At 38.0% G+C, this 122216-nt stretch overlaps 5 protein-coding genes across 10 annotated transcripts; 3 read left to right on the top strand and 2 right to left on the bottom strand.

The window, feature by feature from the left end:
* Positions 1 to 5384: 5384 nt before the first annotated feature.
* LOC103706593 (DNA topoisomerase 1) lies at positions 5385 to 55163 on the top strand. 3 transcript variants are annotated; one of them, XM_008790742.4, is made up of 22 exons: positions 5388 to 5567; positions 5671 to 5797; positions 6228 to 7240; positions 9130 to 9778; positions 14330 to 14416; positions 18386 to 18432; positions 24281 to 24390; positions 25769 to 25869; positions 32190 to 32282; positions 35679 to 35762; positions 36006 to 36089; positions 36912 to 36980; positions 38646 to 38705; positions 39808 to 39879; positions 42815 to 42922; positions 43040 to 43116; positions 44378 to 44461; positions 49532 to 49643; positions 49781 to 49870; positions 51841 to 51906; positions 52020 to 52115; positions 54393 to 55163. In XM_008790742.4, exons 2-22 carry the CDS (start codon positions 5714 to 5716, stop codon positions 54510 to 54512), a joined length of 3306 nt encoding a protein of 1101 aa, XP_008788964.1. In that variant the 5' UTR covers positions 5388 to 5567; positions 5671 to 5713; the 3' UTR covers positions 54513 to 55163. The 3 variants fall into 3 exon arrangements, 2 of the variants coding, with proteins under 2 accessions (XP_008788964.1, XP_017698131.1); XR_003385632.2 differs by lacking the exon at positions 54393 to 55163 and having other exon boundaries at positions 5385 to 5567; positions 44378 to 44472; positions 52020 to 52062; XM_017842642.2 differs by lacking the exons at positions 5388 to 5567; positions 5671 to 5797 and having other exon boundaries at positions 6726 to 7226.
* A 937-nt stretch (positions 55164 to 56100) lies between these two features.
* On the top strand, positions 56101 to 74525 carry LOC103706594 (DNA-directed RNA polymerase 1B, mitochondrial). 2 transcript variants are annotated; one of them, XM_008790743.4, is made up of 19 exons: positions 56102 to 57192; positions 58119 to 58331; positions 58438 to 58571; positions 58658 to 58724; positions 58833 to 58891; positions 59393 to 59510; positions 60711 to 60824; positions 60983 to 61114; positions 61220 to 61636; positions 63366 to 63416; positions 64998 to 65068; positions 68221 to 68305; positions 69328 to 69480; positions 69618 to 69692; positions 70825 to 70914; positions 71008 to 71055; positions 71203 to 71317; positions 71412 to 71515; positions 73653 to 74525. In XM_008790743.4, the coding sequence occupies exons 1-19, from the start codon at positions 56239 to 56241 to the stop codon at positions 73761 to 73763; spliced, it is 3111 nt and encodes a 1036-aa protein (XP_008788965.1). In that variant the 5' UTR covers positions 56102 to 56238; the 3' UTR covers positions 73764 to 74525. The 2 variants fall into 2 exon arrangements, 1 of the variants encoding a protein (XP_008788965.1); XR_603995.4 differs by lacking the exons at positions 71008 to 71055; positions 71203 to 71317; positions 71412 to 71515; positions 73653 to 74525 and adding an exon at positions 69820 to 69885 and having other exon boundaries at positions 56101 to 57192.
* Positions 74526 to 75180: 655 nt separating this feature from the next.
* Positions 75181 to 91098, bottom strand: LOC103706595 (kanadaptin). Of its 2 annotated transcripts, none has more exons than XM_039132169.1 (13): positions 90604 to 91098; positions 87776 to 87861; positions 85388 to 85467; positions 84141 to 84196; positions 83303 to 83351; positions 82813 to 82962; positions 82455 to 82550; positions 80300 to 80413; positions 80074 to 80204; positions 77824 to 78065; positions 76052 to 76831; positions 75848 to 75903; positions 75181 to 75762 (listed from the first exon to the last, which is right to left on the bottom strand). In XM_039132169.1, exons 1-12 carry the CDS (start codon positions 90945 to 90947, stop codon positions 75854 to 75856), a joined length of 2178 nt encoding a protein of 725 aa, XP_038988097.1. In that variant the 5' UTR covers positions 90948 to 91098; the 3' UTR covers positions 75181 to 75762; positions 75848 to 75853. The 2 variants fall into 2 exon arrangements, with proteins under 2 accessions (XP_038988097.1, XP_038988095.1); XM_039132167.1 differs by having other exon boundaries at positions 75838 to 75903; positions 90604 to 91097.
* A 1995-nt stretch (positions 91099 to 93093) lies between these two features.
* On the bottom strand, positions 93094 to 98201 carry LOC103706596 (amino acid transporter AVT6A). The gene is made up of 6 exons (XM_008790746.4): positions 97960 to 98201; positions 96778 to 97236; positions 95654 to 95806; positions 95320 to 95523; positions 94676 to 95141; positions 93094 to 93572 (listed from the first exon to the last, which is right to left on the bottom strand). The coding sequence occupies exons 2-6, from the start codon at positions 97202 to 97204 to the stop codon at positions 93431 to 93433; spliced, it is 1392 nt and encodes a 463-aa protein (XP_008788968.2). The 5' UTR covers positions 97205 to 97236; positions 97960 to 98201; the 3' UTR covers positions 93094 to 93430.
* Positions 98202 to 112465: 14264 nt separating this feature from the next.
* Positions 112466 to 120161, top strand: LOC103706597 (putative U-box domain-containing protein 42). 2 transcript variants are annotated; one of them, XM_008790747.4, is made up of 4 exons: positions 112466 to 112592; positions 115009 to 116157; positions 117086 to 117395; positions 118302 to 120161. In XM_008790747.4, exons 1-4 carry the CDS (start codon positions 112587 to 112589, stop codon positions 119897 to 119899), a joined length of 3063 nt encoding a protein of 1020 aa, XP_008788969.2. In that variant the 5' UTR covers positions 112466 to 112586; the 3' UTR covers positions 119900 to 120161. The 2 variants fall into 2 exon arrangements, with proteins under 2 accessions (XP_008788969.2, XP_017698120.2); XM_017842631.3 differs by lacking the exon at positions 112466 to 112592 and adding an exon at positions 112731 to 113152.
* The last annotated feature ends 2055 nt before the right edge of the window (positions 120162 to 122216 follow it).

Raw genomic sequence — 122216 nt, 5'->3', positions numbered from 1 at the left:
GAGCATATTTATATCATAGTCTCACCATGTTATACAATTGAGTCAAGACCACTACAACAAAAAAGCCGTTTGCCGACTTTAAATTGCCGACGCTAGATAAAAGCGTCGGCAATTTTTTTTCTTGCAACAGTAAATGCCGACGCTTTGAGAAAGCGTCGGTAAAAAATCTTCCGCCGACGCTTTTTATGGAATCACCGACGCTTATAAGCGTCGGCATAAGGGAGAAATGCGACGACGCTTATAAGCGTCGTCGGACTTCATATCTCCCACGACAAAACTCGATCGACCCTCTCCCTCCGCCGCCTTAAATCCCTTATCCCTAGCTAGCTCACGCCGACCGACTCCCCCCTCCCTCCGCCGATCTCAGCCATTCCCCTCCTTCGAGCGACCCCAAATCGCGTTCCTCCGCCGCATCTCCTTCCCCTCCTCCCCCTCTCCGTTGGCCTCCTCTCTGTGGATATCTCCCGCCTCTCGCATCTCTCCTCCGCGGCGTTTGAAGTTTGGAGCCGGCAAGGACAGGGACAAGGCCAGGTTTGGGATCTTCTTCTCTTGCTTCAATCTTTAAATTCTAGATGTTCTGGATCTTTAAATCCGTGCTCGCTTCTCGTCACCACACGTCCTCCGTCGTTGCTCCCGTGTCTATCTTTCCTTTCTTTCCCCACCTCTCGCCCGCTCTGTCGATCTTGATCGCAATCTCGACAGAAAGAAGGAGAAAATGGTGATGTTTACGGTGACTCGGAAGGAGACGTCTCCTTTTGAGGGGCAGAAGCCCGGGACTTCGGGCCTCAGAAAGAAGGTAATGATCGCCTATCGTAGATCTAGGGTTTCTTTGTTCATTTTTCTTTTTCCCTTGTAGATCTTGAGTCCTAACATAGGTGTTAGGAGCTCACAGCCTAACACATCTGCAAGCATCCCCATGCTTGTGCAATATTTTGGCTTGAACACGTGCCCAATGTTGTCAATCTGGGATAGGCATTGAATTGATAGGTTTATGTCCAGTCCAAAATGTTCTAATTGTCTGCTCCATTTTAGTTGAATTAAACAATGCTTTTTGAAGTACATTGTAAACGTAAATTGATAGTATGAATGTAATTTGACAATATGAATGTTTAGATAAATATGTTTGATTTTGTGTATATCTCGCTTAGTTGTGTGGCTTTGATTTTGTAAACAGGGTTTAGAAATTTGGTGCCTCCCTTTTCAGGAATGGCCTGAAGAAGATTATCCACCATATGCAAATGGTCCTGGCTATGTTGTGTCTTCTGATATTTCAAGCTTTATTGTATCAGAGTTTGAGAAACAAAAATTGAGGGTACGCCTTTTTCTTTTTTTTTAATCTTCTTATGCTTTGAACATTCTGGAACAGTTAATTTCTTTAGACATGTTTAGGACTGCTTGAAACCAAATCTTACGTGCGTGCATGATGTTTTTCATCTTTGAAATGATCTTTGTGATGGCTGTCTGAAATCAAAAGACAGTCTCCCATGTTTTTGTGGATTTCTTTACTATTTAATCTGTTAAATAGTAGATTGGATCTAAAGGGTTGTGCTGTCTTGAATCTTTAAGAAATTATTTTGCTGATAAAATTTGTTTTTTCAAGTGTAAATGATGATACTGTTTTTTTAATTCTATGACAGGTAAAATTTCCTCTTAACATTCTGTCACTATAATCTGTAAATGAAACTTAGTGGGAAATGGATTACTGTTGGCTCCCACCTTCAAACTAAACTCATGGTATATTAAAAGTTCTTCATGTGTCAGGAACCCAGGCTGCTGTCCATATGACGCTTTGATTTTCTGATATATGTTAAACAGAAACAAACCAGCTCACGTTCTTTGGAGGTTTGGTTTATGTCCACTTCGTTTTACTCGTTATGAAACTTGGAAACTAATGGCTACTTTCCTTACGACGAAGGAGAATAAAGGAAGATGAACTTTCACTATTCAACCAAATAGTGATAAAAATTCCAACATCTCAAGAAGTTGGCTGATGAATAACTTGATGGTCATATGCTCAAACTTATAAACCTGCTTCTATAGAAGCTTTTTTTTTAAGGTACATCTATATAGAAGCTTTCAGATCTGCAAATACTGCAAATAACTTTATCAGATTACCTGATTATAAGAGCATTGACATAAATTATCAGCCTGATTAGATCATTATCAGAAGAAAGAATCACAAATCGTGTTCCAAAGCTTTATCATGGCTGTCTGCTAGATTCTGCAGCGATAAATTCAGGTATTTGGTTCGTTCCAGGGTGAGAAATGCAGGCATTTGTTGCTTCTGTTGTTGTATCAGTTACTAGTCACTGACAAGAACCTACTACAAATGAAGACACTCAGGATATGGATGTTTACTGCTTTCTGTTTCTCCCTAGCTAACCAGAATAGAACTGCAATTGAAACATTGATGCTACGCGCTGAACCAGTAGATTGGCTTAGTTTGTACCCTTTGAAAGACCGGCTTTTTTTTTCATTTGGTTAAAAAAACTGTAATGTGTAGTATTTTTAAACAGGGTTCAGAAATTTCAAAAATTATTTTTAAAAAAAATTAATATTCTAGCGACGCTTTAAAGCGTCGCTAAAATTTCGACCAGAAATCAATTAGCGACGCTTTAAAGCGTCGCTAAATTGTCGACCAGAAATCAATTAGCGACGCTTTAAGGCGTCGCTAAAATGTCGACCAGAAATCAATTAGCGACGCTTTAAAGCGTCGTTATCTACCGACGCTTTAAAGCGTCGTTACATTACAGCTAGCGACGCTTTAAAGCGTCGCTAAGTTTGAAATTGCCGACGCTAAAAAGCGTCGGGAAAGTCTTCGACGCTTTTCGATGCGTCGGAAAACATTTTATCCACTGTAGCATAGGCGACGCTTTGCCGACGCTTACGAAAGCGTCGGGATGGTTTTTAGCGACGCTTAAAAGCGTCGTTAAAGGCCAAAAAAATGCGTCACTAATGACCATTATTCTTGTAGTGGACCTAAGAGGAATACTTAATAGTGAATACATGCACTTCAACGACAAGTCAATATCTTTTACCAAAAATAGGGGACCAAATATGCATATCTTGCCAAGAGTTGGATGCAATCCTACCCATTTCCTATCCCATAGAGATTGTTGTTTGTAAATATTCTTTTATAGCCTGATTTATATAATGTTTAAAATTACACTTTTGGGTATTGCTTAATGTTTACCGGATTACCATATTTTGTGCCTAAGGCAGCAGACAGTGTAATGGGTTACTCTTCCCAAAAAATACCTCTCAAAATGATAGTCATGGTGGTATTTAAGCTTAGATCACAATACAATTATTTAAATTGTTTTTAGTTTAATCAGCCAGTTCCTTTTGAGTATTAGGTTTTTTTATGACATGTAAATAAATTATTTAAATCTAATGGCTAACAAAATATTATTATGTTTCAAGAAAACTGGTGCATTATTTTATGCTATAAAGTATTATTTTTTATTACATGCATCTAACCAACTTATTCTATATAAGGGTGGTATTTTATGATCTGACCCGTCGACCCGATATGTGAACGACCCACTTTAAGAAGATCTGAGTTTGACATAAACGGATTTGGTTCGTAAATACGTCAACCTATTTAAATCTGTTTATTAAATGTGTTAGGTTCAAGCTTAAACTTTTGACCCATTTTTACCTATCTAATCGTTTATGACATGACCCGTTTCAACTATCTATAACTTATTTGAAACCCTCTTAACATGTTTCTAATTTGTTTAATCCGATCCATTTAACCTGTTTAAATCTATTTAACTCGTCTTACCCGTTCAACATGTTTAATAAATGGATTATGTGGGTTGGGTCGGATTACCTGTTTGATAAATAGGTTGGATTCAGATTTAAAATTTTGACTTATTTAATAAACAAGTCGAGTTTGGGTGATAAATTTTTGAGCCGACCCTCATCCAACCTGATCCGACCCGATTGCCACCCCTAATTCTATAACAGCCACTATTTCTTTTACATACTGATTACTATAACAAGTTAATACCTAAGTATCAACCAAAGTAATTCATATATGGCAATTTTGCACTCAAGCTAAAGCTTCCGGTTGCTTTTTATTCTCCAAGGCCAACCAAAACTAGGTGACCAAATAAGGAGCGCCAAACTAGTAGGTAGTTGTTTCAAGGAAAAGCTTTCCTCTTCAATTACTGGTGCTCTTGATTGCTTATATTCTCGTGTAATATAGACAAACAACATCACTGAAAGAACAAAATAGTTTTTTTTTAATTATTATAAAATAGCCATTATATTTATAGTTGAATGTTATTTTGTAGTTCTGCTGTTTGTATATACATGCATATATTTACATAACAGAATAGATTGCTTTTCAAAAAATAATTTTTATATTAAAAATTCATTCAATTATTGATTTTGCAAGAAAAGCTCTAATTCATTTTTCTCACCAACAATGTTTTCTTTGAATCCAAGTACAAGCCCAACTATAATCCAAACAAATATCTACGAGATATTCAAGATATGTATATCAAATTTTCAATTAACATGAATTGAATATCATGAATTGTGTCTCATCCATATTATACCTAATTTTAGGGGTATAAATATCCAAGAACTATTAAATGCACATCATTTTGTAAAAACTAAATTAGCTTGATATTTTATTGCAAAATCAATAATTAAGTGGATACTTTATATACAAACATTTCACTTTCAAAAATCAAAACACTAAAATAGACGTTGCAGCAGTAGGAATGGTAATAGATTGGGTATAGATCAGGTAGGCTATTATTTGTACCCATTATGTATTCACTTTGGAGCGGAGCAAGGCAGTAAAGTTAGACGAGACGAGCTGGGCGGATTGAAACAAATAAAGCTGCAAAAATCAATTTTTGCATATGAATCAAATAAATAATAAAATATAAAAAAATAAGTCATAGTATTTCATATGATATTAAACAAAATACGAGTCAAAGATGTAAAACATAATAAACCAAATTTCCAATAATAATAATAGAAACATAATAAATAGAAATATTATTCTTTAATAAGCCGAATATTTTTAAACTAAGAAAAGTTATCAACTGAAAAAAAAAAAAAATGTTAACTCGTATCATAGCATGCAATCTTTTATATGTTCAACTTTTTTATGAGTGGAGTGACTAGTGCAAAGAGCCAAGAGATGATTTATAACAAATTATATATATCTGGATTGGATTTGGGGTATGTTATGGCTGCATCTGCTCCAAATCCGCCGTGGGCCGGACAAAACCCATTTGGGTCCGGCGGAGGTGGATCGTGGACATCTCGGATATGTCCAACGGGCCGAATCTGAGGACTGCACGGGGTCCATTCGTCTCGACGGCTGTAGAAGGGTCGCTCCAAGAATCCCTAACGGCTGATTTATTTCATTTTTCTTTCATTCGAAACAGCGCCTCCTGAAGGTCAATAAACTCTCTCTCTCCCTCTCTTCCTCCCCTCTTCTTATCCTGTCCCAAACTCCGACCATTTCGCCCTCCTCCCGCAGTCATGCTCTGCAACTGATGCCGCCCCAAAACCCGAACCCTAACCCTAGAAATCTCCAGGTACCGAGAAACACCACCTCGCACTCACGCTCCTCTTCCACTCGAAACTACAGCTAATACTCTGTATGTTTTTTTTTTTTTTTTAATTTCTTTTTGGTTGTAGTTTCCGCGACTTTCGCCTTCGGGTCGAGTTGCAGAGATCTCTCATGGCGCTTCAGTTCCGTAAGCTCGTATTGTCTAGCTTCTTGCGAAGAAACTTCTGTAGTTTGTCCCGGCTTTCTCCAGCCATGGTAAATTTCACTTCCCCACGCTCTTTCTTTTGTCTGTCCTCTTCTTTTTATAGTCAAAACCATCAAGAATATGTTTTTTATTGGATAGTTTTGGTTTAGAAAGTGAATGGCGGGGTAAAGTTCTGTTCTTGGTTATAATATGGACTCAATGAAACCCTTCCGTCGTGGGGTTTCTTGGGTGCTGAGTGGAGGCATTGGTGCATGCCAGCAGTATTTCATTGTTTCTTAGTTACTGGGGTGTTCCAGTTGGTGCATCATTTTGGAATATGATGGTTGGTGTTTCCGCCCATGCTCTGTTTGATGTATCGCCTCACCTACTTTTGATGTGCAGTCTTGATTGTTAACTGTGATTATAGTTCCAGACAAGCAAATATGACCATCTCCATTCCGCTATTTCTGAAGTTTTTCGTTTTCTTGGTTTTTTGTGCAGCTTCAATATAGGGCAGTGCAGAATTTTCCATGCAGCTGCCTGCCGCACTCATCACTTGGCTCTGGGGGGAGATATGTCAAGAACTATTCGTTGAACCTGAAAGATGCGAAGGTTACCATTAGACAATGTCCACACTTTAAATTTAGAACCCTTTGTTCTGCAAGACACGGCGGCAATCTAACTTCAGGAAGTTTTGAAGTTAGCAGTAGTTCTAGATTGAATTCTTTAGCTCATGAGCTTATTAGTAGAAGGTTATTTTCATCTAGGAGTAAAAGGGTAAAGTCCAAGGAGGGTGGTGATCACACAGTAGTGGAAGATAATAAGAGTGGAGATGGTAGTTCTGCAGTTAAAGTGCATCGTGGATCAAAGAAGCGAGAAAAATCATTTGGAGCTTGTAATAACAATAATGGAGAAATAAATGCTGCAGTTGACAGCCCCTCTAGAAAGGGTGCTGCAAAGACTACCAAGGCAGCTAATAGTGCTGCAGATGCTGCTAAGAGTGAAGAGCAGGCAATTCAAGATGTTAAGGAAAAGAAAGGAGCAACCAAGAAAAATAGCAAGACACAAACTGCTAAAGCTCTAGTTAAAAAGAATCGGAAGCGTACTAGTAAGAACCAAGATGCAGAACTTTCTGCAAGTAGTACTGCTGCAGAGCCAAAAGGTGTAAGAAAAACATCCGAGGCAAGGAAAGCAGGTGCTACTGGTGCATTACATGAAGCCAAAATTAGCAGAGAGAATTCTCCAGTTGGAAGAGCGGAAAATGGAAGAAGGCAGTTGAGGCCTCTTTATCCTCCTTGTGGTAAGTCAGTTGTGGTGGTGGAGTCAGTCACTAAAGCCAAAGTCATCCAGAATTATCTTGGGGACATGTTTGAAGTGCTGCCTAGCTATGGTCATGTGAGGGACTTGGCTGGGAGGTCAAGATCTGTACGGCCTGATGATGACTTCAGCATGGTCTGGGAGGTGCCTGCTGCTGCCTGGACTCATCTCAAGAGCATTAAGGTAGCACTAAGCGGGTATGATTCTTTGTATATTTTTCCAGATGCAATATAATACTGAAAAATGCTTCTGTAGATTTCTTCTTCTTCTTCTGTTTAAAAAAAAGCAACTTATGAACTGGTACACAACATGATAATCAACTCAATACTATCCCATAGAGGCTATTGGTATTCGAGGATAGGATGTCGAACACCTAATGGGTTAGAGAATTGCCACATTTCGCAAGTCTGGCTGGTGTTTTTTTCCCTTCCTTTTTTTCTTTGGGGGGTGGAGGGGGCGTGATTGATTTGCCTGATATGTCAATTCATCAACCGGATCACAAGGCCAGCAAGAATGAGATGTTTCAATTAGATCAAACTGATAGTTATCTTCTTCTATGAGCTTGTGAATCACCATCACCTCTCGCTTCTAATCTCAAAACTTGGTCATGATTGGAATAAAACTTAGGTTTTAACTTGGAGAATGAAGAGAGAAGAATGAAACATGATTGAAATACAACATTGATAATAGTAGGAAGAGGTTAAACCAGCACTAGCAATAAACAAAACATTTTTCTATAATCTTCTAAATTTTTTCGTATGTATAAGCTTACAACCGAAAAACCTCAGTTTTGACTGATCTCATGACTTAAAATGTTAGATTTTAGCCTTCATCTAACACCAACGAAACCTTGAGGTATGTTGTATAACCCTGAAAGTTTATTGTAAATAATGGGATATTTAAAGTGCAGCTATCTAATGCATGATAGCTATGTCCCAAATTTTTTGGTTTTACATTTCTAATTACATGGCACTTGATTGAATCCTCACTCCAGGAAGTGGTGTCAACATCATTAATTAAATAGATGGAGGAAAGGAAAAGGTTGCAGAAGGTAAAAGTTACTCTTTTCACCAAGATGGTTAAGGGTAAGGGGCCTATAACCAAATAGAAAAATGCAAAAGAAACAAGTTTTCAAGAAACATTATCTAAAATAGATCCAAGCATGGTTGTCTCCATACAAAGAATACCTCCATACATGTGTATAAAACAGGCATTATGATTTTCCAAACCCCTTCATGTAGTTACAACCTATGATTTTCCATTCTCTTTTTTCTCAATTACCCAAGCTCCAAATTTTGGTATTTGTTTATGATTAGAGGCAAGGCACCATGTTAAATAGCTAATTTTCACATCTCCAGCTGTACGCAATGGGAAGCAGACGTTGTCAAGAGACCTACTCTGAAAAAAATTTCCAAGAGAAAATACTGTTAAGAAGGAAATTTGGCAATTTTTCATTCCTCATGCTGCACGAGGTTCATTGTTATCAAACTTGGTCCCTCTTGATCTAATATCTCGTTTGTGAGGATTTTCCTTTAGAAAATCTCCATGAGGTATTAGTGTCTTTCAAACTTCTCCAATGTCTGCATGCCTCATCACTTCTGAAAACTCCAGTAAGATCCAAAACCAAGAAAGTGCTAGCTTGTAGCATCCAAATTTAAGAACCTTTTGTATCATTACTAATATTGATTTTTGATTGTGCCCCTCTTTTAAGGATGTACTCCTACAGATGGGTACTTGCCAATGGATCAGACTATACGGAATGTCAGAGAAGTCAGCCCGAGGGGCTTCTCACCTAGCTTATCTCCTTTGTTTTTATCATCCTCTAGTTGTCATGTATCTTTGGTTGTAAGTTGCTTACCTGCAATCATCATATCCACCTTAATCTGCTGTGTATTTAATGAGTTTTAAGCTCTACCTATCAAGTTCATTTCACAAACTTCTTGAGTTTGTGGGGGAAAATGATACGTGTTTTAAATCCGTATGTTTTTACTCTTGTGTAAGATCTCTGTTGCATTTGTTTATTTATTTTATGAAAAGGTCACATCTTGATCCTTTTTTTTTTCCTTTGATCTTTGCTGTTTCTCAGAGCAGAAAACTTAATACTTGCATCTGATCCTGATCGTGAAGGAGAAGCAATTGCCTGGCATATCACTGAGATGTTGCAACAGCAAGATGCCTTAAATGATAATGTTACCGTGGCAAGGGTTGTGTTTCATGAGATAACCGAGTCTTCTATTAAAAATGCTTTGCAGGCTCCTAGAGAGATAGACATAAACTTGGTCAATGCTTATCTTGCAAGGCGTGCCCTTGATTATTTAATTGGATTCAGCATATCACCGCTGTTATGGAGGAAGTTACCTGGTTGCCAGTCAGCTGGACGAGTCCAATCTGCAGCTCTGGCTCTCATATGTGATAGGGAGACAGAGATAGACCAATTTCATGAACAAGAGTATTGGACTATTGGGGTTGAGTTTCAATATGCAAGTTCAGATTCTCTGAAGAATTCTGTCACTTCACAGTTGACTCATGTTGATTCTAAGAAGTTAAATCAGCTCTCTATATGCTGTCAAGCAGAGGCATTGGCTATTGAAAGACAGATTTCTTCATCAAAATATCAAGTAATAGGTAGAAAAACAAGCAACGTTCAAAGGAATCCTCCCATGCCTTATATAACATCAACTCTTCAACAAGATGCTGCCAACAAATTGAATTTTACTGCTGCCTATACAATGAAGGTTAGCTTATTCTTTAATCTCTGGAATCTATTCATGTTGCCAAATCTTTCACTTATTTACATATGTGAATATGTGATTCCTTTTTAATAAGTGAAAGGCATGATGAATAATGATTAGATTTTACCTCAAGCACTACATTATTTACATGCATCCCAGATTGTCTTCTTACTAAAATTTGGAGTTTTTTTTGAGCAATTCTAGATTTTGGAGTTACTACTTGGAAGTTTTGATAAGGAGGGCATGTTCAGACACAGTGCTATATATTTGTTTTCTTTCCTGAATTCTGCATAAGTTCAACCTCTAGGCTTTTGTAGTTCTTTACTGCACTTTGATAAATTGCTGTAACTTTGTTTTCTATGTCATTTTTTGTGATGAAATCCAATATGATAACAGGTAGTTTTGCTTTGCATCCAGTAGTTTTGTTGTACTAGCTTCATAATATTTGTTGGATAAGATTGACATCTTATGTCTGGAAGCTAAGTAGATGAGATGGCTCTGAGCTTTGGTGCTACAATACATTATCTTTCTCAGTTCTTTGTTATGGTAAGATAAAAGGTTACAACTAGAAAACTTATTGAAGCATTTTATTGGACCTCTGTTTGAGCTCTGTTTAATGGTGATTACTAGCTTTCTTTTGATGGAAAAGTTATACTTGAGTATCACAGGTTTTGCTTGTGAATCAGGGAAGATGTGCATGTATTACATATTAGCCTGACACTTGGTTGTTGGTATATGGCAACATGGAAAGATGCACAAGTATGTGACAAGATTCATGTCTCGGTAGCAGACCCTATACCGGTGTTACACTAGCATAGTGTCGATATAGTACGGTACGAAATTTTATGTGTACCGAGTATCGGTACGTCATCTGTACCGGATACTAGTGCCAAGTTGGTACAGTACGGTATGCCCTGTACCGTTCGGTTCGGATCGGTATGGCATACCTTGGTTTCTAGGACTAGTTTTGATTATGAAAAAATATTATGAAAGCCATGGCACTTATAGTGTGAAGTTTGAATGCTTGATTGGTCTTTGGAGTGGATAAATGTTTAGTCAGACCTATGGTGATGCAATTATCCATTCAGTTGCCTGGATTGGGTGATGGATTGGATAGAATAGGTACATATCCATTCAGTTCCTTGCAATCCTATTGTTTGGTCTCTTAATATGCATGTTAATGAACCAAGACCTCACCTAAAAAGGCTAGCATAAATTATTATTAGGGATTCTTGGCCTTGTATAAGCAAGGATCGCCGAATCGGTATCAATCGATGCTGGTATCGGTTCAGACCCGTTCGAATCGGTCCGAACCGGCAAAAAACAGCGCGCGCGCGGCGCTGTGGCAATGCTATAGCCACAGTTGTGGCAGTGGCATTAAGTGCCGCAGATTGAATCGGACTCGGTGCCGGTTCGCACCGAGTCCTGGTCGAAGCGGACAACATGGTTCCGTCCGGTTCGGCTTTGTACCGGGCGGTTCCAACCCGAAACTGCTTTCTGTGTCTGAACCGGCCGGTATGGTACAAGCTGAACCGGCCGGTACGGGATGGTTCAGCATTCCTTGTGTATAAGTACCCAAGATTTTTCCAATGCATAATGGATGTGGGACCAGAGACACCTGCTTGGGTCATGGGCGCTTGTTTACCCTCACATTGGTGTGCGTTGGGGAGATCTTGAATATTTATATAGGGCCATGGAATCTGAATAATAACATTTGGCTAGCCTTTTTGGGTGAGGTCCTGGTTCATAGGGTGTGTTTGTATCTGAAAATATTTACACGTACATATCCACTAACCTGAACACTTATTATGTATACTCTTAGATTGTTTTGCGCTTCACTCATTTTGTGAATTGATTTAGAGCTTTACATTTGTCATAATGAAATTAGATTACAAACAAGTATTGAACTACAGTAATATTGCTATTATTCACTGTAATGGAAATAGTCTGTGTACTTACACATTTAGTTAACAGGTCAACATCCTTATATATGAGTATATAATCCATGTATACAAGTATGCAATAATCCCCATATGAGTATACTGTATCTATACTAACATCCTTCTCTCTCAAAGCTTTTGGTGTATCATAAACTACATGTTTGCCTGCCTGATAATTGGAGCTCATGATTGGATGTTTCTTTCTTAAGAAGTCAACTAGTTGTTTAGATAAACTTTTATGAGATGGAAAGACGGATTATCAGGTATAAAGTGGCAAATAGGAACCCATTTCCTGCTTTGCTTGCAGGAAGTTTGGATAATTAGTCATTTGATAGCTCTTTATTTCTCATACAATGAAGTAGGGTTGCATGTGGATTATTGTAACTTCAAATCACTGCTTTCACCCTTTTTTTTAAAAAAAACATAGCTTTATTTTCAGTTTTACCACTTGTTTTGTTTTTGTCGTTGAAATACGATAGCCTAATCTATAGATTGGTGGGCTCAAAATGATGCATGATATGGGAAGTAAAGTTACATGTGCCACATTACCTGTAATAAATTGTGTTTTCCGCTGGAACAGGCAGTCGATAGGGAGGTTGTTTGAATAGGAGGGGTTGGATGCCCATCTGATTTATTTGGGTGTCCATGGCATCCTCTATGAGGGGGCTGACACTCCAAGGGCACCTATCTCCTCCATCCCATCCAATATAGAAGTTGTGGGAACAAGCAAACAATTGTTTTATTGATGCTTCTTCTGCCATCCTTTTCATCTCTGACCATTATCTCGAGGCCAGGCCACTCTAAGGGTAGTTTGGGTATTTTAAAATGTTGTTATGTAAGTTTTTCTTGTTTAAGTCCTTGGGCCATGTATGAAAGATGTTATGAAAGATTGGGAGGACATTAAATTATGTCCAACATTTGCTCTTCTCTTCCTCTCAAATGTCTATTCCTTGCTCTCTTAGACATCCTTCAGTCTCTTTCACCACTCCTATTACCAAATTCATCACTATTTTTTATCTTTAATATATCCAAGATAAGTTGAAATCTGATAATTATTTCATCGCACAAACATTGTATTTTGCAGCTTGCACATTAAGAGGCTGCATCAAGTAGGTGCACCATATAGAACACCTAAGGCAAAAGTAAAAGTGAAGAATCTCGAAAAGCCTATCTAATAATGTGGCATATTTTGCGAAAATTCCAGTTTTATTATGAGAGTTAGATGGTATGCTTCTCATTCAATGAATGATGACAGAGTTATAATTTTTGGTCATCTTTGGCTTGGGGAAAGATAGCTGTATCGTGATGGATTCTGTATTTTTGAATTTGGAGTGACGCCATGGACTAGAAGGCAAGTTTTCTAGTGCTTTGGCTACAAATTAGACGAGAGCAGAGTCATTTGGTGGTGCCTTTACACTTGAAAGTGATTAGGAGAAATATTATTCCTATCGTGGCAACATTAGTCATGGCTAGCTTGGTATGATGCTGGTACCATATAATTGGATTATGGGTATGCAGACACAAAAAGATACGCAAGATTGTTGAAATATGCATAATAATAATTTTATATGTCCAGGTTTGTGTCAGAAATGGCCACAGTAGTTTTAAGAATCATAAGAAAATATAGGTATATTTTTCCTCTCTTATTTTGACTTTCTAATTCTTATATCAGCTATCTTCATGAATTTGTCCTAGAAGCAATCTGTGAAAAACAATCAACATGAAAATAGTTGGATCCGTTGTACGTTTCTTATTGAATTATAATTGGTTGCCAATGTTCTTTCACATTGCTATTTTGAACAAGAGGTTGTTTTATTTTACCACTCACACATCATGCCATTCTATGATTCAAATCTCAGTCGACCGGTATATACAATTACCAGATGAGTGCCCTTCATATTTGGGCTTGTGGGCCTAGGTTTGGTTGACGTGGCTCAAACTACTTGGATCCGGGTGAATCATGCCCAAATTGCATTTTGTTGGGGCGGATCGGTCCTAGATCAACGGGAACCACTTGATATCAAGGAAAGCCTTTTAAACTTATTTCTTTTTTCTTTTGATGGTATGTGTTTATCCTTTGTCGAGATGTTGTGCAATATGGTCCGTACCATATCAACTGGTCATTGATACACCCACGTTCGATGTTTGAATCCCTATTCAATTATTTTGAGCTATCTTCTTTGTTATGTTTCTAGTGTTGACTTGGTTCAAACCAGTTTAGTGTAGACTATGGAGAACTGATGATGTAATTTGGCATATCTGATTTTGTGATGGAAGTTTTGCGTGCTATCGTGATTCAAACTTGCATGTCTTCCCTTTGCTTATCAGTTCTTTGTTCTTTGAATCTTGTTTTACATAATTAGAGTTTATTGTCTGTGGTGGACAGTATATATGCTGGTATCTCGTGGTTCATGCTTGCTCATTACTGTAGGATTATTTCTGGAGGTTTTCGTGTTGTTTGAGTTCTCCTATGTTGAACCTTAACTGAATGCATGGTTTTTCTATTCCTGTCTTTCTTTTTAATCTTTCCTCTGTATCGCAAATTCACAATCTCATGCTGATTTCTTTTTTTATCCTGACACCTACATTCATTGCTTTTATTATTTAAGTGCAGGTGGCTCAGAAGCTGTATGAGGGGATTAAACTTTCAGATGAAGAGGCAACAGGGTTAATAACGTACATGCGAACTGATGGACTACATGTAAGTACCAGTTTTGCTACATGATCTAATTTCTTTTTGATAAATTTCTATTGAACCATATTAACCAGAAATGGTTTTCTTCCCATTTTCTTTACTGCTGATCTGCATCTGGGGCTGTTAAGTCAGCGAGCTGTTTTCATGAGCCAGCTTTTGCTTTGAAATTCAGGGTGGGCTCAACTTGCTCGATTAGTAAATAATTGAGCTATAGCTAGGACAGGTTAAGCTCAAATTAAGAATATAAAATAATTTTTATGTTATACATTGCTCCATTATTATTTTCTATGTTAAAATCATGTAAACTATAGAATAAAATGTATTTCAGTAATAGGGTCACGATATAACCAGCATAATTAGCTTAAAATATATAATTGAACTCAGGAGACTTTGAGTGGTCACCAGATTTCTTAAATGAGCTGTCTTTGAATAGATTGAGTTTTGCTCAAAATTAAATGAGCTGGCTTAAAAGCTCAAGCGAGGCATTGGCTTGAGCTTAGCTTGTTTACATCTCTATGTGCATTTGCTGATATATTTCAAGCTTTATTATTCTATTGACAATTAGGGGTGTTAATGAGCTGAAGATGAGCAAGCTAAGGCCTTTTCGAGTTTGGTTGAAATTATATTGGGCTAGCTTGAGCTTGTCTCAATTTTTTTTAGGCTAGCTCGAGCTCAGCTCGAGCTTAAGATGAGCTAGGAACTCCCAACTCAAGTTTGGCTCATTCAAGTCTCTAGCTAGCTTGATCTCGGCTCATTAGGCTCAAATCAATATGTTAGGGCATCCAATATTGGGTGGAAGGTGAGGGAGAGAGAGGAGGGAAGAGGAAGGAATGGGAGATGTGGCTAGTGGAGGATCTTTAGGTCGAGATCATTGAGGTCTCTTTTTGGTATTGCTGTAGGTAATAGAGCTTTTGCATGTAGAACTTCTGGTGGTAGAGCTCTAAAAAGTTGTTTGCTTTTGGTAACTACATTTATGGAGGCCTATCGAACTTTAATATTGGTGTGGTAACTAAACTAGGAAAGTTCTTTAGTATCAGAAATGACAAATAAAGGACATTGCATAGTACTTTCGATTATCTAACTATTTGTCCTATCAAAAAATATTATTATAAAGTATTTTGAATTTATAAATTATTTATTTTGTTATTCCAATCTAAGTAATATAATGTATTATATGTATAAAATAAAAAAACATAGTAATATTTGTATAATATTGTTATATTATAATAATATTACTACAATATTGTAATACTATTATATTATAATATAATAGTATTATTATCTAATTTATTATATTATAATTAATATATTTAGTGGTATTTTTATATTATATTATAATACTATTATACTCTATTATTATTATAAAATAATAATGTTATATTGTATTGTACTATATTATTTTATATTATCATATGGTTATATTATTATGATATTACTATGGGTATTTTCATCTCTATGGAATTTATATTAAAATGAAAACAACTTTCTAAGCATGTCTCAAGTAGAGCTTTTGCTGAAAATTTCCAGATTGGAGCTTTTCCTAGTAGGCTTTTTCCAGTTTTTAGAGGAAGTAGGAAGCTAGTACAAAATTTTTGCCAAACACTTCAAAACGATCCAAAAGAGCTTTTGGTTCTCCAAGGAGTGCATTTTGCCCCTCCAAAAACAATCCGAAATGGGTTCCGAGTGGGTGATGATGATGGCAAGGGAGTCAAGGCGACAACAATGAACAATGGGAGTCATGATGATGATGAAGGATGGTGAGGGAGTCTTGGTGCTAGCAGAGGGATAGTGACATGGTGATGGGTCAGCAAGGCAATAGTGAAGGAGAGTTCAAGATGAAGGTTTGAGGAAGACTGCGAGGAGAGGCACGGGCATGGGAAGTGGAGGCAGGGGAGAAAGAGAAAGGGAGATTTGAAATGGAGGTGGTGGAAGTGGGGCCTTAGGGATTCCAACATCATAATTCTGATGATTTAAGTGGAACTCAAGATCAATCATTGGATCTCAATCCAATGGCTAAAATGAGCAAATATTTAGCTATTGGATTAATATCTGATGGCTAAAATCTTCTCCGTAAATGAAGCTTGTAATATATAATTTACTCAAATATATATTCTTATATATAATTTTTTATATTTGAAATAAAGTTTGAGTCATTAATTTGACACTCCTATTTTCAATGTTTTAAAAGTGGCTGCAGTATGCAAGCAATCATAGGACTGCATAGTGCATATGTTGTATGTTGATGCTTATGCAGTGCAAATGCAGTTGATATTTATTAAATATTTTATGAAGATTTTAAAATACCAGTAGGGTATCCTACTGTCTCGAGTGATTGGAAGGGATGAGTTAGGAAATAAATCAGGCTGGGATGGGACACCCATCATTCCGAGTGTCGAGACATGGTGCATCTCATTCCATAGAAAAATCGGGATGGCCTTGTCCCACCATATTTAAAACCTTGGTAATGATCACCTGCTACTTGTTACCTCGAATTTAGTATCTAATAGAAATAATTAAAATAATTTAACAAATTGACATTATTATCAATAAGTGCATTTGGCTGATCTATAACCTGTGTGTAGCCCCCATCTGATTCAATTCACACTATCCTCATGATCTTGCATAAGAGTGTTCTGCATATGTGGCCCCATAGTACTAAATGGGCCGCATATTCAACCTATATGCATCCCAACCCAGTCTGGTGCATATTGAAGTGCTTTTTATTGGTCCCTTGATTAAAACAAAAGAATAAGCATTTTGATATAAGGAATGCATTTTGGGAGGTTGAAGGTTGAAACTAAAATACTTCTCTAAGATCATCAAATTAGTTTAAAAAATGCTCATTTTTTTTGGTTTGTGCCAGTGGATTGGTAAGGTGGGATTCATTTTCCTTATTAACTAGTTTTGGCACAGCTGTACAGCCACAGGATATAATTGTAGTATGTATGCTAAATTTCTGATTAGAAATATTTTTTTCCCTTCATTTATTATATGATAGAGCTTATATTAATCTCCCAGGATGTTGATTTGGATATGGGTGTCTTATGTGACTTATTCTGAAAGTTGTAATATAGCATGTATGCATGTTTGCATGTATGTGTGTATGATATGTGTATGCATGTATTAATGGATATTGAATTGATGAGTTACTGCCAATTTTGCGAAATGGTTAGTTATTTCAAAGTTCATTACAGTTTTTCATTTCACGTTTCACTAAGAATTAAAAGCGCTAATATGTTTATCTATCTGATTCAACGAGCCAATGGCTTCAAGGTGTTCCAATCTGGAGCATATCTAGATCAAATGTCATCTTTGTTGTTATGATGAGAGTCTATACCATGTCTTAATCACATTAGACCTGGCAAGGACTAGTCCTGCTAGTAACTCTCTTAATTATTAAAGATGCATATCAGGAATTATATACTAATTTTTTACCACACACACAGAGAACCCCCTTCCCCCCAACAAAAAAATGAAGAAAGAAAAATGTTGGTGAATCTGATACATATTTAAAAGAAGATGCATATTTCTTGATTTTCAGACCATTATGCAGCCTAAAATTTTACATCTTTTTAATAACGTGGACCAATGATGTTGTTTGCTTTAATCACATTGAATAAGTAGTTATTGTGTGTTTTCTTTATTGGATGAGTTCATCGTTCTTGAATAAAGTGAACTTAAACCAATATGTGATGAGTCCAACTTTTCATGTTACGAATTTTGAGTCTAATGGATTGGATTCTCGTTCATGATTTTAATATTGCGCTAAACATTCATGTATTTTTACTTTACAAGGATTATTTTTCTTTTTCCCTCCTTTTTAGGTTATTTTGGACCTCCTAAACATCATGCTGGTTCTGTGAAACTGCGACTATAAGTCTTAGACATCTTGTGCCTTTTGGTCTGGCTGGAATGCACTTTGCTATGTAGTTTATGACACCCTTATTTTTGTTCTGATATATTTTGTTTTTGAAGGTTTCTAATGAAGCTGCAGAGGATGTTCATTCCTTGGTTAAAGAAAGGTGAGTAACTTGCCACTTGTATTTGGCAGGCTTAGGCCTGTAGATATTTCATGTAGAATGACTTATCTGGTCTTCTTTTCATATTCATTTTGCATGTCCTGTAGACATGGATGAGTTTGGGGTTCATTTTGCCTAACTCTAAGATGTAAGTGCTAAGTCCTGATAATCCTGAAAACTTCACGTAATTTGTTTGCTCAGATTTAACCTTATGCCAAATGTCTTGTCAAGTTCCAGCCATCACTTGAATAAAACTAGTGTTGGTTGGCATAGGCCTAAATGAATATATTGAAGTTCTTATTTTGGTTTTCAGTAGGATGAGGCTCACCCACACTTTCTCTTATAGTTCAGGGGCATAGAAAAGATTATATATCTACCGCTCAGTCAGCGTTTAAATCAATTTTTTACCAAACTGTAACATAATCTATGCATTTTATATGCTAAATGTGGGAAAATATTTAAGGATGTGGACTAAAATGTTTAACTCTCTCTAAAATGTACCTGCATGAGGCCATTTGAAACTGAAACACACTGAGGGATCATGGTGAAATTGGCAATGGTCAATAACTGCAGCATGATGTTTCGAATTTTAGGAGTTCACCGAGGCATTATTGTGATACAAAAACAAGGCCATTTTGGATGCTTGAACATGGGTTTAAAATGGGAGTGTGTACCATATATATTGAGGTTATATGCATTGATGCACATTGATATGTTATCATATGCCCTCTAATGGATGGTGTAGAAATATGCATTGTACTGTTGACTTGATAGCATGACAAGATGATAGGTGGCAAGGTCCGCTAAACCAGTACTGGGACCCATATCGGTCGGTAGATAGGTCGGTACAATACTGTACCGACACATGGTACGCTTGGGCATGCCGGTACGGTACCGGCGTACCTTTTTTTAGAGTTTTTCAAGTTGATTTAATTGGTAATCAAGGTTTTTGAACTTTTTTAATAGTTTTAAGTCTAATTTTATTTTATTTTTTTAATGTTTTTTCGATGTTTCTATGATTTCGGTTTAACCTAGATGATGCATCCTGTTGTTTTAAAATAATATAAAATATAAAATAATTAGTTAGATATTGCATGCTACAAGAAGCAACATGAAATATCCTCAAATCAAGTAGTGAGATGAAAAATATAAAATAATATAATCAATTACGTATATGTAAAGTACAACATATATACCATCAGATAGAGGATCCGGATAGCCAGCCGCTTAAGAATTTTTGCGGATAAACCAAAATAAATCCACTATTCAGCATTAAAATATTGAAAAAAATTACATATAAGATAGTATGATATTAGTAACCATCTAATACTAGGTAAATGTTCTTCTGATGTGTAATATATCTGGATTCATACTTTTCTTACTTACGACAGTTGCTGAGAATTCAAAGCTGTTAGTGCTCTCTCTAAATATTTTGGTCTGTGAAAAAGAACCATATTATAATATGTTAATAATTGAAGATACCAGTTAACTTATACATGTCACTTAAGTTAACTTACCTCTTTTAGACATAGGGCTGTGACTTTTGGATTAGGCTCCATTTTGTCAATTAGATTACGCAGAGCGGCCAAAAGTTCGTCGTCCATATTGATTCCAGCTACGGTATACTAAAACTGAGGGTTCAGGCAGTATGCTGCAAATAGTGTTCATTATTGTTTTTAGTAAAATTGTTTAAGTATAGGAGTAGTCTAATTTTCAACGTTCTTATTTACTTACTAGATGCAAGCCTCTACCCATCTGGTAATCTCACCGCCGTTCAATGATGTCGATGTAGTCCTGGGCATACGTCGGATCTGCCTCCTTGATCTGAATTTTTGCCCTCTTTATTGTGTGATATAATAAGCCCATCTAGGGTGCCTCTCGCTGTCCATGATCCGAAGCATTTCATACAATAGTCTAATAGCCTTCACTATCGTAGAGGCCCGCTGTCAGAATATCTGCCTCGTCATCAAGTCCTCGATAATGCTCCCTTCAGTGCCGGCCCTCGCATATTTATTTTTTTGCCACTCGAGACTGACAAACATCTGACATAGGGCTACTTTTCAAGAATGCTATCAAGTGCAACGTAGTTGGTAGTAAACCGTGTGACTTCTGGTCTCAAGATCTCTCTTCCTGCATACCTCATCGGTGAAAAAAATCCATGTATGATTATAAATATATATGGTGATGGTTTGGGCGATCTCCACCGTCTGCTGCACCCTATGAATCTTCACAATGTTCATCAATATGAGATCGATACAATGTGCAGCACATGAGGTCCAGAAAATATGTGGTCGCCGTTCCATCCAAATCTCGACGGCTTTATATTGTGGCTCATTATTAGCGATGACCTGTACGGCAATCTTTTCTCCTATCTGATCAATCATCTTTATGAATTTGTGGATGTATGTGGCGTCGTGTATCCGATCAGAAGTATCAACTGACTTGTGGAAGAAAGTCTTCTTATCACAATATGTCAAGAAATTGATAATGCTTCGCCTGGTAGGATCGGTCCAACCATCACACATCATCGACATTCTATATATGGGCCAAGGCACGCCGTACCGATACCGATAGGCGTAGCAGTTGCCTAATGGACTGGTACGCTTTTGGTTCAGACCGGTTTAAACCGGAGCCAGCTCTTCCCCGTGGAAGCAGGTGTGCTTAGCCGGAGCTAGGGAAGAAGAAGAGAAGGAGAGAGCAGGAGGGGGAGAAAGGGAGGAGAGGCCTTCGCCACCTGCGGAGGGCCGCGGGACGCGGCGGAGGCCGAGGGGGGTGCGGCGGAGGCCGAGGTCGTGACTGCTTCCTCTGTTTCTTTCGAAATAGGGGACATGACTGCAAAAAAAATTTGGAGATTTTTAAGTGATGTCGGCAAGCAATTTCGGCATCTACAGGCCTTGTACCAGTTTCTACAGCTGAACCGTACTAGTCAGGGCCCGGACCGATATGGTACGTGCTGAACCAGCTGGTATGGATCGGTTTAGCATCCCATGATGTGGGTCACTTGCTCTTGTATGAGGCAATTCATTTTTCTATCTCTTCTTTATTATTGTCAAGAAGCTCACCATAAATATCCTTCGATCCCGGAGAATTTATACCGGAACCGGTAACCTATATGGAGGAAATGATAGATCTATGATACGCATTGTCTACCACATTCGCTAGGATGTGGCTAAAGTGGAGCTAGAATCCAATAGCTTGCCACATATTCTTTTTCTTATCCTTTTTCAATAGTGTCGACCATGGTATGCTGTATTGGTCGGTACTGGACGTATCGTACCCGTACCGATGGGTACCGGTATCGGTACGCCAATGTCGGTACGCCTGGCGTACCGCGTACCATGCCATACCGACGCTCGGTACGCCTATATTAGTGCGGCACTGGTACGGGGTTCGGTACTGGTACGGCGAACTTTCACTGTCAATCCTTTGTTGCTTCGAATCTCTATTGGAGAAGGCATATTGATTTAAATTATGGATTGCTCCTGGTGAAATATCTCTAGATGACTTCTTTTTGCTACCAAAAGCCTCTAGCATAAATACATTCCGGCCACCGCTTCTGCTGACGGCCTTCTTGATTGAGGTCTTTTTGAACTCTTGATCTATCCTGATGCTCGCAGAATCGGAGCCTGACTCATAGTACGAGGGCCCAAATCGAGCTCTATGCCTGGCCACCTGATGCTGCTGCTATTGATCATCCAGGCTCGCCTGTATGGCAGCCTGGATCTATGTCTCCTCGTCATTTGGAGCAAACGCCTCTTTTGACTCCTTGAAGTGATAGGAAGGTGGCTCTGTCGCTCGGCGGTCCACCTCCGCCTTCTTCTTGGCAACTCTCCTTCGCTGCTCTAAAATTAGTGAAGTGCTTCTTCATCAGCTGTCGAATCTCCTGTGGGCATTTCTGGCACATAGATATGTCGTAGTTACCACCAGCTAAGTACTGCTTTAACTTGATTATCCTTCTTTTCTTGAACTCTATGTTGCACCAGTTGCATTTTCAATAATGCTGACCCAAGAGCATTTGCCCATTATTCCAACCAATGTCACGCTCTGGCTCTTTTTTGTTTCTTTGATGGTTTCGTTCCTACAGGTTTATCAAGTATGTCAGTTTATCAATTATTTAAAAATTGCAAAATTTTGTTATGATGAAGATTATTTTTTTATCTCAAAAAATACATCTGGTTTATCTAAGACATAATATTAATTTTTTATTATTTATTTATTTATATATTTTAATAATTTTTAAATTTAAAAATATGTTTAAACATCATAAATTCAGAAAAATATATTTTCTACTTTAGAAAATACTTTCCAATTATGTAATATGTACTACTAATTTTTCATAATTTTTGGTATTAATTATATATGTTTAATTATTTTTTTAATTTTAAAAATAATTTTTAAATATAAATATTTTAAAAAAATTAATTTTAGGTCAGATCAATGTAGAACCCAACAATGGATGCTATATATATTTTTTAGGGCCGTGAGCATGCGTCAAAAGCTATTTATTTCTCTATTTTTATCAAATTTAGGCTCAGGTTATTGTGCGCGTAAGCACATCAAAACTTGAATAAATGGACCCCAAATTTTGTTAGAGGTAGCTTGCGTGCTCCTACATACGCTTTTGATTTTATATTTTTTTGAATTTTATTATATATATTTTATTTTTTAATTCGAAATATATTTTTAGTTTTTAAAAATTATATATAATTCAAAAATTAAAATTTTTTATGTCATCGTGTAGATCATCCATGAATTTACAACATGTAATAAAATCAAGGCCAAATCAAAAATTTTGGCATGATCTTCCCTTATTTTGCAAATTTCAAGCTATTTTTTCAAGCAAAAAAAAATATAAAGGAAATAAGATAGGGGAGAGAAGGCACACTTTATTTAGGCTTGGATCTTTCTTGAATCGCGCTGAATCGGTGGGGGAAAGGGGGAGTCATTTAGCCGTAAGACGACTAAACAAACTTTATAAAAAAACTGTTGCGATGGCCTTTGGTTTTTCCAACACTTTTTTTTTAACAAAAGAAGCAAAGGGGAAGGGAGCCTGGTTCCGAACTGGGTCGACTTGGTGCGAACCGTTTGGTTTCAGTCGGTTCGGTCCGGTTCAAGCTTTTTTCGGCCAATTCGGAACCCGTTCCAGTCAGTTTAGAGCCAAAACCGATTTTAATAGGTGAATCCACCTAGTTTCTCTCCGGGTCGGCTTGGTACAGGCCAAACCGAGTGGTCCGCTTTGGCATACCTTGATAGGCGGTATATTATATGGTATGGTACAAAATTATAGATTGCAGCTTTTTTCTTTTGCTTCAGTGATTGTTTACACAGCATAGGAAATTTATCATGGGCCACTTTCATGTGACCTGCAATCACATTTATCTTCTCTGTTCATTTTTTACTTTATAATCTGACTGCATGGTATGAAGTATGAACCAATGAAGATGAACCACCTGTAGGAGATTATTTTCCTTCCTGCAAATGTGTTATAATTATTTTTCACTATGCCCCTTAAGTTTTTAAGTATTCATATATGGTAGTACATTGACGCAAGACTTTGCCAACTTATCTTTTGGAGAAAAGAAGAAAATTATATTTATTGTACATGGATGCGAGATGGTATTGTTGTACCTCGAGCATCCACATATAATTTCATGTTGTTAACTAATGACCCTTAAGTGCCCAAGATGTCATGAGAGGATATGTATCAACATCCTTTCATTCTTTTTCTCAATAAAGTTTATTGATCAGTACTGGCTCATATTCAGTTAATTCATATCTAAACATTGATAAGATTTTTCATTTATTCAATATTTCTATCATTTTAATATAAAATTCTTGTTCTACTATGTAGGTATGGTGAGGAATTTGCATCCAAGAACATACGCAAATACTTTAGGAAGGTGAAGAATGCCCAAGAAGCTCATGAAGCTATCAGACCCACCAACATAAGGAGGTTACCATGTAACAAACTATCTTTGATGTAGTCTGTTGTGGTTTTCTCTTCATCTTTACAGCAAATTGAAGCTTTTTATTCTGAATTCTATTATTATATATCCATAAGTATAATCTATGATAGTCGGCACTTTGCATCATACGATTATCCTATTAGATGGATCTTGAAAAAGTTTCGGAGTGTCTGTAATGAACTGTCCAATGTAGTGATCACTGTTGGGCTGGTAATGAAGTTTCAAACTGAATTATAAACATCTCTCCAGAATACCTAAATCTGCTGGCTTTTGTGTGCAAGGCACATAATTAACTATTCATCAACCTGCAGTGTATGTTGGATGGTATTTGTATCTGTTGGTTAACACACTTGGATGACACTTGCATGTTGCGTCTGTGCATGTCAAATTTGTCTTGATCAGTTAACAAACATGGAAAACAAAAATGATAGTTTTATTGCATTCTTTATTCTCTCACAATATTTTTGATGGTTAGAGCTTTAATTTCTTTGTTACAGTCTTACAGATAACTCTTTTATTCTGTAAATGGTGGATCTTTTATATAATTGTTTAAGTTTTGTGTAAGTTAAAAGACCATCCAACGATAATAAAGTAGTTTATGCTTGCATCATCTTTTTTAGAGAAGATGCATATTTTTTACAAATTGAAATTGTGATGAATCTGTTGTTAACTGTAAAATTAAGAAGCATTATTTTCACACCCATTTGAAGGTCTGATTATAATGTTTAATATCTAGATTTATCCATGTTATTTGAAAGAAAAGCTACCACAATGCTTGATAGGAGCTCTTTCTTATTTCCATTGTATATAAGATAATAGTCTCCAATAAATTTCTGAGTTCACATAGGAAAAATAAGTACTCCATCTTGTTATAAAAAACAATCTGTTTTATTTCAACTGAACGCACAGTGAAGAAATGTCTACAATTTAACCGGCCCACCACGTGTTTTGTGCCAGTAGAATTTGGTCTGCATCCTGCTCGTTGGGTTGTATCTTTACTGTCTCTGTCTGCAAGCATTGGGACTGAATTCATTGTTTAATTTCACAATACTTAGAACATGGAAGACACTATGCCCTGCTGTTGTTGGAAGCGTTGTGCATGGAAGCATAAGATATCTTTGCAGAATCAACTGATGTTCATACATTTAGGCTATAAGATATTATCAATCTTATCTGTTGGTTTGCAGTTTTTGGTTATGACTCATTGAGAATTGGCTCAAAGATTGTTAGTTCCTATTTATCTTTAGAGTTTTGAATTCAATGTCCAAGATTCATCATTTCCTTGAAACAATCCTATTGTGTTCTTGTTGTGATTCTTTTCGGTGTGTGCTTGTTGAACATAAAACTGTTCTCACATTTCTTCTATCTTACAGCAACTTTAGAAGGAATACTGGATGATGATTCTTTAAAGTTATACACTCTTATATGGACACGTACCATGGCATGCCAAATGGAACCTGCCACAACTAATATGGTCTGTATGCTACTTTCTTTTATCTGTTATCATTTTTTTTCTTTAAGGCAGTAAAATAATTCTCTCAGCTGTGTTCTCACAGCTATATGTTTATTGCTTTTCGTTAGCTCACAAAAATATATAACATAATCTTTGCAAAGATTTAGTAATAGTTTAAAGAAATGCACTTTCCATTTAATGTTCAATGACATGGTTTTCACTATGGTTACATCAAGTTTTCATGTCCTAATTACATATTTTTTCAATATCTATGATTCTATATTGACTTGTATGCTGTGGTGGTCTTACCATTCAAGATCACTACCCTACTCATTGTCTTGCATTTATTGTCTAGAGATATTGGATGCTTATCTCCAACTAATGGAGCCAAGGATCAAGATTTGGTGGATCATGCCCATAACAGCCAGGGGCTGGCACAAGACTAGTACTTAGTAACCAAAGTGCAAAATGGATAGACATCCTAGTTGGTTAAAAGATTAAATTAACATCCCATGTTACATCATTTTAGTATTTTTATGAACTTAGACTAATTTGAACTGCTATGTCCTATAGAAATCTAGAATCACTAATTCTCTTACTTCATGGGTTAATTGACATTCCATGATTTTAAATAATTTATCATACAAATTTATATCACATAACTTTGTTACTAGATAAGTGAAGGACACAACCATATCCACAAGTAGCACCATGTGACGCTTAATTTTGGAAGTTTAGACAAGTTACTATCACTGGTAACTTTGTACAATATACTCCATAGTATTATGATGGACATGGACCGTCATCATTGGCATAGGTGCCATGATACCTACTACATGATACTGGTTGATAAGCTTGATCTTTCACACCAATTTTTGATTGCATCTAACTCTTATTTATTGAAGACAGAGAATGGCAAACTGTATTTGAAATAAAGATTAAACTTTGTTATAAAAACTATGTTCACGGGGATATAAAAATTCTTTTTTTTTTTTGATTGAAAGTGAGGACAAGCTACCTTATTAATACAAAGGTCGGATTGTCCTATGATTGATATCATTCTTCATCTCCGCTTGAATCATTTGAAGCCTTTATGTGCTTAGGAAACAAGATGATTTAATAGACTTTTGTCGAAGGTTTAAAATACCAATTTTGGGTCTCATACTAGTTTTGAACTAGAATTGTTTGGTCCTACTATAGACGATATGGATCAAAACAGTTAGTATCAATAAGAATAAAAAAGAAATTAATATGTGCCAACTCCCAGTATATATCGATTATTGGTATGAAGCAGCAATGCTAGCAGTACCATTATCGTGACTTGTGCCATTCAACTATCAGGTCAATACAGTACAATACCATACCATTCTAATCCATGATACATCACCATGATGGTCTAATGTTGGTACCCCCCAGTGCTTCATCTAAATCTAGTGACGGGGAAGTCACGATGGTGGTGGTGGATGTGGGGATACTGGTGGAAATCGAGGCATGGAGATAATGCCAATAAAGGGACGGATGTAGGCAACGACTTGATGGGGAACATCAGGGAGGGCGATAAGGAATATGACTACAGTGGTGAGGGTGTGGTGTGAGGAGGTTCTTGAGAGGGTAGCAAGCAATGTCGACGAGGGGCTTGGGGGTCTTGGAGGGTGTGGAGTGAAAAGACATCAAACTTGAGGAGCGAGCAGTCGAGAGAGGGGAAGAGCCAGGTGCTTGGTCGAGGGTGATTTATAGGGGCAATTGAGGTGCATGGTCTCAAATTTCTGTGGGGAATCCTGCAGGACACCAAAATTGGGTACTGCCTAGAGTATTGGGACAAGACCGTTTTGCCATTATTCTGATGGCCCCATCGGCACGTTTTGGGCCATCCTTTGTTCCAAGTGTCAGGACAAGACAGGACAACGGCATGTCCCAATCCAAATTGAGACAATCCCGTCCTACCGGATTTAAAACCTTGTCGAGAAGATCAAAAGAAGTAAAGAGAGAAGATAAAGAGGTTAGGGTCTGGATTGAGGGTGGCCGGAGGGGGATGTTTTTATAAGAGATGTTGGTTTGTCTCAAGCTAACCGGGTTAATATTGTTGAAAGTCATAGTATGCCGTATTGGCCCGAACCGGACGGTACGGGGCGTACTGTACCGTACTGGTTCGATACTAGTATTCGGTACGGATGGCGTATCGATACTTGGTATGCCAAAAAAATTTCGTAACATAGCATACCGACATTGTGTTAATGTGACACTGGTATGGGGTCCGGTACCGAGACGACGAATCTTGGCTGAAAAGGAGTGGAACTGGATAGTTTGACCTGGTTTGTTCGGATCTCTTCTTATCTCATTCTGAAAGCATGAACCATCTCGGTTCTAGGCTAGTTCGGTATGATGTGCTTTGAAATGCTCCGTTAAAGATGGTTCAACAATCCTCATGGACCACTATGTTTGGTGCAGACCTATTCAAGTGAGAACTAGTACTCAGCACCCTTATTGCCTCCATTTTCTTATTGGAATAGTAGAGTACCGGTGTTACTGTATTTAGCTGGCAATGTTTAAAACCTTGCATTCTTGGGTAAAAACCGCTAAAACTAATACTATATAACTTGATTTATGACCTTTGGCCCAAGTTAGAACAAGAATTCTGTGGCAATATTTTAGCTGATCTTTAGAATAAGCCTTTTCAACCCACTTAAAAATCTAAAAGACATAGGGAAGAGTTATAGACCATCTCAAACAGAAAGTAGGCTGTAGAAATGGTTGGTCCTGGGATTGAGAAAGAGAAGATTGTTGCTGGCCTGTATGACTACATGCTAACTTGTACAATGATATGTGCATGGGATAACGATTGGCATGAGGGTTGCAATGGTACACTCCCTATTATATGCCCTTAACTTGCTGGTACTAAATGACACATAAGACCAAATTGACACTTTAATATTTGTTGGATGGGTTCAATTTATGTTATTTTTCACTCTTAGATTGATAAAATACCATCTTTTATAGAAACCATGAAATCTTTTCACCAAAATTTTTTCAGGATGTACGGTGATAATTTTTGTGCCTATGATAAACACCAGTTATGAGGATTACCGGTGATATATGATCACTTCCGTAGCTATTTAATACTGATTTTCTTTTTCTTGTTTTTTTAAAGCAGAATAGATTCTTTTGATAGATGAAGTGATCTCAATTTCGTAACTTAGTAATTCATGATTCTTGATAATAAGTAGATGACACTTTCATTTAATCATCCTGCTCCCACCTAAAGTTACATGCACTAGGATTATAAACATCTTTCAGGCTTAGAATGCGTAACATTTTGACCTTGTTGTTTGTTTTCTTAATTAATTTGACACTTACCTTCTGAAGTACATTTGGTTTGATTTTACATGCAATTTGCTTATTGTATAATGCATGGTCTGCCATACCGGTCGGTCCGGGTCGGTACCGGCTGGTACATACCGGTACCGGACCCTACCAGTACGGTACAACTACATATTTCGGTACCAAACCGTACCGACCGGTACCGCCCCATACCGGCCCGGTACCAGCCCGTACCGATCCGAACCGTACCGGCTCCAAATTATTTTTGGCTTTTAGCCCCATCGGTACAGTACTGGTTCGGCTCGGTTTGGTTCGGTACCGTACCAGTACCGATGCCCACCGGTACGTCGGTACAGTCGGTACTGCGTACCTTACTATAATGTATACCAACATCAAAAATTTTGTACAATGAACACACCATGCTGCAAGTAACATTCCTTGGGCATTCATTTGCTTGGACGCAACATTCGAGTTGCTTGCCCTCACTGCAACCATTATTGACCGTTAGAATGGTTATTAACAGCCATTATTTGCCTCAAAATTTTCTATTTAATTTTTTTAGTATTAAAACAATCACTGTTATAATGGCATTATCATTGAAAATAACGGGAAATAAGTGGTCATGATGGAAAAGTAATGGCGTTTTTTGTCCAATCACTATTCACTTGATAAAAATATTATATTTTAGACTGTACAATCTTGTTTGAAGGAAATTGATGCATATTTGAATTTTCAAGAGAAATAGTATTTTATTAGGGAAGTGGTACTAATGAAAATAATGACCATTATTTGCATTATAATGGATAATTATAATGTTATATATCATGGTTGGTGGAACACGTTCCGAACCGGGCAGTTCCAGCCGATTCGAGTTATACCAGTGGCCAAGGTTCGCCGTACCGGTACCGAACTCCGTACCGGTGCCGCACTAGTATAGGCGTACCGAGTGTCGGTACGGTACCGTACGCTCGGTACCAACCGTACCGACATTGGTGTACCGATACCGGTACCCATCGGTACGGGTACGGTACGCTCGGTACCGACTGGTACCGACCGGTACAGCGAACCTTGCCAGTGGCTCACCGGTACGGTTCCGGCAACGGAAACGAGATCCGTTGTCGGAGCCAGAGAAGGAGAAGGAGAGAGAGCGAGCGGGGGAGGAAGGGCCAGCGGAGGCCGCGGGGGGCCGGCGGAGGCCGCCACCCTCCTCCGGCCCTCCCTCTCCCCCTCGCTCTCTTTCTCTTTTCCTCTCTCCTACGGTGTGGTGCCCTCTCTCGGTACAGGCCCGACACGGCCAGTACCGAGTTGTCCCGCCTGGAAATCGGTATGGTGCCCAGTACTAGTTCCTCCGACTTTGCTATATATTGCATTAAAACTGCCGTTATCCTTTCTGTTATTATATATAATGTCATGGAGGGGGCTGGAAGCTGTTATAACAGCTGATATAATGTTATAAATGGCCAGTATTTTAACCTTGTTAGGAACATCAAAATTAAAATAATGAAAATTGTATTGCATAAGAATATCTATCTTGAGACTATAGGATAGTGATAGGAAGTAATTCTATAGAAACTTATGGTACACACCTGTGTATCCCCCAAGCTTTAACAAGTTAGATGTGCTATGTTTACTGTGTATGGTATGAAATTCCTTGATGCCCGATGTTATGGAAGGAATGCGCAGGATTGATCATGCTGTGGTGTTTGTCAACACATGACATCTGTCTATCCCTAGTCTTCTTATGAAGAAACTTCGCATGTTGCACACTATAAATTGCGACATTACAACAAACAATGATGGGCTGAGAGACAAAAAAGTTGATAAAAGGAGAAATGCTGGAATAGTCTCTTTTGTGCAGCAAACAGTTGTCGACTTGTAGCTTAACACTTTGCTTTAGTACAGAGTTATGTGGCTTTCTATATCAGATTGCTGGAAATTGCTCAATGCTACATAATCATTTTTGGGCTTAACTTTAAGAGAGAGAAGAATGCAAAACATAGGTTTATCAACAAAGTAGTATGAAAACAATTAACAATGACCAGTTCATCAGCAAAGTGGTACGAAAGCAATGCCATTCTATGGCATCAGCGATGTACTATACTTTGTCTTACATCATATTAGAAATCTCTCCCCCCCCCCCCCCCCCCCCCCCTCCCCAAAAAAAAAAAAAAAAAAAAAAACACCCTGTACTTATCACTTTTTTTGTAAATCAATTTGGAAACAAAAAATCTATTTCTATTTTTTTCAGATTTCTAAGAACAAAAAATATGTTTGCTTCACTCTTTTCTTATTTTTCCAATGAGGGCTGGCGACGAGGGAGAGGGAGGGGGGATGAGGCCGGCGGCATGGTTGATGATAAGGGAGAGCTTGACATAGGGTGGAAAGCCAGTCAAGAGAGCGGCAGAGGAAAAGGAAGTGGGGATGGGGCCGGCCACGCGGCTCGAGATAGGGGATAGCTTGCATCGGGCGGAGAGATGGCCGGTCAGGCCCGGGGAGCCGGTGTGCTTGGGAGGTAGTGATGGGGCTAAGGGTGAGATTGGGCAGAAGAAGAGGGGTTGAGAGGAGAAGGGTGGAAACCTACTTTTAAAAAAATTGGAAATGAAAATTTTTCTTGATCTCTTTTTTTTTATAGAAATAATGGAAGTTGTTTAAAAAAAATAGAAACAGAAAAGGGTAATCAAACATGTTTTTTTGTGTTGTATTCCGTGTTTCTGTTTTTTTTAAAAAAGAAACAGGAAAAAAAAAACCAGTGCCAATCAGGCCCTAATCTTTCCACTATGGCTTAAGCCACTGCAGCAATGTACTAACACTTTTTTTTCCTTTGGCAAATTACCTGTTCTTAGTTCTCTTATATGAAATGCAGCAGTCTTATCATTTCAAATCTCTGGCCCTTTTTATTGATGATATTTGTTTGTATGTTGCTCTTTTGCGCATGACATTTTCTAGCATTTTTTACCATCCATGTATAGCCAATGCAGTGAGCATATCATTTTTATATTTCCTAATACCATGTTCTGCTTTAGATTCAAGTTGATATTGGGAATTCAGAAGGAAACACGATTTTCCGATCTGTTGGTTCACGAGTTGGGTTTCCAGGATATCAAGCAGTTTATGAGGTCAGTCTTATCCACTTGCATTAAAATCTTCAACAAATGAGAGACTGGGATGCTTTTGATGTATATCATCTGAAATAATATCCACTTCACTTATGCAAAGGTCTTCATGGACTCTTTTTTATGGTTCCAATTTTTCATTATTTCTTGCTTTATACGTTCCATTGTTTGATTAATCTACTTAAATTTAGATATGTTATTATTTAAATTAGGTTACTTTCGTGCAATTGGTGCTTTTTAATATACTTCTTTTTTTTTGTTGTCATCTTTTTATTATATTTCAATCTGCATAGCAATTTACATAGTGCAGACAAGCTTGAAAATCTAAGTGCTACAATGTAGGAAGAGGCTGCCATCTGTCAATCTTCATATTCTTAACTGTTCTTTATTTTTGTGAGATTAAGGTAGATTAACATCATCTTGTGCTTCTTTTATCTAATATCAAGGATTTATTAGTTTTCCACAATTATCATTTATTCATCAAAATTGTAGTTAGGGGAATTGGATGAAGCCTATCAAATTTTGTATGTAACAGAGTTGACCTAACATGCTTATGTGACCAACATATTGAATGATTTGAAGCTTTTCCAAGTTTAACATATCTTACAGTTGACTGACATGTCTCAGCTAATAGTGTCATTATTTTAATAGATATAATATCAAGAATATGTTATTATTACTGCAAAATTTAAGATACAAGTGCTCTAAGTACGAGATTCCTCGCGAAACCCTTACCTTTCACCCATAGTTATGTGTCAGACTCCTTTATTAAGGGACATTTTTTTATATAAAATAGAAATAAATTGGTTAAGGTAAGATGACACGAAGGCATAGGAGTTGACAATTGAAAAAGAAAAGAAAGGCACCTTGGCATCCTAATAGGTCACAAATTTCATATTGACAAGTTGATAGAATAGTTTATAATAATATTTTCCTTTGAAGCGTAAGAGATAAGGTAAATAGCATTTTTTTTGAAGAAATTGTAAGAGAGAATAGGTGGTTGAGGAGAAGTGAAAGATGAAAATATGAAGAGAAAAGGGAAGTCTGAAAGGAGCATGGTCGGTGGAACTATTCCGAATCGGGCGGTTCGGAGAGTATCGAGCCATACCGGCAGCGAACCGGGACGGTTCCGGCAACCGAAACAAAAAACCATTGGAGTGGGAGAAGGAGAAGGAAAGAGAGGAAAAGAGAGAGCGAGCGGGGGAGGAAGGAAGAGGGAGATGAAGGAAGAGAGAGGGCAACGAAGGCCGGCGAGCCGCGCAGAGAAGGCAGTGCCTCTCCTCCGCCTCTTTTGCAGCTCGCTAGCCTTCGCCGGCCTTCACCACCCTTCTTCTCTCTCCCTCCTCTCTCTCTTCTCTCTCTGTTTTCCTCTCTCTCTTCTCTCTCTGTTTTCCTCTCTCCCATTCTCCCCCTCTCCTGCCTCCTTTATTGTGTTGGTATGGGCTCAGCATGGAATGGTACGGAAAAGTACCGACTCGTGCCGCCGGACAACCGGTCTAGGCCTCGGTTTCGGCAAAACAGACCTTGGAAAGGAGTATAATATAAAGAATGGAAAGAAGAAATGAATAAGTGAGAGGGAAAAGACAAGTTGAAGGAGTAATAGAAAGGAAAGAAGGAATAACAAAAGGAAAAGATGACTATGAAGGTAAAAGAGTCAGTAACAATCAAATTATAACAAAGAAGATCAAGCAAGAAAGGAGCAAGAGAGAGGAAAGCATTCCTTGATATAATCGGTTGCAGAAATAGTGCAAACATGCAACATGCCATGTGGTATGTGCTGTCAACCTTGGTCAACATTATAACAACACTGTATACTTTTAATCCTTGAGTGAGAGTATAATTGATCATGCAACTGATCTCATGACTCTTAAACCCAAACTTAATTACTTTTAGTGATCCTATGACTCTTGAACTAATTGAGATGGCAGTTTACCATTGCATCTTGACGTTAGAAAAGCTTTTTAGGTCTTAGTGAACCATTAACTCCTGACCCTCGGAAAGCAAAGTTTGATTTCTGTTCGGTGATGCAAAGCTACGTACTGCTAGTTGTAAGTGACATTACCTTTTGTGTCATATTGTTCAGTTAATATATTTGAAATCCAACAGCTTGGGATGACGAAAGTCTGCAAAATTGGGATAACAAGCATGCTAGAAAGTAGAAACACAAAGATGTTTACTGTCATGCTCCTTTGAAAACAAGTCTTGAATGCGAGTCTTCTGTGATTGATGTGAAATGGATATTTCCTGCTTGAAGATTTCTAAGTGTCCATTAAGATGGAAATTTGTTGGGGATGTAAAGTTAGGTCCTGACTCTTTGATGTGCTATCAAGAAAAGTATCAAGAGATACCTCATCTTGTGGTATGAGAGGTGGAGGCATTAAAGGGCAGAGGCATTAGCTATAAATCATGAATTCTGGCTGACTCAATTAATGACACTTTGTAGCCCCAAAGACTTGAATACTGTATCATTGGACAGGTAAAATCAGTGTTTATGGTTCTCCCAGTGAAATCTTCATTTTAATAATCAATAACCAGTACAGATAAAACTTAATGAATACTTTACCTTGAATAATGTAGAACTTCTAAGTTCATTGTTTGGAATATTCTGAAACATCTTTTTGGTTAGTTGTTTCTTGCATCAATATTGATTCAGAGGATGGTTAAAGACCCTTGTTGTAATTGCCATACAGGGTGTTATTGACTTTGGTAGTAGTAGATAGATCTCGGAATCACTTTTTATGGGATTAAAGGTTTTTGCTCTGGTTATTGACAGCTAAAAATTTGGATAGTTTCAGTCACTAATTGCAAGTTCATTATATATATTTACAATTAATATGTTATTGTGTTGTTGTGAATTGTAGTGCTTGACATTGGAACTGTCTTAATATGGCGAGCTTATAATTGTGTGCTGGTTGGTCCAGATATAAGAAACTGACCCTAAATTGATATGACAAACTTTTTTGTTTATTGTTAATATTATGAAACATATCAAGACAAATTTACAGTTTTGGTTGTTAATATGAAGCATATTTGTACTTTTATTTCTTAATATTTGAGAAAGGGTATTATATTTAGAGATGACTTATCTGCATCCTTATGATCTTGGTGAGATGTTATAATTGATCAGAAAACTCATCCTCAATGTGCAACTCTAAGACACTATTGTCCATCCAGTCTCAATAAGCTCAAATTAAAGATGTGGCATTTTCCTATGATAACTTCTTTAAAGGAAGAAGGTGGTTTCGAAATTTCAAAAATTTGCTTCTGAAATCCCAGTGAATTCAGAAGTTTGTATGATTGTTACTGGTAGAAAATGGCTTTAATTAAGCTGCATTATGCAACTGCTTTGAGCTCCAGCATATTTACTGGAAGATTTCTGAAACTGTTGTGCAATTTTAGGACAAAGAAGCAAGGGTTAATGGAAATGATAACAAGGAAGAGAACGTCCACGAAGCAGCTTTTGAGGTTCTGCACAAATTGAAGGTATGGTAAAATGCACATAAGTGGGTTATTTGATTCTTATCTGGATCATTGTTGATGCATGCACTGAACACAAGTTTCTCATGTGACTAGGTAAGTATATATATATATTAGGCCATAATCCATATGTTAATGTATCTTTTATTCTACTTATATTTCATGTTATTCCTTTGTATTTGCTCTTTCTATGTGAAAACTTGGCTTCTAAATTGTTATGACTAATCCTAATCTATTATTTTTTCATAGGTTAAGGATTTGTTATCTTTGGTTAAAGTGCATCCTAGACAGCATTATACCAAACCCCCACCACGTTTTTCTGAGGCATCATTGGTGAGTACTCCCTATCATCTTCATATTAAAATTGCTGTTTTTTTTTCTTTGTTTTATCACATGACATTCATCTTTTATTGGACTATGATTGTGACGATGATCTGCCAGAATGGTAGGGTCCATACAGTGCCATGCTGGAGTGTACCGAAATTGAGAGAGGAGGAGAGGAAGAACGAGAGGGAATAAGAGAGAGAGAGAGAGAGAGAGAGAGAGAGAGAGAGAGAGAGAGAGCTGGAGGGATAGAGGGAGGTTAGGGCCTTCGGATTCACCTATGAGAGAGAGAGAGAGAGAGAGACCAAGGCCGAGGCATCCGATGATGGGGAATGATTGAGGCTAAGGCATCCGATGATGGGGAGGGATTCACGAGGGTCGAAGTAGCTTCGAGCTGTCCTGATGCAGCGATGGGGATTAAGAGAGAGAGGGAGGGGGAGGCTTACCTTGAGCGACATCCAGTGTGGAGAGAGAGTGGAGGCTAAGGCTCTTGAAGCTTTCGTTCGAACTAGAGGAGAGAGCAGGCTAGAGAGCTCTCGAAGACCCTCAAAGCTTTCATTCGAACAGGAGGAGTGGTGAGGTTGTTTTTTTAACGCGAAGCGACCCGCATGGCCGTACTGTTTTCGGTTGGTATTGGGTCGGTTCCGTATAGGCCGAACTGCCCAGTTTGGGTCAGTTCGGCGTTCCTTCATTGTGACTCCGGTTGCATCTTTTATCGGACTATGATTATGACTCTAGTTGCATTGTTATTCATTAATGAACTCTAGTTAGTTGGTAATCTGTTATTTCATTACATTCTTTTAATAATATATATACTCTTTACATGTCAAGGTTAAGAAGCTAGAGGAACTTGGAATTGGAAGACCGTCAACTTATGCATCTATAATGAAAGTGTTGCAGGTATTTTTTTGATTTGCATAGTTGCCTTCTTCTACGAAAGTGCATTTGGATGGTTGTCATTACTTGCTTGCTATCTTAGCGTTCTTACCTTTTATCCTAGATATATATGTTAGTCATACTCTTTGTTTCGAATTACTGTTGGAAACCACAAACTTATCAAAAGACATGCTCATATGGTAGCTGCCTTTACAAAAAGTAATTGATTTTAATTTTGTTAGCAAGAATTTGGTCGTGTTTGGCAGTACTTCTGTTTCTGATTTAGTAAGCACTTCTTTACAAGAACTTTCAAGATTGCACTTTGCAATTAATTAGTGTCTTGCAAGCTCCTGTTACTGAAGTAGAAAATGATGAAGTAGTGCAACATTGGGATGATGACCTCTGTTTGCAATTTGCTAAGGTAGAAAAATACTAATGAGTTGCTTTAGTACCGAAGTATCCTTCTTGATCTTGTCAAATCAGGAGTTGTAGTTGTATACATGTGATTAATGGGAAAGATATGCATCTTTTTTGTTGGGTATTCCATAAAACTGGTGTCTTGGTTCCAAGACTTTGTTTTTGGATGTGTAATTATAGGTAGAAGATGACTTAGGTGGCTCAATTCATTAAAGTATAGCTTAGACCTAGTTTGACGTGGACTTTATAACTAGAGACTCTCTATTACCTTTTGCTCTTGAGCTAAAAGTTCCTTTTTTTGCTCTTGAGAATGTCAAAAGCTATGGGTTATTGGTATTGTTCCTATACGGAACATTGAAACCATAGTAGGCATGTACCTGAAATAAAACTCTGTTGTGAAAATAAATATTACTCTGGAAAAGTTTCAGATATTTATGCAGCAAAAATGCATAGGAACATATCTGAACTCATGTAGATGATTGCTTCCTTGAATAGTTGCTAGCCCTCAGACTCAAAGAAGGACGAAGAAAAGACAGGAAAAGACTGAAAAAAGATGTCTTCTTTTTTGCATCATCAAACTGATTTTCACGTTTCTTTGTCATTTAGAGCTCCTTAATTATATCTAACATCTCTAGACTTTCTCCTTCAGAAAGAATGTGGAAAAAGCAAGCAATTAAGATCCTTTTACACTTTCGAAAAATAGAAAAAATACATTTATCTAGAATAAATGGTCTTATGAGATCTAGTCATTAATATTTTAAAGTTATGAAATTGGTATTTGCACCAACATGGCACCATTCCCTAACCTTGTATTCTTGTAAAAATGAATAACTAGATTTCCTTAACTAAAGTTCTTTACAATGGTTTATGAGTACATACAATCTATTTGACATATAGACCAGGATGATGTTTTGCTAGATTTAACTGCAGCTGTAAATACAGATTGAGAAATGCACACTAAAATTAAAAGTTTGTCTTATGGAAGATGTGTGTAATTTATTATAAGTTGCCATGTATAACTACTGAAGATAGTTATTGAATTTTATGAATAAGATACTGGTAAATTGTACAATCTATTTGCTATGAGTTATTTCCTTTTTCTCTTTAGAAATGGTGATTAAATGTTAAATAAAAACGTCATATGTTTATACTTCATTAGTTCATTTCATAATGTTAATATTAAATGCCTTTTCTTCCTAACACTATTGAAAATTTAAAATTGATTATTGGTTACGTTCAATGCTTGATTACCTGAATTGTTTGTGCATGCAGGACAGAAACTACGTAACAATGAAAAATCGAGTGCTCCATCCTGAATTTCGTGGTCGCATGGTATGTCATGATTTTCTGCAACCTTGGCAAGTGATTTACTTTATTGAAGGTCCAAAGAAATTTTCAAGAAAATCTATTTGGATTGCTATTTGATTTGGGATATGTTTCATAGATATTCTAGCCTCAGCCGCATTCTGTTACCATATGCAGTTGATTCTTTCTTTTCTTACATTAAGCATACCAAACGGTCGAAACCCTTTTTTACATGAAAATGAACTAATGAAATGCTTAGTGATAGCTAATTGCATTTGATGGCATGGTTTTTTCTTAAAATATGCCTTCACTTGCTCGTATGTTATTCTGTTATATACCTAGCAAAGCTTCTAATATCCAGTTTAAAAGTATGCTGTTTTTCTCTGTCAATGTTTTAAAAGGCGGCTGTGATATGCAGGCGGTTAAGGGACCGTATTGTGCGTATGCAGCATGCAGACTGCATATGCAGGTGCATAAGTGGTTACTATTCTTTAGCTATTTAAAAATAAGCATAATAAATTAAACACAAATAAGAACAATAATGATACTTATATTTTTTGGATGGATAATAATAATACTGGTAACAATATTAACTAACAATTAATGCTTATTTTTTTGTAGCTAATACTCAGTGACAATAATTATAAGATAATAAACATCTTAAATGGTCAATGCCTGTGTTAGGCCCACTTGAAACCCAGATCAAGCCTAACCATTAGCTTGAACCTACTTCCCTTGCTTGGACCCACGTAAGAATGGGTTGGTTATGTGGCTCTAGAATGCTAAGCAGGCTCATATATTAGCTGTACAATAGTAAGCAGGCTGTATATTCAGCTGTGTAATGCTAAGTGGGCTATCTGTTCTCTCCATTTACTGGTGACCACATATAATAACTACATATAAGCAATGCAGTGTGGTCAAGGGACCACATAGCATATTCGAGCCTATAGGCAGTAGTATAAGCTGCATTATAAAACACTGTTCTTCATAATATTTTCCTTTACTTCTATTGTTATTTTGACATCAAGGCAGTTTCCTGCAATTTCATCCATTTGCTAGCTTAATCTTATGATATTTGGTGTTCTAGTTTTTCCTTTGACCTTTTCTTTTTAAATTTCTGCGATTCTAGGTGTCAGCATTTCTTTGCCATCATTTCTCGGAGGTTGCCGATTATAGTTTCACAGCTGACATGGAAAATGAGGTAATTTGTTAATGCTTTCATATGGTATCAATATTATGTTCTCATGAAGCTTTGTCCGGGTGATGAGACATTTGTCTGGTTAAACAGGAGAGAAAACCTTAATATGCTGACATGTTAACAACTGATGCCTAGTTTATGTGTGCATTATAGAATACATACATAAGTATGTATCTTTGCAGGTGCATTTATGTGCATGAGCATTCTGTATTTTTGTGCATGTGTATATATAGAATATAAATGCTCGCAAAGAGGAGGTGGTTAAATCAGTGGACACATTTTTTTGGTTTTTCATTATCAACCTCAAGTGATTATTTGGTCGGAGATCTCCTTTACTCTGTCTTCTTTAGTGCTGCTAAACTTTGATCATTGATGCGATTATAGCTTATTTAATTCTCAGTAACTGTTGACTAAGGTTTTTAATTAGACTAATTGGAACATGTATTAGGTGATACTTATTTGCATACTTCATTGTGTATGTTATAAATTTGTGATGACGTATGGTGTTAAACATATGATTCATGTTTTCCTAAGTGGAAAATTTAATATCTTTTATGGGTCACCTGGATTTGTTGTTGATTGGTGATTGCCAAAAGGCAGCAAAGGCAATTTCAATATTCTATTTGGTTTCGCATAAACTGAAGGAAAGGAAATAAAAATGGTGTTCCTTTCCTTTTTCCTGTATAAATTATAATATTATCCTATGCAGTAGGTGGTCCTTCCTGTTTATTCAGGTAATATGTAATGGAGGAATACTTATGTAAAATATACTCTTCACTTTCTAGTTTGATCTTTTGATTAGATGGTATTGTTAACTTCTCAGCCGTTCTTTTTTTTCGGTTTATATAAGTATACTATCTGCTAGAGATATTTATGATAGTTACCCACCAAAAAAATAGAGAGCTTGAAAAGATTTTTTTCCCTTTTTGTGTCTGGATTTGGGGGATCGTATGTAAAAAAACAGAGGAAAACAAGAAAATCACTAGGGAACTAGTTCACAAGATTTACCTGCTAATATGTTTTATTGTTCCTGTTTACATTTGTGGGCTTTCCGTATTTGGGAAAATCAAATTTAATCCACTGCCCTCATGAGTCCTGGAAAAACATGAAAGCATAACTATGATTTGTAGTTCAGATGTATTAAAAGAGGGAAGATGACTAATCTTGTTGCCACTGTACCTGCTGCTGAAGACAATGATTCAAATTTTTTTTTCTTTTCTTTTTGATGATGAAAAAGTGTTATACTACTGGAGTTAATTGGTATCAAATTAGGCTACATTATTTGGTTGGAATCTAAAGTTAATTGGTATAGATACACTGCCAAGTTTATTAGAAATTGCACGGGTACAATTTTTTTTAAAAAAATTATCTACATATTCAATACATAAAAAAATGGCCTAATTCATTTTGTGATTTTAAAACTGGTTTATTATTAGGATTACTCTAATTGTTCTTTTAACACCTTATTAGATGTTTAGAACCCCGAAGCACTTGAGTTAATCTGTATCTTTTGAATAAAGTAGTATGTATTATAGGCTGGCTACACCTCCCTCTCCCTCTCTGCACAAAAGAAGGGAAAAAGGCCCTAAGTTCTCCACTTGCTACCCGGTTGTTATTCCACTCCTGCACTCAAATTTTGGGGTTAATCCTGTGAAAAGTGCTCCCTACAGCTTAATTTATCTCTGTAAAGCGCCATTTCAATATGAAGCTTCTTGCCTAAATTTTCGTCAGTTTGGGCTCATATATACAATAAAATCTACCTCATAAGTCAGTTTCTTACTGAAATTCCAAAGTGATCCCTAATTTTGAATTTGTTCCAACTGAAGATGAAATATTTTGGTTTGGTTTTGGATTTTGTCAAGATAAGTTCAGATCACTTTTTAACACTAATTTAGAAGATCGATTCAATCTATTCATGTCTGTGTCAATGAATTTTGTCTTAGTGTTTCTTCTTATAATTGGCTACCGTGGTGATTGCTTGTCTTTTCAAATTCTTGCTCACAACTTCAGCATAAATTTCCTTAATTACCCCTTATGTAGTTCCTTCTGTGCAATTTATGCCCCTGTAATTAATGTGGCCTGTTGTGTTTTGTTATTATTATGGCAGAAAAAGTAAAAAAAAAAGCAGGCCCTTGGATTTGTTGAATATTGTTATGCATCTCAATCAACAGTGTTACGCGATACTAGTTATTTTGCATGTGCAAAACTTGCAGCCTATTCAAAAGAAATGGGCTGAGTTTGATGTACAGTGGGCCGGTCTGATGTAGCAGGCCCCTGTATTGGCATCAAGATATGTATAGATGATGTGTGATTCATATGAGCAAGCTCTGAGAAGATGCACCTGACATGCATCTCAATGCAGACCCAAGAACTTGTCTGATTTAGATCTTCAAATGGTCCAATGAGTATTGGACTTAACCCTATTCCTTGTTCTAAAGGTATTGTGTAATGGATGACTATGATCCCACAGCATGCATGAGGAGTCGCACCTCATAGGATGTTCGACGAGTAAAGACTTCTCAAATATATGCTTTGAAATTTTTAGATGCGTTGTTCTTCATGTTTTCTCACTCCTGGGTTCAAGTCACTGGGACTAACAAAGCATGACCATCCCTCTTTAACATAAACACTGGCTACAAAGGTGAGTCCAGTTATGAGCAACTTCATATTTGCAGTTCAGCCACAAAAAGCTTTGGCATTTAAGTAGTAGATGAGATCTATCAACTGCTTGCTAGATATTTCATCCAACCACATTTTTTACTTGTATGTGGATGGAACTCTATGGAATGATAGTATAAACTGTAGTAAGTGGCCTTATTAGTATTTATTTATTAAAGCTAGTTCCTTTGCATGTTTGCAGTAAATATAGTTGTTCTTATTTGTGTTGTATTAATTACTGTGATCTTTGGCATCATGTGCTTGCTTGCTGTTTGATCAGCTTGATAATGTTTCTGCTGGTTTGACGGAATGGAAGGGCCTTTTGAGAGATTATTGGTCACGATTTAGCAAGTATTGTGATCTTGCAAGTGATACTAATATTCGACAGGTAATGATTTTACTAGTGGGCAGCATGTTTATTTTAGTTCTATAGTAATAATTCTATTAATTTCTTTATATTTTTTATTTTAATTAGTTTTATGAAAAAAGTCTATATGTGTTGCAGGTTGAGAAAATGTTGGAGGAAACTTTTGGTCACGTATTGTTCGCTTCCCTTCCTAACAATTGCAGGGTGTGCCCAAGGTGTTTTTTTATACATTATAATTGTTTTGTTATGATAAAAATAGTTGATCCTAGAACTATGACTGCATGTGCTACTTGGGTTGCCACCTTAGCAGTTGATTTTCCATTAGTATTCTTCAGTGATATCACATCTGAGAAATGAGTCTCATTTCTCAGAAACACGTAATAATAATGTTAGCCGCTTCGCAGTCCTTACTGGACACTGGATGATCATCTAAGTGTCTTCAACTCTGCCCATTTCTGAGATCATGATAAGTAGATGACCACTTGGTTGCAGAAATATATTTATTTAGATCTGCAACTGTCTTCTCCCTTTTTTTTGTTAAAAAAGATGAAGCTTGTTTTTAAGCAGAAAAATGGAACAACCTCCCTGTTTCATTTTTAAAAAAATAAATGGACGCAACAAACTAAAGGAAAACCAAAACATATGTTTGATAACTTGTCTTCAGTATAGTTCATCCAAGCGTTGTCACTTTCATTTTTTTTCTGTTGATCTATTGTCGACATAAAAATAATAGAAAATAACAATGGCACGATCGTAATACTACGAGAATGATCATAAAAGAGTAAACTCTCGTTACTGCTGTACTTTTTTTTTTTTTGCCATCAGACAAATTTTTTTGTTGCCGCCTGTCTTAGCCTGGATACTTTTCCACATAGCTATTTGCTTATTAGTTGTTTCCTGAATGTAAACAAGCAATCAGTAGGCTTTGCATCAAATGTAACATTCTCTACTGTTTAGAACTGGTAAAATTGGAATACCTTTTAGCCTAACCTCCTAGATTTCAGTTAAAAAGTAGATAAATGCTAGCTATATAATTTCCAATTTATGGGTGAAAGTATTCCAATGGTTGTTGGATTCAGTTCACTCTTCTATTAATTGTGTCAGTATATAAATGAGAGGGAGGCATCTGGCAGGTTAACTTCAGGCCTTTGGGATGTACTACTCTCTCGTCTTATGATATAACATAAGATTTTCCTATTGCTTTATAAGAGGAATTAATGCAACTATTTGCATGCATACAATGCACGTTCATGCCTAAGTTATGTGTTCTTCCAGCGTATACATAGCTGCCATGATATCAATATTTTGCTGAATTGACATTTTTGAGTTGGCAGAACTAATGATGGAATCTCCCATCCATGTTTTTTGGAATTGTAACTTATTGGCATAATGTATCTATGCAAATTCAACTAATTTATTGCTATCCACTTCTTCAATTTCGACCATTTATGATTGACTATATTGTCCATTCTGCAGTTGTTCAGAGGGAACCTTGAAATTTAAAGTCAGCAGGTTCGGTGCTGGCTATTTTATTGGTTGTGATCAACATCCCAAATGCAAGTGAGTCATCAGTAAGGACTATCTTTTTTCAGTAATGTACTTTCTTTCTCTGGGCCTCCATCTATGCATAACTTATAATTGGAATGATTTCTTGTTGTTATCACTCATTACTTGGACAAGAATTTGAAATATATGGCCTGTTTTTCTGTTTACTCCAGCATAATTATGAATATTAAATGGGTAACTGTAAGACAAGTTTGATTGCCAATATTTGGCATCATATGCTCTCTGGTAGAATCATCTATATTTGAGAATCAATTAAAATTTGGTCATTGCTTGCTGCAAAAGCTAATTATTGCAAGAGAAGATTCGACAGCATATATCCTGTTGAAACTCCTGCCTGATAAGTTGGGACATAAGGGGTGTCTATTTTCAGCTGTCTTAAGAGCAGTAGTGCAGCTGTTCCCATGAATGTTGTGAACTTGTAATGCACTTGGCTTCGGCATGTTTATGAATGATTGTGGTCCATGAAAGGACTTACCTTGCCTAGGTGATATGCTGTTGGACCCTTTGCCTTTGCACGGATAGGACTACCTGATAAGGGCTTAATTCTAGTTCATTGCTATGACCTCAGTGGATTTACTATCACAGATCATCACATATGGCTTTTTTTGATATTTGAGATAGGAATTCTGTAGATTTATTATTGCAGAATGTCACATTGGAATTATGCAACAGCTCTATTATTTTATGAAAATTGTAGCCAATTAGAATAGAGAGACATAAGCATTTGGACTTACAATTTGAGACCACATAGTGTTTCATACAAGCCAAATTCGGTAGATACCTTGAGTTTTTTTCCCTCCCTCTCAGAGGGGTGGGGGGTGAGGCGGGGGAAGGAGAGGGATGATTTTGGGAATTCCTTTCCAAACCACCGCACTCATCATAGAATTTTTATATGATTAAACCAATGTACCAATATTCTCATTTAATAATGTAGGGATAGATATAGGAAAATGCATGAAAAGAGTTAGAGTGATTATTTGTAGCAGCATGTTTCTTTTGAGCTATTAACATGATCACCACAAATTCTTCAGATTAAAATGTTATCTAATCTTAATACATAAAGTAAGCTCGATGGGTGAAGCATCAAGGTTGATATGTTGGGCTAGAATTTCAGGACTGGCTCGGGTCTAGCCTTGGCCCAGCCCAGGCCTGGCCCAAAGCTCGAGCCTAATAGCAGGCCCTGCCCCACCCTTTCTTCTCTCTCTTTATCTCTATCCCCCCTCGCCCCTCTGTCTCCCTCCAGATCTCTCATCCTCTCTCCCTGTCCAAATCTCTCTCTCCCTCTCCCTCCCTCTCTCTCTCTCTCTCTCTCTCTCTCTCTCTCTCTCTCTCTCTCTCTTTCTCAATCTCCTCTCTCCCTCCTAGTCTCGCTCTTAATTTCCTCTCCCTCCCGATCTCTCTCCTCTCTCTCTTCCTTCTCCCTTGCTCTCTCTCTCTCTCTCTCTCACACACACACACACACACACATTTTGCACCTGAGAGGCTTGAGAATAGATATGGGCCTGTCTAATCAGGCTCTTGGTCAGGTTTGGGCTGGACTTTGGAAAAACATTTGGGCTCTGGCTTGGCCTGAAGCTTGAAACTTTTTTCCTTAGGATGCGCTGGGGCTGCATAGAAATCCGACTGCACCAGCTCAATTGCTATGTGGTTAAATCAGGTTAGAATCAAAATGAGTATGTTATAAAGGCATTTTGAGTTGATCCTTAAGGGTGGTGGAGAACTAACTTTTACATGCACAAACAACTTTTAACAAGCCCTAGATAAGGGTAGCAACTCGCTTTTCTATCCAAAGGTCGAGAAAGAAGAGGGGAAAACCTAGCGTAAGATGGGTGGAAAGCAGTTGGAAATGTTGACGTTGACCAATGACATAACTAGAATGAATGAGGTAGGACTGAATAGGTAACCCTAAACTACTAGCTTAGTGCTTGTTGGTTATGGTTATATTCATGATGTAGTTTTTATGGGTTTATTCATTGTTTTTTTCATATTTCTCTAGGTTTGGTTTCTGGAAATCAATGGTCAGAAGTAGGTGGTATGGGAACATGGCAATTAAACATATATGTGATGATGTTGATTGTTTCTGTGGGGTTCATAGTTAAATGATATTTCCGCAAGTCCTGGTGCTTTGTGATGCATGCTATTACTTCTTTTGGTTCACAGTTAAGTGATGTTGAAACAAGTATGTGTGCTTCATGATGTATGAAATTAGGAACGATGGGTGATTGTGCTTGACAGCTGAATGTGAAGAAAGTAAATCATATGCATAGTTTCCATATGCATCAAACATGGATTAAAAAAAAAGCAGTGTGAAAGGGCTACAAGAAAGCTGGATCAGATCTGGATGTCTTTGGGTCTTGACTCAGATTTGTTGCAAACCAGCCCAGTGGAGGTTGAGTTTTGATTGCTTAGTGAATGGCTCTTAACATCCACTAGCAATTTGTTCTTAGTTAGGTACAGGGTTTGCAATACCGAGCTCTATAGACACATGGTACAGTTGCTGCATCACATCCAGTGTTGTGCCATGTGTTGGCACTGGGGTGTACCATTCCTACCCGTACCATATGGTAAGCTACCTTTCCAATACCCAGTACTAGTACAATAAACCTTGGGTCTACCTAACCCACTAGCCCTCCTAGATGTGAATTGTGGAAAGATGTTCAGAACTCCTTAGAGGCTCACCATCAGACAGCATTTCTGGCAATCAAGGGGAAGGTTTGAGCAGCATTTTTGTTTACTTCAAGAATTTTCCAAACCACAAGCCTCAATATTCATATTTGTATGTTGATAACTCATGTACTGTAGTGATGACCCTTTTTGGTCTCTGATTTGCATGATTATGCATCTGAAGATGTAGATACACAAAACATATGATAATTAAAGTTAATAAGTGGTCAAGAGAGGACTTTTTATGTACCATGAAGTCTTGGTGAAATGATGTCTTCCAGCTTAGGTAGGCAAAATCGCAAGGGTAGGCTGCTCAGAATATTAGATGGCATTACACGCCTTATCAAAGTGTTTATGGTTCGTTGTACTGGCCCGAATCGGGTGGTATGAGGCGTACTGTACTATACTGGTTCGGTATTGATACCCGGTACGGATGGCATACTGACATTCGGTATGCTGAAAAAAATCTGTACCGTACCGACACTATACTAGGATGGCATCGATACGGGTTCCAGTACCAACATTGCGAACCTTGTGTATGATGGTTAAATTGAAAGGTCCGCTGCATCATGCAAGATCAGTTTGACCCAAGGATGCATGATTTGCATAATAGGTCGTTGCTGCATACCATTTTTCCAGAAGTAGTACTTAGTTAATCTATAGATGGATCTCATGTTATACGATGGAAATATAGGTGTAAATTTTAGTGTGATGTGGGTTTCACATAAAGTTTGTGAATTCGCGAAGTGATTATATATGTCGTGCCTATATTGGGAAAAATAGAAAAAAAATGAAAGACTGAATCAATCCTTGTGGAGTAGGCTTTGTCGGTCAAGGAACAATCAACTAAGTTTGAAGACAATCTATGGGCATCTCGTACCTGATATTGACCTTCTATGGAGAGAGATTCATGGTGAACATGACTTTCAGCATAAGCCAGAGCTGCCATGAAACTTGAAAAGGTAGACCTACTGGTCAGTTATGTAGTTAAGGTTATACCATAAACAAACTTGGAGGTATTTTCAAAACACAATCAAAAGTCCAGACAGTGTGGGAGGAAGGCATCTAGGCAAGGATCAACAAAAGAACAAGATCCACCTCTAAGTACAAAATATAAGTCAAAGGAGCCAAATATGACCAAATTTACCTTTTATTTAACAAAATTAACTTGGGTGCAACTGAGCTTCCAAAGTATTCACACTAATAATAGGAAGTCTGTGGTTGAACTATGGGCCATACTATGAATTTTCCGGTAAGGGAAGGACAATTTGTGGTTGAAGTAGGACATGCTTTATAAGCCAGGACATGAGCATAAATGATAGCTGGAGAGAGAAGAATGTGTCTATAGAAAAGTTTTATACAGTCATAGACTCATATAAAAGATTCACATCTATATCCGCTTAAAAAATTTGTGTACAATAATTGCAGAGTTTCTGACAACTTGATAATTCTGTTCAGTGAAACCAGTATGAGTGTATGGGCACCCATTAGCACTTATGCAAATTCTTACTGACTGGAGGTAACATCAGGCTTTGCTTTACTCATAGGGACTCTTGGGGGTTTCAACAAAACATAATTATATTCATTGGATCAAAAATGTTGTTACAAATTTTTCGTACTTAAATTATTAGATTCATGCTGTCTTACTAGAACAAGTATAAATTTAATGGTTAGTGTGTGTACTTGATATGTATTAACTTATGTCTCCTCCCCAGCCCCCCCAACCCAAAAAAAAAGAAAAGAAAAATCTGTGCATTGTATGCATTCTGGGAGAAAATGGTAGGCAGGCAATGAGAAATGACAAGGGAGAGGGATGGAGGGTATGCTTGGTGCTGCTGCTACATTTTAAGAAGTTCCTGGCAGTCGGAAGCTAGGTTTTTTAGCTTCTCCTAAAAGCATTTTTATTAGGTTTTTCCTGTTGTGGAAGCACTTTGCCGATATTGTCCCAAAATTTTTTAATCTAGGCCAGCTTCGTCAATTGATGCATAGTGCCCTCTACTGGATGTACTGTACTAGTACCGGACGATACTCAGTATGGGATGTACTGATTGGTCCTTCACCGAACAGACCCATATCAACACTGCACCAATACGGTGCTGAAACTGGTATTGCAACCTTGTTTCTAGGAAGTGATTTTTTTGCTTTACAAAGGTACTTTATTGCGCAATACCAAAGATGCCCACAGACGCAGAGGGAGAGAGTTTTGGCTGCTGCATGGTATGCAATAATATAGTTGCATAAAATTTTTTTATGTCTGCCGTATCCAGCCTATTGGTAATTCATACTCAGGTGTTTCAAGAGATTTTTGTGCATGTCAAAAAGTTGTCAATATTCTAACTAGTTGCCAACAATATCCTCTCTTCTATTTGACAAACAAACATATTCATAATTTTGTGACAGGTATATTGCAGGCACCTTGTTTAGTGAGGATGATGATGCTGTTGATCCTGACAGACCCGAGAAGTCATTTCCTCCAAAGTTGCTAGGCTATAGTCCTGAATCTAATGAAAAGGTTTGTTATTATCTTTGCAAGTCTTGGACTTTAGAGTTGCAGTCATATAAATCCAATCAGATCTTTTTTGTATTTAATCTTTACATACATTTCTTATTTATTCTGTATTTTGATAACTGATTTTGTTTTTTATATAGATTTATTTAAAGAATGGTCCATATGGGTACTATGTCCAACTGGGGGATGATAGAAAGGGATACTCACCAAAAAGGGCTTCTATTTCTGAGGTTTGTTAGCGATTACTTTAGCATCTATGCATATGCAGGTTTTGTTTTTCTGGAGAAAGTTGATTTGTGTGAAATAATTGCAAGCTAGATGTTTAGTAATGTTATTAAGGTTTGCAAATGTTTTGACCAGTTAGAATGGGGAAAGTGCATTCAATTAAACCAGGAAACAAACAAGGTTGTTAGTCTGCAGGCATGAATGTGCATCAATGTAGATAAATGCAATAAAGCATGCTAACATGTATGGGAGTTAAACAAGATTTACGAGCGAATATGCGCACTAAAGCAATTGTACCAAGACGTTCGTATTTTCACAAGTTGACACAAGCTGCTAAGCACAGAGGCATGTATGATGCACCCATTCTTGATTGTGAACCATGTGTAGGATTATAAATAGCTCCTTGAATTTGTTCCTCTTTTTTCTAATTTCTATTTCATCCCGCTTAATGTTTTAATGCGGTGCACACAGCTGCATATGACTCCTTGGATCAGCCTTAGCCCTGTTGAAGTTACAGAGTTGCATTCTTGGTCCTGACCCATGTGAATTAGCCAGCCCTGTTCACATCACCCATCTTGATGATTTATTATGTGCTCATAATTTCTCCGAAATGGTTTTCCTTAGAACGTATCTAAGTCATTTCAATGTAGGACAGTCCATATGTTTGGCTCTCTTAGTGCTGATTATTCCAAGCTTCTGTCCTTCTTTTCATCTTGCATAAGTCATTTCAATGTAGGACAGTCCATATGTTTGGCTCTCTTAGTGCTGATTATTCCGAGCTTTTGTCCTTTCCTTCTTTTCATCTTGCAAGAATCCTAAAGAATAATTAGACTACAAATTCTGAGTTCAGTAACATCATCTAAATGGTCAGGAGGAAAATTGCATTCAAAGGAACTCTAATCTGAAAGCTTTTGCTTATCTCTATCGCAATAAGGTTGTTCATGTTCATACAGTCTGCCAAGCAAGATTGTTTTTTCTGCAGAAATGCCTCGTCTGGAATGGAACTAAACCAGTGCAAAGAGCAAAAACTGTCCTATTATATCTCTTATCATTGAATATTAAAAGATGGTGCAGATTACCTTTTTTTATATTTATTGGGTCTAGATCTCTTGAACTTTATTAGATTTACATCCGATCTCTAGGGAGAACAGCCTGCTGTCTTGGCCTTGGATCTGCTGTTATCACCTTCCAAAGTAGAAATCTAGATAATCTTTTATTGGGAAATAAGAAAGAAGGTAAAAGAAAGAATGAAGATACAAGAAAGAACAGGGGAAATAAGAAGCGCTGTGGAAAAGAGAATAGAGATGAGTCATTCAGTCATACATCTGGCAGTTCCTATATTATTAAATTACAGTGACCACAAAACAAAAGTTTGTAATGGCAAAAATACACCTGTAGTACAGCTAATAACAGAAATGCAGCTAATAACAGAAGCAATTGAGGAAATTATTTTTTTAGAATGTTTTTACATGACATTAAACATTCAATGCAAGGTTTAAAGTCTTATACTAGTATCCATTACCTGTACCTTACTAGTATAGCAAATATTCATATGGTATGGTACTGTCCAGACTCCAGACACTTAGTATGCCTATTGGTGCCGGCACAACAAAAGTGAGATGTAGTAACATGTGTTGGTATAGTGCGGTACTGAGGGGCATTTTGGTGGAGGTTTGTTCTTGATACAATGTAATATCACCAGTATGGACCTGTATGATACAATACATCAATCCATGATTTGATGCTTTTTCAAGCTGAGGCAAGTAGAAATTTCACAAAAGATTGTCAATAGAAAAGTTATTTGAGGGAAGTTTGTTATGCATTCTTTTTTATACTTTTGATGTTCAGGTTTAAATTTATCCTACTTTTTGATCTCGTTTACTTTTAGCCTCTGACTACAATGATTGGGGGGGGGGGGGGGGGGGGGGGGGACTCACTTTGAGAAAGTTGAAGCTGATGCAAATCTCCGTTTCAGGTGAAAGATGTTGAGTCTATTACATTGGAGGATGCTATTGAGCTATTGCAATATCCTATAACATTGGTATGCTTCATTTTGATAAACACTTCGTAATTACCATTTCTTTTCTTTTTTATCTTTATGCATATGATAATGTTTCAACATTTGAACTTTTGTTCCATACCTTTGCAATATAGGGAAATCATGCCAAGGATGGATATCCTGTTCTATTGACACACTCAAAATTTGGATTTTCTATTAGGCATCGTCGAACTGTTGCTCCGGTACCTAAGGTATTGCAACTTATTTATTGCCTATTGAGGTTTCTCTTGACAGCAGATGTTGTACTCTATTTTTGCACGTCTCTTGATAAATTTGATAGAAGCACCAGATCATTAAGAGCATATTTGGTTGTCTAGAATGGAAATCATGCCTATTCCTAGGAATTCCCATAACCTTCTAGGATGATTTGATTTTGATTTCTTTGTTTGGATAAGTCCAAGTAATCTTTGGGGATGAGGCAAACCTGATAGCATGTAGCAAAATATACTAAATTATCAATGCTAATATTCCTAATATTAATGTTAATATAATAGTATTATGATTCATAGGAATGATAATACTAATACTGATAGTAATATAATATTATTATATTATAAAATAGAATGATAATGATTAATAAGATAATGTAATTCATAAGTAATATAATATTATCATACACAGCATTATATCAATTATAATTTTTGAACTATATAATTATAACAATATAATATAATGTAATATATAATAATGCCATTTTTGCAGATTAGTCCTTGAAATCTTTTATATTGACATGTTAATATCTATATTTTTTTTAAAAAAAAACCCTTCTAAAGTTCTCTGTTCATACAAATTGATTCTTTTGTTAGTTTTTGTTGATTGAACCTTGGTTGAGATTAACCAGGCAAAAGGACAAAAGCCTTTATCCTAATAGCGAATGAGCTTTAAAACTTGGCCTCTTCTTGCTCACTTCGCCCTCTTGTTGCTCGGCACTTGCTGCTAGAGGACCAATGGTGGAGGGGCATGGTTAGGAGTTTGGTTAGCTTTGAGAGTTAGGGGCAAAAATATCCAAAAGATATGACATTAACGATGTTAGAAGTATAAAAGTAGAATAGTCCATTCTCATATAGCTAACTTAACCTAAAGAACCTGTAAGAAATAAGTTACTAGATTTTAGAGATTAAAATATAAATAGTAAAAAGATAATGATTGATATGCAAATATGAGTGATTTCAGGGGTTAATATGTAAAATATATTAATAATATTGATATTATTAATATAATCTTGTAACAACATCTTAATCTTTTACTATAACATTGTATGATATTAGTATCGTTATAATATTTTCATATTAATATTAATGTTGATTTCCAATTTTTCATATGAAAACCTTTGTCATTATATGGACAAATATAAATTATGTTACTTATCTTGATGCTTCCCAAATTTTCATTTGAAGCTCATAGTTGTCAGCAAGGTACACCGTTTTGGTACTGGACTCCATATTAGTGCCATCTTATTATTATACTGGTATGCCTGGTATGGAGGTTGGTGTGGCGAACCGAACGTTGGTATGCATTCCGTACTGCATACCGATACCAAATTAGTACGATATGGCATACTCTGTACCGTCCGGTTCGGTATGGTATGGCGTACCATGGTTGTCAGTATAGTCAAGGCATCATGTTAATCTTGGAAAGGTTTTGGAATAGATGAGCAAAAGCTGCAGAAGTGAAAGTGCAATAGTTGGAATGGTTTTGAAATGGATTGAAGCATCTGAAAACCTTTTTCATTATATGGGCAGATATAAATTATGTTACTTACCTTGATGGTTCTCAGATTTTCATTTGAAGCTCATAGTTGGCAGTATGGTCAAGGCATCATGTCAATATTAGAAAGGTTTTGAAATAGGTGAGCAGAAGCTATAGATGCAAGTGCAAGAGCAGAAGTGGAAGTCCAATACTTGGAATGGTTTTGGAATGAATAGGAGCATCTGAAAACCTTTTTCAGTATATGGACAGATATAAGATATGTTACCTATCTTGATGTTTCCCAGATTTTCATTTGAACCTTGTAGTTGTTGGTATAGTCAAGGCATCATGTTGATATTTAGAATTCTTGAACGTTTATATTCAAATATGGTGTTTCATCACAGTGATCTTGTATGGCTAAATATAAAATGGCTCTGCAAGCTTTGGTGAAATTTCTTGTCATTACCTCTGTTAAGTTTCAATAAACATGTGAGATTAATTTATCTGGCGTATCTGTCCAGTTAAATCCTTGTATACATCATATCTTAACATTGCATTTAAAGCTGGCATAAGTCATCTATGTTTATTTCTATTCCCTTCTCTCTAAACCAATTATATTATTTTTGGGGTTCTTTGACATGTATTCTGTTGCATGTCCACAAAAAAATATGGGTGTCTCATATTTTCATTACATAACTTCAGAAGGTTTTCTGCTGTACCATAAACTGCTGTTTAAAACCTTTGATCCTGTTTCTTAACTGTGGAAGTTCTTCTTGCAGAGTCTAAACCCTAAGAAGATCACTCTGGAAGCTGCATTAAAGCTTTTATCAAGTAAGAAAGCCAAACAGTTTGGTCGTCCTAAAGGCAAACCCAAGCCTGTAGAAGCCTTGTGGGAGTGAAGTGGAAATGCAAATAAAAGGCAGAGGCCACTAGCTGTTTTGACACTGATCTCATACAAAACATGCAGAACCTTTGGCTGTAGTAGAGAGCTCACGGGAGAGTCTCTACTGGCTGAGTTGGTGAAGTCTCTTGTGTTGATTCAAGAGACTTTGGTTTGATCTTGCCTCCACACCTATATTTGGCAAGTCTTTCTCCCATAGTTCTCCCTGAAAAAGGGGGAAAAGCAGAGAGCTCGCTGGATATTTTTCTTGGTGAATACTAAATTTATTCATGGACTTTCGGTGAATACTAAATTTATTCGTGGACTTCTACCAGCATGTAACCTTGGCCGTCTCTTCTAGAGTTCAGGGGACTCCTAAGCATTCATGCGTTCATGTAACCTTGCCGCCACACCTATATTTGGCAAGTCTTTCTCCCATAAAAATAAGTCATGTATATGACATATCAAGTTTTGTTGTAATTCTAGCAATTTCTTGAGTTTTTTTTCTTGATCATGAGTTATAGCCTTATAGGGCTTTGCTTTGGTATGGACGCATTTTCCTGTCTCCCACAAGATATCTTGGGTCCATTCTTTGCATACTCGTTTTAAGAGTTATACTGAGTTGTTTCATTACCTTAATGCTGGAAATTAATATACTTTTTCTCTCTAAGATTCTTAATGTTCTTTCCTTTTTATATTTTCTTTTGGTTAAAATTGTTAGGTCAATTATATATATTTATTTCCATGCAAATAGTGTTCTTTATCCACGTTTTTTTTTATTATTATTATTGACGGTGCTCGTCTGCTTATGAATCATCCAGCTACTACTATATTATTGAACTGCGACATTTGGCTTCATGGTTCGCCAGGGAATAGACTTGAGTTTTTATCTCAGTAGCTACTTGTATCGTTTTAAAATCCATTCAGGTGTAATGATGACTGGTGGATGAACCCCGTGGGGTTTTAGTCGTACAGGGAATCACAGCCGTTAATAATATTTCGTGCATGGCAAGGCGGAGATTTAGTGACAGGTTCTCCAATCTGAGGGTGAGGGTGCCGTACATGGTTTCCTTAACTAAAGTCGGCAAGCGGGGTGCCGAGTGTACGGCTACGTTCATTTTGAATTGCACAATACTTGTTCGTTTCTGCCTAAACTACTAAATAAACCCCTCGTGGTGTTCACCGGCCAACGATGCTGGCGTGTCCTCAGAGAGAACAAGTGGAACTAGAAAACATCGGGGGTGTGATTATCATGCTACGGTCACCGCCTTCGCCGTCGTCTATCACGTGATCAAACGGTCGCCATTGTTACAACCTAAAGTCGGCACCGGTTGCCGTCATCATGTGGATACCCTCGTCTTTAGTAATGCGTCCATCTCCTTCCCGTTCTCGCTCTCGGGAAGAGAAACAAAAGGCGTTGACAAGAAAAAAATCAGGAGCGTGGTTACCAAGTGCGGCAGTAGTACAAAATATCTCCGACCTGATCATGAATCACGGACGTCCACGATACCTCCTATCACGTGCGCACGTGCCCAAGTTCGTAAAAAAAAAAAAAAAAAAAAAACGATGCGGGGTTTAGAAGGGGTTTGGAAGGGCATTACCAATCCATTCCCCTCTTTTCTGTATTTCTATTTTTTGTTTATTTTTTCGTCTCAAACTTTTCCTTTCGTCTTCTCTCATCAGTCATCACATGAGCTCGACTCTCCCAACGCCTCTCCTCATCAGCCTCCAAGATTCGAACTTTAATGAACTGTAATCTAACCCTCGTTTTTCCACCCGTCGATTCCCCTAAACCCCGCCCCTCTCCGCCAATTCGCAAAGAAACAGACCACTTTTCACCCAAATCCAGCAATATGTGGAGAATTATCGCGCAAACAGCATCAAATTCCTTGAAGAATCTGCGCTTTTTTGCAGGTGGCTCGCTCTCGGCTCTCCGGCCTATCTCCAGCTTCCTGGGTTTCTCCCAAGATTCGTTCTTGTGCGAGAAAAATCGGATCTGGGACCTCAGACCGCCTCTCAGTTCTCGGTTTTGTGATATTGGTTCTCACCGCAATGGAGAACTCTGGCCGTCGGTTGGGTACTCGAACTGCTCAATTGGGAAGCTTTCTGGTTTCTTGGCAAATTCCAAGGGTTATGCTAACGTTGCCGAGGCTGTCGTTTCTACCGACTTGGATGAAGAAGCCTCCTCAATCGAAGAGATCCAAAGCCTGCTGGAAGAGATGAGCAGAGTTGAGGTAGCTGAAGATTGGAAAGTAAGCGATCGTTCTCAAGAGTTTCCTCAGAAGGCGCAGCTAGAAGAGCCGAAGAAAGTGAGTGGAATGGGTGCCAAAAAGTATGCAAAGCTCCGGCAGAGGCAAATAAAGATAGAGACTGAAGCTTGGGAGCAAGCAGCTAAGGAGTACAAAGAGCTTTTACAGGACATGTGCGAGCAAAAGCTCGCGCCGAACTTGCCATACGTGAAATCTTTGTTTTTGGGTTGGTTCGAGCCATTTAGGGATAAAATTGCTGCCGAGCAGGAAAAATGCAGGGATGTGAGGAATCGTGCGGCGTATGGGCCGTACATTGGTCAGCTTCCGGCAGACATGATGGCAGTGATCACTATGCACAAGCTGATGAGCCTGCTGATGACTGGGGGCAGTAATGGGAGTGTTCTCGTGGTGCAGGCTGCATGCCAAGTTGGTTCAGCCATTGAGCAGGAGGTAAGTAAGATTTACTTGATGTAATTTTCTTTGAATAATCTTGTCTTATGTTGTTTTAGTTATACTGTTCATTTGCTTAAAATTGGACCTCTGAAATTTCTGGAATTGCTGTATTCTTCATTATCAGGCATGATGGTTTACTCTTGCATAAGAGATTTTGAGGGGAAGATTGAGATGTATGTCTCTTGTTCTTGAGGCTAGATAAATAACTTAGCCTCTTTTTTTTTTTTTTGCATGTTTAACATTGTAAGAGCAGCAATCCAAATTATGTTACCTACCATCTCCCACTTGTTTTTAGCTGGAAAATTTGAATAGATGGTTCACTCTTCCTCTTCTTCTTTTTAGTTGGGGGAGATTGGTGTCTTCATTTTACTAAATCTGCGATTATGTATGCATGATAAGTGACGGCTACTTGGATATCTTCTCCATATTGAATATATCAATGACCAATGGCAAAACATGTATCATTAATTTCTTTAGGTTGGTAAAACAATACAAGACTGTGAACATGAAGATGTGTTCAATATTCTTGTTGTGAATTGTGCTTGTCTTAGTCCTGGAGGGAGGATGTTTTCTTTATGGTTATTCAATTGTTCATAAACTAATCAACTTATTCTAAGAACCTTCAGAAAGTTATTGATTGAAAGAAGCTTGCAAGATCACAGAGTATGTGAGCCTTTGTGTAGTTGGATCTAATCTTTGAAGTTTATATAGCTTTTGAATATTTTGAGCATAGATATCTACTTATTGCTTTGCTGAACTCTTCTAGGTTAAATTTCTCGCTTTGTTCTTGTTGTAGGTACGACCCTACTTTTATTAAATGTCGCATTTATTGACTCCTTTTGGAATATAACTATGCTTTCTTCTTTATTGTTCTGCTGCAAGGCATATATACATTTTATAGCTGTGCTGTTGGTGTAAATCAGGTTAAGATCCACAGGTTTTTGGAAAAATCAAAGCAAAAGACCAACATCAATAAGAAGAGTGGAGTTGCAGAAGTTGATAATATAACTAAAGAGCAAGAGCTTCTGAGGAAAAAGGTTACAAATTTGATGAAAAAGCAAAAGCTGCAACAAGTAAGAAAAATAGTAAAGGGGCAAGATGATTCCAAGCCATGGGGTCAGGATAGTCGGGCTAAGGTTGTGTCATCTTTTGCAACTACTTATCAACTTTTTCTTCTGCTTTTTCTTTTGTTCTTGCACGTTAATGTGCCCGCTATTTTTTTTTATTGTGATTATTAATTAGGTTGGGAGCCGATTGATAGAATTATTGGTGGAAACAGCTTATATACAGCCTCCTGTTAATCAACTAGCTGATAGTCCACCTGACATTCGCCCGGCATTTAGACACTTACTCAGAAATGTCCAAAATGAACAAAAGTATGAAATTGGCATAATTGTAATTCGTAGTTCTAAGTAGTCGGCTGTTTTTTTGTATAACTTGCTGATGTTTCATTGTTTAACAGGAAGATCAGCCGAAGATATGGGTTTATTGAGTGTGATCCATTAGTCCGACAGGGGCTAGATAGAACTGTAAGTACATACTCTTTCCAACCTAGCTGTATATTATTTTATGCATTGTGTACTCTTTGACAATGCTTGCTTGGGAGTGAGTCTTAGATAATGCTGTTTATTTGACAGGCAAGACACATGGTGATCCCATATATGCCAATGTTAGTTCCCCCTATAAGTTGGAAAGGGTATGAGATTCCAAGAAATTTGTTCTTACCTTTTTATTAACTCCAGTTACAACTTAGTTGCTTCTAAGCTTTTTAACAGATGTTATTCTAGATCACAAGAGTAACTACTGAAGTTCTAATAAGTCATTGCATCCCTCTTCCCCAATTAATGTTGATTTTGAGTTAATAATTATCATGTGTAAAAAAATCGTTCTAATTTATCATTTAGTGCTTTAATAAAATGATAAGCAAGATTTTCTAGAGAAACACCTAGTATTTGAACCCTGGACCTCTTGAAGGGGAAGCCCTTAGGAGTAAGATGCCAACCAACTATGCTCCAGTTGTTGGCAAAATGATAAGTAAGATATCTCACTAGGATTCACCAGAAATTAGCAACACCAATTTGATACCATCCCACACCATGCAACTTCTCATGAATTTAGTCTAGGAGCATGATTATCATATATATATATATATATACACACATATATTTTTTCAGTATTACCGTTCAATCATTGACAGATATGACAAAGGAGCACATTTGTTTTTACCATCATATCTCATGCGTACACATGGATCAAGACAGCAACGTGAGGCAGTTAAAAGGGCTCCAAGGAAGCAATTGCAATTGGTTTTTGAGGTTTGTCATCTTACATTGATCGCATCATCTTTGAGTACTATTACTCAGTAAAATTTATAGTGGTACTTTGTATTCCCAATTTCCTGATAGTATATAATCATTAATCAGCAAGTGTGTTCTCCTCATATATATATATATATATATATATATATATATATATATATATATATATATATATATATATATATATATATATATATATATATATATATATATATATATATGTATATATATGTATATATATGTATATATGTAGATATATATATATATGTATATATATGTATATATGTGTGTATATATATATATATGTATATATATGTATATATGTGTGTATATATATATATATGTATATATATGTATATATGTGTGTATATATATATATATGTATATATATGTATATATGTGTGTATATATGTATATATATGTATATATGTATGTATGTATATATATATATATATATATATATATATATATATATATATATGTATATATATGTATATATATATATATGTATGTATGTATGTATCCATATATATGTATGTATGTATGTATCCATATATATATATATGTATGTATATGTGTGTATGTGTGTATATATGCATGCATATCTATATCTATATATATATCTATATATCTATATATATATATATATATATATATATATATATATATATATATATATATATATATATATATATGTATGTATGTATGTATGTATGTATGTATGTATGTATGTATTGCATCTCTTGATTTTCCCCTCCTGATTCTTTTTAGCAAATCTTGCATTTTCATTCTTCTGGTTGAATGGTATGTAAATTTATAATTTATGTTTATACTTTGTTTTTCTCCATCTGTGTAATCATTTTCAAGCCAGTTAGATCCTCTTTATAGATTTTTTTCTGCTTTGGGTGCATAACTTATGCCTTATGGTATTTAGTTTATTTGATTATGCAGCCATAAAGGTATTGCATTTTCACATTTCTATTGCTTTTTTTTCCCATCTACACATGCATATGCGTAATATAATCCATGCCTTCTAAACTTTGGAATTTTGAGACTTTCTTGTAATTACATGGTGCCTGTATTTCAAGTCAGTAACCTAATTCAGCACCATTCAGGCTTTGCACATGTTTCTGATTGAAAGTTAATTATTTTCCGGCTGTTAATTCGTTTTCTGAATTATCATTTAATATTCTCTAGGCCCTGGATACACTTGGCAATACCAAATGGAGGGTCAACAAAAGAGTACTTAGTATTGTAGACAGAATGTGGTCTAGCGGCGGTCGTCTTGCCAACTTGGTTGATCGTGATGATGTGAGTTGAATCTATTTTTTGTTGAATGTAATGTTCTATAGTTAATCAAAATCTTTTATACTGTAATATACTTTTGACTTGAATTTAGGCCATTTTTGTAGCTTGGTACTTGTTTTCTTGGCATCCAATCATTTTTCTCTAATCCTTCTGCATTGTAGATTCCGCTCCCAGAGAAGCCAGAAACTGAAGATGGTGCTGAAATAAGGAAGTGGAAATGGAAACTAAAATCAGTGAAGAAGGAAAATAGTGAAAGGCATTCTCAGCGATGTGATGTGGAAATCAAACTTGCTGTAAGGATTTTCATCTTGATACCATTGCAGAATCATAATTCATTTATTCATTATGATAGAGGCCTGAAGTGAAATATTACACCAACTGTTTGTATTTGAGAACAGGTAGCCAGAAAAATGAAAGATGAGGAGGGCTTCTACTATCCACACAACCTAGACTTTAGAGGCCGTGCATACCCCATGCACCCATATCTAAATCATCTTGGTTCGGATTTATGCCGAGGAATCTTAGAGTTTGCAGAGGGGCGTCCGTTGGGAAAATCAGGCTTGCGCTGGCTGAAGATACATTTGGCAAATTTGTATGCTGGCGGTGTGGACAAGCTATCATATGATGGCCGGATAGCATTTACTGAGAACCACTTGGATGACATATTTGACTCAGCAGATAGACCATTGGAAGGAAGAAGGTGGTGGTTAGGTGCAGAAGATCCATTTCAGTGCTTGGCTGTTTGCATCAATCTTGCAGAAGCATTAAGGAGCTCATCACCAGAGTCTACAATTTCACACATCCCTGTGCATCAGGTGCTTGGAAAGTTTTAAAAATAGCTCTCAGTGGTGCTTGATATCAATGCGGGTGTTTTTAAAAGAAACAAAATTGGGCCTATTTTATCAATAGAAAAGCTTAGGATTTTCAGTTGGATCTTTTTAGGAAGCAGGGAAAGTCATGTCTTCAAAACCCAATTCCTAGGTCTAAGTCCATTGCTAGCATGTGGGCTGTGACATTGTAATCGACTCCCCAAGTGATTTTAAAAGAAAATAAATTGGTCATATTTTATCAAATAGAAAATATTAGGATTTTTATTAGCCCCTATATGAAGCAGGGGAAGTCATGTTTTCAAAACCCAATCCTAGGTCTAAGTCAGTTGCCAGCATGTGAGCTGCTGAACTGCAGTTGATCTCCCTCCTCCTAATAATTATACCCATGAATGGGGCTATCCCTGTATCATTCATAAGCAAACAAAGGGAGAGAGTGTTTTCAACAAAACAGAATTGTGGCAACTGTTCTTTTACTTCCAGAGATGCTCGAGTGCTTCTCTCTTCTCAGGTCTGCTTTTCAGATTAGTCAATCATGTAGAGCTTGTTAATGAATATGACCTTCTTTAATGAACTTTTGGGTTGTCTTAATGCTCTTGTTAGCTCACAGGTTTTGGGTATGGCCCAGTTATTGTGAGCATCTGGGTTTTCTAAACTCGGCCATTTTTATGGGAATCTCAGAGGAGAGACGTGTTTGCATGTTTTTCTGTGTGCATGCTCAAATGTATGAATATTGCTGAGGATAATTAGAGCATACATGGGTGGATTAGTGTCTGAGATATCATTTATGATGCACCAAAAACTGACTATTTTAGCCCTATTAATGTTACATTATCAAACAGTGATGCTATTATCCAGGGTATGTTCAATTTGCATAAAAACAATGTTTGTGCATCAAAAGGGTTCTTGGTCTACTCATCATTTTGTTCCAGCAGTCTTTGCTCAACCAACAGTAATGAGAATAATGCACAAATCCAAATTGAAATTGGTCTACTTCTCAGCCTTCCTTTGAGGATGTCCTTTTTCCTTTTATTGTTTATTTTGCTTTTGCTGCTCTTGTCCTGTTGATCCTTAATTCAAAATTATTGCTTCCAGCTGAATATTTGTGACAGATATTGCACAAAAAAAGGAACATGTGTATGAAGTAGAAATTTTGCAGAAAATTAGTTTGACAATCATTATTATTGAGTTTTTTCTAATAAATAGTTTGAAAATCATTATTATTAAACATGTTAAACATCAAGTTCTGAAAATATAAAATATTGAGTAAAATTGTGAATAATCAGGACACTTGTATGACTGACAAGTTCCCTTCCTCTAATGTAGTGAGAGAATTATATGTCAGCGCTCTCATAGTGCAACCCCCCAAAGAAAACTTCAAATATCCCCAACAAGGCAGACCAAACTTCCTTTAACCTGGAAATATTGTATTCCATTTTTGGAGATAGAGAGAAGGAGAGGATTAAAAAAATCCACTAAAAGGTCTGAAAAACGGGACAGCCTTGGATTTGGAGCACTTTGTTGGTTTCTCACTTATCCTAGGCAGTCTTCCTTACTTACAAATTAGACCTATGCTGGTTTCTTGCATACCCTGGCCAGTCGTATTTACAAATTAGTCCAACATTCTTGTTGCATATCAGGTCATGTGGAAGCTTTTATTACCATCTTAATGTTATTAAATGGAGGTATTTAACTGTTAAAATTTCATTTTATTCAGGATGGTTCATGTAATGGTCTTCAGCACTATGCAGCTCTTGGAAGAGACAAGGTGACAATATTTCTTAGTTACAGTCTCGATAATTAATCAGCAATTCTTTCTGGTATTGATTATTAATCTGTTGAAGTTTGACTTGTGTTAGAGGAATTTTTTTAAGTTCTTGACTGGTGATATTGAAAAGAAAGAGAGATAAGATATTAATTCATCCCGAAGAAAAGATGGAACACTTTCTAATAATCTGGATCACAGAAGTATGTGACTATAAAAGATGATGAGGATGATGATGAAGTTGTGAATCCCAACAATCATCTATAATACTTAAAAAATAGAAGCATGTTGCATTATCAGGAACCTTTTTAACTGCTTTCGTTCCTTCAGTCAGTTCATCAAAACACCTCCCTTGGTAGGGTTGTCACTATCAACCTCAGAAGGGACTTCTCTCAACTGACTTTTAAGTTGTCTATTTAATTTTATAAGTTATACCTTTTGTCAAAATTTGTTATCTACAAAGATATCTTCCACTAGTATACCCTCTGTTAGCTTTGAGTATTGACATTTTACCTAGTCAGTAGACATCAACATTCTTCCAAGTGTTTCTTGTTGTTCAAGCATACTTTGGAAAGAAATAAAATTAATCACAAATCTAGTAGCAACAGGCCTTGATATATCCTTTCCATTCGTGGGCCTTAGGATGCATAATACTCATGGACGATTATATGTAAACTTTGTGATTTTTTTCTCCCTTTTACTATATAATTTGCCACTAGCTTATTATAATTATTGTGATCAAGGTTCACCATCTCGGTATTGGACCCCGTACTGGTACCATCCTATTATAGTGTCAGTACGCTTGGTACGGAGGCCAGTTTAGGATACAACTTGCTTTTGCTTTTGGAATTCACAGTGGCACTCTCCTTTTCCTGATAATTCGCTTCTTCAGCTTGCAATAACAAAGCGCTGTAGGAATGGTAACTAGGAAAAATTAGTGGTGGCTACAAGAATAGTTATTTTTTTTACTGCTTTTTACCCAATTTTGCCAGTCAATAAGGGTGAACTAAGACAAAAGATCGTTGGCATTGATAAGTTCTATAATTACTTCTTTTAACTCTTTAGTCTTCTTGCTTCAGTATAATAATTATATGTTTGAGAGTTTGCATTATTGAAAGGTGATGTGCATGTGTTTTGTGAACTATTCTCCTCCACTTGACTAAAAATGGTGTCTTAAGGGTGAGGGAGAGAGATCTAACGACTCATGAAGAGGCAGAAAAAAGGTTTTCTTCCCACTACATTTTGTATGATGCTTGTGCCCTTAGCACACATGTAAGGAGGAAGTCCTCCATGTCCTAATTTTGCTTACTGTAAGTATTTTCTGAATATAGTAAAGTAGATGTATCCTCTCAAATAATGAAGAAACCTTATCTATATTGCATTTACCCCCCAAAAAAATCTAATAAATAAATATTTAGATTGCCTTTTCAACATACTAGTTTTGCAGTGGTCCATGTGATGAATAATCTTACTTGAAAATAGTATTCTCTTTTTTTTTCCTTATGCCTTAACTACTATGCATTGGTTAGGATTATATTGTTCTATTTTTAAATTTACTTTCTTTCTGTCTTTGTCTATGTCTAGTTAGGGGCTATCTCTGTAAACTTGGTTGCTGGAGAGAAGCCTGCTGATGTTTACTCAGGAATAGCTGCTAGGTATGTTGTTTTATTATAATATGCAACTCCTTTACCAAGTCTTGCTTTAATTCATGAGTTTGTAGATGTGGGAATATCTGGGTAACTTATTTAGTTATCAAGATTTCTGGAGCAATTCTTACTAGAGGTGGACTTTGCTTCTTGCAAGAGAAGAGGATATCTACTCCTGACTCCAAAATCAATAATAAGGAACCCAAATTGAAGATCCACATCATTGATCATGATCTATATTTCTAAGAGTGCTTAGAAATCAAAAAATCATAACTTTTGATCTTCTCTAATTTATGCATCATATGGACTCAAAAAAGGGACAGGTTTTCATTTTGTTACTGAACTAAAATACTTGATAAAGCTTTTAAGTTGAGAATCCATCTTATTGATCATGACCTAGACATGTTAAAACATGTATAAATTGAAAGTCAATAGTTTTTAATGCTTAGATCATAGCAAAACTGTCTCAAATGCTTTAACCATTTATTTTTCTGTCTGTATAATGCATAGGTTGAAGACCACCAAAATAAGTGATTTTTGGTTTTTAGGCATTTTTGATGGAATCGATCATTAATTAGTGATATAGATCTTCGATTTGGATGCCCTCCCCATTATTGATTTTGGAGTCACAGTTGATAATATCTCCTCTCAAGAGGAGCAAAGTCCATCTCATTTTATTATATACTAGAAGCTCTAATGGTTTGCTTTTTGTCAGACATGATGTTCATGGTATAATCATGTCATAAAGGCTTCTAAATTTTACCAAAGGGAAATTTATATGCTTATTGTATTGGTGTCAGATACATGCTCTTGGATTTCTCTCATTAGGTATTGTCCATCTTGAAGAATCTTTAGACAAAAACTTAATTATCCGAATATTTCTATTTGTATGCGTTCTTGTTTGAGGGTGGAAAAGGGGAAAAATGCAAAGGCTTACTTGTTTGAGGGTGGTAAAGAGGAGAAAAAAGCAAAGGCTGAGAAAGCAATTAACAAAAGAAATAGAAAGGGTCAATGCTTTGAAAAGACATCATCTACAAGAGGTGAATGTGGCAATTCGAAGGGTCACTTTTAATCACTTTCTGTGCTATTTGATCATATGAGTCTCTATTGTGCCATCAACAAGGTGGTAGTGCAAAGCAAAAAACCTAGGACATCTCTAAGCTGCTGCCTTGCTGTGGAACTTCAGTTCTATGTATTCAGGGTTTTGTGGACAAGAATGAAATCATGGTAACTCAGATAACTGTCCTGACTAGCCTATTAGACCAATGACAAATATGCTGACTGGAAACTAGTAGAACTAAATATACCACATTGGCTAATGGAATGAGAAATTTACTCATGATCTGACATAAAAGAAATCTTTCTCCTAGTATGTTGGTACCAGTGTTTTAAGTCTCATACCCCATTCCAATAGCTTACCGCCATGGGTAGGGTCAGTAAAGTATGCCTCATACTGGCGCATGGTACGACATTGAAGTTGGCACAGCAGCTATACAATTTGTAGGTACTAAGGCACACCAAGCCCCTATATCATACCAGTACCATTCGGGATCACTATGATATGCCCTGAAAAATTTATAGTGATTTTGTTTTGAAACCTGTAAGGGTTATAGATCCATGAAAGCTCGAGTAATGGCTTCAGGCTAGCCTGAGGCCTGTCAGATATGCCTTGGCCCTTGCCTTACTAGATAGGAGGCAATTCAGGCTTCTGGCCAAGCCAAACCTCCACTTTAATCAGATTTTTCAGTGTGTTGATGTTGGCCTAACTTGAAGTCTGAAGTTGATTATGTATTTATATATACATACACATGATACACTTGGTACACAATAGGTGCACTTCTCATGTCATGAACTATTATTTGGATGGGCATACATAAGATAGATGGCTATAAAGAAAATGTATTTCTCTCCACCATGCTATAGCCCTGGCCACCAAAGTGCCCACTGGCATCAAGAAAGTATATTATACTGCTTGGACCTTTAAATGTATTGTCTTAGTAGTTTTCTACTAAGACTTCTAAACAATTATTTAAAACATAATGTTGAAAAAACATGTTTAAAATGTAATACATCATATTATTTTTTCGATGGCAATCTAATGTGAGGCAATCTAAATGCAAGTACTGTTTAAGTTATGTAGCCAAATGTACGCCAAAAATTTCACTTTTTAAAACCTTGTATGGTGCTCCCAGATCTTCTTAAAATTTACCAAAAAAAAGAAAAAAAGAAAAAAAATCTAATGAAAACAAAACGTTTCTGAACATTACAAAATCAAAGAATTGAACCAAAAGTAAGTACAATGAATCTAAGCTTACAAAAATATTTTGTCAAATTTCTAAAATTATCCAAGTTTTCGATCGACCTATCAAAACCAAAATGTTTAGGTTTCAGTTGTGGAGTTTAGGCAAAACTTAAGCCTTAAATTTAGGTTGCAGTTTGCAACTTTGGAAGAGGCCTTTGATGAGTCATGGGAACTTATACCTTGTTCCGTGGGATAAATTTTAGGTTGCTCTTGCAGATTTGTATTGATGGATATTTTGTTTTCATTTCTTCCTTCTAATACTATTAATTATGTGTAAGGATCTGCCCTCGTACAGTATTCTGTTTATGGTTGACCTCTATGTCTATGAACTAAGGGTCAATAATCTCACTTCTGAAATCTTTAAAAAATTGGAATTTAGCGGTTTAGGACCCCCGCTTAGTATCTGAAAGAACTCAACGGTATTGCAAAGCCTTAAAATCCAACAGCCCCTTGCAAATGGTTCCACTTCACATTAATAGAAGGATGTGTAAACATGCATTTGGTGCTTCCCTAATCTTTCATATTGCTAATGCTTTTCCCAGGTTTATTTACATAAAATTAACAAATCATTGACAGACTGAAGTGCTGAACATCAATTTACACTTGCTTGCATTTATGCTACAGAACATGTACTATATAATATCAGGATTTGTACTAAGAATGATAGTTATATAATAACTGCATATGTGGCTAAAATTGTTGATGTATGGGTAAATATATGCATTTTAGATGTTAATTAAATCTATAAGACATTGACTATTCGGCATTTGCTAATAATTTGAATCTGATAGCAGTTTTACTATATTTACTCTTTCAACAGAATTTGAGACAATGAATATTGATTTTTTTTTTCATTTAGAGTACGTGAAATCATGCAGAAAGATGCTGAGAAAGATCCAGCTACGGAGCCAAATGCATTGCATGCTAGACTATTAATTGATCAGGTCAGAATCTGGTGTTTCCTCCTTTTTCCCCTTGATTTACAATTTTGAGGTCTCAAAGTATTTCAAAAATATTGCAAAGTAGATTGAAGTTTTAGTGCAAGCCAAAGCAACCATGCGTAGATAAGCCAGACTCCTATTGTATGTTTAGTACTAGATTGAATGTAGTGGATTTTTTTTTTCATCATACAATATTTTTTGGTGGTACCATAGAGCTTTTTTATGGTTTGCTTTTGTTAAATTGGTGTGTTTAATTTCTCTCTTTTTTTTTCCCATCATCTTACATTGCAATATTATGTATGACTTGGTGGAAAGAATTCTCTATGTCACCGAGCCTGACATGTGCATCTAATACATATTTGAGTCAGAGTGAAACCAGGACATAAGATAAATGATCTGTAGCTCTGTGTTTGTCTGCATATATAATCCCCCTATAGATGCGACCTGATTTGGGAAGTTCTCATGTTGGACACATATCCATGAGCTCATGTAATGGTCTTCTATGTCTACCATATCATGTTATATTATGCAGTTATTCATGGCTTAGCTGTTTTAGATATGGTTTAGCTACAAATAATTTTCGTTGTCTCGATACCGGACCTGGTACCTATGCTACACTAGCACTGTGTCAGTATGGTACGGTACGGGATCTTTTCAACGTACCGAGTGTCGGTATGCCTCTTGTATCGGATATCGGTACCGAATCGGTACAGTGCGGTATGCCCTGTATAGTCCGGTTTGGGCCGGTACGGCGAACAATGGCTGCAAATTTGATAGTTCTTGGTAATTTTTCCTAGTTGTATACTTTATAGGATAATTAGTACATGCCGGTTTCTCCTCATGTCGATACAGTTTAGTTGCTGATCCTAAAATAGAACTATGTGACAGTAAATATTTTTTTATATAGAGAAGATTGATAAGAAATTTTTAAAAACATTTCCTTGATTACTCTTTTCTATTGGATAAGTATATGAAAAGTAAATGGCAATGTTCTTTGCTAATTGTTTGTCTTCAATCAATTCTAGGTGGACAGGAAGTTGGTCAAGCAGACTGTAATGACATCTGTGTATGGTGTTACTTATGTTGGTGCTCGTGAGCAAATAAAAAGAAGGTTGAAAGAACGGGGTGCTATTACAGACGATTTGGAGTTATTCAGAGCATCTTGTTATGCAGCTAAAGTAATGAATGGGACAGTGCTATCTCTGAGTGCTTGTTGAGTAACTTATATTATTATAAGTATTGCATGGAATATCTGGCACTGGCAGTTTTTTCATATGTTATTGGGAAATAATCTTCTTGTTCTGTTGATGTGCAGACTACTTTGACTGCTCTAGGAGAGATGTTTCAAGCTGCGCGTAGTATCATGAGCTGGCTTGGGGACTGTGCAAAGGTTTGTCTTTTTGTCGACTTGATTTGTATGAGATAGATATTATATGAGTATATTTTCCATAAAGCCAACCCTGATAGTTGGGGGTGGAGAACTTCCAGATGGAGATCTAATGTAGATATGAGTTCAGTTGCAGGAATATTGACCGTGAAGCTACAGTCATGCTAGTAGTCCATTTCTAGGTGTTTGGGTCTAAGTAAGTGGTTCTGTAGTTCACTTACAATTATCTCATCTCCCATTTTCAGGAGCAATTGCAGTTAAAAGCTTGGAAGTTGCTTACTAGAAGTTGAAATTGACCATGTTTAGTTTTAGAGTAACTGACCACATGCAGTTAAAGACTGTTAATCCATGGTTGACCATAGTTCACCATGCACTATTGTCACTTTCAAAAACCACTCACCTTTGAAAATCACATCAGGCCTATTAATTATGTAACTGGATTGGGTGCAATTTCCAATTGTTTGATTGACTATATTTGGCATTTGGCATACTGCAACAAAACAAGCAACATGATTTTGGCTAAATTGTTTCGGTGCAACCTACCACCAAATAATGATGGAATCACAAGAGCTAGTGGCTTAGAATAATCACAGCCAAGTAATTCTCTCACTGTCCCTCCACCCACCACCCACCCTGTTGTCCAGTTCAACTCCCTCTAATTCTTTCCTTCACCCTGTTGTCCAGTTCAACTCCCCCTAATTGTTTCCACTGCCAGCCACCTATAGTTTCTCCTCCATTCCCATCGTCATCATATTTCTGATCCTCCAGGAAGTGCCAGACCTTCCCTTACTGTCTCCTTTGTCTCCATCAATGCCTGGTGAAAGATGTCAGCCTTTATTCATGTACTCATCATTGTGCCTATTTTTCGTATGTGTAACTATGTATCCTTACGAATTCTATATGTTTTTGCTTAAAACTGAATGTTTCTAATCATTGTTCTTTTATAACATCTAGACTGTAATATTTTCCATTTGAAAAAAGTTTTATGTAACCTATGCAAAGAACATCAGCCCATACTGTATTGTTTTCTATCAAGCTACGCTTCTTTTCCAAGTGTTTTGCTCAGACAAACTTTCTTGTTGAATGTTTAGCTTGACTTTTGTAACCATAACAAAACTAAAACTGAGTTTAACAGGTGATTGCTTCAGAAAATCATGCTGTGAGATGGACGACACCACTTGGACTGCCAGTTGTTCAACCATATCGCAAATTAGGGAGGCACATTGTAAGCGCTAATTATTTCGATTGCCCTTAATTCATGTGTCAGATTTTGCATAAACAAGAAACTGACATCTCTCTCTCTCTCTCTTCTGTGAAGATTAAAACTTCTCTTCAAGTTTTAAGCTTACAACGGGAAACTGACAAGGTAGGCCACTGCTCTTTATGAAGCTTCCTTTTTCTTACCAATCCACTTGTAGAGATCTTATTTTGGCACCTATGCCTTATTCCGAAGTGTTAATCTGACATCAGCTTAAATTTTTTAAAACCTGCATCCTATCTGTTTAATATGTAGATCATGGTAAAGAGGCAAAGGACAGCTTTTCCTCCAAACTTTGTACACTCCCTTGATGGGTCCCATATGATGATGAGCGCAGTTGCCTGCAAAAGAGCAGGATTGAATTTTGCAGGTAGCCTGTTTTCTGCTGATATTATATTCTCGAGTCGTGTTAACCGAAATGAGTGTTATTTTTGTCTCAAGCCACTTTTTTCTCCCAATTGCAGGAGTCCATGATTCATATTGGACACATGCTTGTGATGTTGACGAGATGAACAGAATACTCCGAGAAAAGTTTGTGGAACTCTATGAGATACCAATACTAGAAAATGTAAAGTATCTTTCAGGAACTTACTTAAGATCAATATTATTTCTATCTAGGAGACTTGCAGTTGCTTTTTTCCCTTTCATGTGTTTACTACAAGAAGCATCAAATTATATTATATTGAAGAGAGTAAATCAACACTTACCCTCTCAATAGAAGAATGAGGTAGGTAAAATACAAAACAATGAAGCAAAGTTAATAAAAGGAAACTCCTAATACAGGGACAAGAAACAAAGTACAAAATTCTTTAGCAAAAATTAAGAACATCCTTGCATGTCCAAATACCAAAACAGGCAACATTTCTGCCCCAAGTACAATCCGAATCCATGTAAAATTTCTAGAGACCATCTTGTTCTTCCACACCACCTATGATAATGACCGAGCCCAGGACTCCAATCAGAAACCACCTTCAAAATACAAGAGGGGAAAGTCCAAGCCTAAAGTCACAAGACATTCAGGAGGAATTATAATTGAGCCACATCTTGAAAATGCATCCTTAAATCTGATGAAGCTGAACAAAGTAGAAGATTTTCCATGGTTACATCCTCTGTGCAACAGAAAGAGCACTAACTTCTGTAGTGAGTTTCTCGCTTTGGGAGTGGAAACATTTGGGTAGGATAGTTAGGACACGAGAGGAAGAAGACCTTTGACCTTTGATGTGTGAAATGTCTGATTACTGATTCCATCATCTACTGTAGTTATCTAGGATGAACCAATGCTACTCCTTTTGCCTGAATCTGCTGCTTAAGAAGGTTCCTCATAAAGACAGCACAGAATAGTCCATCTCTACCAAAATTTCTCACCCATGGTCCCTAATTGCAAGCAACAATCAAGGAAAAAAAAATCTGACAATTTGAAGATAATATATCTATGCAAAACCTTCTTTCACCATTTCCTCTCGACAGCAAACACATACACTATCAACTGAATGTCCAAATTTTTTCCAGGATTTCATAGACTAGCCTATCCTTGCTTTGGTTCAAGCCCTTCTTACCCCTGTAATATTTACCATTCAACATCTTCTTTTGTGATCCATCTAAATTACAGCTAGAACTCTGAGAATGGGGAAGTCCTACCTGTCTCTCTCAAACCCTTAATATTATAATAAACCAATCATTTTCTCTTCATGCTTCCATACCCCTATCAAATAAATAAATAATATCATTTTCACTTTAGTACCTAATTTATTTTTCCTAAAAAAGATCTATTTTTTAGTTTATCAAGCTTAGAAACAACTATAGATGGAGCCTTAGAATTAAGTGCCTCTACTTTGCAACTTTAAAAACCAGCACCAACTCTTAAGGCTTCATGCATACAAGTACTAAGATAGCTCTACATCTAAGGTTTGCTTTTAAGCCCATGCGACTCAAAGAATTAAGAACTAAATAGAAGTCAACAAGCTCGAACAGATGATTTTCTCAAATTTAAAAAGTACTATCCAAATATAATCAGCTAATCCAGCGTCCTACATATTTAGATCTAGTAACCATTCCCACTTGCAGTCTTATTTAAAGTGTTATATTACATTTACAACCCCTCCCTCCTCCGCCCACCTCCCATCCCAATCCCTCCACCCAGCATGCCTAATCTACACATACACCCCTCAAAAAGTGAGAAAGAAATAGCCCAATTTCTTTGCATCATAACTTTCAAAAATGAAAATTTCCATATAACAATGTGAACTTCTAAGAGCTGGTACAGTGTGGCTGGTCCAATGTTAAGTGGGAAAAAAATCTTTCACTTGATATGAATGCAATATAGTTGGACTGCATGGTTCCTGGGACTTGTTCATTTGTATGTTAATTGGAACATGTGTCATGCTCCTAGCATGTCTCAAAATTGAGCTGTACTGCATTTGATGCTGAAGTGCAAGCTCGATGTCCCTTGGACTAGAGGTTTTTCATACTCTACTGCCTTATTTATTCACATTTCCTCATGACTGATGCTACCTATAGAAAATTTTTTAGCAGTACAACCTTTAAATGAATAATTTTCCAATCTTTTCTCTCAAAAATATTTACATGTAAATGACCAAGAGAAAATGGATTTACTGAGGTTCAGTTGCCTATTTACATGATTGTTTTAACAGTTCTTACCAAGCACATGCCTGCATACCTCTGATGTGTCTCTTTCTGTTGTGCAGTTGCTAGAGAGCTTTCAGCAATCTTTCCCTTCACTAAGTTTCCGACCATTGCCAGAGCGGGGAGATTTTGATTTGAAAGATGTTCTGGAATCAACATATTTTTTCAATTAACCCAGCACAAAGTCCACCTCCGGATTTTGTTTCTCATCATTCGGCATTTATGTATCAATATCAGTATCAGCAGCATGGTAGTCATTCCTTCGACTTGGGCATGGCAACATGAAAGGTGGAATTTCCGTGAGCTCCTTGAAGTGTCATATCAGAGTACCAGATTGCCAATGTAAATATGTCAGGAAAATGTGTTACAGAACTCGTCGGACCCGACCCCACAGATCTTCCCTGACAAGCTTTTCGCCATTAGCTTGAATTGCTAGTTTTCACAAGCAGATGGTGGAGGCTGGCTTTATGCTATGTAGTTCAGAGCAAAGTTCAGGGGAGGAAAATAGCGCGTTGTTCATCCACAGTGGTTGAACAAAGTATATGAAGCATAGTGGCTGAAATGATCACATTTCATTGCCAGTTTTGTGGAATGCAAATCGGAGCAAAAATTTCAGAATAGCAGGATGGTGAAGTATAAGGTGAAGGCAACATGCAAGTTTGTGCACATAGCTTAGCGCACAGTCCCTGATTTTCACATATCTGGTCTAAATCAAACCTCTTATCATAAAAGTTTTGTAATGATCACGAAGGATGAGGTTAGGATAGAAATGATAGAAACTTGAGAACTAACAGGGTTTTCTTGTAGGATGAGGTTGATTCATACCTCCTATATTTTGTGTATTCACATGATTGATTATTCCCATCATTGCAAGATTGCCATCCCAAAGAATGATTATAAGATGGTTCAGTATCCAAATGGTGGTGATTGTAAGATGGTTTTCTTTGTCCAAATCAAGCGGCTAAAAAATGGATGTGTGGGTGCATGCTCCTGACATTAATAACAGAAGGTAGTGATTACTCAACAAAAGAGAGAATAAATTTTTTTAAAAAAATGATATTGCTTACGGGGCCATCAGTATCTTATCAGTCAAAGTTGCCAAGTTTTCAAGCAAACAAAGAGGACTCTCTCATGCATCAGTCATACGGGTACTTCAATGTTGACGGGCAACGGCAGCAGGTTGGTAACAGAGTGATAAACCAAGGTACAAGACGTTCTGTTTTCCTGCATCATATACAAAATGTTTATCCCACTTAAAAGAGCCAACGTTGTAGATGACCCAGATAGTAGCGTCCATTCCTTGAACCTCTCAGTCCACCTTTAAGTCCCGACTTACTTCCATGCCAGAAGCTATCCAACTTCGGATGCAAATTTTATATGCATTCACATCTTTCCAAAAATATATCCAGGATCTTGTTTGCAATTTTTATTAGTCTTATATTACTCTTGTGAACTCTAAAATAATGAGTGACAATACTAATATAATATTTAATTTAACGTAACTTCCATACGATGGGATCAGTTTAGCTATCAAGGATATATCCATATTAACATCCCTAATATCACTATCTAATTTGTATCCACATCTGATTAAACACATACAGAGTAGAAATTTTAGCACTCAATTAATATTCTCATCCATATTCCTCTACTAAAGTGGAAACAAATGCGGATATTCAGCCCTACAAGGGCCCTGAACATCTACTGATCCACAATCGTTAGCACTAGTATGAAGTAAACCTGGGCCCGCATTCAAAGCCCACAGGGCCAAGAAAAGGTCAATTTACAATTCTAATTACAATTTACGGGTTCACGTACACTCTCAATCAGCATTAACTTTGCCGACAGATCGTTGATTTCGTACTTGCTGCAGGAACATAATCTTTAAGCCAAAATCTGGCAGAGATTATGAGTCATCCATCCGCCAAACAGATTAATGCTAAATTTAATGAGGCATTGACCCTAACCATAGGGTATAGGGAGAGCTTGCACCATATTATACATAATAGCATCAGCGGGCCAGATCTTTGAAGGCCATATTTGCAGTCAAGGCTCACTTTCATGGCATCATCCAAAAGCTGATCCGCTATCCAAAGCTGCTTTCATCGGGATGCTCGTTTCTTCAATAACAATTCCAACGTTAAGAGGAAACATTGCAAAGATCTTCATTGCCTGTATCACAAGGAACATGGGCAATTATCAGGGGATTAGAATTTAATAAAGTGGAGTAGTTCAAGCTGCGCTTACATTGAAATACCATTCATCAATAACCCAAGCGGTCATTCAATGAGGTGCGTCCATCACCAGTTTGTCCTGCAGAAATTCAATGTCATCAGAAGGAGACACACACACACACACACACACAGAGGAAAGAAAAGGTGGGGGGGGGGGGGGGGGGGGGGGGGGGGGGTGCAGTACATTTCCCGTTATAATAACTTTGTTCATAAATATTCTGTATTACCTTCCGGAGGCATCCATGATTCATAATCTGGACTGCTGTCAAGAAATGTAGGTCTTGAAGGTCCAAGCACCCGTTTGGGCTGCGACACCTCCTTCCCCGCTTGACCTTCACTTTCCGATTGATGGTTTTGATGTCCATCATCTATAGCAAAGTACCCCCGTTTGTGCTTCAGCAGCAGAGCCACAGCATCAGCAGCCGATGTGTCAGATGACGGCAATCCATCCACTTTAGGAGCTTTATCAACGGTGACTCCAGGCTCGTCAATGGGCTTGCGTTTCCTTATAATAAGACCAGGAGCTGCACGTTCAATCTCCTGACCATCATCAACTGAGGCAAGAGCCTTTTTCCTGTCTTTGTAATCAATAAAATTGTCTGACTCATCTAAAGGAGCTTCCACTATCTTGTTCTCCTCTGGTTCCATGTCCCTTTTGGCACCAAGCCACTGAGGTTTCATGGAGGCGAATGCAGGTGCTCCATTACTTTCCTCTTTGCAAGCATCTTTACCTTCTTCAGCATGCTGCACAGCTTGTGTGGAATGGGAAGTTTCCTCAGGCTGGGAACCTGTTGAAGGCTTTTTAGGCACAATGACCTGCTTTTGTGCAGACGAAGGTTGTTTCAGGATGTTAGTACTTGGTTTGGACTCGGGTACTTGTGCTTTCACATCTCTTTTCCGAGCAGCTTCTCCCATTGGATCAGCAATTCTCAGCAAATACATTATCTTGTCCAACTCGGTTTGAAGATCAGACAGTTCCTTCTGCATTTGTATGACTTTGTCACGCACTAGCACACAAGGACAAAAAAAAATTGTTAACAGTTAAATACATTTATGCAGATCTACGTGCCATCACCAAGTGAAGTCCTCAATATTGTACTTGCACACTTGAAACTTGCATTTATGCAGAAAGATGCTACCAAAATTGACAAGTCAAACATGCAAACACTAAAACAGTCAATATTTCACTCTAGCACTTGCATGCAAGAAAAACAGTTAGATTTAGAAAATGGCAATGCAAGTAGAAAAACAAATTCTACCAAAAAAACTCTAAGAAGATATCACATGAATGTCATCAAAATTTCTGGGATGCAAGAATGCCAACAGGTGGGTGCAATTGATCAAGAGAAACCAAAGATGACACAAGCAGGTGGGTGCGATTCATCAAGAGCTACCAAAGATAGAAGACCATGAAGCCTGCATAGAAATTCTATGTGGGCATTCATGCCTGCTCCAACACTGACAGACACCCCCCTCACAAAAACAAGAAGAAAAAAACAATTCCTCCAAACTTTCCTCACTCTGCACACAAATAAATAAAACATTTGTGGATGTATTTCAAGTCACACAAGCTTCTGTCTATAGATGTATTCTTATACAAACCATTTAATTATGCATATATATTTGAATAATACACAAAAATCTAGAAACATAACCAGTAGAATTTGCCTAAAGTGACTTGTCATCAAGAATTTCAATATGCCATAATCACATTATCAATTGTGCAAATGACTTCAAACAAAAACTATAGTAATAACATGAAAATTTTTGACAGATTGATAACCACATTACAAATGGTGCACATAACTTTTAAACAAAAAAAATTACCGTAATAACAACATGAAAAAATTATGACAGCTCGATAAACCACCAAGCATAATACAGAATCAACAATCGAAAATAGATAGGAATAACAGCATAGCTTGAAGTAAAAACCAATACATCCCTTAAATTACAACTGAAAAAGAAAATTTTGACAAATGCATGTGAAGATCCTCACCTAGTTGAGATGACAACCCACTCATGTATGTGTCAAGGTCATCTGCAGCTTCTGTATTGTTCTCATTGTTTGGCTCCAGTTTCTCTCTCTCTTTTGCAAGCAATTCTTTCATCTTCTCCATTTCATTAATAATGGCTTCCTTTTTGTCGAGAAGAGTATCGGCTGTTTCAACTGACTTCTCTTCGCCAGATTTTCGAGCAGAAGGCTTCTTCTTTGTCCGGTCATAGAACTCATCATCATCACTGCATGATGCAAAGATGCTTTAATAAGTAAATACAGTGTAACATGCCTTTGACCAGTCCTTTCCAGCAGGTTATGATTATTAAAATCAAATATCTAACTAGATTGAAACAACAACGAAATTACAGAGCTCTTTCAAACCATTGGTCTATGAACCTGACATCAGTGGGTCCTTGCATAGCTTTACTAAGGTCTCTAAAAAAATAGCATTCCAAAGCACAAACTAACATCTTCCTGCTTGTTTATATAAATTAGACAGATTCAACATCAAGAGTCAAGACCCTTTTTTTATATCTTATTAGATATTTATCTATAGCTTTTCTGCTTATATTAAAACATAGTAATCTTTTTTTGCCATGAGATTATGAGCTTAAAAGCATGAAGAAATCTGATCTGAGTCTTTCCACATATGTGCGCTCCGAGCAAGCTTGCAGCTTGCCAATAAGGGGTTCGTCATTATAGATGTGCAAGCATGAACAAGAAGAGCCTGAAAATGATGTCAAACTCATTGCAATGATATGGTTCCATTAAAGATGAGTACCGGTTTGAGGGGAATATGTTTGCACAGAAGATACAAAAAGGACTTGAGGGAACCAAAGTGCAGTTGCCATCAATAATAGAAAATTCAAAATGCTTATGTTAACAAAGGCCATGATCTCCAATAGGAATGTATAGTGGCAGAATTTATAAAGCCAAACAAAGTCAGAAAGGACTTCATGAGTAGAGCTATGATAATTAGTGCAGGTATGACCTAAGCATCTTACAAGCCCTTGTTTTTAAGATTACTTGTACATAGCAATTTATATTAAATGTAACAGCCAAGTAATTGAGTAGGAGGCATCTTTGTTTATAAATAATTAAAACATATGATAAAGACAGACCTTCAATTAGTGATATGATAAAAAATAAAATACCATTCAAATTAAGAGAAAAATAGTTTAATTCTTATAAAACATTTTAAACACACTGGCAAAACACAGATATCATCCTTATCTGTTGCTTTGGTTAACTGTGCATGTGTTTTGCATGCTTAGTATGAAGAAAATTTAATCAAAAAAAAAAAAACATATATAATGCTTATCGTGAAATTCTTTAGAAAAAGGAAGGAAGAAAGTAAAAAATGCAACCAGAACAGCAGAATAATTACAGGCTCCATCACTGGACATCCAGTATCTTTACCTCAGCATTAATTAGCTAAGGCTGACAACTGAACGCTGATTAAAGCATCAACTTAGGGACCAGATCCAGCTTTTATAAACTTCTAACAATTTTTTCTTCACTCTTAAACTTTGTAACCATTTTTCCCTCTTTTATTCTATCCAATCAACATAATAACTATGCAAATTAGTGTCCAATTAGGACTCCTGCCAAATATGAAAGAGAGAAAATTTACCAATATGCATTCAAATAACCAGTAAATTTTACCATCTGCCTAGATATATCACTAAAGTTTACAAGAGAGTATTTACCCAAGAAAACTTCTTAGCTGCATTAGAAAACAAGAAGCCTTTTATAACTTTGTTTATGCCTACTTTTAATCCAAAAAAAAAACTAAATGAAGCCCATATACGGTCCCTTGCATAAAGCTGCCTCAAAAAAAGTTGTCGTCTTCATCTTTCTTGTTAATTCTCCCTGTTTCTGAACCCCCATTCATATAGCATGGGTATATGGATAACCACACTAAATTGTTTCTCATTAAAAATGTATCAGATGATACTAAAAGTCAACCTCCACGATTAAGTGTTGCACATATCAATTAGAAACAAAAGCACATTAAATCTCCAGTTGCAATTTAATGAAATAACCTTTTCTACCAAGAGAACTTCCCATCAACATGAAAAATTTCATGTCATTCTCCACGTATCTTTCCAAACAATTCGACTCATGAGAGACATATACATAAAGAAAATATGAGTGTGATACTAATTGAAAGGCATGAATAAACTCATATATATTGATAATCCATCAATGTTCCATAATAGAAATAGGATACAGATCATCATTAATTACCTCAACTTGTCATCTTCATCCTCAACATTTCCTTTCTTCCTGTCACGGACTATCTTTCCAGCACGTGCACCAATACTTTCTTGAATGCTCTCATTCAAAGTCTCTTCCAAGCTCTCCAACTCCTCCATAATCTGAACATATAACAGTTAGTCGTCTTCATAATTTGAGAAAACCTATTTTAGTGAAGTGACAGAAATGGTTTTGACATTCCAAAGATATTAATGACCTGTGATATTCTCTGTTCATTTCGAGCAATCTGTGTTTGTTGACCTTGAGTTAGGCCTCCCTGCGCAATGTCTTTTGCGCGAATAGCATCTATCTCTTTCCTCATGTTTGTAACCTGTACCACCAAAATGATTGTAAAAAATGGGAGCAATGAAAAAAAAAACAAGATGGTTGATTTAATGTCACTCCACCAAATGTTGAAACCGAAGGTTTGCTTATGATGTCTAAGAAATATCAAATATGTGCAGATGCAAACAATAAAATACAGAACAAATACAGTAACTAATTCAAGAAACTAATAATATTGCACACACATTGCTCAAAAGAATCGTAAATTATTATTCACTTTGGAAAACATATTGTTTAGAATAACATAATCTATATTGCAACTTCATTTTTCATTCCATAACAATCTATATTTCAACTTCATTTTAAGCTTACTAAGCCCTTTGGTTGCATTAAGCTCTCAAACTGATTGTCATTGAAAGTATATCGCATAAGCATCCAAGATAAGTCTTGCAAAAATATGCAGATGGGTTGGAAAGAGCCACTGGACTATAATCAGCTAAAAAAATAATGGGGTGAGCAAAAATGAGAGAATAGGACTAAATTAAAGGAACCTTATCCCGTGATTTGATGAAGGTGCTTATAATTGATATCCAGAACTAAGAAGAAGGAACAAGAAGTTGGATTGGATTGCCATTTGCCAATGTTTATCATGTACAATATTATGAAGGTTTGATCATCAGATAAAACAAGTCTATTAAGGGATGTCCACTGAGAAAAGAAAATGTAAAAAGTCTTCATAGTTGACCATATGATCTAGCTGGAACGTACATCAGACATCTGCATAATAATCACTGAAGAGGTTACCTTCTGGGTAAAGTCCACATTCTTCATTCGTTATTACTGGCAGCAGTAGCAGCAGTAATCTTAGTTAATAGTAGTAGCAGTAGTAAATGCAAGTAGTGGTGGTGGTGGTTCCTGCATAGTTACAACAAGGTGGATCACCTTCGGGACCCTCATGTCCTATCATGTAACTGCTTCCCCAGTTTCTCATAAGCCCCCAAAACTGATAGTCATCAGCTTAATTTGTTAATTGGTAATGGATTTGATGATTACTTATTTTTCAATTTAAATCTACCTTACTCATATTTTATATATTTAAGTAATGGAGGTAACCTAAAAAAGCAATAAATGTTTTCCAGCTTTAACAAGCAAACTAAGATAGTTTAAGTAGGTTATACTTGATCAGACTCATCCTGTCCAAATTAAATTAGCTAAAATAATGTTTTCTTCTCTTCTAAAGTGTTTTGAGTTTCAAAGAAAATATGGGGAATACCGACCTCTATAAGTGACATAAGCATGACCTAGTGAATTTGCTAAAGAATTCAAGAGAAACCATGATCCATGAGCTTTTTGGCTGATTTATATAAACAGAAAATCATTCAGGAAATATGGATTTTGATATAAAAAACAAACAGATCCCTCAAATGGCTCTTACTGAATTGAATCCAAGGTTTAGAATCTTGGTACCAGTACCCATACCAGTCGAGTACTAGTCCATGTCGTAGCAGTACATGCCATACTGTATCATATCCACACACTGTATGGCAGTTGGTGCTGACATAGCAGCCAGCACCATTATCCTTATCATTTTCTTTCATACCACTACAAAGGGTGTCCCAGGTACCAGTCCATCAGTCCAGTACGGTATGGCTGGTACAGACCAATACAGTATGGTACTTAAATCATTAATAATTACAAATTGCATGTGGATTCAATGTGAAAAATAACTCAAATCAGCATGATCATAGTGCATATGAAGAGTGATATACATATTTCGGGGAAGAAATCACCTCAGTTTTATCCTACAGCAACAAAAACAACCTGGTATTTTTCCCATCTGAGGAGGGGACTACAGAGAAAAGCTTTAAACTAATGATGCCCAGCAAAAGAAATTTCAAGTGTTACCCACTAAAGAAATATTAAAATTCAATCTTATCATATCAACATTGAGTGAAGAATCCAGATAATGTTAGCTTTAGTGGAGAGATATGTATGCATTAGAGAAAAATAAATGCAGCTCAAGGCAATCTCTAGATGAAAGAAACAGTCAAGGAATAGTGTTGGATGACAAAAGAATTTGTACTTGCCTTTTCCAATCTTTTTATAATTTTTCCACGAGTCTTTTCTTGCCTCTCAGTAAGCTGCCCTTTGTATGTTTGCCATGTTACTTCATCTGAACCATTCTAGAAGACGACCACACATTCAGTTGATCATATCATTGTTCAGAATATAACATACTCCAGCCAGTGATGTATTTCAGATGTGATGAAAAATGGAGATTAAAATAGTAGTAAATAATTCAGAAATATAAAACACCACTTTTTAAAAGAAGGCATGACAAAAAAGAACAAGGGAAAATGACAATCAGCAACTCATGGTATACACTACTGCACTATACATGAACAATAGCAATAATACAGTGAAAGCAAATAGAACAACTCACACCTCCGCAGCTTCTTCGATTGCATCCTCAGCCATTCCCCATGAAATGCCATCTGCAAGAGAAGCTTCAACCCTTGCACGTAAAAGTGAAGCTTCACGATCAAGCATCTCTTCTTGAATCTTAGCACTTCGTATTTTATCCAAATCACCTTCCTATTACATGTTAACCAGCAATGTATGAGCTTTAGCAGTATTATATCAGCATCAACTGTTTGAAAGAAAAGATAATTCAATCACCCAGGATTAAGTGCCAAATATGCCTGCCATAATGCATTAATACAATACTGAGTTTTGGCAGCTGAGAATATTACAGCACTCAAGGCAACTAAATATAGCCAAAGATTATCTTTCACGGAAAAAAATTGACATAAGCTGCTTTAATCATTGACATCATCAATAGGAATTGTAATTATAGAAAGCAAAGCAGGCACTATGGTCACCAATTGCACCTAAGGAATTTTACAAACAAACTGAAGTGTTTTCCCACTCTTACCGCTGGCATTAATTCAGAAGGTCCTTGGAAGATATATAACCGTGTGGAGCTGTTGAAAACAATAGAGAAGAATATCAATAACAACTTTGAAGATAAAGACATTCACAACAAGCAATTCGAGACATTAAATGTAAGAATTTTAGATCAAGATAACAGGCTATCAATTAAATCCATCCTAGACAATTTAAAAGTTGAGCAAGACTAACTTCAATTTCTGACTGCAAGTCAAAACAAAAAAAAAAAAATTCCTTTCTCAATAGAACTTCCCATAATAATACCAACATCCACAATATAATCACAGTATACTAACACCATAACAAACTTATCAAAAGACACTGAACTAGTACTAGGAAAAAGAAACATCATCTGGGATCAACTGAAGCTATCTATAGGACCCCATAAATGCTAATGCACAATCCTGTCAAAGTACAGCCTTGTGCAGTTATCAGCGTAGTTAATCTTTTTTAGATAGTACACCCAAATTGATTATGAGCAGAATCTTAGAAAAGCAGAGAACAATTGATCATAGACAGAGATGTCATAACTCATGTCTGACGAATCCTATCCAGTTAACAGAATGCATACGCACCACCTCCATCATGAACATTAAACCATTCAATGGTTACTTTAACAAAAAAAAAGAATTGTAGCACACATTCAAGAGAAAAAGGAAAATAGGTATCCAGAAACAAAAGAGCAACAGTAACCAAAAAGCCTAATTCTGTTCGTTTAAATTTCTAACATGGCAAGACTACATCAAATATAAACATTACATTTAATGGGGGAACAATTAACATAGCAAAAGAACATTATAACAGTCATTAATAAGTCTACTTACAGGCCAAATCGAATTACATCACCAACATGGACTGCTTTATATATGTTCTTCTTTACCTAAAACAAAATGAAATCCAATAAGCACAGTGAGTGAAAATGATTGGACAAGTAACTGTACAAGTAGAAGTATCTTATATATAACTAATATTAATGGCATAACATATCACCAGTAGACTCAGACGGTGCTGTAGATTGCCTTTTGTGCAAGTTAACAGTACCCAAAATTTTCCTTTTTAGCTTAATGCATGTCTGTTTCATGACATTATATGTGATCTGTCTCTTGTCTTCAATTACTTTATTTTTGCAAGAACCATCACCTCTCATTTTATAGCTCAATATGCCATACGACTCTATCAAATAGGACTCCTTGATCAACTAGAAGACCAAAAGAAACAATCAAACACTTCCGTAAAATAGCACATTTTATAATCCCATCGGACACCACATCAAAGACCATCAAAATTTGCAAAAATGGCAATCCTAATAATATTCCTAAACCAACCAACACCCAGAGGAGAATCTACAAATGATATTCCTACACAAGTATGATTCAAAAGCCCACTAGAAAAATGGCCTCCCCGCACCCCCCACCCCCCACCCCCCCCAAAAAAAAAAAGAGAAAAGAAAGAAAACACCAAATTGAAACTCACTCAAATCTAAACTGCATCATCCTCAGAATGCATTTTTTCTTTTGTTTTATGAAACTGGAAAGCAGGCCCATAAAGTGATCCAAGCTCTATGATTCCTAGACCTGACCTATAAGAGGTATTTGTTCAGTTTCCTCCATCTCCAATTACACCTGTTGATGTTTTTATAAGATTTCTTCTTTCACCTAAATCTGTATCAGAACATCAACCAGAAAAGGCATGCCTTTAAGTTATTAATCTAATCCTGCTTCAAGAATGTGAAAACCAGTAATCTATAAGGACTCTGATTGCCAACTAGGGATTAAAAGCATCAATGAAAAGTTTTAGTATCATATTGGCCAAGAATCTAGCCATGAGATTTTGCCTTATTCCCAATTCTTCCGAAAAATGAAGCATGTCAATTTTTATAATTGATGACTAAACAAGCAAGTCTTCACCATGAAATAGTTGCCTCACCGGTAATCAATAACTTGGGTGATGCCACAGTTTCAGGAGTATTAACTTTTCTAGTAAAATGTGCATTCTTCTTGTGGTGATACTTTAAATAAATCATGCCATTCCATTATGATAATAGCTTTTGTTCATGCAAATGAACTGGTACCTGCATTTTGTTGATGAAGGTGCCATGCGTGCTACCAAGATCATAAAGAAAAGCTTCACCATCTTTTTTAAACTGCAGAACTGTCAGGTCATCAGGACAAAATCAGTCATGTAATAAGAGCTACAGAAATAAAATAGAATGCTTATACCACATGAATTAGATTCATTATTGTGAAATAGAGCAAACAGGAGGTTGTGATGTTTACCAGAGGTAGGACTTCAATGAATGCCCTTACAAGGGGCTGAGCTAATATTGATCGACAATAACTTCATCAATGCATTTCTGATTTTTAAGTAGAATCTATACTCATAAGGCTTACAATCAAGAATGATGCCTAAGTTTGAACATAGTGTGCATAAGAGCCCTAAGCCATAGAGAGGGAGAGGAAGGGGGAGGGAGGAGCGAGTGCGAGAGAGAGAGAGAGAGAGAGGACTAGCACTAAGACTTTTTCATAATCAATTACTCGAGTGTGGCACATGCAATGCATGCTAGAGCAGGGACTTGAAACTTTAACTTTGTAATTGACAGCCACATGCTCTAAGCAAGTGAATGAATGCATGTCACGTGGGGAAACGTGGGGAAACATGAACAAATGTGCGATATGAAAAAGGCAGGGTGGGGAAACTCAGATGAACAGACATGCCTCACGCACGTGCACGTCAAGAGAGTCCACATTGCATAGTAGAATAGATAAGTCAAAAGAGAGAAAAATATGACAAGAGTTGGCTCCAACATTCATATAAGCTACAAACCCTGATCAAAAATAGAGGAACCCAAATGAGACATTCCCAACCAAATATGACCTAAGAGGAAATAGAATAGTATTTCCAATTAGACTATTAGGCATGTACATATGCAACAGAAATGACAAGTTCTACAAAATGTTCTCCCGAATTTATAAGTATAGTTTTAAGGATTCTAAGAATCATGCACTATTGATTAACTCATAGCAGACTTGCCTTCTGAGTATTTTAGCTAATCTACCGAAAAAAATACCAAAGGCAATTAGAAGGGACAACTATCAAATTATAAGATCTTATACTGAGCACTTTGTTGATTTATTATTGCTAAACATCACTACAATCACCAAAATGAAGCTATATGAAGATCAGCTCTTCCATTAGAGATATGAAATGTTATCTTAGCAGTAACTAAAAATTGACAATCATGGTTTCAACCAAGTTCACTAGCAATTGAGACCAAAAAGGACAGAACTATGAACCTTTGCATCTGAACATCCAATCCAGTACTAGAGACATTGTTTTAATATATCAAAGTCTGCCTTTTTTTAATCAAATTCAACTATTTTAGTGGTCAAAAAATGGTCATAACCCATAAAACTTATGTAACTTTCTATGCTGATTTTTAATCTATCGAAGTTTTAATAGTTATAGGAGTCTTTCCTAGATATCTACAGTTCATATTTAGGATTCTTGTAAGTGATTAGTAGTTAAATTTTATATAAAGTTCATGCAAACTTTTAAAAAAAATTGATATTATGAAAGTCGGTAAATCTGTTGTGATAAATTATGCATAATCCTTTCTTTTCCTTCCTTCTTAAATATTAAGTTCAACACAAAATGGGATCCTGATATTTTTTTAGAAGGATTCTAATTTCATTCTAAATAATGATTGAAGAAGAACTAGAAAAGATGAGAATAGTGCTATAGAAACAAAACTATATAACATGCACATCTAGCAGAAATCTGCCTATCACACTTATTTTATAATCTCTAAGACTAAAACCTTGAACACATGGTGAACCATAAAGAAGATATTCTATAGCAGGAGTTCTACTAATTAATTAACCCACCAAGATAAACAAAGGAAACTAAATAAGTCTTCCCAAAGCTACACCTATAACTTCCAATAAGGACATGACACCATTGAGCTTGGGTACATGTAATTTCATAAACATCTGGAATAAGATCATCAAGATCAAATATGGAGACAACAAGACATGCCATCTCGAATTCTTTATTGATACATTGTAAACTATAACTAATTCAAGTCCACTTCACTAATCATACTCAGGACTGTTCTACATCAATAAGCTTCTATAAATAACTAACGTACATCTATTATATATTTATATATAATATCAAAATGTAACTGCTCTAATGACTGACCAACAGGTTTTTCAATCTGACAGGATATTAAAAAAAATATAAGCCAGAGCCAGGCAAGATTCATTAAAAAATGTAAGCAACAGTCCATTTCCCAGGACAATTGACTGACATGCCCGTTCCCAAATAAATGGGTTCAGAATGATACATGTCCTGCTAAATGATGAGAATAACCAGACCATCCCTATTTCAACATCAGAAATAAAACTGAAAATAAGACTGCCAGTTGATAAAAGCATGATGATCTAGAAACATCATATACCTGCATGGAATCGAGAAATAGTTGGATGTTCCAGCACAAAATCACAAAGATCTACGCGTCCAAACATGTAGGCCCCTTTGGAAGACCTGCACCAATATCATTTGTCAACAGAAATCAACTATTGCACTTCAAATGAAGCAGCCTGTGCATTCCATTTAACTACTAACAACACAGGAGATTATCAATATTAGATTTTTCCACCAAAGTGCACGTCGACAATATTATCACATAGAACTCCTCAACTCATTTTTAACAACAACGGAAACAGGTACAGTGACTGATATCAGTAGCAACTAGCAAGTATATACAAGACATCTGCAATTTCTTTTTTCAACATAAATATGTCATGTAGTATGCAGCATTGAAACAATAAGTCCAGCAAATCCATGGACTCACATCAATAGCAGCCACCACAAACCAGCACTTGGAAAGGCATGTTGAAAGAACTTGTATCAAAAGATGTCCATAAATTAGGAAAGTTTTAGGGGGTCAAAAATTTCTCAGATATTCTCTAATTGAAGTAATTTGTTATCGGCATGGTTCCAGGGCATACCGTACCGACACAGTGCTCATATGGCACCAGTACGGGGTCTAAGGTTCGGGATCTGGTATGGGTACGAAGTAACGTATTTTCTTACTCTTTTATCTAATTGCAAAACATAATCTACAGTACTTTTCCATAAATAGCAAATGTAGCAATATATTTTCTGCCTTGTTTTGCTTTTGGTTCCTAGAATCCTACTTTTATTTTAAATTTCATTTTATCTTCATTACCATTTTTATCCTCCATCATATTGCTTGTTCCTTCATCTTCATTTGCACTAGCCTCTCCTCCACCATCATCTTCATATCTTACTTTTTCTTTTCTAATCCCCACCAGCATTCATAGCTCCTGCAGTTCAAGATCTTTTGAATAGAGTATCCCTCTTCACCACCACTCTTCCACTACACTCCTTAACCTGATTTAATTCCTAGCCCTATTGTCATCATCAATGAAATCCACCACTTGTGCTGTGGTCATTTCACCTACTTGTACCGGCCATAGTTATAAAGTATGTCATGGTATCTGTTCTCCAAATGAATACAGCTATATTAAGCATCAAAATGATCCCTTGTATCAGCTCTTGCTACCTTTTGGGAAGGTCTGAATTAGCTAGAAACTATATTACAAGTTAATAGCCGCCTTCCAAAATTAAACACATATTCTCACTCATACCTTATTGGCTAGAGTAGGATCTACTAAGATACCTTTGCCCCAATAAAAAGTAATGTATCCACTTTACCTTCTATGGAGAACATGACTCCATAAGATGTCATATCCAAGGCTGCCCATACGTAGGCAGAACCAAGCTTCTCTCATACATTGCATTTCTCAATTTTGATTTTGGCCCCTTGATAATAATTCCTGTAGATACATTTTGTTAGATTAATCATGCTCTTTCTTGTTTGTTCACAGGCCACCTCATAGCATGTTCAGATTGTATAAGAATATGTCATTTTTGAGTCATGGTCAAATTCAGGCCATATTCTCCCTCAGCATTTTTATTTTCAGAAAGACTTGAGGTCTCTTTATATCGGTACAAGGACTCTAGAATCAATGAAGGTTTTGATTTTCCCCGCAAACATACATTAGGGATCTACCTCTGAATCTTGCCTTACCACCAATCATGCTTAGATGAGCTAGAGGGGCTCAAGTGAAGTCTAGTACCACTGATGAAATGGGATTTCTCTTCCTGATATCAACTTTTGGGTTGTCCAACATGCATCAACAATTGTCCAACTAATAGTGTTTCTGTTATTCATGTGGTTGGTAGTTTCTTGGCTTCTCTGTGCTTCATTCACTATGACAACTATTTGGACATCCATATATATATACACACTACAGCATAGAGTTAACTGGGGCATTTTCTTCAAGTTTGTTGTTCTTAGTTCTTCATTTCAATGTAATCAGATAATCTGCGTCATATGAATTGCATTCCCCTTTTCAAGACTGAGCAAAGCATATGGCAAGCAGCAGCCACTTGTCTGACAATTCTTACCCTTATCTTTTTCTCATCATACCACTCCATGGCCACCTTTATCCTGCATGACATAGAGGGTGGCTTGTCTCCTACCAGTTATCGCAATGGATCAAACAGAAAAGCTTGTGTACATGGCAACTCAAAGCATTGTGAGACAGAACCTTGAAGAGAAGCACTAATTTACATTTATCTTTACAAAGAGATGCACCATTTTATCTCAACTAGTAAATCAAAACTGAAGCTACTGCTCTTCTGATAGCCTGGTAATGATTTGTACATTAGCAACACCAAAGCATGTTGAAAAGCCCTCAACAGTTTCTTCGCTCGCTTAGTAAGAGGGACGTGATCAAAGCAGTCAATAATCTGAAAGATATACATCCAAGTCCATAGCAAGAACCTAGGGATCATAAACCATTTATTTTTCCAATTTCCTTACAAAACCGCTTCCACTTCCTCCTATTTCACTAGTTGGCAAACTCGAAGTTCATAATCCAGTGTCACGAGTCCTGTGCAAAACTAACAAAAACGTAATTGTGCTATATACTGCACTGTTTTGACCTAATCTTAGCGGCAATCATCATCTATGTAAATAATGACAATGTCCTTCACAAGGGAGAGAATTCTTGCTCGAAACTCATAGAAAGCTTTCATTACCAGAAAAGGAAAGCAAAAAAGAAACAGTAACAAAGAAAAAGATTTCTTTTTGTCTCTGAGAAGGAAAGCAAGGAGAATCCTATGGAGCACTTCCTACACATAAAACAATAGAAAATTCAAGAAATATCGATTGATGGATTTAAAGAATCTTACACGTCGAATTGTTCGATGATGGTGCCGTCCTTGAGGACCTCGAGGAAGAAAGGGTAACCGGGGGGCTCGCTCCACGGAGGAATCGAGTAAGGAACTGCCAATTTCCCGGGTTGGGATCCCGAGGAATTAGATTCGGGGTTATCATCCGGGCTACCGGTAGGTTTTTCGGGTTCCTCCGGGACTGAATCCGCGGCCGGCGCACTGGTCTCCTCCGCGCGAGCTCCATCCTGGGCACTGGTCTGCGTGTCGTCGCCAAGGGTTTGATCTGCAATCGGGGGTTCAGGGGCAGGATTAGGGTTAGGGTTAGGGTTTCGAGGAGGGGGAGGACCCATGGGGACCTTCATGGTTTCGGAGAATCGGGAGGAAGGAGCAAGAGAGAGGAGAAGTAGCGCGGCGAGGGAGCGGATGGCCTTTTTCCGTGACGATGTTCTCGTTTTCTCGAGCTCCTGTGAGTCGGTGGAACCCTACGTCGTGTGATTGAGTTGGGACCAAGAAATCAGACTCGGGATCGGTAAAAGCTGATAATACGTCCTCTTGTTGTGCCCTATTAGGCGAATAAGCAATAGCTAATCACCATCTCAATACGTGCCCTATGGTGCCCACGTACGGTAATTTATTCAAATTTAATTACAAATATCACGATGTCCTAATAGATTGTGGGTCAAACCCGCTCGAATACTATTTATAATAATTCAAAATTTTATTCAAAATAGCTAATCGAAAAATATTTTTTAGATTTCTTCGTCTTATATAAGTACCTAAAATTTTTTCGGCGAATAAGCAATGTTAAACTAAACATACATTCCTAACAAAAAGGATTCGGGTAACTAATCCAATAAATTTGGGATTAAGGCTTAGTTGCATTGAGTTACACACTTTTTTGAGCTGTTGTCCTAATAAACGTATCCACCATTTTTTTTATGGCATTTGGATGGTTAATTAGATTTAACTTTTAAGTTATCTGTTCTTTAACTAGCAACCAAATACTGCCTTAATACATTAGCTTCTTAAATTTTAAATTATCAATTGTAAAAATCAATAGATATATGATTAGCCAAGTTAAAAAAGAGTGACAGCATCATAAATTGTTATCCAGATTGCATGCAACTCCTCTCGGTGACAAGTAAGGGGTATACTATATACATGACAAATAATTGGGATTATAATGAGAATGATGTTGTTGTGGTTTATGGAGGGGAGAAAAAACTTTGCTAATGGCTTCCAAAAAGAAGCCATCCTCTGTAGCAGGGAGCCCCATTTCATCCTATATATAAACAAACGCTCATGACTAATTAGCATAATCTCATTTATGAAAGAAAAACCAAATTTTCAACTAAGACCAAACTCCCTTCTGAGTTCTGACCCGTGAAAAATTTTTATCTATATTATAAATTTTATCATTTTGAAGAAATTTCAATCTTAATTATAACAGGACATATAGCCTGAGACAATTTGATTATCCATATTATATCTTGGAAGACAATTTGCTTGTCCATATTACATCTTTGATGCATCACACAACACATTATGTGATGCATCTAGGATGGGAAAACAGTTAGTTTTTTTTTTTCTTTTCTCCAAGCTTTCTTAACTGAAACCTAATGGAACCCTTTGGCAAATCATCTCAGGGTCATTCTCCTAAACATTGTCTTCAAAACATCTTCTTTGACTTCTTAAAAGGGTAACAAACTTTAAAGAGCTTTTGTTTGCTGTTATTATTTCATGGCAATCCAGTCCTGGTATTATTGTTGTCGAAGCATAAATTAAGAAAGAGGTCGGAAAACTAGAGAGCAGGCTTAAGGTATGTTTGATTCTGCAAGTTGGACAGCATGCATTCCTACTTACGACAACGATCCCTTCCATGGTGTTTGTTTTGCTGCACTCGCAAAAATACAAGTTCTTGAGCTCCAAAAGTTGAATAAAACTAGAGTTGATGCAACTTGAATTGCAGTAGTTCTAGCTCAATTGCTCCAATTTCTCAGCAACTTCAGTTACAACAGTAAAGACCCACAATAGACACAAGCAATCTTGTTAACACACATTTCCCAAATTCCAACTAGCTCATCTCTTCTCATCCCCCTTCTTATATGGCTAAAAGCATTTCCTATTACAGTGATAGAAATAAATGCATGAAAAAAAAAATCCAGAAAGTGGCAAACCTTCTGAAATACATTACATGCTACACAGAAGCTTCAAAACTAGTCCATCTCTAAGCGTTGGCAAACCAGCCTATTTATCAATGTTTCACCAATTAGTGAAATGAAACCTTTTACAACTACCAGCAAAATGGAAAGTAATGGCTGTATGACAGATTAGCAAACAGATCAGTAGAGAATTTTCTCAACAGATTAACATTTCTCTGTAAAATGGTAGGAAGCTCATATTAGGTTTCATATTATCTGCCTCCATGTCCCTAACATTAAAACACTGTCAAGCACAGAACAATGAAATGGAACATATAAGACTTTCTAATAGTAACTCATATCTCAATTAATTATTGAACAAATAATTTGAGTCATATATTTTATAATGCATACAAATAGGAGTTTACACAGTCAACCAGTACATAACCAAGTACAAAGGTCGATCAAGTTACAATTTATCCAATAGTTTACAATTCTCCAACTCCAACTTCACCCTTTGTAACAAGCCTTACAATACATCGTTTGCATACCATTCATAGCATGTAGCTCAACTTATATATTGAGATGCCCTCTATTATTGAACTAAACAAACTTAGACCATGCCCACATATGTTGGTGCCCAAATAACCAATGTTACCAACCTACATATGCACATTACTTCCACATACCAAGGATCACAGAACTTAAGATCGAGTCAAGGATTTGTCCTTCTTGAAAAGAGAGTAGGCATCACTATATACAGCTATCGCATTTGACAGCACAGCAAGGATGATCATGAAAACAGATAAGATCTTATCCCACTTGGTTGCTATGCCATGAGGATCCCTGAAATAAGACAAAAAATATCACAAGTAAAATTTGGGAGCCCAGTTAGTAGCTAAACAATGGAAAGAAACTAATCTCCTAAGCATCAGAGGCTCGGAGTGCAAAACAGTGAATGTGTTCATGCACTGTGAATGTTTAACATCTCAAGATAAGGTGCAGAACATGCTTAAAAGGTCTATAAGTGGAACACATATGAATGCACGCATATGTGCATTTTGTGGTTATGGTGTTGGTGTATACACATCAAACTTGAAAGGTACAAGATTATAGATGGATCGATAAAGCAACACAGAACTTGTAGAGATCCAGAAATAAACCACTATTAGTTAATAGTATAAATCCAGAACTCCTAAATCTAAACAGATGTTCTGAAAATTATCCATCAGCTCCTAACCCAAATAATCATGAGTAGTAACAGTGATTAATTCATATATAGCAATACATGGTGTCAATATAGTTTTCAGCAAGTTTTTGAATCCCATGAGAGTGGGTGTCCTGGTTTCTCCAGGCCTCGGGAGACCACACTGTCCTACCCTATCCCGGCGGCCATCCTGGTAGAGCATCTCGGTAGGTACCCTGCATCTCTCTCGCTTTTTTCTTTCATTTCCTTTTTTGTTTCTTTCCTTTTTTCTCCTTCTTTCATCCATTTCTTTCCTTTTCTTCTTCATTCTTTTGTCTTTCTTCTTCTTTCTTTCTTTTCTTCCTTATTTTCATCCTTCCTTACTTTCTTTGTCTTCTCACTTCCTTTCATTTCTCTTCTTCTTTCTTTACTTTCTTTTTTCTTTCCTTCCTTTCTTTTTTTTTCCTTTTCTTCTTCTCCTTACCATCCTTTCTTTCTTTCATCTTTCTTCTGCTTTCCAGCGTGTATGGGTTTATGAATCCTGGTCCTGTTAATGGGACAGCCGCGGCAGCCCTCATCCTGCTAGGATTTAAAACACTGATTTTCAGAAGTTTATTACTTCCCTGTCCTTCGTATGTTTAATTTTTTTAACTTAAGCAAAAGAGCTAGAATCACATTTATTTCAATGGAATCATAGCTAGTTTTACATCACCAGATCATGCCATGAAAATTAATATGGCCATGATTATATATGAGAACTCACCTAAGGGTAATGGCAGCAGGAAAAATAAATCCAATGCAAACAGCAGCTGTTGCACCAGTGAATTGAAAGGCATCCCAGATGCTGGGAATAAAATTTGCAGCCAGGAAAATGACTGAGAGAAGCCCCACTGTAATTAGCGCAAACCTCCGATTGTCAGAAGAAAACGGTCTTGCTGAAGGAAAGAGGAGGCCATCCAAGTTGAGCCGCAGTGCGTGGAAGATGATAGGGTACACAAGCATGAGGTGGACAGCGTAGCTCACGCGGACAGCATCATTAAGCAGAGAGCTGTATGGGATACCAAGGTTGGAGTCAAAGTTGGCAAGCACATCATCAAGAATAGATTCACCAAAGAGGAGGAAACTAAAGAAGCTTGTAGCGATGTAGACAGTAGAGCAGAGCACCAGCGAGGTCCACACAATGGGCTTGATCTGGGAGGAGTCATCAAGTTCATTGTTTATAGTGTGAACTGCAGAATTACAAAAATTTTCACTTTAACTAATCAGATTTAGTATCCATTACTTCTGGAACATCTTTGGACCAACCTAACTTTTCTTTAAGCAGGCAAACTTATTCTTACAAAATATAGACATTGTACCAAATCTGTCATGAAAAAGTAGCAAATATAATACTTAGAGTGATCATACCATTGTAATGGCAGATATACGCAGTTACAAGAACAGGGACTACTGTGAAAAGGTTCCAAACAGACGCCAAATTAGGTATACTTGGAAACAACTTGGGCACTGAAATGCTTCCACTCAGCAATTTTACAATAGCTATCCCAGCAGTAATTACAACAAAAACTACTGCTAGTGCAACTGATAAAGCAGATGTGAGTCTTAATGAATCTGCAGGAAAGGCAGCAGAATTCTTAATATCAGTATAACAAACAGGGATTTCAAATAGTTAACTTCTTTGGAGAGATTAATTGATTCAAAAGATAGCATGCAATGATTTAAGTAGTCAAGTCACACTCACCTATATGCTTGAAACATGCCAATGGAGCAAAAATTGCTAAAGTAGTGACCAGAAGAAGAAAAAACCGACCATTCCACCAGTGCTCCCCAAACCATCCTTCCAAAACACCATAATGGTGAACCCCACTGGAAGATGTTCCAGAAAGCACGTCACCTTAGAGAAAAAAAGAAAATATGATCCTTCAGGTTAGAATCATTGAATGCTATAAACTGAATTGGCTGTATCAAGCAAAAGCCGTATTCAACAATATGATGCAATTCGAGAAATATATCCTCTTGCTCTCTTAAGCAATGCAACCAGTGAAGGAAGAAGTTGCATGCTTAATGCACTAAGCATTGCTTGTAGCAAGTTATGTAAAAGGATTATTTCACTTGGCGCAAGATATGTTTAAGTGTTTCAAGACAATATCAGAATAGCAGCTAATTCCGAGAAGTATCATGATCATTCTAAATAGCCAGTATGTTGTTTGAGAAGATAATGTAGCTTCTCAAAGATAATTGAGACTTGAAGGGATTTAACAAGAACCAAATTTCCTATGACACAAAAAGGTACTAACACACAATAACATAATATCCATGTATGACTCATTCGTCTACTGGTCATGGGACTGCAGGCAAGCTATGTTAGCAAGGAAACTTACAAAATGTGATATTTGAATTCGTCTACGGGTCATGGGACTGCAGGCAAGCTATGTTAGCAAGGAAACTTACAAAATGTGATATTTGAATTCATCTACTGGTCATGGGACTGCAGGCAGGTTACATCGGCAAGGAAACTTACAAAATGTAAGTAAGTTATCAAAGGTATACAGAATTCTGAATTTTCTGATGAGACTGTGAAATAAATAGACATTTTTTCATCCGTCGTAGCAACAACATTATCCAAATCATGAACATTGCTTTCACTACCTCAATTCAAGATAAGTAAATTGTTTTTTTTCATAGGCTTCTTCAAGATCTGAATATATCAAACGATAATATGCAAAGTATTTCCGAAAAGAAAAAAAAAAACCTAACATAGAGCATCTCAGCATGAATTTATACAATGCAATAAAAAAAAAACAACCAACAAAATTATATTCAGGACAGAACAGGAAGAGAGAATGTTTTCATAGAATGTCATACCAATGATTATCATGTAGACGATCAACACACCCACATTATTTATGGTCACACAGATCTGAAGCAGCACCTTCCCAACTTTTCCAAATGCATCCCCCATAACGCCTGCATAGGATGCTGTTTTCCCAGCCCGGCTGAACCTGATCAACATCTCAATTGAGGCCTCAGTTAGGAAAGCAAAGAATATGACCATGGCAATTCCTGGCACCAGCCCTACGACTTTCATGGTGGCTGGGAGAGCCATGATTCCAGCTCCCACAATGGTCGTCGATAGGTTAAACACAGCCCCAGAAAAAGAAGCTCCATTAAACTCATCAAACCCTCCATCTTCCTCGCGTTTGGTTGGTAGCAGGGGAGCATTCTCATCAAGAATCTCTTTGTTACTTCGTCTCCCCTTATTCTCAACCGGGGAAAGGCCTCCAATGGTCATCTTTGTTCACCACAAGTTGCAATTTTGCAGTTCTAAATTTGAGGATATGAATCAAACTTTAGTTAGATTCTAGTGACCAAGGAATATTATCAAAAACGCACAGAAACATCACTTTTTGGAACTAAGATCTAAATCCAAACATAAAAGAACCTTATCAGGATAAGATCAAAAAGATTTCAATATATTCTTGAGCCAAAAGCTCGAGAATTTTGAACTATTAAAAAGTTTAATTCTTGTAACCACGGAATATTAACAAAAACGCAAAGAAAAATGGCTTTTTTGGAACTAAGATCTAATCCAAACATCAAGATCTTTACCAGGATAGAATCAAAAAAAGAGTTCAAGACATTTTTGAGCTGAAAGCTCGAGAATTTTGACCTATCAAAGAGTCGCAATCCGAGCTTCATAAGCGTGTGGCTTGAAATCGAAACCCAATAGCCGAATCTCAAGCTTAATTTAAGATATGGGTATCAATATCAAAGATTATTATGGGAAGATCAGCTGAATAAAACCTCACGTAAAAACAAAAATCGCCCAAAAAACAAACACTTTGCTCTTCCAAATCCACAAATCTTAAAATATCCGAAGCCGAAGTAACTTTGGATCGATCACCGTGGCTAAACAACAGAATAAAAATCTTAATTGAGAAAGAAACAAGAGAGAAGAAGAAGAAGAAGATAACAAGAGCCTTCCTTCCTCTTCTCCGATCTATAAAGACCTTAGGGATTATCTAACGTATCGTTCAAGTTTCCTACCGTTCTTATCTTGGATTTGACCTGGAACGCTGATTTTCGGTACTTCTATCACTCTCGGGAGGGGAAAGATAAGATTTTCACGCCGGGATCGAGCTCTGTTCGAAGGAGGCGATCGATAAGCTCGATTGAAATGGGGTTTTTGATCGTCGGAGGTAGGAAAGAAGGAAGCTTTTTTCTTCCTCCCTTTCAACTCTGGGCGGGAGTTAGAAAGAAGAGGGAGGTAGAGGGGGAGAAAGGGGTCAGAATCTGGCAGTCTGGCTTTAGATTCCTCCAATCATAAGGAGACAACTGGTAATTGACAGGGTTTTTTTTTTGGTTAGCAATAATTATTGATAACGTTAAGTAAAAACGGAAGCAAGACAAATATTAACAAAAAAAAAGAAAATGCCAAAAAAAAACAGTGGACTCTTCGGTAGGGTCGGATTTAAAGCAAATAACAAATTATCCCCACGAATATACAAATCCGTCGCGGGAAAATGCTTGCGGCAAAAACATTGGTTGGCTTCTCATCCACAAAAAAAAAAAAAAAAAAAACATGGGTTAGCTTCTAATGAAAAGGAAAAAAAAATATCGATTGATTGCACCAAAAAAACTCACCTGGACGTCGCACTATTGTGGCATTACTTGATTTTATGAAGTTCTGTCGAAAATTTAGAAAATTTTTACCTAATAAATGATGCATCATAGCATTATTCATGTAAGATTGCATAAATAACAATCTGGCTATGACCGACATCGCAATTAGCAACATGGGAAGTAGTAGTGATGAGTTTTTATTCAACATTTGTATTGCTTGCAAAATTTTATGCTGCTTATTTTTTAAATTTGTTTACAATATTATTAATTGAATATGGTTCGATATTAATTGAATATGGTTAGATTAATAACCAATTATGGTATTTGATAGGCGTTTGATTCAACTATTGTTGGATAATACAACCGACTAATAGCAGCTCCTCGTATGGCCTTGGCCTTCACTAAATGCATCATAAGGTCATTTAAAACTTTTTTTTTTTTTTTGTGGTTAAAACGGCAATTCATATAGCTCTAACTTGAGTACATCCTGCCAAATCAGAAAAAAGCAAAAGATACAGATCAGGCGGGAGTTCTGCCGTGGATGACCAACATAACTCTCCAGAATGCCGTGCAGCATAGGAGGCGACCCAGTCTGCTGCCCTGTTCGCCTCCCGGAAAACATGTACTGCCTGAAACTCCTCCATCGCCATAGCCAGCCTGCGGGTCTCCCGAATAAGTGGGTGGCCATCTCCATATCTATCCGCCCCCCGGATCCAATCTATAACAATAGAAGAGTCCCCCTCAAGAAACACCCGCCCGGCCCGAGCACCCGCCTCACGTAGGAAACACCGGCCCATGCTGCCCATAGCTCTGCTCCCACAACCGAGAGCCCTGTCGAGCCCCGGCCACCCGCCGCAATCAACCTCCCATGGTGGTCTCTGATAACAAAACCGACTCCTCCTGACCTCCCATTCCTCGCCACACTGCCATCGAAATTCACTTTGAGATAACCAGGGGGTGGGGGTACCCAAGAAACCACCGCAAAACTCGGCGCTGAAACAGCACTACGGATACCCCAGATGTCCCTAGTTGGCCCAAGTGAAGACGAGGCCATGCAGGAGAGGACCTCCTCCGCCTGAAGCACCGCTCTCTCCACCACCATCATCGCCGAGAGCCTCCTACCCTCAAACAGACGAGCGTTCCAGTCCAACCAAATATGGTAGGCCAGATACGCTCTAAGTATCCCTGCCTCTGCGAACATAGGGCTCCGTACCGAGGCTCGCAGCAAGTGCAACAAATCCTGTGCCGTCTCTACCGAGTGATGAATAGGAACAGGAGAGCGCCTCCAAATCTCCCTAGCCCTATGGCAGTGTAGTAGAACATGTCGAATAGTCTCCTCTGTATCCGAACACACCTCGCACTCCTGAGGAACCCGAACACCCCGCCTGACTAGTATACTCCTGGTAGGGAGGCAGCCCCAAGCCACCTTCCATAAAAACAGCGCAACCCTCGGGTGAATCCTCATCCGCCAGATCCAACCTCCCTCAATCACTCTCGCTGGCTCCCCCCTGAACAAAGCCTGAAGGTCCCTGGCTCGCACCTGTGATCGGCCCGACGGCGCCCAGACCAACCTGTCGGTCTCCCCCTGAACTGGCACCGGGAGGCCCAAAATCGTCTCAGCCAACTGAGCCCCAAATGCCTCTCGGATCAATCCCTCCCTCCACCTGCCCTCCTCTGAGTCCAACAGGTCGCTAACCCTCCGGCCTGCTAATCGCACCGTGTCCACCATGGTCGGCATGCGGCTGATCGGCACTGCAGTCACCCAACAGTCCTCCAATATATCAATGGAGCATCCATCACCAATCGCCCATCTGATCTCCGAAAGGACCACCCCAGCTCTGGCACACATCTCCCTCCACACCGGGGAGTGAGAACGGGCCGCTCGCACTCCGGGCACCAGAACGCCATACTTGGCCCTCATCAGTGAGGACCACAAACTATCGGGCTCCATAACAAATCTAGCTACATGGCGTGCCGCTAGAGCCTCCCTCCGCACCAACAGGGACTGCACCCCTAGACCACCACATCTGGTAGGCTGGCACACCACCTCCTATGCCAGCAAATGAATACCACCTCTACCACCTTGCCTACCCCAAATAAAGTTCCTAACCAGCTGCTCAATATTCCTCAAGGTCGACACTGGAATAATAGAATGGGAAAGTAAATAAACAGGGATCGAGGAGAGAACTGACCTAACCAGGGTAATCCTCCCCATCATAGATAGAGAGCGCATCTGCCAACCCTCCATCCTCTGCCTAATGCTGGTCTCCAGATAGGAACAGTCACTCCCACGCAAGCGCCGGCCAGAGAGCGGGACCCCCAAGTATCTCATCGTGCCATCCTGCTCACCTATCCCCAAGATCTCCCTAATAGAATGTCTCATCTCCTGTCTGGTCGACGGGCTAAAGCACACAGCAGATTTCGAAAAGTTGACCCTCTGACCAGACATAGCACAATAGTCCTGAAGGACTCTAGTAAGAACCAGAGCATCTCGGCAAGTCGCACGGGCTAGCAGCAAACAATCATCCGCAAAGAGCAAATGTGAGATCGATGGGGCATCCAGCGCGGGCCTGTAAATCTCCAGCTCCTGGGCGAGCACAACCTGATGCAGAGCTCTGGATAGCGCATCCGCACATAGAATAAACAAGGGGATAAGGGACACCCCTGTCGTAGCCCTCCCGTAGACACAAAATAGCTAGAAGGCGTGCCATTCACCAAGATGGCAAAAGAAGGAGTCCTGACACAACCCATGATCCACTGAATCCACACCCCAGGAAAACCAAACCCCAGCAGAGACTGATATAGAAACTCCCATCGCATCCTATCATAGGCCCGCTCCATATCTAGCTTGACTCCCATCAAGCTCCTCCTCATCGGAGCCCTCTCCAAATCAAACATGAACTCCTGGGCTATCATCACATTGTCGGATATACTCCGACCACCTATGAAAGCACCCTACTCCGGACTGATCAAACTCGGCAGAACATCCCGCAACCTGACGGCAAGAATCTTCGCCGTAGCCTTGTACAAAGTGGTACAGAGGCTAATCGGTCGAAAGTGACCCGGCTCAGAGGCATCCTGCCGTTTCGGTATCAGGGTAATGAAAGTCCGCTGCCAATCCGAGGACATCACTGCTGAAGTAAAAAACTGCTGTATGGCCGCCGTCACATCCTGTCCCACTATCCTCCAGTACCTCCGAAAGAAGAGCGGTGGAAAGCCATCCGGCCCTGGCGCCTTGTCCCCCTCAAGAGACCAAACCGCCCCCCGAATCTCCTCCACCGAGACCGGCCTAGTCAGCTCAGCAGCCTCCTCCCTCGACACCCTCACTCCCGGTACCGGCGGCTCCACTCGGCCCCCCTCTCCCCTCTGCTCCGTCCACCTCGCTCTGAAGAAGCACTCAACAATCCTCCGGATAACCACCGGGTCATCTGATACCTGGCCGTCCTCACCCCTGATAGATCTGATCCTGTTCTGGTTCCTCCTAATCACCGTAGACTGGTGAAAGAACTTTGTATTTCGGTCCCCCTCCAAAATCCACTGTACCCTGGACTTCTGTCTCCATAGTGTATCCTGCTGTCTGAGAAGGGAGTCATGCAATGCCAAGTGAGATCTAAGCTCCCCCATCAGAACCTCCGATAATCCTCCCATCTGTGCCTCCTGAACCTGAAGTCTGGAAATGGCCTCCTCTTCTTCCTCTACCCTCCTAAAGATGTTCCCCACTTCCTCCCGATTCCACCTTCTCAACCTCCGCCAGTCAACTCCAACCTTCGGGATACCCGATACATAGCATCGCCCCTAACCGGGGAACACCACGCCTCCCTCACCATCTCCCAAGAACGTGGATAGCTAAGCCAGAACTTCTCAAATCTGAAAGGGGGGCGAACTGGGGTGTATATCTCAGTACTCACCAGCAATGGATGATGATCCGAGGCAATCCTCGGCAGATGTCTGACATGATGGTCCGGAAAGCACTGAACCCACCCGGCTGTAGCACAGGCTCTGTCCAATCTCTCCCATACTCGGGCCCGCCCCTGCTGATTGTTACACCATGTATACCTAGGCCCTGAGAAGCCCAAGTCAATCAAACCATTGGCAGTAAGAAAATCCTGGAACTCCTTGATCTTCCTGTTGAGAGTAAAAGGGTTCCCCCCCAACTTTTCCGAAGCATCCACAATACAATTGAAATCTCCTGCTACCAACATAGGGTGACCATGACTTATCAGTCGCGTAGCCTCCTCCCATAGTGTCCTCCTGACCCTATAATCAGTACTGGCATAAACTGCTGAGAGAACCCAAGGACGCCTGTTACCCTCTGAGATCACCAAGATCACCTCTTGAGAGCAAACATTAAAACACCCCAATGTACATCGACCCAAATCCCATGTGACGATGATACCTCCCGACAATCCTTGAGAATCCACAGCATAGAAGCCCCACGCTCGCGGGATCACCCTTCTCACCTTCTGCAAACTACTGCCACAAAGCCGAGACTCTAATAGCACACAAATATCCGGGTTGTGCTGTTGCACCAACCGACGAAAAGCCGGAGCAAAGGAGGGTTTCCCCGCCCCCCGGCAGTTCCATAGTAGGATCTTCATAAAGCACCCAATGGTCCCGCACAACTCCCAACACCGGAGCTGTGGCTACCCCCTGCATCCTCATCCATGCACTCTACACCTCCTAGTGAGTCACTTCGCATTCCCTTAGCCGAAGCCATAAGCTGAGCTAGAATTTGAGGATGCTGACTGTTGCCCTGTGCCATATGGCACAAACCGTCCACCGACCCCGTGCCAATTGTGCCAGTCTCCCCCCCCTTCCCTACACATTCAGAGAGGTCCTTCCCTCCGCCGCTTTTTAGAGCCAGCTCCCCAGCATCAGAGGCCACTATTTTCCCCTTCACCTTTGAAGCTTCTGGTTCACTGTACACCCGTGCCATTTGGCACGGACTGTTCCCCTTCAAAGCCGATGTCACCTGCCCATCCGAGCCACTCCCAGTACCACTAACAACATCGGTCGACACCGTCAGCAACTCCCCCGAAGCCATCGTCTGCGACGCCGTCCGGCCAAGCTCCGTCAGGTCCGCCGCCAGCGACAACGAACGCGCCAGACGGCCACCTGTGCTCGCGGCCGGCTCCAGCCGCACGTCACCGCCCGCCGATTGCTGGTCCACCCGGGGAGGTCGTTCACCAACAGGCGCGAGGGGCGGAGGTGAGCTCCGACTCCTCTGCCGGAAGAACACCGCCGGCCTCCGGCCCTTCACCTGGACAGGAGTCTTCCCCTCACCCGAGGTCGTCGAGTCGCCCGTAGACAGGCCAGCGCCCACAGCTCTCCTGGGCGGGCTTCTAAAGCGCTTCATCGGACTCTGAGTCGGGCCCCCCAGTCGAAGGCCCCCACTGGCGTTGGGCCGCTCTTCAAGCCGGCCCACACACGGAGCCACCCGGCCCGAGTCCTGAGTCAACTCAGCATCCGACCCGGAACCCGCACCAGGTTGACTCGGTCCACCCATCGGCCGGCTCGCACCCGCCTCCGACACGTCTTTCTCCGGCGTCCTCCGACGAGCCACCTTGGATGGCTTCTGCCACCCTTCAAGGTCGATCGGAGAGGCCGGCCCGTCCCCCGGCCGGCTCGGACTGGCCCCGGACGCCGCTGGCCCCGCCGTCTTCCCAGCATCAGGATGCGGGGACTCCTTCCGGAATGCCGGCGGGGTTGGCCAAATCCGATTCGTCACCAACCATGGACCAAAGGCCCCTGCCTCCCGGGGTCGTTCCCTCCCTGTCTCCGCTTCCTTAGGCGTCTCCGAGGCGTCAATCCCATCACGGACCTCCTCAGACCCACCACTTACCTCCTCCGGATTCAACCTCCCCTCCGTCGGAGGCACAAACACACATCCCACCGCCGAATGGCCTACTCGTCCACATTTAGCGCACGGCACTGGCAGGTTTTCATAAACAAAACCTTGCCAGAAAACTCTTTCAATGGGCGACGGTTGCAACGCAACCTATCAATCCACATCTTGTGCGGTTAAGCCTAGCAGTTAAGATGCACATCCGCCTTATACGATAATAAGGTTTTAGCAATAGATGACGCTTTAGCAAGCATGGGCACTAAAGCGTCGTTAATTATAAATTGACAATACTTATTTGCATCATTTGTGTATCTTTTAATGATGCTTTAAAGTATCGTTAACTATAAAATATGGCAACACATTATAACATCATAAGTATAAACTACTTTTTTAAAAATTTATTAAAAAATCAAAAAACTTGTACACATATATACACCAAATACATACATAACAGAAGTCATATAATAACACATGTATCATATATAAAAACAACAAATATTTATTTTGTCAAATATCATTATATTTATATTTTCAAGCATGATTGAATGCCCATTACAACTCAATGTGCTTCGAAAAAAATAAAAAAAATACACATATAAAACTTCTAAAAAAAGTCTGAGGACTATTTGTGGTCCATAGCAGCATCATCTTCATCACTATGACTGCTGGAAGTATCAGAAACCTATAAAGAAAAATAGAAACTTTAAAGTTAAGAATATAAAAAGCACAAAATATTATAAATCATTAAGATCATACAAAAATATACATAATAATTATGTAAAATATTCAAATAGACATAGTTATTTATATGAGGAGGGACAAACCTTTGCAACAAGATTGTAATCTTTGTCAAGCTAAGCCTTCAAAGATTGTATCTCTGTTTGATGGCTCTGCCTCTTCTCCTCTATCTCTTTCTCTAGCCTACGAATGTCTGTAGTGCAACTACTATATCTAACATTCTGGATATATCTACTCACTGCAGACAACTGAGTGGGAGTAACTCTAATGCCATAATTTCTTACTAGACTATAATGATTTGATCCCATCGATTTGGTGAACACCTGAGCTTTGACGCAACTAGTCTTTCTAAATAATGATGAGTCCCAACATGCTTTGCAATAAGGGATGTAGCCATCACCTATATTTAAGAAAAAAGTCACATATTGATGTTTGAAAAAATAAAACTATAAATCATTGCACAAAAAATATTAGTGATTTATAATATTTCATAAGTGATCCTCCCATGCTCTTCCATCTACAATAAAAAATATGTGTTATATCACACATAGTCCGACCATTTTATGTTCTATTTTCATTCTCCACTTCTTTTTTTTGATAAGATATTCTCCACATTTCACAAACACAAAGCTGCACCTTTTAGAGGCAATGCAGCTGCCTCGAACGGGCATACTGCATTTGGATTCGAGGTCGGCGTATCGCCCCTGATGGCTGATGGGCAACTTCTGCCTCATGATATTCAGAAACTTATAGGTGGTTGTGAATTCTTTCAGGCCACTCATATTTGTCAAAAAATAAATAATGCAACTGGCTGGGTAGCTTTCTATGTGGTGCATCACTTCGGTAAATTTCTTTGGGTAAATCAAATCGATGTTTCTTATTTTTTTTGCCATTTTTTTTTTTGACTTTGTTGACTATTCTCATGTACATGTCGTATGAGGCACTAGTGTACCAAAAACAAATAAAAATAAAAAATACTTAAATTCATAAGCTGCTCTTTAAAAATCGTGCATCTCGGCTAAATGGTTACCGCCGGCAGTATTTCGAGAGCACCAAATATGAGCATTAGCTATTCCGCTGAAAATAGCTAGCCAACTGTGATATTTGCAGACTTTTAGAGTAGTGCAGCTCCCACCAGACAATGCATGTATACAGAGAAGTGAATGATGCTGCCGATTAGGTTGTTTTTTTTTGGCCCATCATTTGAAAAATTTTATTTGGATGGACCATGTATCGTTGTCAGAAAATTTTTATAATATTTTATTTTTTAATTTTGTTAACCCCATCCATTGAGCTGCCATTGTAATATATATATATATATATATATATATACACAGCCAAGGAATCAGGGACGTGACTCTGGGTGCTGGTTTCCTGAGGTTGTCGTCGTCGTCTTATCGCGATGGTGGTGGCAACCCGAAGGGCTTTTTTTTCTTTTATTTCTGGTAGACGCTTTCTGGGTCCCACATGTCGCTGCCGGTTATCCCCCGCCAACCGTTTGGCCCATCACACGACGCCATTTGCATTTTTTTTTCCTCCTAAACTTATCGGACGGTCAAAATATGTAATAGAAATGAGTACCAATACCTTATAAAATATAGATATCATATTATTTATATGATTAAAAATTGATACACGAAAGATGCAGACTAAAATATCAAGGCAACATGACAAATAATCATGATGCAGATCGAGCCAAAGTATATGACAGAGACTTTAGTGAAGCATAGCTCAAAGATGGTAATTACACCTATTTTGTCATTGTCCACAATATACAATATGTGAATAGTGAGATAGTTAGAGCCGATCATGAGCATTACGGCTTGTCCAGACCTATCTAAAATTTGGCAGCTTTGGACACTAAAAATAGACCCGCGAGATAGGTGTCATACTCTGAACCCACCACCCAGGTCGGCCCCATGACACAGCCACACACTTTCTAAGGCAGAGCATTAGAGAATACTCCGAAAAATTTATTACAATCTCAATATCTATGAATAATAATTATCTCAATTTATAATAAATAACAAACTTATTCAAAATTTAAAAATTCATTCATTTTATCGGAAATAAGGATGCTCTATCTATTCATCCCTTTCATTTGTAATTTCAACCATAGCCAACTACTACGCAACCAATAACTCTGAAAAGAAAAATACAAGAAAAGATATAAGTTTTTCCAGCTTACTAAGAATCTCAAATCGCTACACCATAAGTATTAAGAAAATAATCAAATAAACAATACCAAATAAAATGGATACCATATTAATACTCAGAAAGCTTATACAATTAACATGCACATATAATTATCATCTTATTAAAGAAACATATATACATATATATAAATTTCTCAAATGTATCCAATTGTTCAACAACAATTTTTTATGTCATATCATCTATTTTTTATTAGCTTAACTTTTAGGTTTTATATCAATTATCTTCCTGGCTCCGGAATAACCAAGTCTATAACCCAATTCAAGACTAATAAAATTCCACGCATAAAACCTGTAGACGCTATTCCACGCGTAAACGTATAAACGCTATCCCATGAATAAGTCCGCAGAGGCTATTCCACGTGGGAACCCGTGGAAGTTATTTCATGACAATATTAGTCCAAATCATATTTTATTCATCCGATTTATAAATTATACTTGTCAAATCAATTTATATTTAAACAATGCATTTTTCTCAAGTTTAGGATAATATTATTCACATATTCATATTTTCAATATCTAATATTTATACTATCGTATAAGTATATTCATAATAAAAATTATATAAAATATATCATTACATGTCAAATTAAATCTATCAGTATAAATTAAACATATTCAAATCTAACCGTATAAATTAATAAAGATGTATATAATTATCTTGGTAACCAAGTATAAAAATCTTTATCTCTGTCGCAGTTCAACACAATCCACACTTCATTTAGAGACCATAGTGTCAAAAATCCTATTCAACCGTCCCTCCATCTCGCAAATCGTTATCCGTCAGGAGAAGCAAAGGCGATTTCTCGAATTTGCAACTGAGCTTGTGAAAAATCCAGAAACCTCCACGACCCCAGAATGAGTTCGTGAGGAGGAGGATGGAGAACACCAAGAAAAAGGAGATCAGCCCGGAGACCAAAATGTCGCATCCCCCGCACCACAGAATCCCCTTCGACTTCCCGCTCGCTTTCTCATCGAAGAAGTTCAACTCCTTCAGCTGCCCGTACTTGCTGAGCTCTGCCTCGAGATCAGCGTCCGTCGTCCACCGGGGAAGCTCCCCCACGAAGAGAGGAGTCCCCCCAGCTCCTTCTCTTCCACCATTAACGCTCCCTCCTCCCGCTGGCCCGCCTCCTTCCTGCCTCGCCTCCCCCCCAAAGCGACCCCCCGGCGGAACCCCTGCTCATGAAAGCCACCGAATCTATCGACCGGCCTCTCGATCTTCGGGTCGGCAGCGATCCCGGGGATATGGACCTTCTCCGGCGCATCCCTCGACGGCGGGAGCAGCAGGGGTGGCGGCCCGGGGGGGGGGGGGGCGCTCGTCGCTCCGGTGGAGAGCGTGGAGGAAGCCCTCGCCGACGTTGACGTCGTTGCCGAGCTCGTCGTAGTCCTGATCCTCCCCGAAGAGCTGCTCCTCGTCCTGGACGGAGGAGATGGCCTCGTCGCGGGTGAGGGGATACCGGACGGCGTCGTCACCGGCGCCGACGCGGACGAGAATGGCAACGACGTTGTGGTGCTTGTCGATGAGGTGGAGGAGGGCGCCGGGGATCTCGATCTCGGAGACGGAACGGGGAAAAAAGGATTTTTTTTCCTCCGATGTCCTGGGGGAATTGCGGAGGGGGCTGGTGGTTGGATCTCCGGCACGATCGGGGAGATTGGAGTCATCTTCTCCACCTCCCACGATCGGTCGATCGTGGTCAACCACAGCAGGGCTCAAAGTCCGGGCCGACGATAATGGGCCTGGCCTCTTCGGTACGGCCCATGCTACCTGTAATAGCGGGCTATTACAACAGGACTGAAAAAAAAAGGTGTACCTAGCCTATCACATATGGCTAGCCAGGAATGACCGTCTATTCGAGGGTGGGCGGTCGACCCCATGGGCTGTGATGGAGAGAGCTCTGAGGCAGGCAGCAGAGATATCTATGATGACCACGTCGGCACCACCTGGGAGAACTAGGGATATCTGGGGTACCTGTACTGCTGTTTCAGCGTCCAGGTTCAGTTTCTTCTCTTGGGTACCCCCACCCCCTGGTTATCTTAAGGTGAACTTCGATGGTGGTATGGCGGAGGATGGCGCCTCTGGGAGCGTGGGTTTTGTTATCAGGGACCGCCGGGGCACTTTTATTGCTGCTGGGGGACGGAGCACTCTCGGCGGTTCGGCGGTGGTAGCAGAGCTGCAGGCTGCTTGGGAGGGTATTTGGTTTGTGAGACGAGTCCTGGGGGCTGAGAGACTCGTTCTCGAGGGTGACTGTTCTACGGTGATTGACTGGATGCGTGGTGTGGACATATATGGTGATGACCACCCTCTTATACGGGACACTCGGAGTTTGGTGCAGGAGCTGATCTCCTGTCAGGTTGCCCATGCTTACCGAGAGGCGAACAGTGCAGCAGATTGGGTCGCCTCTTATGTTGCCCGGCACACTGGAGAGGTCTTTTGGTCTAGTTTAGATGGCGTTCCACACGCCTTATTTTGTTTACTTTTCTTTGATATGGCTGGATGTACTCACGTTAGAGGTATATGAATGAAATACCGTTTTGATCAAAAAAAAAAAAAAAAAGAGGCCCCATCTAAATATGGGGCCGGGCTGAGCTAGATTGGGCTAATGTTAAGCCGGCCTGAGATAAATATATGTGTTTGATATATATTTTACATATTAATTATATTAACTAATTTTATATTATAATAATAGAATTTTATACTATATGTTAATGAATATAGCAATATAGGGTTTGTTGGGTGGGCCTGGTAATGAACTTTCAGGACTGGGCCGGGTTTGAAAAAAAGATAAGAGGCTCGGTGTTCATGCTAGGCCAGGCCTGGACATAAACCTTGACCCTAATTTCTAATACTGTAGAGCCTGGTGCGAGTCCGACCCGATCTGCTGTTGGATCAGCTCTAGGGATGGTTACATCTATCTTCCTATTACCTATAATGTATTAATATGAAAGGAGTGGGGTAGTTATACCTATCTTCTCACATCCCTATAATTGAGCGGAGTGGTAACACTACCTACCACTTTTGGCAATAATGGTCCATGTACCATGTAATGGCAAGAACAAATGTCAAAGCAGTTAATGAGATTCACTTATAAATATCAAGTTGTAATGTTAAAAAAAAAAATCTTCAGCAATCGATGTATTTTTTTTTTATCTTAATCTACTATAGTTTCTTACTTAGAAGTAGGTCTAATTTAGATTCCACTATCTTATCTAATACCATAATTCAACATTACACTTCTTATCGCTATCTACATCTATCTCCTTTGAATAATGGTACGATAGTGGCGAAAGTTCTTAAAGGTTAAGGCACTTAAACCCATGCTACTCTAGTTTGTCCTTCCTTCGACCATCGTCATCTTTTCGGTTGATCTTTCGTTAGTGCTATGCTCGTGCCCATCCATCCTCGCCATTTTGCTTATCACCACTCTTCTGGTATATCCGGATAGGACTCCACCAACGAATTTTATGGCACATCGGGACAGGACAGAGAGAGCATCAACACATAATATTATGATTATAATAATTTTTTACAGCACTGAAAATATGACTGTGAACTAACGATATATGATATGAAGAGTTAGCAAGAAATACAAACAAGGCTTTAATGAGTATATCTTGCATTTGTTCAGGTGACATATCCGGAAAGCAGAGCTCATCTGCAGCTAAAAGTTCGAGTCCAATCTATTATTAATAAAAAAAGACTCCAGTCCCGTAGGTAAACAAACACTGATCAAGACCGCCAAGTAAATGGTGCCCATCATGGTCTTAGCTATGCTAGAACTTGATCCAAGAGCTAACAAAGATAAAATAACATGAATATTTGTGAGATTCCTTGGTATATAGGTCACCAACCCCCTCTATGATGTGTTTTAAATTTATGTAACAATCACGACTTTTTTAAGTGGTTAGCTCATTACCTGCAGGATGATTGGCTATTGCCCATTTAGCTGCTACAAGGCAGCAACCGCGTCCTCACCTACTGCTCTTGACCCAGTAAACACGGCCTATGTGGCCATGCAGATAATCATAGCCATTCGTTTCTGTAGCCATGAACCAAAACGAGCATTTGATGAATAAGGCCCACAAAAACGAGCGGCTACATGCATGGCCACGTGGTGCTCGCAGTGTAGGGTATAGCTTCTCGGACATATCACTTACAAAGTATTTGTTGACTTGGTGCTCTCTTCCAACTGCTGGGACGTCACAACCAACTTTTCAGAGGTCCTTCTATTGGAGAACGGGTCGTACAAGGGTGTGGAAATTAAATGCTCATTAAATTAAGTTAGAATTGTATTTGGTGTGCTACCATGATGATGACTTCTATATATATTGGAGTCAGGTGATGGTGATTCCTTCAATATTTCTTCTATATCTAAGGATAATAATGAGCATGCTTCGTTCCAAAGCATGAAGAGATACCAAACTGCTCAATTGACTCAAAGATTCAGAACTAGGAATTGCTGGGTTGATTTATTCTTCAAGGTGCATCAGTGAGCAATCATCTGGACCTTATATGAGGCTTCCTAAAACTTTTTCAATGGAACTCTGAACTCTCGAGGACAGGGCGTACAACTCTGATCACTTATAAATATGACTTTCGAGCTGATGAAATTAATGTTGAAGTTGGCTTTCTTGACAATAATACAAACTTTTGACCTGGGTAATATGGTTCCTGTATTGGAATCAGTAATATACGCCATAGGCTGCTATCTTTGGAAGTTTAAATAAAGACTGAAGATCTTAGTTGATGATAAGATCCTGCCTAACAGTAAACCAGTCTTCCAATGATTAAGTAAACAGACACAAAAAGACACAAAACTATACATAAAATTATACATATATAGCCAAAAAAAATAACACAAAGCATACATGTACAAAAATGGATGCTGAATGAAGCTTTAGAGTTCTGCTCTGTCGTATCCTCTAGTGTCATCATCATGGTTTGCTTCTTTAATAAATGCTATCGTGTTTTTCTTTCAGTAGAATTTTATCTTGTAGTTGAAATAAATTATTAAAAATAAACATTATATTACTCAGGTCAAGCATTATTTATTTCACCATTATATAAAATTCTGATTATAAAAATATTAGCTGCAGCTAAACTATTTTAACCTCTTAATTGACTGGTTCAACATGGATGTCCTTTCTAGATCCTCTTTCAGAGGAATCAGGCTGTGTTGGGAAAGAGGGCAGTGTAGCTTGCTTCTTCAGGGGAGGGTGAGGCCACAAGGTCCACCTCCTGTGCTTGAGTTCATCTGATGTCGGTATGCTCTTTCTCCTTCTAAATTCATGCCTTATTTGCATTATTTTGGTAATATTTCCGTTATATCTACCATAAAGTTGTAACGCTTGTAAATTTGATTAAAACCAACAGGAATTCAGGAACAGGCCATATGAAAAATTAAAGCCTGTAAAGTAACCAGAAATCGTATCGCTAGTTTGGCTAATGGAGAAGTTAGGGAAATATGAGAAAGTATCTCCATCCCAGAACTGAAATCACTAGATTGGATTGATATCTCTCTTCCAACATGAGCTATTTTGCATGCAAAATAGGTATCTCATCATGAAAAATGCCGATATGAGACAATTGGAAACAAATAGCAGGCATCCCCATGCAGAGCGAATGTTGAACATTCTCTCCATTCAAGATCTCCGATTCAGAGATGCATCCAGTAGTTATAAAGTTGGTTTCCAAATAATAATAGCTTAAATGTCAAGAGCAGCTCGTCAGTTTTTTTTTTTTCCTTTTCTCACAACCCTGGGAAATGATGATTATACACCGCATAAGGGGATGACAGAGTATGAATTACTCAATATTTATTTGGTGCGTCTTTACTCATAACAATTGCATTTTTTTTATTCTTGAAACTCCCCCCTTTCAACTTGTAATCATGTTATGGTATATGTTGAGATTTTCCATGGTTCTAGCAACTTGATTTATGCTTCACTACCCTACCATGCAATCTACTTTCTGAAAATTTAAATCAGATGGTATACCTATTTGAAATAACTTCTAGTTAGCCAGTTCTTTGTCAAAGACTGGTAGAAGTTCATGCATGCATCAGTTATTGTTGTTCTTGTGGTCTGTTTACTTGCATGCAAATCATTGATAAGTGAACATCAGTATGAAAATATCGGAAGATCCGAATTCCCGTTAGATGTTAGCCCTGATCCAAACTTGCTTAAACACAATGCATCTTTTTTGTCATGAGATTGCTAAATTTCTAGTATCATTTCTTCTTCCCTTTCTACAAAATCATTTATGTTCCTTTTTCTTTGAGAAAAAAACCTAGAAAATAACATTAAAAACTTGGTGAATCTCAGGAAAAAGAAAAAATGCTTGAGAGGCAAACTAAAATTCAAAATCACATGCCGGTTGTTTATCAGAAAACCTATACCCTCAATTAGACTTCTCAAATCATATTAACAACCAAGATTTCCATGTGTTAAAGCAACACTATATATGAATTAAGACCACCAATTAGCAGATCTGAGTACAAAGGAGATTTAAGCTTGCTTTTGTGTAGCAAGACTCAGAAACTTCAGTTTCAGTTTTGGCCAGAGTTTTGATGGTTAAGCTCCAGTTTCTCAGCTTAGCTGAATTGACAAAAAAAAAAAGTAAAAAAATAACAAAAAATAAAATAAGATAATAAAATAATTAAACATCATTCTGGAGTACATCATATCCTGTGTACCTTGAATATATTTCTAGATTTTTTAAAATCATCTAGATGCAATCTATCATGCTGCTTCCACATAATCAAACTCACCAAATTTAAGTTTACCCTTAAGAAGATATTTCCTAACATTTAACGAAACAAAGTAATGACAAATGATTAGCATTATTACAATAGGAAAAATTTTGGTTCCTAATTTTTTTCACTGCGAACTATGATGTAGACCCCAATGTCGAATGGCTCAAGCAGAAAGCGAAATTTTATAGTTTCACTTTCAAAGTTCTGGCTGAAACTACAAAACATTCTATGCATAAAAAATGCAACTACAATTAGTTCTCCAAGGTGCATGTGTTCTGTTAATAACATTCAATGCAAAACATGACTTCTACAAATAGTCCTCGTTCTTTCCCATTTGGGTATTCAATAGGAGAAGATTGTGTTTTGTCGAAAGATTTAGCTTCCATGTTGGGCTTTAAATATACATTTATCATCCTTTAACAGCATTCTATAACTTAGTTAAATAATTCTCCCTTTTTCATCAAAAAGTGTGGATAAGAATTTCACTTTCAAAATACAAAAAGGAAAAGAAGACCCAAAGATGTGTAATGCTGGAATCACCAAAAGGGATCACAATTCACTAGAAAATGCTTGCTTCTTTGTATGCGCGCTTCTGCTATTTGTCTAACTTTTTCTAAAGGAGCATGTTTAAGCTGTTTACAGTGATTTTTTTTGCTTTTGTTTCTGTTATCAGTGTACTCCCTTATGAAAACACCAAGCCAAGACTTGTAACCTCCTTGTCTTATTCTTCATGGATGCTCTGCTCAATAACATTTCAATTTCTTGTACTTAAACTAAATATTTTTAGTTTTGTTTTATTAGTTTCTTAAATTCCACTTAGTCTTGCAACTACAGATGTACCAAACCACTAAAAATCTTATCTGAGCATTCTCTAACTCGAGCTTTATCTTGTTTTATAACAAAGATATTTCACTCTTCTATTCAGCTGACAAAAGTTAAAGACGAGAAGATAATTCTCACAGAGTCGCTGCTAGCATCCATTTCTGAGGTCATGTCATCAGTAGTTGCTGTGGATGTTGAACAAGAAAATTTCATGGAATTGGGAAGCTATCTCCATCGTACATCTCCAGCAATTATGGAGTTGCGGGTGACAGAAAATGCCCCAGCAAATGCAACGGAGATTCTAGAGTCTTTATCCACTAATATTCAACATGCCAAGGAACTTGTTGCCAAATGCAGCAGCGGAGCTAGATCAATTATGGATGATGAGCTAAAAAACATCATTGAACAGCTGGAGGGAGTTATAAATGATATTGGAGAGGCTCTCAGCAAAATACCACCATCCACATTTCATAACCATGAATATGCTGAAACCGCAATCCGATCACTTTCAAGAGAGATGAGAAATGCTAGATTCCAAGAGAATGGAATTCAACAAAGTGACATGGTCGAAACCAAGCTAGAGAATCTCTCCTTGGAAGAGAAAGAAAGCAGTGAAGAGAAAAGCTTAGTTGCAATTTCTAATGAGGAGCCTCGAAGACTCGGTTCTCAGAAAGATGAAACACCACGGCTAGTAGATTTCCTTAAAGGGATGTATTATGGTGCACATGAAAATAACAGCCACTCTTTTAGCACACTTCCACAATTGGCAGAATACATAGAGCCTCTGTATGAGACCTTCTTCTGTCCATTAACAAAGAGAATCATGGATGACCCAGTGACGATTGAGAGTGGTGCAACATATGAAAGAAGAGCTATAGCTGAGTGGTTTGAGGAGTTTAAAGATGGTTCAGAGGCTTTAGTTTGTCCAATAACCGGGATGAAGCTACAGAGCAGAGTTTTAAACACAAACATCGCATTGAAGACCACGATAGCGGAATGGAAAGAAAGAAATGAAGCTACCAGGATAAGAGTAGCTCGGACTGCTTTATCATTAGCCGCCTCCGAGGCTATGGTATTGGATGCAATAAGAGACCTGCAAATCCTTGTTCGAAAGAGAAGATACAACAAAGAGCAAATGCATAATATTGGAATCACAAAGCTACTTACACAGTTTCTGGAACATGAGGACCTTAGAGTCAGGTGTGAAGCATTGGACATTTTGCGCTTATTGGTGGAGGATGAAGATGGAAAGGTTTCATTCTGACAACTTCATGCTCACATATTATTGGAGCTCAGTCCTTGGTAATGAGAGCAATATTCAAAAATAGAACATCTTCTTCATGCAAGAGGAAAATCTTCCATGGACAAAGGATCCACTTGCTGATTGCTAAAACCCCTTTTTTCCCAATAAAAAGAAATTTTTTTTGGCAACCATGTCCATAGAAATCCATACTTTCATAATCTTTTGATCCACCAAGTAGTTTTATGAGTGAAAAGACTTATTTAAGTAGAGCCATTCAGAGTTATCATGCTTATGTTTTCCGGCTGCTCCTATAATTGGAAAAAGACCAAAACCTATGACCACTGCTTTGCATAATAAAAAAAAATCAAATAGTCAGGGAACCATAACAGTGAAGCTCTTCCTCTTGCATGAAAGAAATCTGGCTCTCATTTTTCCAGGACAGAGCAACATTAACATAATTTTTCTTGAGAAAAGTATTGTTGACATAATTTAAATCTGCTAATAAGCTAAAAAGATACAACCAATGCAGTAATAATTGATTTTCAAGTCAAATATGAACTTAAAAAAATAGAGCAACAGCAAGAGAAGTAATAAAACAATTCATAATTACAGTCCATAAAGTTATTATCTCTCTTTTTCTTAAAGCAGGTTATAGCCATTCAGCATTATGCATCATTGGCAGAATTAAGCAAAGCCTGATCGTAAATGGTCATCAAGATGTTCTGCACCTTCACTCAAAAAAAAGAAGGGTCTAAAAGAAGCCAGAAATAACCAAAACTATAAAAGAATTGGTAATATGAAAGAAAAGAAACACTCCAAGAAGAAACTAGTTTGTCCAAGAGAACACTTTATCAATGAATAAATGTAGGACAAACCAACTAGTCAATTAGGTCTTTGTTCCTAAATATATTCTCATTAATGGCTTCATAATTTTCAGGACATCATTGCAAAAACGAAAGCCATTGCGGAAACAATCAAGATGCTGTCAAGCAACCATTCCTCAGAAAGGCATGCATCTCTTTCATTCCTGTTAGAGCTTTCAAAATCTGAACTCCTATTGGAAAACATTGGATCTACAGCTGGGTGTATACTGATGCTGATTACGATGAAATATAATGAGTCTACCGATGCATTTGCTGCTGAGAAAGCTGCAGAAACACTAAAGAACATGGAGAAATGTCCAAAGAATATCAAGCGCATGGCACAAAATGGCCTCTTAGAACCCCTTCTGACCCATCTTGTTGATGGTAAATTCCATAACCCACTCTTTATTTCCTAATACATTTGTCAGTGCATGAATATCCAATAAAGGCTGGAAAACAAAGCATACAATTAGGTGATAAAAAGAAGCAGCTGACATCTGATGGTAAAGGATCACATGCTCCTTACCACAAGGTGCAGAATTAACATGGCATGTACTAGGTCTTAATTAATTCTGAATAATAGGGTGCAACTCTTATATATGCCAAAATGAGGCAACTATAAAGACCATGTTATGCAATAACAATGACATCCACCTTAGTTTATCAGTTAGAACTACCTTCCACCAAATTTATCTTGGATGCTTCACCTTTGAAGTACCTTTGAAGTACGTCTGACAATTGGACATGGCACTTCCTTTTGTAGAAATTCTAATTCAAAGGTTTGGAGTATCTATTGTTTTATAAAAATCTTATAATTATGTTCATTAACCTGCACATTACAAAACTCACACCTACTTAGATTAATGATGCAATGGCACTTCTCATCCAATCTTTCAATATTTGGAAATAAACAGCATTAAATTTGATATGCTACATATTTTACATACTTTTAGAAGTTTTCATGTTGGACACCTGATATAGCACATGATTTGCCTGCCACAATGCAAGTTTAAACTCAGCTGAACTCTTAGATGCCGGATTGCCATCTTGAGTGAAATATCAACTAGGTTCAACATTTTGATAGGCAAGCAAAACAAATCTTAGGGGAGGCAAAAAATCGGTACTCACAACATATTTGGGAGTATAATTTGTATAAAATAGTGCTAGTGAAAGCAGGATTGTCACAAAACATATGTAATAATAATCTCAATGATCTACTTCCAATTATAGCATTATGCAAACACTCAACATTTTCTCTAACATCCTTCTTCCACGAACATACGAAAATAGGTTCAGAAGAGGTGCAGATGGAGATGGCGAGCTACCTCGGTGAATTTGTTCTCGAGCACGACATGAAAACACGCGTTGCAGAGAGGACCTCTGAGGCCCTGATCAAAATGGTCCACAGCGGGAATAGTTTGAACCGCAAGGCAGCATTCAAGGCTCTAGTCCAGATCTCATCCCACCACCCAAGCAGCAAAACACTCGTCGATGCCGGCGTGGTGCCAATCATGATCGAGGAGATGTTCACCCGCAGGATCCATAATGAGCCTATGGACTCCAAGGAAGAGGCTGCTGCGGTCCTTGCGAACATACTGGAATGCGGAATTGACCCTGAGAGCCTCCAAGTGAACAAGCATGGCCACACCATCACTTCCCACTACTCCATCTACAATGTTGCCCACCTGCTCAGGTGCTCCATGCCTGATGAGCTCAATGTGAACCTCATCAAAATCCTGCTCTCCCTGACCAAACTCCCAAAACCTTTTGTCACCGTGGTGTCAGTGATCAAAGAGGCCGAAGTGTGCCACACAATCATCGAATTCCTGAACTCCCCCATGGAAGAACTCACCATCGCCGCTGCAAAACTATTGATCACACTCTCAACCCACATGGGCCACACAATAGCAGAAGGCCTCTGCAAGACTCAGGGCCAGCCGGAGAGTCTGATCATGGCGTTCGACGCCAACCGAATCACAAAGAAGCATGCTGTATCAGTGAATCTATTAGCGAAACTCCCATACCAGAGTCTGACACTCAATCTAGCCATTGTGGAACAAGACATAGTTCCTATAATCCTAAACAGAATACGAGACATCCAAAAAGGCGAAACAAGAGCAACCAGGTACGCAAGTATCTACCTTGAGGGTCTTGTGGGCATTCTGGTGAGGTTCACCACCACCCTCTATGACCCGGAGATTCTCCACATGGCCATAGAGCAGAATCTAACATCGGTGTTCACAGACCTGCTGGTGAGGACTGCAGGAAGTGATGAGGTCCAGAGGCTGGCAGCAGTGGGGTTGGAGAATCTCTCCTCTCACTCCGTCAACCTCTCAAAGCCCCCAGAGATAATGAGGTCTAAGAGGAAGAGCTTCCTAGCCAAGTGGTTCAGCCTGGGCTCTCAGAAGGATGGAAGGAGGGGGAAGAGGATACAACTTTGCCCGGTCCACAGAGGGGCCTGCTCTCCAGCCACCACCTTTTGTCTATTGGAGTCCAAGGCTGTGGAGAGGCTGATGGGGTGTCTGGAGCATGAGAACCCCAAGGTGGTGGAGGCAGCTCTCTCAGCCATTTGTACATTGCTGGATGAGAGGGTGGATGTGGAGAAGAGTGTGGAGGTGCTGAGTGAGGTGGATGCAGTGAGGCATGTCCTGGGGGTGCTGAGGGATCACAGAGAAGATGGGGTGTGGCAGAAGTCATTTTGGGTGATTGAGAGGTTTCTGATGAGGGGTGGGGACAGGGATACCAGTGATATCTCCAATGATAGGGTGCTGCCCTCTGCACTGGTGAATGCTTTCCATAGAGGGGACAGTAGCACCAAGCAGGTGGCTGAGAACATACTGAGGCATCTGAACAGGATGCCCAACTTCTCTGATAACTTGGTAAAGTGAGTAATTGTGTCATTCCAATGTAGAAAGAGAGACTAGTGGTTTGAAGTTGTCACTGTTTTGTGGATAATATACTTTGCTTAGGCTTGAGAGGAAAGGTTGTGAAAACTGTGAGATAGTGTTGGCACATTTGACTCACTAGTAGAGAAGCCAACAACCCAGCTGGCTTGTTTGCCAGGTATATTAGAGTTTAGATGCTTGTATTATGTACACATATTTTGTAAAAATAGTCTTCTCTGGCTTTCAGCTTCTTAACTTGGAAAAAGCTTAGGAGCTACCCCAATGTTCAGTTTTTCTGAGATAGATTTTTTTTGGTTTTTATTGCTAATAAATATTATTATCTTCTACAGGAAAGGAGAGAGATTTATCTGTAACGTGATTTTTAAAAATAAATTTTTAAGAATGTATCATTCAAGAACTGAATCCAGAATTTTTGGTTGTTAACAACAGGGGTATGATCCTTGTGGCAAAACCCAATTTTTGAGGGGATAAAAAACAATAGTTACAAGCATAACACCGGGAAATATAAACAGATGACTTTTGGCAGGCTTATCATCTCCAATTAATGTGGAAAATCTGTTGAAAATGTTAAATCAAATTAATGGGTTTTTTTTAACCTTTTGCTTTATGGCATCATATGTAATTTTCTGGTTTTTTAGTGTACGTAATAGTCTCTTTGTTTAACTCCCACTTTATGTAAAAAAAAGAAAAACCATCCCATAGGTTTTATGGTACGAGGGTGTGTCTTTTAAGTTCCTTTTTAAAAAGAAGAAGAGGGTGGTGAGAGCTTGGTAGGAGAAATCCCTCAAGCAGATTTTGTGTTAAAAGAAAGAAGACTATAAGAAAAAAAGACATATTCTTAGTTGCTGATTTTCTGCACATTTGTAAGTTATATTTTCAGTTTTTCAAGGTTGAAATAAAGGATTTTTGAAGTGGATTTGAATCTATCTTGTGCCCTATTGTTCAGCTCTATTTTCTATTATTATTTGATGCTATTTGTATGTTATTAGCATCTATTTTGCTCCAACAAAATTGGTATCAGAGCTTGGTGTGGTGATTTGGTGGTTGCCTTGTACTTGGCTTGCATCTAGGGTTTGAAATTGAGGCTTTTTGAAGAGTATTGAGTTTGAGCTTGATATTGGTGTAATCTTTAATTAAAATGGAGAGTAATATGCTTCCTATTCAACTTCCTAATTAACTAAGAGAAAATATAATCGTTGGAGTATTCAAATTAAGGTTTTGTTAGAATCTCAAGATTTATGGGAGATAATTGAAAAAGGGTTTAAAGAGCCTAGCTCACCATAAGAAGAAAAGAGGCTCACCGGAGGTCAAAGAAATATTCTCAAAGAGTCAAAGAAGAGAGATAAAGCTTTATTTACTCTCTACTAAGTCATTAATGAAGCTAATTTTGAGAAAATTTTTAATGCCAAAACTTTAAAGGAGTTGTGGGAAATTCTCAAGAATGCTCATAGGGGTATTGACAAAGTTATGAAGGTGAGGCTCCAAATTTTGAGAAGAGAATTTGAGGAGTGGAGCATGAATGAGTCAGAGTCCATTTCGGATTATTTTTCAAGAGCATTGTCAATTGCGAATGAAATGAAAAAAAATGGTGAGGAGATTGATGATGTTAGGGTGATGGAGAAAATTTTGCGTTCTTTGACCCTAAAATTTGAGCATGTGTTGGTAGTTATTGAAGAGGCAAAAAACTTGAATACTATGACAATTGATCATTTGATGGGAATGCTACAAGTTTATTAGCATAGATTGAGCAAGAAGTCTTCTAGTTCTTTAGAACAAGCTCTCCATTCCAAGCTCTCTTTGTAAGATGTCAAGGAAGAATGCCATGTTGCTAGTACTCAAAGAGGCCAAGGTAGAAGCTATGAGAACCAAGAAAGAAGTTATAGGGGTTGTGGAAGAGGTTACGGAACCAAGAAAGAAGATTTAGTAATCAAGGAAGAAACTTCGGTTATAGGGAAAGAGGTGGAAGGCATGGTGGACGAAGCCAATTATCATTCCCTCCAAGAGGAAAGTCAAGAGGGAATTTCAACCATCATTTCAATCAACAAAGCTTTGACAACAGAAATGTGCAATGCTTTAATTGTCACAAGCATGGGCACTATAGCAATGAATGTTGGACAAAGCAAGGCAATGAAGTTGGAGAGCAAGCTAATATCATTGAGAAAGAGAGTATTAATAGGTGACTTCTACTTTGTTGTTGGCTCATAATGGAAATAAGAAGAATGAAAAAAATGCATGGTATCTTGATACCGGTGCAAGCAACTACATCACGGGGAAGAAGGAATTATTTGTTGACTTAGAT

This window comes from Phoenix dactylifera, chromosome 1 (genome assembly GCF_009389715.1).
Source record: "Phoenix dactylifera cultivar Barhee BC4 chromosome 1, palm_55x_up_171113_PBpolish2nd_filt_p, whole genome shotgun sequence".
NCBI classification, from domain to species: Eukaryota; Viridiplantae; Streptophyta; class Magnoliopsida; order Arecales; family Arecaceae; genus Phoenix; species Phoenix dactylifera.
Note: the sequence above shows the minus strand (reverse complement) of the source record. Positions and strands in the feature narration are given on the sequence as shown.

Coding starts and splice junctions, on each gene's coding strand:
- LOC103706593 (XM_008790742.4), top strand. CDS start 5,714: ATGGCGCTTCAGTTCCGTAAGCTCGTATTGTCTAGCTTCTTGCGAAGA. Junction 7,241..9,129: donor ATTAAGGTAGCACTAAGCGG/GTATGATTCTTT, acceptor GCTGTTTCTCAG/AGCAGAAAACTTAATACTTG. Junction 52,116..54,392: donor CTGTTGCTCCGGTACCTAAG/GTATTGCAACTT, acceptor TTCTTCTTGCAG/AGTCTAAACCCTAAGAAGAT.
- LOC103706594 (XM_008790743.4), top strand. CDS start 56,239: ATGAACTGTAATCTAACCCTCGTTTTTCCACCCGTCGATTCCCCTAAA. Junction 60,825..60,982: donor ACTTGGTTGATCGTGATGAT/GTGAGTTGAATC, acceptor TCTGCATTGTAG/ATTCCGCTCCCAGAGAAGCC. Junction 63,417..64,997: donor CAGCTCTTGGAAGAGACAAG/GTGACAATATTT, acceptor GTCTATGTCTAG/TTAGGGGCTATCTCTGTAAA.
- LOC103706595 (XM_039132169.1), bottom strand. CDS start 90,947: ATGAAGGTCCCCATGGGTCCTCCCCCTCCTCGAAACCCTAACCCTAAC. Junction 87,862..90,603: donor ATCATCGAACAATTCGACGT/GTAAGATTCTTT, acceptor ATATTGGTGCAG/GTCTTCCAAAGGGGCCTACA. Junction 80,414..82,454: donor TTATAAAAAGATTGGAAAAG/GCAAGTACAAAT, acceptor TTGGTGGTACAG/GTTACAAACATGAGGAAAGA.
- LOC103706596 (XM_008790746.4), bottom strand. CDS start 97,204: ATGACCATTGGAGGCCTTTCCCCGGTTGAGAATAAGGGGAGACGAAGT. Junction 95,142..95,319: donor GTATATCTGCCATTACAATG/GTATGATCACTC, acceptor GTAATTCTGCAG/TTCACACTATAAACAATGAA. Junction 93,573..94,675: donor CCTGCTGCCATTACCCTTAG/GTGAGTTCTCAT, acceptor GTCTTATTTCAG/GGATCCTCATGGCATAGCAA.
- LOC103706597 (XM_017842631.3), top strand. CDS start 113,039: ATGTCAAGAGCAGCTCGTCAGTTTTTTTTTTTTCCTTTTCTCACAACC. Junction 113,153..115,008: donor AATTACTCAATATTTATTTG/GTGCGTCTTTAC, acceptor TCTTCTATTCAG/CTGACAAAAGTTAAAGACGA. Junction 116,158..117,085: donor TGGAGGATGAAGATGGAAAG/GTTTCATTCTGA, acceptor CATAATTTTCAG/GACATCATTGCAAAAACGAA.